The following is a 123,459-nucleotide window of genomic DNA, read 5'->3' as shown; positions in this document are numbered from 1 at the left end:
TGTAATTCAGTTAGTATACTATTAAAATATTATGTATTCGAAAAGATCGTCCATGTATTTTGATGTTTATGATCAATTTAATCCAAAAATATATAATACACATTTAAAAAAACTAATATTCACTCATGATCGGTTATTTGTGGTGGTACAGGCCTGAAACAGATCGCGTTTAAAAAGAAATTACAATAATAACGTGCTTATTGCCACTATGATTTACTTCCAGAGTAAATTCTTGCTTTCTTTTTCAGTTTGTTTATTAGATATTGGTAATTCTAAGGGCCTCTATGATGGTGTAGCGTTTTGTTCCTCGGGCATCTTCGGTATTCGGTGGTTCCCCGATGGCTACAGCTCGACCTGAACATTCTTGTCTGACACATCGCCAATACGTTTTTACTACTTTATCCTTACGACTTCTGTCCTTATTAAAAATATATCCATCAAACACAAGTTGTAACTTTCCTTTTTGTGAAGTAACAAACTCCATCACTATGGACGGAGATGAAAGTGTTTTCACTCTTTTTGTACATGTATTCAATTATATTCATTTTATTGTGACGATAAAGAAAGGAAAGTCAATACTTGGAGCATTTCATCGTTCGATTATACGTGCTCTTAGACTAATTCTACAAGAACGTAAATATTTATTAATTATAATCGTATGATCGAAATTATGAATTATTAATTATGATCATAAAATTATTTTCTGTCAATTTCTTGTAAAGATGTTCAATACTCGGATCATTTAGGGCATTTAGAGCACGTAAATGCTTATGAATGATAATCGTATGATCAAAATCATGATCGTATGATAATCGTATGATCAAAATTATTTTCGACCATAAATGCGACAAAACGCCGACACGACACTATGCGCCATGTCGATCTTTTGTCGCATCGATCAATTGTCGCGTCGGCGTTTTATCGTGTCGATGTTGTCTGTCAATGTTTTGTCATAGACCCATTATACTTTATATACTGTACGTAGACATAAAACTACATCACAGTTAAAAGTATCATTGAAAAAATACAAGTATCATCACGGCATACTATCTTAAGGTAGTTCTGCACGTTTGATAAACCGGAAGTGATGGCGTAACGTCATTTATCCGGAAAACGTAGAATAAAGCCTGGATTTGGCGTACGGAAACGAAAATCATTTTATGAATTAATCGCAACCTGTGTGTAAATTTATTACATTGACGCTGTTGCTTTATTTCTAATGTCAAAATATGGTACTAAAATATATGACACGTTAAATAATTCAAAATAATGTCTTAAAATTAGCGTGAAATGTCCGGTTCATTTGAATTTCGGTCGAATATCTTAAAAATAAGCACACGGACCTATACATTTTATTTCATCAAATTATAGACCATATCTTTATTTACAATTTTGAGAAGTTTAATCAAAATCTACATTGTAGAAAAATTTCTATTCGCGAAAATGTTCTGAAAGTTATGATTTTCCCATAGATTCCCATTATGAAATATTGCGTGAGGTCCATATTTTTCAGATCAGTCTAGCAAAAAATCAAGCACACGACCCTATCCTTTTTATTTGCTGAATTTTCTAGGTATATTCTGAAGTTTTGAAAAATCAGAGTTTTATCAAATTCTACATTGTAGAAAAAAATTCGATCCAAACTACCTTAAAGTCATACTTGGTACATGTTCAGGTTGTATAGGGCCGACAGTCAGATTCGTATTATAATAATTACAGCATAAACACATTACATAAAAATTGCCGACGGTTAAGTTTATTTCCGGAAATCTTCGTAAATCTCCGTAATCTCCGAGAGCCTCATCACGGACAGCGCTAAAATTAGAAATTAGCGGTCTATTGCGTCAAATAAAAGAAAGTATATTTCAGGACTTCTGGGTATTAGACAGCGTTTTTAAGAAGAATCTGAAAACATTCTATTAGCTATGTTAGCTATATTTTTGTTCTTTTCCTTCTATGTTAATTCGGTTTATAAATAAACTCTTTACGTAATGTGGATATTTTAAAGTGTACGTATTTTACGATTATCAAGATGTGTCGTAATGACATGCTTATATTTTAAAACTTGTTGTACAACGCCATTGTGTAAAATAGGTATTGTTTCAGAGTTTCAGTTTCTGACTTCCACAATTACACTGGTGATATCTTTCGCCTCTTTATCAATCATAAATACTTCTGATACATGCAGGTCAAACTAGCCGAAATCGGCAAAGAACTCATCGCATCTCAAAAGGTCACATATGAAATAACAGATATAGACTAAAGAAAAAATAATAACACATGATATAAAAATGCAAACATTGCAAGACTATTACACGTTTTGATAAGACATGGAGGGAGATAAAAAAATGAATGAGAAAGAAAAAGGAAAACAAATAAGAAAGAAGAAAAAAAAATGTTGTATGAATTATACATAACTAATTAGATAAGATGAGAATAAAACGAAAGCAATGCCACTAAGTAAAGTAAGTAAAAAAAAAAAAACAACAACAACAAGAGAAAATGTGTAGAGAATAATGAGTATATATACATATTATATAAATGTATTATAAGAATGATTTTTCGTGAAACTAACAATGTTTGAGAACTCATGAGTGCGAAGAATGAACAGTATACACCTATGAATGGTATTGTGGATGGTGGTGGTCAGAGAAATGGAATGCACAAATCAGGAAATAAGGAAACGAACTGCCATAATAGCACCCTTCTCCCTGAGGCTATCTTACCCGTATTGCCGGGTACCAATGCTTAAAGCCTTACATAATGTCAGCTTTAAGGATTATCCTAGCAGCACGTTTTTGAAGTTCTGTCTATGTTGTAGGCATAAGTACCAACCCAAACGACACAGCCATAATCAAATAGATGAAGAATATATGAATTATGATATACAGTTAAAGATTTTCTTGGAACATATTTGGAGAGTAATTTGTGAAATGTTATCTTACGTGAAACATTGATGCACAGTTGATCTGTTTATTTCAAGTTAAGTTGTTATCACTATAGTTTCCTAACATTTTTTTTAGTTTCTACATGAGGTAATATTTTATCATCATATAAAATATCAATTTGTGGTGTTACTGTGTTTTTTTTGTACAGTACCTAAACTCATGACTGAGATTTTTTTCTACATTAACCACCATATGGTTTTCACTGCACAATTTATTGAATTCATATGTACTATTTTTAAGTTTGTGGCGAATGGACTCCATGAGCAAGTATATAACAACAACTTGCCTAATGTCATTCATATTGTTTAAATAACACGTTAGCTATCAAGTGCAATCAAATTGTACATATTTTCATCTTAAAGGGAGCTAATCTACAAATAATTAAATACACGAAGCCCTATATATGTATATTTGTTCCTTAAATAATTTTATATAAAGAAAGTGAAAAATGTCATAATATGCTGCTAAATTGCAAACCGAATTCACTCAACGTTGTATTATTAATATCATTTTCGCGGCACAATCATACCAAAATAGTTGTGGGGGAGTTGGAGTTACGTCCACACACAATTATTGACCATTCTTACACGGCTTGACTTTTATGTCCGTTAAAAAAGAAGGAAGTCATTTATTTATTATACATTCTACGAAAACATCAGCTATGATATCTTAATTTACATTTGGCGATATTATGAAGTATTTAACATTTCATTATATCACTAAATACAATTTATGCTACCATAAATAGAAACTAAGGATTAACACAATATCACAAAACAGTAATTTAATAGTGAAACGGCGCCCCATAGATATCCATGGATGTAAGGACGTAAGAAAATAAATAAAGTATATAGAGATATCATATATTCTGTTTTATATTTCGTTTTATGATATATTACGCCTGGAAAACAACAAAGCTACCACTTTCAGAGGTAAACGCTAAATCGCTCTGTCGCAACTTCCGAGCTAGTGCATGTCGCGATAAAAGAACGTAAACAAAGGTGAAAGTCATCATAGTTTTTGCATTTTTACAATCATTGTATCAAAATTCAAAATCGGGGAATGGTAGGCGATGTAGATATGATTTAACTTTACAAAGAACTTAAAGTTTGCTAATTTATTCTTGATTTGTGGTCGTGGCGGTGTTTACCAGCAAAGTGATTTAGCAGTGAATTTACGCCGTTCCGTCACGAAAGCACTTTCATTGTCAAATATTTGCATTTCAACTGATATTAAGAAGCAAACCGAGTATGCGTGTGATAGCTGTAATTATGTATCGAAAATGGTTTGGGAGTAAAGTATTCACTTTTTATTGTAAGAGACAGCTCTGCCACGAAGGAGATAGTCATGCCGCCAAAGAGATAGCTCTGTTGCATTAACAATTTTGAGCAGTTTTGAATGTAACAGGAAAGTAGTGATATCCAGTTACGAAATACAATTCAGTTATCACGTTTTTATATTTGTACAGCATTTGCATAATACATATTCACCCCCTATAAACGACCGTACTCCCCCTCTTCCTGTTGCGACCGTACTCCCCCTCTTCCTGTTCAAAACAAACAACTGTCAGGCCGAAGTATGAAATCGTCTTCAAATTGATTATTTTGCTTTAGACAGTGTGTATATTTAAGTTTTACGATATGTTGAACATAAATCTTTGTATGTGGTGATATAACAGATGAACAGACAAGTAATGTTTACAAAATGTTGACTGATCACACTCATTGCATGGAAATTCACTCGACCAAGTCACGAAACTGGTGAATAACATGTCAAATTGATTTGCAATCCAATAATCCATGTTGTTTTCTGAAATAAGCATGCATACTCCATAAATATATGTAAATAAGATGTTGCATAGCCGTTGCGTTTTTGAAAGAATTTTTTTATCTAGACGGTAAAAAACATTCACTGTATGCCGACTTGCCAGTTTTGATATTTGATCTGAACTCCTATTTGCGACTGACACTGCATTCCATGTTGCGACTTAAGTATGCGATTTATGTCCTTTAAAGTGTCTCTATCGGTCAGTCTTCATGTATATAATGTCATTTAATGTCGAACCCCTCGTGCTATGCATGTGCTAATCTACTGGGGGTGGGGGTCTGTGATTCGCTATTCTACCTAATTATATAATGCAACTGAATGCTTCAGAATCTTTACATGCAAGTATTCCGTGTTGGTTTTACAGACATATACTATCATAAAATACAGAATTAGAAACCGAAAGTATACACAAGATCCCTAGTATATCACACAAGAAATTACCTTCTGTACATTCCCTATTGAAGTCACGCGAAGAAATGTTTCCTGACGACTTCAAGAAGTCGATGAGGTGAGACAAGAGGGGACTATAGGTTTACCCCCGTCCGTCTGTCCGTGTGTGTGTGTGTCTGTACGACTGCCAAAACAGCTGGGACTAGACTTATCAAACATCTTATCGTATTGTACGACCAAAATTTTGTCTGAGCGCTCTTGCTGATACCATTAACAAAACATGTTACCAATTTCATGTGTTCAAGATTTTATGTGTAGGCCTACGGGAAGGTAGCATGTTTTCTGTATAATGTGTCCATATTCAATGAAAACGGATGTCACAGTTTTGACCTATGATCGATTTTAGTCGTACTATGTTTTAAAAGACGGGCCCCAGTGTCTTATGCGCTGCACATCGACCGACTCATGATGGTGAATATTTTAACACGTTATTTCAGTATACCTTCATACATAAAGACGTTATGGCCCGGAAACGAAAAATGAACCGACCCTATTTTTGACATTTGTCCTGTAAGTGTGACGTTGACCTTGGAATTGTGTCTTGTGTGCGACACATTGTCTCATGATGGTGAACATTTGTGCCAAGTTATTTCAGAATCCCTTAATGTATAAAGAGGTTGTGGCACGGACACGAAAAATTGACCCTCTTTACCTTGTGACATTGACTTTAAGGTAGTTTTGCAAATTCAGTCCAAACGCAGTCAGGAAAAACATATCCTTAATATGATAGTGCAACTGATAATTGGTGACCTAGTTTTTGACCCCAGATAACCCATTTTCAAACTTGACCTAGATGTTATCATGCTGACCAAATTTTATGAAGATCAACTGTAAAATACAGCCTCAATTGCATACACAAGCTAAATGTTGACACACAGACAGACGCCGGACATCCAGCCATCACAATCACTCACCTGAGCAAAAGTTAATAAACTGTACAACTATTCAAAATTTACAATTATAGCCTTATGAAAAATCTTTATCAAAACAATACTTGGCAAATTCTTACATATGTATATCCGATTGAACAGTGACTGCATATTATTTCAAAAGAGGACAATCCAACGTCAATATTGTAAACTTTTCAAAATAACATTATGATCACAGAGCTCTCTTATGAAAACAGAGTTATCTCCTTGGCGACATGACTATCTCCTTCACAACAGAGCTGTCCCTCATAATAAAAAGTGAATATTTTTAGTCTTAAACCATTTTCGGTATTGTATACTTTACAGCTATCTTACGCATACTCGGTTTGCTTCTTAATACCAGTTAAAATGCAAAAATTTGACAATGAATGTGCTTTCTAGACAGACGAAACGGTCATATTCACTGCTAAATCAGCTTGCTGGTAAACACTGCCACGACCACAAAACAAGAAAAATTAGCGAACTTTAAGTTCTCTGTAAAGTTAAATCATATCTACATCGCCTACCATTCCCCGATTTTTGCTATTCGATACAATGATTGTAAAAATGCAAACAAGAAATATCTTTAAAAATGATAGTCGGCGAATTGTAATAAGGAAAGAAGTTTATGAATTTTTCATCTAACATTCATCTTTCATCTAACATTTTTCAAATTGCAAAACTAAACACCGCACTTTAACAATTTAAATGGTTCTCTTTTATTTTTTTCGCAAAGGTTTCGTAGGGTTGCAATTTTGTTTCGTTTATCCTTAGACGAATAATTACAACAGTAGTTTGATGAAGATTCATGAAGCGGTTCATGAGAAGAGGTCATTAAACGTATTTATATTTTTAGCTAAATTGGTCCCTATCTTCATTTGTAACAAAATAGCAAGAGACCTTACAATATTGTTACACATCCAGTTTGATAAAAATCCATTACATTTTAGTGGTTAATGCGAAGAAAGGCATATCTACTTTTAGTTTTAGTGGTCCCTAGTAGGGCCCAAGTTCCTATATAAATAAATTTGGAAGAGGACCTTATAATGATGCTCCAGACCAAGTATGACAAAGATCCACCAAGCTGTTTATGAGACGCTGTATAAAGGCATTTCTAGTTTTAGCTCTAGCAGCCCCTAAAAGGGGTCAAATGTCCCAGCTGAACAAAGTTGGCTGCGGGCCTAATAAAGATGCTACAAATCAAGTTTGATTAGAATACATGAGAATTGTGAACGACAAGAAGAAAGAATACATGAGAAAAAATCAATTAAAGGATTTTTTTATTTATTATTTTTATTTATTTCTAAAATAGGCCAACTGACCCCGCTTTAACAAATAGCATATTCGCTATTCATGAATCTTTGGACAATGACGTCACACCTATAAAAGAGTGAAGGTCAAGCAAAACATACAAGTAAAGTTTGACCGTAGTCATATCACATAGATAAACTGTATGCAGCGTACCTTCGTATCAGTGTGATGAGATTCAGTCATTATATAGCATATATATAATAAAACAGATTTCAACTGAGTTCAATATTTGCATACCATACTAAAGAAAAATATTCATGTATAATAAATCAGTTAAATGATATATAACAAATATATCAAAGCAAACAAGTACTCATTTTAATATGCAATCTGAATAAGTCACAAAAGCAAGAAACATTTTCATATACAGACGACAATTGTAACAAGGAAAATCTTTTAATGTGCACTTCTCTACATAAAAGACTCTTATCACACCCTTATTCATGTGATACGCAGACCGTATTCAGCTGTTTCTTTAATTTGATATATGTTGGTATTTAAACAGGTTTTTATCATATTTATTAAACTTACTTATCATTTTGAGATATATCAATATTCTTGCTAAATATACTGAGCCAAAGTTAGCTTTAAGGAGGTAGGTTACCTTAATTTTTGTAAGTGCGCATGTCCAACCGGAAGCTAACGTGACGATTTACGACGACGTTTACGACAAACTAAATGTGTTTGTATATCCATTCTTCTGGAAATAAATCTTGAACCTGCCTCCGATCTTATGTTTAATTGTTTAATAATGCAGAAAGAATGAATGAATTGCCGCAGAAACGCTTCAAAACATTGTTGCCTTAAAATGACGTCATTGACGTCATGACGTTACGTGTCAGTTACCGCGCAAAATTAATAGCTTTTATTTTGAAAGTACGTTATTCTGTGCTTTTTCTTTATTTGAACTATTTTTAAACAGCCATTATTTGCTGAAATACTTTTTATTTGTCTTTTGCTCTGGAAAATGATCAATATTTTGCTTCTTTTATGTAATTATATTGAAATGTTATGCGGAATGTAAGAAAATGGATGATGATAACTGATGTGATTGGGAATATAGTTGGCTGAAAGGTAACTTATTACGGTCATTTACAAATAAAATATTGGCAGTTTGATTTGTTATACCTATTTCCCAGTTTCCGTTGATAATTTGTTACTTAAATACTAAAACTAAGCTCTAAAATTGTTCAAATTTCAGTATAAAATTGTGGCGTCTTGAATTAAATTGATGTTACCATGGAAACGAAGCCCGTGACCTATATGTCTAATTGTAAAATTCAAAAGCGTTGACACTAGTCTATTTAAGGAACACAGCTTCGGCTTTTTATTTTCATTTCAACAATATCCATGAGATTTATAGCAGCATGCAGAACGATTTTTCAATAAAAATGTCAGACGATGGGCACTGCTGTAAGTATTTTAAGCTGTAAAATTTGTTAAATTAACTGCAATTCATACGTAAATATTACTAACGTTAGAAATAAGATGTTTTAAAGCTACATTAACAAGACAGATAATTTTATATATAATATTTTTTATAAAAAATTACGATAAAAAGCAACATATAAGCTATTTTAAACATCTCTGTTGCCTTGGTTACTCTAAAATTTAAGAGAAACATAGTACCATGTAAAGTTCTTGTTCTTTTGCTAATCATATTACCCAAATATTCTATGTTGGTCAATAACAGAATGGCACTGAAGCCGTCGAAAAACCCGTTTTCATACATAATTGTTGAAAAATGAGAGAAATGCGTTACCATGGGAACACGAGCCCCGCGACATATACATTTTAAGCTTTTATTAGAAAGCTAATGCGCATACTAGTAAAACTATTAATTATGCAGACTTCTACGGATAACAATGAAACCAAAATACACTGAAAAGTGTTAAATATCCGTATTTTCCTTCTTCTTTCTATATAAAATACCTTAAGAGGGTCATGTACTTCAAACCTGGATAAAAATTGTACTTGAAGGGACAGAGATAAACGGAACTGAGATTGTAGCAGTTAAAACATTAAATTACACGAAATACAAAAAATCACTGCGGTTCAACTAATTTGAATTTACCCTGGTAACAAGGTAACCTACCTCCTTAAAACTGTGAACAGCGTCGTTTAGGATAAACGCTTTGTCTACATTTCACTCAGCGTAGCACATTCAACCGAGTGAAAGAAATTGACACTCTCGTCCAATCAGGCAGAGTGTTACATAAATCTTCCACTTTGATAAATTATCTGTAATGCGTTATCAAGTAGTTTGATTCGCAAACTGAAGTCACGTGGCATAGGTAACAAAAACGAATTTAGACGGCGTCACCGAAAAAGATGATGACACTCACCTTTGTTAACGTTCTTTTATCGCGACATGCACTAGCTCGGAAGTTGCGACAGAGCGATTTAGCGTATACCTCTGAAATAGACGTGTATATCTAACTCTAATGAAGTAAAATACATGAAATGATATCTTAAATTATCATTTCTCATAATGGCATCTTCCAAACACTGTTCTTTAAAATAGCATGAACATATCTAATGATATCATAAAACGATTAACAATATCACATAATGAGTTTAAAATATCCGACAGTGTCTTGAAGTTTAATCTTGGACTTAAATAGTTATAAACCCAAGAAATAAGAATCTCCAAGAAATCCTGACCATAATGCCGATCATCTTTTGCAACCTAAATATTGATCTAAATCAACATGGCACACTTTTATCAGGCTATATCACCCGCATTTTATCAGACTAGATAATTAAAGGTAAGAAGGAATTTGCAGAGATAGTAAAAGCGAAAACAATTATAAGAAAATAGAAAAATAATTACTTAAAAAAAAATCTAGTCGGTAGCCAAACAATGTAATAACGTGTGATGCCGAGTAAACAAATGGTCATGTAATCTGGCTCTAAAAAGATATTTAGTCTACTTACTTTTACAGTCCTCTATAAGACCAATCATCGTGTTCGACCAGGTGACACACATGGAGAAGTATTGCTAGCTGTGAAGAAAGACACTGGCGTCATAGGTGTCGGGAGCCACAACCAGCTTGAGCTAATATCAGGTACCACCAAGGAAGGCATGAAGAAGATGGTCATAGATGTTTTCTACCGACCCCTCCCTCCACCCTCTCACCTCAGCCGCGCGCCGGATTGGATTGACAATGCGTTACTGAACACGACTCGCGGAGAAAATGTTGAATTATCCAGACTTAAGCTAAGTATAAGAAAGCCATCTTCTTCGTTGGTGGTGGCTTCAAAAACACAAATTAACATTACAGAACAGAGTTAACCAGACCTTCTTGGATATTACCATGACTCAGCGGCTGGATCAGACTTTCGACTACTTCAATACCATTACACTGATCTTCATTCATTCATGCTACAAGATACGCTACCACTTACTGGCCTCAACAGTGACTACGGTATTGTCCTTTTTGACTCCAGCCACAGAGAACAAGACTTGCACTAAGAAAAATTTTCGTATGGAGTAAAGCTGATATAGATGACATCAAACCGTATTTACACAGATTCACCACAACTTCTTGAACGTCACACATCGATCAGTCGGTGGAGATCTGGACATTGATCAAGTTAGCCATCACATCATCAGTAGAGAAATTTGTTCCAATTCCAGGCAAACTCATCCATTGGTTGATACTGGACTAATACGCTCAGAGGACCACCAAGAGAGCCAGAAAGACAAACAAGTACAGACACTGGTTTATATAAATGAAATTAAAAGCATCAGCTCACTAGGCCACGCGTCAAGGTGAGGAAAAGGTCAGTAAAGACATGACGTCCGACCCGAAAGGTTTCTAAACCTACATTAAGAACAAAAGGCTGGAACCTGAACTTACTAACAAGGAAGGCTTCCCCTAATTCTCCTAAAGAGTACTAAACCAAATAAGAGGTTTGAATGAATTGCTATAGAAATAAAACCAAGTATGTGCTATTATGTAAAAAATAATAATCTTCGGTACTTTAGCTCTTCATACTCAATTAATGTACGGTCGATCCAACTTGCGTGTTATCCAGTCAGATCTGTGGTGCTTCATCCGCTTCACAAGATATTTTTTGTTGCACATTTTACATGTCATAAGGTAGATGATTTTTCCTGTTTTGCAGTGTGCCACTCATTTTATTGCAGATTTACCGTCAGGATAAGATTGTGGAGATGCTTGGCTTGGCACGGTAGTAACTTTTATACATTGAGGAAATCACTGGGAGCATTCTTATGAGTCTCTGAGATGACTCACCTGTAGACCCATGTCCGTGTACATATGCGCGGATATTTGGCAGACTTATATTGGATGGTACGTGACCACAAAAAGGTGTGTCAGTGAGTCAGTGGTTTTGTGTTTGTAATTTAGCAGTGCACCAACACCCCCCCCCCCCCCTCCCCCACGCCCCCCCCCCCCACCCCCCACTTCCGTATACAAGTGTTTTGTTCGATAGCTGCGAGAACGGAATATGAAGAAGGTCCCCCTCCCAGCCGTAAATACACGTGTTTTGTTCGGTAGCTGCGAGAACGTAATATAAAGAAGCCCCCCCCCACTCCACCCCACGCCGTAAATACACGTGTTTTGTTCGGTAGCTGCGAGAACGGAATATGAAGAAGGGCCTCTTTTCCAAAGGTGTTCTCATAACTCCTAAGGTATTTTCTCATACGTTTCTATGTCTCAGCAAATTTGATAGATTCGCAGTGCTTGACTATAGTTTTTGCTACACTGTATTAGATGACAGCTTGTGGTAATAAGATGTGTAAATGTGTCGGCGAGATTTGTGTACAGATCAACCACAATCTTGTTATCTTCTATTTTTGATACAGTATCCAGAAACGAATGTTTTTCATTTGAAACCTCACTAGTGAACATTATATATAGACGGATGAATGTTGTTTGCATAGTCTTGGATAAAGCTCAACCATTGATGTGGTTTCAATATTACTGTCGAAAGTAATGTTCTTTGCAGACGACCCAAGAATATGTTGGCGTATTATGGTGGCATTTTCTTGCACATCGCTGTATCCTGAAGGTAACTCAAAATTGTTGCATTTCGGAACAAGAAACAGCAATTCCAAACGAAATAAATGATATCTCCTTTAAGTGTTTTGGACGTGTTTTTTCGCGAAAAAACACGTCCAAAACACTTTAAGGAGATATCACTTATTTCGTCCGGCAAAGAATTTACAGAGCAATCAGGATAAGTTTAACCTGACATAGTTTTTCTAAACACATCCTCAAATAAGTGCATTTTGCTTCCAACAGATTTAAAAATGTACCCGTTTCGTTAAAATTCCATATTATTTTTTTTGGTTTATGGGTCGATCACAGTTGATATTAGCTTCGTGTTTATAGCAAATTTAGAAAAATTTATGACGGTGATCTGAAACCTCAGTCATATTCATAACAGTGGAATACAGTATTAAAACTAGTTCTGATTTGAAAAGTAACAGCAATTAACTATTTATCCTCTTACAGTTCTCCATTATCCCAAAATGGGAAAAATAAAGAAATACTAAAAGCCGTGTATAATTTTATCTAGGACAAATAAAACAACAGAAAAATATACAGATCTCGATTATGAACAAGGTAGGATACAAAATAAGATATGAATAGCAAATGTACGTACAAGCAATAAAATCGGTGGTTTTCTCAAAACATTTTCAAAACTGTATGGCTCGGTAGAATGGAGCGCTGTAAAACACGGAGGCAGCCTCGGTGCGCCTCAACCTAGTTACGGCACTTGTTACTTATTGCATATCCATTTACTTCAAATTGAATAAAGTATGGGCAAATATAAGTTTTTTGTCTTAAAGATAACCCGTTCGCCTTTTTATTTTCGATGACTAGGCAGCTCTGTTATTAATTTTATATATAATTATAAGGGATATTGATCAAACTAATCGGACTAACGCTCTCGAGGCTTGATTTGTATGCATCTGAACTCCGAACCGTTGTAAATAAGACGATAGAAACGAGAAGGCATTATGAAGTTAGCCCGGCAGCTATGACCCACAGTTATACAAAGCATCGGTTTCTATGCTTAACCAGGAGATAAGTATTAAAATATTTAATAGCAGTATTTTCAGTGTTTTTATATTGTCTGGCCTTTTGGGATCCTGGAGTTCATACATATTTAATATGATGAAATTCGGTGCTAGTGGGCGTGAGGAGTGTTGCACATTCCATTGTTTCTCATGAGTCTACCAAACCGAATCTGCTATTATGTTACTTGCTTGCTAATTCATTTCCTTCACGATTACATCTAGAGACGTCATTTTCAGTACTTGATATAAATATGTCTACATGTACTTACCAAATATTCCAAATTAATAAATGCTATGCTTTTTTTAGCAAAGGGCATGCAATTTTTGACCCAGATTTAGGTTTACTCAATGTGAAGGAGATGGCAACTTACAGATTTTCATAGGAGTTAGGAACTCCATTATTGTCCAAGAAATTCCCGAACGTTAATTCAACTGCGAAGATCTTTGGATAGATGTTTATCTGGTAGGAAGGAAACCATTACTTATAGATGCATACTACAAACCTCATGAGCTAGACACAGACAGCCCGGTAGAATTGGCACAATACCTTGCGAAAGTAATTAAACGGTTGTCAAATGTCTGTGTGACTGGAGATCTGAATCTACCCAAAATGGACCGAGATACTATGAGCTCATTCTCTGACTGCAAACAGCCCACTTACTATAGAGAAACCCTTGAGACCCTAAATAATGCAAACCTCCCACATATGGTAAACCTACCTTTACTAGAGAAAACAATCGCCAGATATGTTTTTCACGACAAACCTTTGGTCAAACAAGTTAACATCTTATCTGGCATCAGCGGCCATAACTTTGTACAAAAATGAACAAAGGGAAGGATTTAAACAGTCATTAGATAAGTACTATAAGGAAATGATAAAGGAGGACAACTATTCCAACCTATCAGTTGAAGATCTAATGGAGAATTTCTCATCCACCCTAATTAAAAAACCTATCAGAAGAATTTATTCCGTAAAAATGTCTTCCATTAAAAACGACCTTCCCTTGGGGTAAATCAAAGCCTAAAGAGGATAATCAGATGGTGTGACAGGGTCTACAAGAAAATTAAGAAATCAAATAAATCCTTTGATCGTTACTGTTTCTAGGACACCAAACATAAAGTCCAAAAGAAAATAAAAGAGGCTTATCATTATCTTGAAGATATTTTGAATTTTAAACCAGCCTGCCTGATGCCTCCTCTACACCAAAACCAAACACTAAAATATTCTACTCCCACTTCGAGCACTCCAAACAAGATTTAGCATCCATGCCAACCTTAAATTACCAAACACTACTCCGATTTAAACTTGAAACGCAACAGCACTACATGAGCAATTTCAGTCGGTTTTATCCCAAACTCACCTTTACAGTTAGCATCTTACTGCAAAATGAAACACCAAGATATATCTGATTAAAACAAAACTCACCACATGAAAACAGTGAAATCTACAAAAGTATGCCAAGTATCCACGTAAATGCCAAATGGCATAGAAAAGCTAATATCAAATCTCAACCTTCATGAGGCATGCGGGCCAGACAAGATCAAGGCCATCACTCTCAAAACTACTTTCAGAGGAGCTGTTACCAAATTAAAATCCTTGAAATTAATTTTTAAGGGAGAAAATGCAAATGTAACCACAATCTACAAGAAGGGCGACAGATCAGACCCAACCACCTACAGTTCCATCTCACACATGTGTACTTTGCAAAGCTCTGGAGCATATATTATCCACATCCATTACAAAACACTTAACAAACCTTTGCAATCTGTACCATCTCCAATATGGTTTCACGTCTAAGGATAACAATTGCTTGTTACTTGAAATATTAAAGGTAAAAGAAAAACAAACTAGCAACAATCAACAATAACAATAATAATCTATTTTGAAAAGAAACAATTCAGATCCTTGAAAATGTTAGCTAGCCGTAAATTCGAATAATAATATACAAAAATAGTCAAAGTCCTGTCCTGGTTTTTAATTTTAATCCAAGTATCAATTCCAAATTTTTCACACAGAATTCAAACTGAATTTAGTATATTCAAAGCACATAAATCCTCTCTTTAAATATATTTTTATCCACAATCTTAATGTAAATCAATCAAATGTTAAATGTCCAAACTGGTAATATTTTCATACTAGGAATCTTACTTTGGTTTTGTCCTGTCCCCACACAGCTTCCTATTTAAAGCATCATGGAAGGTTTCAACACGTTCATGTATCTTACAGAATAAAAAGGAAGATTCAGGGAAAACCAAGAATAATACTGATTTTTAAGATAATGTTATCAATATGTTCATAAGTACTTGTGACAGGACCTGTTGGAAAACCATAGAATATAAATAACTTATTGACAAACATGAAGTCTAAAAACCAGGACAGGCTTTACAGTAAACAATGAGTCATCAATATAAAAAGATAAAATAAAGCATAATTGGGAATACCATCTATATAACAGTGTTACAAATAGTTATGCCTGCAAATGGCCTTGTCAAATCCGCGTACAAAAAACAACAACAACAGATTGACATGATCCTATTAGACTGTAAAAAAGCATTTGATAAAGTGAGCAATTAAGAAAGTCCTGTTTAAAATGCAAAGCAACGGTATATATGGCAAACATATTGTATTGACCAAACACACATTTTCATGATTAGATACTGCTAAAAGTGGGTCTGACTGATTCAGAATCATGTCATTTTATTCACAAATTACTGGCAAGTGAAGATTACTATTAGGTTATTTAACATTGTTCTGTACAATACGGAGATATATTTGGACGAGTACCAAGCTGAGAAAACCATATTGGACGAGCCGCTAGGCTTGTACAGTACAATGTTAAATAACCTTTTTATTCTTTATCAATTTTATCTTAGTTTAAATTAAAAATGTTTCACTGAATATTGTATTCCTGCCTTTTCTGTAGTTTCCCAGCTTGGTATGAGTGCAAATATATATGTTTATTAGCGCCTACTTCATCTGATTTACATTCGGAACATTTTCACGCGTTTCAGGCTTTATCGTATGTTTAACATGGGACTGTTGAACCGTCCAAATACAGAAAATACAGGATTTTTTGTACGCGCGTGCGTCCAAATACAGAAAATACAAGATTTTTGTACGGTCACGTGTAGCAAATGAACGTTCGCGACTGGATAGATAGAATAGATATAGAATAATTATAGTTATAAACTTCCACACAAAACAAACCGTCAAAATATTGTTACATTTTTATGAATAAACTTTAACCAATGGAATGTGTACAACAACTGTCAAATGACAAAATATACAGTGCTCTGACATTAATTGCCAGAATGGCAAACTTTCGAAGCCCTGTATAAATCTCAAACAGATATTCATTATGTTCCAAGTTCATAAAATGGGCTCTGCTTTCAATATAAGTCCCGGTACAAATTACGTAACACGAGTAAAGAATAAAATACATAAGGCTGCGGCTAACTGACATTTTCTTTGTTCATTCCAGTGCAAGACTTTAAGTAAATGTCTCAAACTAAAGTAACACGAAATACAGTAAAAAAACTCATCATGAAGTAGAATTTAAACAAAACGTTATACTTATAAAGTAAGTGAATCAAATGTCAAAGAAATGACCTTGTGTCTGTCCCAACCTAACTCCAAGAATGATTCAACATTACCATTAAATTAATCATCATTAAATTTAATGGGAAGTTTTAAAGAAATACAAAAGACCAAATAAAATCTAAAAAGTACATCCCTCGGAAGCACCGAGAACAAGGCAAACAGTGAAAATTGCAGACTCAGATATATTCAAATGCAATACATTATGCTTATCATAACTATAGCTTGATCCAGGATGCTGAACTGGAGTCAGTGCTTGTTTTGTCTTCTAATGTCATTGTGCATTTGATAAACAGAAACTAGTTTGACAGTAAAAAGTCCAGAGGAATTTATCAATTGCTTTGTTTCAACCACCCCTCGACCAGAAGACACACACATTTAGCGTTGTTTTTCATTTTGTGTCTACGTGTTGTGCTTGTATCGACCAGTTCTGCACAGGACTGACTCAAGTATTCATTAAACAGCCGAGAGGTACATTCCTGTAAAAAGACATAAAACACTGCAGTCTTTATTATAACTTCTATTTATGGATACAGATCGTCCACTTTTAGACAACAAGAGAGATTTGGTACCATTGTACATTCGTATAATTCTGATACTGCATTCAAGTCTGCTTGAATATATTCTTTATTTTACAATAGATCGACATAAATTATACATAATTTTGCATTGTCTCTGGGGGTAATAGTAGGATGTTGGTGTCAAAGGTATTTTGAAAAAATAAATTCTTATATCTACTGTTAAAGTAAACCATGGTGTAAAACTTTAGACCATGAAAATTTCGGGGTCTTTTGGTCTCAAAATTCGTATATAATTTTAAGTATATTGCTTTTGGGTATTTTGGATGTGTCACATGGATCCAGCAACAAATGGAGTAAAATGTATTCTTTTTCTCGATTTTTTACGACACAGAAACTTTTAAGGTTCAGATGTAAAACCGTTAAATACAGCTTACAAATAATAGGCTTTCATTTCATGCGTTCATGATACCTATGGGTCTGAAGCCTGTTCGAGCCGTCATGCCACGAAGCCAAGAAGCTGCTTTGCGACAGGTATGTGTTCTACCAAGGAGTCCACCTTGCCCAAAACCATATCATAAAACTAGGAAGTTCCCATATGACCTAAATCTCTTCGGTGTGACTTAAAACTCAACAAAACAATAAAGCAACTTCTACATAAATAGTTCACAATTTATTTTGCTGTTACAAAGCAAGTAACATAATACTTGCTGTGAACTTTAGACACTTGTCAAACGTTTTGAAACTTTTATCATAAAGGTATAGGTAAAAGATAAAGGTAAACTTTATTAAGCGTTTCATTTAATCAACATACAAAACGAGTTACAAAGCTCTTGTGCGACAAATCATGTATCCAGTGACAGATGCTTACTGGTACCTGTCCTTATTTTTACCCTCGGGCGCAATGCTTTAAATATTGAGTGCCAAGCAAGAGAGTTACCAGTACCATTTTTCATGTCTTTGGTATGACGTGGCAAGGGATTGAACCCCAGACCTCGCACACACAAAGCGGACACTTTACCACTGACCAACTGGGTAATCAATTATAAATACAGTTAAAGTATGTTTCAGACAAATACAGTTTACAGACATCCACAGATATGTTCACACGGTGCAATTATACACAGAGTGCAATTTCATGAAAAGCGACGTATGGTCCGCAGTTAAAAACAATGGGCAGAACGAAACAAACTGGAATTAAGAGACTGGATATGAGGTTGTGAAGCCTACATATCACAGAAACTGTCAAAAGACGAAAGTAAAAAACAGACATTATATATACCCTTGGGATGATTAGACATGTCCAAAGCTATGACAGCGGGAGTACTGAAACTGTCCAAGCCTAAATGTTCACGGTTACCACCAACACAACATAATTGTCGTGCTTAAAAAGATCTTAATATTAAATGTGCGAACCCTCATTACACAGAATACCACATAATGTTGAAGAAATATTGTACATATGATTTTGATATGGTGCAGATAGTTAAATTAGACGGTCAAACCGGCCAATTGAAAAGAATTTTACCATCGGTATTAAAATGTGTGATACGGAAGAGTTTAGATTTTTTTATTCGGTATAAAAATTATGTTTACAATTTTGCTAAGTTTTCAAAATAATCTGACAATCAGAATTTAGCTCCTCTATTTATTACTTATATAATAAATATGTTATTGACTTTTAAGTAGCCGTGCAAAATGAAGTGATAAAAGACAACCCTGCAAATTTAACCTCGACCAATAAAGTTATCTCTGGTGACAATCACATCGTATGTCTAATTGAATATCTAATACTGCGTGAAGTCGTTATACTTCATTTTGCTTACTTTTAAACATTACCTCATTTGTTTCGTTTTCCATGCGGAATTTCTTCAGTGATTCCCTCTTCTCGAGTTGTCTTGCAAAGTAAACCTGCAAACACAGATACCAAGTAACTGATAATGACGTGAAACTTATCTTATTGTTTTATTAATAATGAACTGAAATAATCTGATAGATTTTTAAAATTGGAATGTAAACTTTCATAAGTTCCAATCTATGGATGACAATGTTAGAATCATGCTTCGCATGTTGTTTTCGTTGGCGGAGTTTTCCTCCGGTTAAATATACACTATATTGTACGTGTAGTTGTGACTACATATTCTAATATTATAAAGTATGTTTTTTTAAAAGGTTTATTTGAGTAAGATATTTGTATTCAGTTCCTCTTTATTTCAATATTTTCCTAGATAATTCTTTCCGTTTCTACCAGTACCAGTTTAATACCCAATTTCCTCTCCTATATATGTAATATATAAGATATTAATACAACATTGTCAGGTGTTTAATGTTGTATTAAGTCTTTAAACTGTTGCTCAAATTTTGGTTATAAAAAGTAGTAAACTTGATATTACCTCACATGGCTTAAGGTTGTAGTACATAATGTTGAAACGTATCTTAATATCGTCAAGGAAACAAGCTTAAAATGCAATGTTTTACGTACGACAATTCCCAAGAACCAAAAAAAGTTATCCATTTAAATACCAAACTTTCTGATTTCCCGGGGTTTTCCGCAATGCCTGCATTCTGGATAGCAGAGCTTTTTCACCGTAACAACAAATTCACACACGTTAATGTCAATGAAATATTAGCAAGTGCTTTGTATTTTGAATTCTTGCTCTGTGCAGTGATATAGGAAATTCGTTTTTTTTGTAAGACGTTATTTATGTGTTTATAGTTCCGACCAAAACACCCCCATTTCCTCTCTTAGCTGTAAGAATCGAGATATCAAACGTAATGGTACAGCATATCAAAGTTTAAAAGAACAATTTTATACACACAAATAATCAGGATGAATGATGACAGTTGTATTAAAATTATCATGAAAATGAAATTTTCTTAGCCAACATTTGCCAAGGAGTAGATATTTCCAAAATCTTGAATTTTGTTGACTAAACTGTCAGGGCCAGTACAAGAATAGTCTTCTTGGAAATATTTTCTCAATTACATACATTGTATGCGTTTTGTTAACATCTGTTGTTTTTTTCAAAGCAAATACACATTTTCGTATTTTAAGCTGTCATTCGCCATAGTTGTTACTATGTTATAGGAAAAATTCAGACCGAATTCGTGGACAAATATTTTACACATTTTGAAAAAAAGACGAACAATATATAGGAAATTACAAAATAATTTTCTGTTCAACGTACTTTTTTCCATGCGCCCAATAGTACAATCAAACGCAGAGCACTTCGATAACTATAGAGAGGATTTGAAGCCGTTTTGCTAGTAAGTCTTTTCCTTTACGTGGTATATTATGATTTGCGAATAATATAATTTTCAAATTATTATCACTTATCAAACACTGAAGATTATGTTTGAAAATTTCAGTATTTCGGTTCTACAACTGTGCACAGTGAACCGAAAAACTTAGCCCTTCATTAATAGGATATTGATTGCGGTGAATGCATGTATGGATCCGAAATCGTAAATAAACCGTGCTCTAGATATCACAGAATACAAGTGCCTGTCCATTCATAATGTCCAACTATAACGTTCAGTTTAAAGATTGCTGTTGTGAAAATTAATCATATCTTTAAGACATATAATGCAATAAACAGAATGATATCAGATTCGATTTGACTGAGTCTGTACAAAACAAGCTGTTAGAACAAGTGCAAAGGACCCAAAAGAAGATCAACGTTCCAAAAACACAATTCTCAAAACCAGATTTTCTTCAGCAGTATACTATAGTACCAAACTGCGTTAACATAATATGTACACTAAAACACTAAAACACAAAATTATAAAATATTGATAGACAACGAGGACCAAAAAAGCAATTGAAGTAACAGAGTCAAATTGCACCTCGGTAGTAGTCAGTTCATTTACTAACACTAAATAACAGGCCCATCAATTAAAACTGATTAAATAATCTGGAATAATATTACTTAGTTACGACAAAATAAGCGTTTTAGTCATGAGCTCTCACTAACACACCAAACTTAAAGAACAAATACTAGTCTCGACGTTCTCATATGCTATGTTGAAAATTAATTGATAGGGTGTTAGAAAACACATGCACGTGTGACAGTAAAACTAGCAGTCACACTCATCAGACTAACATTAAAGTATTTACTGAAACTATGAAAATGACCTATTTCTTTACCTTGACTTCTAGCTTTAACAAAACTGGATGAAATAAAGCTTAATGAATGGTTATACAGTATTACTGTGTGTCTGTATGTGTGTGTTCGGGTTTAACGTTTTTTTCAACAATTTTTCAGTCATATAAACGACGGTGTCTACTTGTAGCAGTGAGCACAATGCCCAACTTTATAGTGCTGCTTCTCTGGAATATCACGCCGTAGACACGTGGCATGATACCCCACCCAGTCACATTATACTGACAACGGGCTGACCAGTCTTAGCACTATCCTCTTAATGCTGAGCGCCAAGCGCCTTTGTCTTTGGTATGACGCGGCCGGGGATAGAACCCACGACCTCCCGCACTTGAAGCGGACGCTCTATCACTAGGCTACCGAGCGGGTATATATATACAGTATCACATCAGTCATAGCAAATCAGATGTAATTGAGGTGTAAATATTTCATGTTGATGCTTATAGTAAAGGATACATTCGGATATTCATACAATATATTCGATACGTTGAGGAAGAATAACACCCCTGTTTGTGTGATGTTCTGTTTACTTATATTCCAAAGTTTAGTCTGCAACACACTGTATGTCTGACAATAAAATTGCAATGAACTCGTCAGCTTGTATATGCATTCGATGTAATTATTCATGTCTAAACGATATGACTTACGGTAATGTTAACAAACGTTTACAAACATGTACGTGGTAAACGAAACTCTATAAGCTTAAAAATGACTACTTCAAACTTGTAACCGAGATATACATTGTTGAATAAGTGGCAGACACATACAAAACAGGTTTAAATGACAACACGCTTGTTGACATCACCTCGGCACACAAAGGTAAAAACTTTCTAATAGCAAGTAAAAATAATTCAATTTGATTATCAACCTTACTATTCAGATGTCATTCCTGCTTTTTGCCCTGTTTCCGGTATCGAAGTAAAAGCTCTCTGATAATGCTATGTCAATAGTATTGCCCTTGGTGCAAGGATATATTAATGTCTGAATAGTATAACGATGGGATACTGCTTTGCAACTTTTACGTTATTGATAACAATGTCTTGAAAGTCCTTTAAGAGGAAATAATATGACGGGTTGACATCATTATTATTTGATATTTTCAATGTCTTACATTTCAGAAGGCTAGGGACTCAAAAAACTGATTAATGTCTTGTAAAATAATGATTTATCTTCACATTTCACCTATAGGAGAACCTAAATTACATGAACCACATAAAGCACACAGTTCAAAAATACAGTATGAAATATCTTTTTATTACTTTGTAATACTTCCATTAGTACTTTTTCCATTAAGAGGGAAGAAAATATATTTACCTTTAAGAAAACATTAAACCTGCGATTGTCCTTGATGCAGTAGAAGAGCATGCTCATGCATAAGAGCAACAGCCAAGTCGGTAAACCAACAGCAAGACAATATTGCACTGGTTGGAAACTGTCGGCTTTCTCTCTTCCAGTAGTCAGCAGCAAAACTAGGAAGACGATCATTTGCAATATCAATAGATGGAGGAAAATGATGAATATGACAGAGTATGGGTGATTAAAAATGTGTAGGTACTTAACGAAAAAAGAACCATTTACAGTGTCTTCTATTTCCTGTAGGAGTTCAGCTGATACCTGAAAAGTAATTGTTAGAATTGTCAGAAAAGCAAGCCTTAAGGCATTTTTATAGTATTACCCCATTACTACACAGTAGACAAAGAGCATATTTTGACAATGCATTCCGATAAATATAATTTATTTGCCACCATTCGTGACATTTCATTAACAAATACTAGTAATAATTAACCGATATGTAGTAAAATAAATAACTAAAACTTTTAACCGAGGTTTCGAAACCAAAAAAATAGTACGCAACTAATAAAATACAAAAATGCTTTAGCACTTGTTTTCAGTAGTAATAGAAATGAATAATTTTTATTAATGTAAACTTTGAGGATACTTTATATAGAATATTAATCTAATGCATGGTCATAAAGAAAGTGGATAAATGTTTCAATATCAACTGTTTAATAAAAGAACCACCTTCAAATTGAAAACAGTGTTTAACACAAGTAAGACAGCGACAGAAAAATTAAATAGATCAACAGATACCAACAAGTGTTTACTTCCACTGATAGTTGTCATGCTTGTGATTAGTTCGTTACTAAAAAAGCTACTGGATAAAACGTAATTGCATCTACAGACTTAACTTTAGCTGCGTTCACTTATTAATATACCTCTTAATATTTCAAAAATAAATTGCAAAACAGGACTATTTTCTAAGAGCGATAAAATCAAAACGAGACAATGTAAACGATTTCAATGAATTATTTCCAATGACAAAGGTGTTTTTTATCGCTTCGAAAATTATATAACTTTAGTTAATATGACACCGAGGCCAATCAATGGTTTTATTCGTTTTTGATGACCTTAAATAAGAAAGGACTTTTAAGTTTACGCACTTCGTTAGGCGAACCATTTTCTAACTACAATACAAGAATTTTATGTATATATTCTTTAACATCAACATTACTGGAATATCAACGGTGTTTGATTCAAGTTTCTGTGGAGGTATAATAATGACTGATTTTTCAACCTGTGTTCCTAACCAATTTTGCACCTAAAACGGTATGTTGTACTGTCGTTGCATTCTTCATTTGTATGAATTGAATATGTTCTCATGGTACGAAAAAATACCATATTTTGTTCAGGGCTACGTGAAATATATTATTTTCATACCATTCTATGAATATAAAAAAACATATTTATGAATATTATCTATTTATTGTTTGTCATACATTTACAACTGAGCTCACCCTACAAATGGCGTAAAGTTGGAATATTGAATTTATTTAATATAATTAAAACCAGCATTTTTTTCTGGTCTAAGTTCCATAGCAAAATGCAACATTTCATTACACCAAGGTTATACAAACTTTTATATTTGATAGCTTTTGTAGAAATAACCTAATTTTGCATCTGCTTTTCTTTGCTGTTAAGTTCTTGCTCCTTGAAAACAGCAGAGGTTTGCAATTTATTTTGAAATATTATAAGGGTATATTAATAAGTGAGCGCAATTGCTATGGCATCAGAAAGTTCCGTAAGTTACAGTCTAACTTACTTTTCATATTTTCGTAAGTTATGTGTTACAATAATCTAATAAAATTGATTGTGCATGCATGCTAGCGATCATTTTTTTGTGTCTTTGTAATCATAAAATGTAACCTCGAATTGGTTGTTCCAAATGACTGCTCTCTCTGTTTCCGTAAACTTCAGTCTGTATCTAGTGAAAGACGGCATGCATAGTTTGTATTTGTGCACCTCAAACTGTACATACTCCCCATTTTTTTCTGTCGGCGAAACCATAAATGTAATAAGTAGATATCAATATAATCTTTGATTAAAGTTAGTTAGATCTTGACACTAAAGTTGGGTAGACGGTAAAACATTTAGACTGTCGATCCAGATGACACAGGTTGGATTGCCTAGGCACGGGAAAATCTTAATTTTCTTCGCACTGAACCTTTCCGAAACAACACAGATGGCGGCACTAGAAGAATTGGTGAGTTTTTCCTAAATATTATGTTTTTTTAGAAACCTCTGGAGAAGAAAACATGGATTTAAATCTGCTACACACTTTTGGAACAAACCAGCTTTTGTGGCTATGCAAAAGGTTTGTAGTTTTCCAGGAGTGCTGGTCTCGGGATTTTAATCGAGGAAAAATGTAACTTAAATCGTAGGGTAAGGTTCAGTGCATTTTGTTTAAATACTAGTAGTTTTTGTTTTACACATTAATCATAAAATATAGATTTCTGTTTTACATTCACAGCGGTTAGATGTTCAGCTGCACGGGAATCGAGTCCCTAGAGCGTTAGTCCAATTGGTTATATATCCAAGCATCTGACATGATAAAAATTATGCTGAACCTCATTCACCCTAGTAGTAATGCAGTGTACGCCATGCACCTATTTCACGTCATAATTGACATCACAATATTCTCTCGCCAGTCTGCACGTAAAGTGGTCACCTGGCTTAAGTAGCCAGTTTGGCTGCATCCCTTGGCTGGCTGCTTAATGCAGGTTAGACTGTACACTTCCATAACTATCTGTTTTATGCTATGAACTTCTAAATTTCTCAGAACTCAATTCTTATTTTCATGGTAAGGTTCAGTGCCCAAAATCAATGGATAGGGATCGGTGCTATACAAACACATCGTTGTAGGAACGCATAATTTCTCGTTTCAGGAAATAGCTGGTTGAATAATTATCAAAGTATGTCACAGGTATTCAATTCTCTTTTATTCTGATACAAGTTTAAGTGTGGGGTAAAAGTGCGGTTGGGTGCGCACCATAAACCGGTTTAAGCTCCAAAGCGGTGGTTTTGCTACTGACCGTTCCATGACGTGCCCCACTGTGTTCCTTTATTTGTTTGTTTTGTCCTCGTGTGTTTGCTTTCTATGTGAGTGTGTGTGTGTTAAAAGTGTGCACATCTGCGTACTGTGAGTTTCGTTTTGGGAAGGCTGCGCTTTTGGAACGTGGCATTCCCTGCTTGATATTTATCCTCGTTTTTTACCGATGTCATAGCTGTATAATTTACGTTATATGTAAAATCATTACATTTCATGGAAAATAAAATCTGTAAGAAGATCCTTTGGAAGCATGGAATGCAACAAAGCAAAGTAATAGCAGACCGGGCTGTGTCTGTTCATGACAGGTAATGGAAAGTGCAAAACGCCTCACGCCCCCTAGCACCGGCCTAAGCGGAACTCCATTATCCATGAACATTGAGTGGACGTCATGATCCAAAAAGACCAGAAAATATTACAACACTGAAGTACGGGGAGATCTTTTACGGCCGTCACATGGCATTTAAAGATTGCTGTTGTGATAGTTAACAAAATCTGTAAGAAAATCCTTTGAAAGCATAGAAAGCCTTGAAATAATGAAATTACTTTGAAGAAAAAGTAATTAAATAGCTTGACCGTTTTCCTGATATTATACTGAACTAAAGAAATGTATGACCGATACTTAACTTATTGCGTTTCATGCACAATATGTTTCATAACACAGCATACTCTTGTAGGAAGATAGGAGTGTTTATTTTATGACACATCATATGTGAAAATAAAGTCAAACTAGTTGATGATCGCTCCGCCAACAGCAGCAGGATCAAATTACTATAAAAATATTTTATTTCACCCTTCAGTAATAGCTGCATGTGCTGAAATGTATACAGAGCCCTTCATTTTATACTGTGAATCTATTGTTGATTAAAAACTGAATGCAAGTTAGCAAACACTGGAATATTTGTAAAACACAATACTTTTAATTTGAGTTAATACTTTTCCTTAGTGCAGTATGCCAGGATACGGTCAAGCTATTTACCGACGTTTTTTCCGGTGTATTTACATCATTTCAAGAATTTCCATGAAAAGCAATGAAACTATTAGTATGTGATGTGACTTTTACAACTATGACATTGGTAACGCTGTAACTTTATCAGAATAAAACAAAATCGAATACCCGTAGTCTTCCTGCTGTGAAATACCCTAATAATCATTCAGCCAGTTACCGCATGAAACGAGAAATTCTGCATTCCTACAATGATCTATTTTTAAAGCACTGAACCTTACCAACTGAATTTAGGCACTGAACCTTACCATGGACATCAAAAGTGCGTACTGACAAAATTAAGAAGTTCATAAGCATCAGATAGATAGCTGTGGGAGTATACAGAAAACCGAAACCTATAGTTTATGATGTAAAGTGTATATAGTCGTGATATTATGAGAAAATACTATTTACACAAAACGCACTGAACCTTATTCCACGATTTCTTACCTTTTTCCTCGAAACCAGCATTCCTGGAAAATACAAAAGCTCTTGCGTAGCCACAAAGACTGGTATGTTCCAAAAGGTGTATAGCAGGTTTATAGCCAGGTGTTCTTTCCAAGAATTTTCTAAAAAAAAAAACAAAATTTAGAAAAAACTCACCTTTTCTTGTAATGCTGCCATCTTCGTTGTTTAGGTATGGTTCAGTGCGGTTAAGCCTTTCCCTTGAAAAGTACGTGTGGATAGTGTGAGACAATCATAAAAATACATCTATAGCAATGTTCACAGAAGTGTTTTGTAAATATACTTTACGCATCAAAGGACATTTTCAGTCTGCTCACTCTAGTGTGTATTCAGTGAAAAAAATATTAATTTTAGGACATGTGTCTACGAAATAACAACATTGTTATTTCAGTTTCTGCAGTTGTCTGAAATAAGAGTACTCACTACCCCACAATCGCAATGGTATTATAGTCTTCTTTATATCATCTAGTGGTTTTAAAGTCACTGCAAACTCAAAGCTGAGTTGTGTTTGCTTTTTGTCTCAAACCCTAAGTAAATATATATATTGCAACATTTTACTGTGTGCAAATGTCATTTTTTCTGAATGCAATGAAACGAAAATGCTATGATATATGCTAATTGCAATTGGGGTAGAGACATAATCTTTACAAGATCCACTCGTACAAATTAAAATGAATTTCTCACCATAGATTGTTTGATACATATGAACAAAATTATTTTACCTTCTCTTAATTCTATCTGAAGGTCTGAAACGAAATATTAAATCTTCATATTATTAGTATGCAAATATTTAAATACAAATTCGATGCATATGCAGTAAATCCCTACATATTCAAGTAAGATAAACAACAGGCTATAAAATGTTTGATGTAAAAATAAGGGAAATTAAAAATGGTATTATTGATTCAACTGCAATGTCTAACTGCCATATATAGTTCTTGTTTGTTCTTTCATCGTAAAATCAGTATGATATATCAATAATCGTTTTAGTGATGATTTTGTAAAAATCAAAATAATGCCAGTTACAACCGTTTTGCACAACAATGTATTATAAACAAACAAGTTAAAAGGGAGCTAAATTATGTTGATGACATCATCAGTGATATCATTTGTTTTGTTTGTGTGGTGGGTGTTGGATGTGGTCCAATTAATGCAATATGTAATATTTAATAATGGAAATATTACAATGAATTCTAGCTGGGTTCATTGCACCTTGTTAGTTATTTTACTATTTAGTTATTAACATTTTAGCGAAATACTGATGCGGAACGAAAGTAAATATGATAGTTATGACATTTACATTTGAAACACAATTGTACATAGCTTTCTACTGTAAAGATATCTCCTACTCTATATTTATATTCAAGCTGTGCTAGCATCACAGTAAATACAAGGGCGTAAGTGTACATTTTTCGTTTTGATAATAACAAATATGCAAATTAGTATGCAAGAATTCAAAAATGCAAATAATTATAACTCTATTGATACAAATGTATATACAAATGTATGAAACGCACCTTTCTTTGAAATGGCATCTTTGATTTTAACATGTGCTGTATCAATGCTATCTTCCACGTCAATATACACAAGATGCCGAAGACATTCAGGAACTGAACATGGCTCTATCTTAATAGGTATCAGATTATATTCTCCCCGTACTCTGAGATTAAACGCTTTGTCCATTTCATCCACACAGTACGGACTATTTTCAAACTCCTCTGACAAAACAACCAGCATGTTCATACTTTTTCCAATAGCTTCATACATGTTTTCAATGATTGATCGTCCAGGTGTGAAGTCCCTATCATAGTAACAGCACATAATACCATCTTTCTCTAAATTATCAACAATTATCCGAACAACGTCCAATGAGTTCTTTTCATAACACACAAATACATGATATGATTTGTCATGTGGTATCTCAGGTATAAGAGAAGCCATATTTTATGTATACTATTTATTCTATTCATTAACAAAAACGATTTTAAAACATCAATAAACACTTTACATTATTCTTACACATTCCTCATTCATATCACTTGACATTGACCTAAAAAGTTTATCATGTTTATTATTCATCGGCTATTACGCAATACACATACTCACTGTGGAGAAACGGACACCGGATATAGCTCAGTAAGTGGTAAATCAATAAACGTTTGATTTTGACACTCGGTCAGATTTTTTTTTATCATTTTTTGTATTTTATGGTGATACATTTATCACAATCGAGAAGTTTCGAATAGCTTGATCACTATGCAATATACAACTATGATGGAAATGTGTCTCCTCTTTTATATAATGACACAAATCTCGCTGAAAATTGCATGATCGCTCAGAAATGTTCAGTATGGTGGTAGGATTTCAAACATAAAAAAACAATAAAAACTGAATCGAGCGATTTTATTGTAATTAAATCGTTCAGTATTGTGTAAGATATCAATACGATATGTTTTGTTGCTACGGAGGTATTCATACTTTTTGATGACCTGAAAGTTTACTGGGGATAGACGAAGCCAATAGATATCTGCACAGGAGATAGCTATTAAGTGAACAGAGGATTGTAACGATGTATTTTGAATAATGAGACTGTGATAATGATTTACGAGGGATGAGAGCGGAAGTGCTTTTTTATCTGTATGTACTTAAAACAGTTTCACTCTGACCTCTCGGTATGCTTGTCCGTCTTTTCATCCGCTCGTCTGACTGTTCGGCCTTCTAGAGCAATACCTGCAATGGTTGGTCAAATTTAGTAGATATAGCATTCACAGATGGGGTTCTGATATTCTGAGTTACTTCCCTTAGTTTCTAATACATTGAATGCAATTTGCAAGTCAATGTAAATAGATTTTGTCCACAAATATAAGTATCCTTTTTAAATTCAGTTCGTATAAATTAGTTAACCATGATGTGTTTTCACAAGCATCAACGTTCCACTCGCAAATATTTGAATATTGGAAATACGGTATCAAGTTTAAATCTGATTTATGGAGGAACACAAAAAATGTGGCCTTAGAATTTATGTAGTGTTTGCTATAATATATGGTATTGCTTTGTAAATCACGTAGGTACGCTTTTGCACACAGAAAGTCATCAGTTAGGAATGAGATATTGTGATCAAATTTGGTACACGTGACGCTTTTTATAAGACCATGCTGTGTGTTTTTGGTCTCTTGGGTCGATGTTGCTGTTACTTAGAACAGAAAAATGTCTCTGCTCGTTAACTACAGAGAGAAATTATGTATTGCGACCAACCTTGATATTTAAGCAGCTTGCCTATAGACGTTGCTTTTGGAGAGCACGGATCAAAGTCATTGTTAATTAAGTAGAAACTAGAGTTTTGATCAATAATTTCTTTTAAAATTGAGGTGCTTTTAGCCAGAATATGTAAACAGTTTCAGCTAAAAACAATAGTGAAATCATTTTGCACAATTAAAATGCAGCGTAAATCCGTTCTGTGGGAGATTCCCTGTATTTGTTTCTTTCTAAAGTTACTACCCTTCAGTGATACTTTGAAAGTACCAGCAATATGAAATGTTTGCTTAATCACCTATCCACCTTCTCCGTAAAAAAGGTCTGCCTTGATTTCTTTATACCATTGATATTATATATCATTTTAAAGAACAGCGAGGACTTTATTGGTGAATAGATTGTTTTGAAACTTTAAGGTTATCTATGCATAAAAGCAACGTTTCCGTATAAAATGTAGATTTCGACTTTCTTCAGATTATATCCTTAAACATCTATGTTGACAGGTACTGCATTGTTATTCTGAAAGTAAAGCAATTTTATAGGTAACTGAACAATAGTCGAATAGTTGGTAACGAAGATGACATTAAAGGTTGTTGCCCCGGCCCTATCAGCCTCTGCGTCTTACTACAACTTGCACACCATTTGGATACTAGTGATAGACGTACGTATAATAAATATTTCTAAAGACTGGAGTAAACGAAAAAGTTCGCAATAGACATATAGTGTACATGAACAGTGTTATTACCTATCAGAATACAGGGATTTTGTCCCATTTTTACATGCCATCCTCAGTACACATTTGTCAACATGGAAACTATCCTCAGTACATAATACGGCTATCCCCAATACAGTATTGTGAACATTTCTAAGGGCATATCTTTAACAGTTTAAAAGTTACATTGCCCCAGTTCTTACAATAAAAAATAGTTTAGCTTATCCTTGTAAAATCGTACGATACAGATTTTTTATTTATTCGAAACATTTCTTAAAAATATTAGTCGAAATTCTGTGAATTTTGAGGTGATCATCTCAGATTTGAAGTAACCTTTTTCATGGCCTGCTAAATCTTTAGCATTTTAAAATACACCATAGTCCAAATTTAGCATTCAGCTATTAGTTCAAACACTGGTTTCATTTTCGGATACGGTAGATAAGCGTTAATACAGCTAGATCTTACCTCTGGTAAAGAAAAACAACTGCGCATTTGTCTGTTTACTTATCACTTTCAGAGCTATATCCGATATCCGTTTCCCCACAGTGATACTACGATCAATAAAGTATGAGTGTACAGTGTAGTTCACTTCAACCATGATATTCGTAGTTGTTTTGATAATTTTGTGTAACCAGGTACGTAAATATTACATGTTTATACTTTTTTCAAATATTTTCTGACACAATGAATCTAATATCTTTTATCTAATTCGAACTAAATAAACATATTAAATCATTATGGCGATAAAATTCATATTATTGATAAAACATATAGCCCGTACGAAGTAATGAGGCGTAATACGCCTGGATTTAAGGCGTAAACCAGGCGTAATGGGTTGTTACGTGACAAGAACCAGGCGTAAAGGAGCAGGGCACGTACTTCTATTTTACTTACGGGCATAAATCGCAGGAAAACCAGGCGTAATCATTAAAATACCAGGCGTAACCTATTCATGTTAGACAAACAGAGGCGTAAAGCTGGATTTAGAATTTTTGTTTCTTAGTGAGAGGCGTAAAGTTTGACTTTGAAATTTTCTACTTTCTAGAAAGAGGCGTAAAGTTTGAAAGGCCTAAACAATAATGGTAAAGTTGGACTTCGATTTTTTTTCATGAGCAATGCAAATAATCAGTGATATCACTGACAAGAGCCAATCTTTGTTGATAACACAGTAAACTTTATGGAGAGCCATTAATGACTGTATTAATGAAATGTGTGTTTCATGATAAGTATTGTCCCTATTTCTTTACAGCTATAAGCAGCAAAATACAACAAGAGGGCCAAGATGACCCTAGGTCGCTCACCTGAGAAACACACCATAACAGTGTAAACATGTTTGACCTAGTGATTTAATGGAAACAAATATTCTGACCAATTTTCATTGAGATCGGACCAAAAATGAGGTCTCTTAAGTGTAAACAAGTATTTTCTTCAATTTGACCTAGTGACCTAGTTTTAGACCCAAGATGACCCATTTTCAAAACTGGCCTAGATTTCATCACGGTAATCATTCTGATCAAAATTCATGAAGATCAATTGAAAAATACAGCCTCTATCGCATACACAAGGTTTTTCTTTGATCTGACCTAGTGACCTAGTTTTTGACCCCAGATGACCCATTTTCGAACTTGGCCTAGATTTTATCAAGTTAATTATTCTGACAAAATTTCATGAAGATCAATTGAAAAATACAGCCTGTATCGCATACACAAGCTAAATGTTGACAGACGACAGACGCCGGACGCCGGACATCGAGCGATCACAAAAACTCACCTGAGCATTATATTATACCCTTTGCTCATGCAGTTTTCCGCATTGCATTTCAAGAAGTGGAGAAAATGTGGAAAAGCCAAGGGCTTAACTACTATTACGCACAATACGCACAAGCTAATATAGTCAATTTTTCAAAAATCTTGAGCGGGGAGGTCCCCTAACCCCCGTGGGCAGGACGGGGACACCCCCTCCGATACTCACCGGCCCTTTCCTGAGCATATATTTCATATCACTCTGGGTACGCCTTTGAAAGCTGCAGAAAAATTGAGGCATATTCTCCACGAAAAAATTTTACTTTGCGAAGAATTTACAGATATGCGGAGAACATGTAGAATGACACTTAGACATTTTCATGATGGGTTGAAGTTATAGTTTGATATTTTCTGTTGCAGAAATTCTGACTCTGACTATTTTTATAATAAATATCTCATACTTTAAAGAATCTTAAAACGGACAATTTGACATTTCTTCAGACAATTTCTTTTGTAAATCAATTAGATATAACAAGATATATTTGGAGTAAATGTTGGCGCACGTCTTATTATCCAAAAGATGTTGTTTTTTTCAAAATGCAGACTGGAATGAAAAACTTAACTAAGGTGTGATGCCAATGCCATGGTGAGTACGACTAAGCTTTAATTTTTCTTCAAATTCATAGTTTAGCTGAAAATAAATTAGGAAATAAAAGAATATTAAATTACACATATTGATCATGTATTGACCCTCAGAAAAGCTAGGATTGTCAATAGAAATTGCCAATCTATTTGTTTTAACTAATTTGTACACTTTGTATCAAAAACAATAGTTTACGAGGCGGTATGAGTAAATTTCTACATGGAGAGTCAGACCAACTGTCAAAATGGGAACGAGTTGAGTGGGGACGAATGAATCGTAAGGACATCATTTACGCGCTTTCTTCGGAGTTGCGTCAAATTCACATTAAAATAAATTAAGAACATTTAAACTTTACCATTTAAATGAAATTGTATATATGTAACTGCCTGTTTTTATTGGAACCCCCCCCCCCCCCCCCCCCCCCCCCCCAAACAAATATTGAGAAAATACAAACTCTCGATTGCTATTAAAAGACTGGCGCCGCCATGATTGTTTACCGGTAGATACCTCAGCCGATCTGCTTTACAGGAAGTCGCTGGCTACCTGTCGCACTATTCTAAAGTTGGTGATCGCAGGGGACCAGTACATTGTATTTTTGTATTGACATATTTGATTGGTTATTATGAGACCCAGGGCCAACTGATTCGAAAATTTCTATTGGTTGCCAAAGCTGTTGCATTTTTGCGCCATCTTTAAAAAAATGTGAGATATTTGTTGTGAAAGAAATAAGTTTGCAGCAACTTTGTGCCAAATTGTGGTAGTAGCATGTACCACGCTGACCAAATCCTGTGACTTAATTCCTGAAGCAAAACACCTTTCCAAGTCCAAAGAAAAAATTTAGTGTCTGATGGGGCTAGAAGTCAACATTTCGCAGGAACATTCGTTACTAGTACGTCAATACTTTTTTTTTAGGCCACACTGTAGCAGTGCCAATATTTTGATATATATTCAATATGTTGTTTTTAATCTGTATAGTGTCTTTAAACATTCACAAGCTGCTGACAAATTAGACATGGGTCTTTAATGTAATTGAAATGTGTTCAGCATTTCAATGCTTTTTTCATGCATAGTTATTTTTAGACTTGTTTACTTGGTTATTCAGCCAATCATATTGTCGCATTGGTTGAAATGTGTGGTCACATGACTAGTAGTTCTGTGCAGAACATATTGATGACAGCTGGTGATGTGTTGTCTTTTTGAGAGATGTCAAATGTTTTACATGGGTTTTAAGGATTGATAGGATTGTTTGGATTCAGGTATTTATTTCTTTGGTTTGCAGTTTATTATTGCTTTGCCTAGATTGATTTGTTTAAATGCTGTTTCTTGAATAGCGGTTTTATTTATCCTGTGCGCGTTCTTCTGTCATTCTTGAATTGGTGCTTGTTTTTGTAATGGCTGATCTACGAACTGCCGCTCCATTCTTTTAACACCTTGCATGAATATTTGGATCTTAACTTTACAGCTCAGTTAATACAGTTGCTGCACAGAGAACAGTGTGTGTTTGTGTGAGATCAGATGTCAGTAGAATGTAGGAATCAGAGGGGTACTTGTGTTACACGTAAGGTATGTCATGTATGTTTTGTGTTGCTTATCTACATGTTATACATGTAAGTAAATATAGATTATGATTAAGCTGTAATAAGTTATGGTTCTATCAATATGTGATATGTTTAAGTTCTGCCAGATATATTGAACACTAGGCTGTTTAATGTTTTACCATTGAGAACTATGTATTTCATATGTTTTAAAGAATATCTTGTAATGTACGTATTTGTAATATACATGATGTTATATGTGATTAAGTAATTAATTAATGGGTCTATCACAAATATGTTTTAATAGTGTTAGATGTTATAAATATTGATATCTTTTGTCATTATGATATCAACATGATATCCTTTGATATCATTCATTTATTTATGATGCTTACATGTGTTTTTGACCCAACACTCTATTCAAGTATATTCCATATCCCAGAGAGTGATGTAATGTTTGTATTATTGTATGATGGACAGAAAAGTAAATAAACATCTAGTAAACTACCACTGAGTTCAGTCGTGTGGCCCTACTAGAATTAAAAAGTTGTTCACCGTCTTTGCCGCTCGTATATTTTCAGAATATTTTTTCTTGTTTTTGACATGCGCTCGCCCCATTGAAATATTAATCAAGGCAAAATTGTTTGGTGCGCTACTTTTTACGGACGTAACAGTGTACAAATGCTTATAATTCTAGTCCCAAAATTATTCTAAAATGTAATTTAATCACAACTAAATACATTTCGTCTAAACTTACATTTAGTTGCGTTAAAGTTATTTCCCCTTATGCAGTTACGCCATTTTCTTCCAGTGTTTACCAAATTAATTTGCTACTAAAATCAGACTTATTTCATTTAAAATTGGATGAAAACACGCTCTAATTTATTTGATAACATCAATCTACATTATTATGGTAAGGGTAAATACATGTTGGTGCATTTCTGTCAAAATGATCAGTATTTTTATACGAAAGTGGGTGGGGTAAGGAATTTACGTTTATATGAGTTGTATTCAGACCAATTTAGAGCTTAAGTTTTTTATGCATCGAGTAGTTTTCTCAGTGCTTGACTCTGAATTAGAGCTTTGCCAGTAAAAGGGGCATAATAGTCAATAGCTTTGAAAGTAATAGAGATAGTTGACATTATATGAAACTTTAACCAAAAATATGTAAGTTAAAAAGTGGCATAACTCTGTCAAAATAGGAGAGATCGTGTTTGTATACAAATCCGTTGTATTTTCTTTTTTTAGAACTGATAAGACAAATGTCGGGTAGGCAGACGCCGATCGTCCATGTTTTTTTTTTTGGTAAACAGTGATGTTTTTCTAACTGCTTAAACTTTCTTAAAACATAAACGATATCAATAATTTTTTGATCAATGGAAAAGATATAAAACAAGCAATTTATTGATTATTTTTAATTATTATTTCGAAATAAAATGGATTAATTATGAACACCTAACTTACAGTATTTTTTCTAAAACTTTGGAGCATCGTTACGCCGCTATTAAAATCATATGTAATTTAAAATGGTTTTTCATTTTAAAAAGATATAAGAAAATATGAAAATCGTAAGCATTTCAAAACTTTTTGAATTTTTAAAATGCATAAATTAGCGAAAAAGTTATTAAAAATTAAAAAATCCGATCCCATGTGTTACGACGATCTCTCCTATTCAAATCAGAGATATGGCGATTGTTTTTTTCTGGTGTTGACTTATGCATTGTTGTATAATGCATATTTTCTAACAGTATTTACAAACGCATACATAATTTGATTACACTGTACTCTATGCCAATATAATTACCTTTCCATGACTTCGCTTTGTTGTGCGTCTGCAGGTCAAGATGTACCCAAACCAAAATATACCCATGTTTTCTCAATTATAAATTATTTCTAATGTAAAAGGGCTATACATTCTATTTTACGGTTTTTATTAGTTATTCGAGAGCCGAAACAAGACAAATATATTTCTTCGCTCTTCGCTCGCTCCTGATTTTCTCGAAAACAGAAACAAATATTTAAATTATTTTTTCGCTTGCCGCCTCAATTTTTTTCAGAAAAAAATCCGATGAACAACTTTTCAATTTGGTGTGGCCTTAATAAAAGTTCTGGAATAAATGTTACTTCCGGGACACTTCCAGTTTAGCGGTCCCTGGTCGGAAATACGTCATGACTCCAATTACTTTAGTTACTTAATTATTGTTTTGCGGGGAGTGATGGCTGTCAAAACTTTCAGCTCGGAGATGTCTATATGCTCTAATTGACGCGGCCATCAGAAACTAAAAACTGGGCCATTTACTAAGCTACAGTAGACAGAACTATCTGTGACTAAGTTAAAATAGATTTCTAATTCAAATATGGTGAAGGTGTGGAGATGTGACAGACTCAGGCTAGCTCTCAGTAGGTAGAGCGTCCTCACAAGAGTTCGGGTGGTTGTGGGTTCAAGTCGCAATAGATCTAGGGCAATATTTTCCATGGCAGGAATTATTATATGGCAGTGGCTAGGGGTCCAGTAACTGGACCTCTAGACAATTCGTACAGGGCAGGCTAGAGGTCCGGTAATCGATATGAATACTGAGAAATTTATTAAAATTAGCAATTTGTATGCTTTATTTGGAAGCTATTATTGTTTTTTCTTGTCTTTTTCTCAGGTCTGATGAATAAAAATAATAAACAAATTGTTTTCTTCAGTTATTTAAGACATGTATTTCGCTTATCAATTGTTGCATTTGTTTTAGTCTGCTTGAGTACCGGTATATAAATAACGGTGACTACCGGAAATTGCTTTTAAATTTCATATTCAATAAAAAGACAATATGCATCGAACCCGAGTGAGAGCTAGTTCAATAATACATAAAATATTTACAAAAATTAATGTAATAAAGGCAACTTTATCTGACAACAAATCAAAGCTTTTCTACAAGCAATTACATTTTGCACTGCATGGCATTACAGTTACGGCTACCGTTATCTATTTACTCAAGCAGTAAAACTAATTCAACAATTCATGAGCACAATCCATCTCTTCTAAAATACTAAAGAAAACAATAAGTTTATTATTTTAATTCATCCATCCCGAAAAAAGAAAAAGACTGTACGTAATTCAAGCAATTCCAATTACGGCGTACAAATTGCTATAAATTATTTGTCGAATTTTCTGTTTCCTGTGACTTGCCACATACTTCAAACAATAAAAAAAACGAAAACAATTTTTTTGAAATTATCTCCCGTCTCACAGCTTTTTGTAAATACCATTCTCTGAGTAGTCAAATTGATTACTTGACTTCTAGCCTGCCCTGTACGGGTTGTCTAAAGGTCCGGTTACCGGACACCTAGCCACTTCCTTATTAAATTGGCCAGCAATTTCAGTGAGAGAAGTGATCTCGTTTGGCAAAGTTTAGATTTTATTTTTTCACAAGAGATTATATAGTGTAAATCAAATTTCAAATTTTGAATAAATCATTTAACCTGGCGCAACTTCTAGTACCAAATTATTTCTGTGGTTGTTCTGATAATCCCTGCCCGCACAGAGCATTAGGGAATAGCAGATAGCTAACAAACTTTTCCTGCATTCCAGTTTAAAGTTTCAGTTTGCAGTGTCTGGTCATGTGACATATTTTTTACATAAAATGTTTGATTTCGATGGGTATGTGAAACAATTTTAATATTATTAATTTCAGGAACAAATCAGAAGCAGGTGCTGATTTGTGAAGAAAGGCGAGGCAGGAGTAGGCCATGCTGAAAAAACTGGTGTAGGGCCTTGTTTAGTGAAGAAGAAAGTCTTGACCTGTAACAGTAAAAAGGCTTAACCAAACTATGCTGAACAAAGTTACGGTATGAATTATAAACATTATCCTTAAAGAGACATCTGTTAATTTCCTTTTTTAAGTGCACATCGATTTTGTTTACTTGAATTTGCCTCTGAATACAGGCTGTAGCCCTTACAAAATTTTGAGTATTTTTCCCCAGTCTTCTCAAAATTTATCCACAATCTGAAAATTTCAAATTTAGTTTATTTACCTTGAACATGATCTTACATGTAACCTAAATTTCAGGCTCATCTTATTTGTTAAAATGTTTTCTGAGGAATATTTAACACTTTGATTTTTTAATTATTTTAAGCATTTTGATATCGTTTATAGTGTTAAATTATGCTTCCGCTTGTGGAAGTGCCTGTGCCAAATGAGAAAAACAAGCACGATAATCGTCATAGATCTGAATAAAATTTATTTCTTTATATTTTCACTGGGCCTCCATGGCCGTGTGGTAAATGTAGCTGACTTCAAATCACTTGTCCCTTATCGATGTGATTTAGAGCCTCGTTAGAGCGTTGAATTATTCATGTGAGTAAGCCATCCAGGTTGCTTACGGAAGGTTGATGGTTCTACTCAGGTGCCGGCTCATGATGAAATAATGTACTGTAGGGCTCCTGGAGTCTTCTTTCACCATCAGTGCTGGAAACCTCACCAATGACCTATAATTGTCTCAGTGCGACGTTAAAATAAAGTAAATGAATTAATTATTTTCACTATAAAACGTGGTTGTTGCCCAGTTGGTCTGAGGAAAAAATTAAATGAAGCTTTTAACAGATTGAAAAGAATTTCACTGCAATATTTTGATAATCCAGATGGCACTTATAATCACAATGTAAACTTTATTTGTTTTTCAGATATACTCACAGTGCTGGAGATATTCCCAAATGTCGACATAAATCTGGCAAAGATCAATAGAAAACTTGTCGACATTTTAAAATAGAAAAGTGGAAACTCCACAGGTCGTACAACAAAACAAAAACCAGGGGTGTGGAAATCCTAATATTTTTCACTTGTCCATGGACAAATGAGACTTAAAAATCTACTTGTCCACAGTCAAAACTTACTTACCCAGATTTGCAACACTTGCTTTAGTCGAGCATTTAATAGAAATGCCTAGAAGACTACCCACTATGCCATGCAAAGCCGTATTGAATTAGGACATATGAAACTTTCTGACTCGTACTGGCGAGCTCTTTGTGCTTTGTTGATTTTTGTCGGCAGACGAAGTTGTAATGACAAATTTGTTCAAAACTTTGTGATAACTGTTCTATGTTTCCGGTTTCTATTCGCCAGTTGCTGTGTGCAAAATCCCGCAAGACTGAGACACTGAACCAATCAGAAAGCAGAAAAAGAGATGCTAAATTTAGATGCAGTATGGTTTTCCCAAAACTGCTGAAATCGAGAGGCCCTCAGTAGGTGAAACATTTGTTTCGTACGTCAAATTCATTTTTAAACTCCATAAACTTGAAGCAATGTTCGGTACTTCAAAATTATTCCTTCCTTTTCTCATTTCAAACCAGAAAATTTATGCTTGTCCGCGGGACAAACGGAATGCAGGAACTCACTTGTCCGCCGTCAAAAAGTCCCGAGTCAGACAAGTTGGACATAGGAATTCCACACCCCTGAAAACGAAAATGTTGCAGGCTTGGTTTGATTGAGCCTGTTCATGGACAGTAGTGGAAATGCAAAGTGTCACCATGATGCAAGAAGATAAATAAATCTGACAATTAAGTCACTGTGAATCAGCCAAACTAAATCAGCAGTACCGGTATCATCTACATCATAATTAAAAAAATTGTAACTAGTGAAAATAACTTGACCCTTTTAGTATTTTTATGAGCATGAAATTGCTCTTTCAGTTCTGTTTATCATCTGATTGTTAATTGTGTTATTCAACCAGAATTACGTATTGAACTATTTTTACAAATTTTCACGACAACTTTCATCGGAAGCATTCGCATTGTTTTGACATTAAACGGATGAAAATTTTGTTCTACAAAGCAGCATGAATGTATTTTTTGAGTTAGATTATTAAGTGTATATAACTGGAATTTTTGCTTAGAATAATCTTGTGTTTAAGATTTATTTTGGCGTTAAAATTTAATTTAGGCTAGGGTATTAACTAGATGCCCAAGGGCAAAATGTCGAGCCCGCCAGCTGTCAAATGGACTGGGAGTTGCACACGAAACTCTGTCTCACTGAGACAAACATTTTGTGCCAAATAAAACGTTACAATTGTGCCAGGGTAATTTATAATCCCACTTTCAATGACAAAGTTATTGTCCACACAAGGTCAATTATAGCCATATTTGACCTTTAAACTCCAAGTGTGACCTTAACCTTTAAGATATTGACACAGGTTTTGCGCGCGACACGCCGTCTCATGGTGGTGAACATTTGTGCCAAGTTATTTTAAAATCCCACAATCAATGACAAAGTTATTGTCCGGACAAGGTCAATTATAGCCATATTTGACCTTTAAACTCCAAGTTTGACCTTGACCTTTAAGATATTGACACCGGTGTTGCACGCGACACACCGTCTCATGGTGGTAAACAATTGTGCCAGGTTATTTTATAATCCCACATTCAATGACAAAGTTATTGTCCACACAAGGTCAATTATAGCCATATTTGACCTTAAAACTCCAAGTGTGACCTTGACCTTTAAGATATTGACACGGGTGTTGCGCGCGACACGCCGTCTCATGGTGGTGAACAATTGTGCCAAGTTATTTTAAAATCCCACAATCAATGACAAACTTATGGTCCGGACAAAGAAATCCGGACGGACGCACTGACGCATGCACGCACATACACCGAACAGCCATTTGGACAACTATGTCTTCGCTCCCTTACGGGCTCGACAATAAGATGAATGTCCTGTTGCATAATTATACCCCCACAAAACGAAGTTTAGGGGGTATATAGGAGTGAGCTTGTCGGTCGGTCGGTCGGTCGGTCCGTCGATCTGTTGGTTTTGCATGGTTTCCGGATGATAACTCAAGACAGGCTTGACCAGTTTAAATAATTTTTGGTACACAGGTGTAGCATCAGAAAATACAGGTCAAGTTCGAATTTGGGGTCAGTAGGTCAAAGGTCAAGGTCATAGTAATCCTGAACAGTTAAACGGTTTCCGGATGATAACTTGAGAACGCTTGGGCGTAGGATCATAAATTTTGGTACACAGGTGTAACATTATGAACTGCAGGTCAAGTTTGACTTTGAGGCCTGTAGGTCAACGGTCAAGGCCACAATGACTCGGAACAGTTAAATGGTTTCCGGATGATAACTTGAGAACGCTTGAGCCTAGGATCATACATTTTGGTACACAGGTGTAACATCATGAAGTGCAGGTCAAGTTCGACTTTGAGGTCTGTACGTCAAAGGTCAAGGTCACAGTGACTCGGAACAGTTAAACGGTTTCTGGATGATAACTTGAGAATGCTTAGGCCTAGGATCATGAAAATTGGTAGAGTGGTTGGTTATGACTAGCAGATGACCCATAATGATTTTGAGGTCAGTAGATCACAGGTCAAGGTCACAGTGACCTGGAACATTTAAACAGTTTTCGGACAATAACTTGAGAATGCTTGGGACTAGGATCAGGAAAATTAATCTGGAGGTTGGTCATGTCAAGCAGATGACCTATATTGATTTTGAGTTCCAAAGGTCAAAGGTTATTTAAACATTTTACGGACAATAACTTGAGAACGCTTGGGCGGAGGATCATGAAACTTCATAGGGAGGTTGATCATGACTAGCAGATGACCTCTATTGATTTTGTGGTTAGTAGGTCAAAGGTCAACCAAGTTCGGCTTTGACATTGGCTTAGTTCTGTGACAAGGCCGTATTGTGGGGGTATAATTCGTCACTCCTGTGACAACTCTAGTTGTGCCTAAATTCATTAAATGCTTTCATTAATTAAATTTCAGGCATTAATATGCTTGACTGTTTGAGCTTGTGTGTGAAAATATTTTTAGTAAAATTGAATAAAGAATACAATTAAAAAGATTTTGACTATAATATAAGCTCACATTAGCGCGAAATGTTTTTGGCAAGCTATTGTGACCACCCAATGTCTGTCATCAAACATTCATTCTTAGATTAAAGCTTGTCATATTTTGAAATGAAAATATTAATTCTCTTATTTCCGCAGCTTCTCCGCATTCTGGTTAATTGCTGTGGGTTTCCATGGCTCTATACTCCGCATTGCGTCCCTGTTGGATGGTTTGCCCACTATTTTACCATGTAGCCTAGATTATACTATTGTACGCACAATGCATGCATACATCCAACGCGGAAGTATTAAGTGAGATTATTATGCCCCCCTTCGAAGAAGGAGGGGTATATTGTTTTGCAGATGTCGGTCGGTAGGTCGGTCGGTCTGTCGGTCGGTCGGTCGGAATGTAGACCAATCCGTTTCCGGATGATAACTCAAGAACGCTTGGGCCTAGGAACATGAAAGTTGATAGGGAGGTTGGTCATCACCAGCAGATGACCCCTATTGATTTTACGGTCTGTATGTCAAAGGTCAAGGTCACAGTGACAGTGAATAGTAAAACGGTTTCCGGATGATAACTCAAGAACACTTGGGCCTAGGATCATGAAAGTTGATAGGGAGGTTGAAAATGACCAGCAGATGACCCCTATTGATTTTGAGGTCAGTATGTTAAAAGTCAAGGTCACAGCGACCAGGAACAGTAAAATGGTTTCCAGGCAATAACTCTAGAACGCTTTGGCCTAGTGTCAGGAAAATGGATAGTTAGGTTGGCCATGACCAGCAGATGAACCCTATTGATTTTGAGGTCATTAGATCAAAGGTCAATGTCACATTGGCCAGGGACAGTTAAAACGGTTTCTGATCTTCTTGTCCAAAACCATAGGACCTAGGGCTTTAATATTTGGTATGTAGCAAAATCTAGTTGTCCTCTACCAAGATTGTTCAGATTATTTCCCTGGGGTCAAATATGGCCCCATCCCGGGGGTCACATGGATTATATAGACTTATATAGGAAAAAACTTTGAAAAACCTCTTGTCCAAAACCACAGGGCCTAGGGCTTTGATATTTTGTATAAGACATCATCTTGTGGTCCTCTTCTAAGATTATTCAAATTATTTCCCTAGGGTCAAATATGGCTCCGCCCTGGGGGTCACATGGTTTACATAGACTTATATAGGGAAAAACTTTGAAAATCTTCTTGTCCAAACCACAAAGACTATGGCTTTGATATTTTATAATGTAGCATCATTTAGTGGTTCTCTACCAGGTTTGTTCAAATTATCCCTCTAGGGTCGAGTATGGCCCTGCCCCAGGGGTCATATGGTTCATATAGACTTATATAGGGAAAAACTTAGAACATTCATGTCCATAACCTACATCATTCAAATTTGGACCACATGTATAGTTTTGAGTGGCAAGATGAACCTTGACATGAGTTGACCTTGATCTTGACCTAGTGATCTACTTTCACATTTCTGTAGCTACAGCCTTCAAATTTGGACCACATGCATAGGTTTGTGTACCGAAAAAAACTTTGACCTTGTTATTGACCTAGTGACCTACTTTCACATTTTTGAAGGTACAGGCTTCAAATTTGGACCACTTGCATAGTGTTGTGTTCCGAAATAAAATTTGACCTTGATTTTGACCTAGTGACCTACTTTCACATTTCTCAAGCTACAAATTTCAAATTTGAACCACAAGCATAGTTTTGTGTACTGAAATGAAATTTGATCTTGAGATTGACCTAGTGACCTACTTTCACCTTTCCGAAGGTACAGGCTTCAAATTTGGACCACTTGCATAGTTTTGTGTTCCGAAATAAAATTTGACCTTGATTTTGACCTAGTGACCTACTTTCACATTTCTCAAGCTACAGCCTTCAAATTTGAACCACATGCATAGTTTTGTTTACCGAAATGAACTTTGATCTTGAGATTAACTCGTACGAAGTGATGAGACTGGAACTTTCTTTATGGATTTATTAAATTGGAACTTTCTTTATGGAAGCCTTCGCAATGTTACCGGTGCAACAGGTGTTTTTAACAATACAATAATGTATATACCTTTTTACTTTTATGGTTTTATATATTTTAAGATATATGCTTACAGTTAACTTTGATCAGTAAAATTTTTTTTCAGTAATATATGACCTTTTTGTGTTGGTTGCTGTGGAACCCAACTTATTCATTTTTTTTTAGAAACATCGAATATTACTACTACTGGCAATTAGAACAGCTATATTTTATCGTAGATTGATGTTTTGGTGATTTAGCTATATGTTTATATAGTAACTGCTACGGATCGTGTTATAATTGGTAGAAAATGTTGTCCTTATTTCTTTACAGCCATAAGCAGCAAACAAATTCCGACCAGAAATATCCAGCAAACACGAGTAACTTCCCTTTGCCAGGATTCAGGATTACGCCCGGTCTGTTTTACACTTGGTCTGTTTAACGCCCGTACTTTTTACGTCTGGTCTGGTTTACGCCTGTAATTTTTTACGCCTGGTCTGGTTTACGCCCGTAATTTTTTACGCCTGTTTTTTCTTGGCGTACTCATTTGCATATTACGCCTCAATTTACGCCTGGTTTACGCTTGGTATACGCCTGGTTTACGCTTGGTCCATATGATTCCTTTGATACTGCAGTTACGCCTGGTTCTTGTAAAGTTCACGCCTGGTTTCCGTGTGGTGACCAGGCGTCACACTTCGTACGGGCGTAAATGGGCTATTGTGTGGCTAACTTTGCCTAAAGCCTTGTCACTAAAGCGTTGAAATAATGAAAATATAGACGTAAACAAGTACAAAAGGAACAACAATTTTGAGCCGTAGAATTTCATCTCTTATTGTGATTAATGATATAACAGATTATGCCAAAATATTGATAAGTCGCAAAAGGGACATAACTTCGTGAAAAGGCAAAACAAAGATAGGGGACATGTGCATTGTATGTCAGATCATCAAAGCGAATGAGTATATGAGCCACAATCCTTTCCCACAATAGGTTATAAGCTTATATGCAAATTTATCCGAAAATTGCGAAGTCGAAGAAGGAGAGCAACATTTTGAAAATGCAAAATTAAGGCATGGAACCTATTCACCGCATGTCAAATAATTACTGTAACAGCAGTTTCAATCCATTCCCACAAATGGTTACAGAGATCTGTTATATGGTACTGTGTCAAAAATTTGTTGTAGATTTTCATATTCTTGTTGTATAGTCAAGGGTGTATGACTCTCTGTCTCTGAAAATATAAATGCATAAAAGTAATTGTCAAAGAAAAGTTACAAGTAAATGACACAGTTCCCTCAGATAAAAAATGCACACTTTTGTTGATTTTTTTTCACATTTCTTTAAGCGCTATATACCAGCTGATGTCTATTCATTTCTAACTATGATACATTTTTGCAGAGTGTCGCATCATCAAAATGCAACAGATCTTGTCCGCCAGATAAACCTTACTGCAATGATGTTGTTGGGTGTATCTTTGAATGTCCAGAACCATTTTACATCAGTGGCAATAATTGCGTCTCGGACTGTGGTGAAATGTTTGTTGATGAACATAGAAATTGTATCGGTTCTTGTCCGGAAAATACATTTTATAAAGAAACTCTCAAACAAAGTATGTCCATGGCGTATTTAGAAAGAAAATGTGTCAGATGCGACAAGTTCGATGACATCGTTTCCAATGCATCATGTGTTAAAGCGTGTCCTTCTGACTCAAGGTACATCGATAAACAAAACTGCGTTTCGGAATGTCCAAACGACCGACCTTATAGGATGAATACCACTATCTTTGGTTTGCTTCATCATAAATGCGTCGGAAAATGTCCACGTATGGAAGATGACGGATTCTGTCGAACCAGCTGTCCCCAAAATAAAATGGCATTTAATTCTACTTGTTATGAACAATGTCCATCGTTAAGTCCTTTCATTTTTTCAAAAACTTGTCTATCAAAATGTCCAGATGATGCTCCTGCTGCTGGGTTAGACAATAAAACATGTGTACATCAAAAATGTCCAGATGAAAGGCAATTTGTTGTTAACAGCACATGCATTGATAAATGCCCGAGCGAACTTCAATTTATTTTTTCCACCTACGATGGTAATAGCGGTTTCAAATACTGTGTAGAAGATTGTGGGGATAAATACAAGTTCGGTGATCAGTGTGTTGACAGCTGTCCCCAAAATAAAATGGCATTTAATTCTACTTGTTATGAACAATGTCCATCGTTACGTCCTTTCATTTTTTCAATAACCTGTCTATCAAAATGCCCAGATGATGCTCCTGCTGCTGGGTTAGACAATAAAACATGTGTACATCAAAAATGTCCAGATGAAAGACCTGTTGTTGTTAACAGCACATGCGTTGATAAATGCCCGAGCGAACTTCATTTTATTTTTTCCACCTACGATGGTAATAGCGGTTTCAAATACTGTGTAGAAAATTGTGGGGATAAATACAAGTTCGGTGATCAGTGTGTTGACACTTGTCCTTTAAGTACTAAAGCAGTTAATAATACGTGTCTTGAAAAGTGCCCTAAGAATAAGTCTTACTCGTGTATGATTAAAAAGGGATTTCAATGTGGAGAAAAGCCGGAGCAAAATGTTGACCATACGATATGTGTTGATGTCTGTCCTTTGTCAATGTTAAGTTGGAATAAAACTTGCGTAAGTTCCTGCCCAAGTGGAGTTCCATTATTTGGAAGAGAATGCACTGAAAAATGTCCAGAAGGTTATCCGTATAAACAAAATATTACAAAAACTACAGATTGCATCTTCGGATGGTGTGACAAAGTTGAAAGTGTTTTAACATGTATCAAAATATGTCCATCGGAAAGTTACATATCAAACTATTCTTGTCTGTCTTACTGCCCTTCGTCTTTAATTCTGAAAGGAAGAGACTGTGTATTAAAGTGTCCTGTATCAAAACCAATAATACAAAATGTAACAATTACCTTACATGACTGGTCGTATCATGACCGAACCCAGTATCTTTACAGACATTACAGTAAAAAGGAATCAAAGAAAATAATACAGAAATGTGTCGCTGTCTGTGACAAAGGAATGGTGCATTTTAATTCGACATGTGTCGCATTATGTCCAGACGATTATCCAGTAATTCATAATGGAACATGTTCACAGCATAAGTGCGCCACGAAATACTCCGAGAATATTTCAACCGGAATTATTTGTATCGATGAATGCAAACCTCGCCAGTTTGTTTGGAACAAAACATGTGTTGACACTTGTCCGGACATTAACTTACATTTTAATGGAACTTGCGTAGAACAATGTCCACGAGGCCATAGCTATATTGGCATTTCTGTGAGAGTAGAAACATGCCAAGACGATTATTATTGCTCAGGCAATATCATAATGAACAATTGTATTGCAAAATGTCCTGATGGATCTTTTGAATACAATGGAACGTGTGTAAGTTTTTGTAACCCACCTCTTTTCACTTTTGAAAGTAAATGTGTTGCTTCATGTCCAGAAGGTGCACCGTATCCTGAAACATCGTCAATATCAATAACCTCTTGGACATGGAGCTATGATGGTATACATATTAGGAAAAATAATGCTGTTAAAAAAATTATAAAATGTAGAGAAAATTGCCCAAATGATAAAGTGCTATTAGGTACTAAATGCATAGACATGTGTCCCTTGCGTGCACGGTATGTGATAAATGGATCATGTACGAGTGATAACTGCAAAACAAGGTACAAATTATACACATTACCCGGCATTAAGTGCTTTGACGAGTGCCCTCACGGGTTATTCATTCATAATAACTCTTGTGTTTTACAGTGTCCAGAAGATCTGTATGTATTAGCTCGGAATTGCATATCTGTTTGCCCTTCAACTCACCTTATAGTCAACAATAAAATCATTGGAAAGGAACAATATAATTGTACTAATACACTCTGTGCGAAAGGACTAATTAACGTGAAGGAATGTCGTGAAAAATGTCCCGAAAACAAATTTCTTTTTAACAAAAGATGTCAAGACATTTGTTTAAATAACACATTGATATATAAAAATACCTGCGTTCAAACTTGCCCAACGTCTCATACGTATACCGAACCGGTGAACATATCGATTCTGAAGTGGAAATCGGATTATTCAAAAAACTGGTATCTCACATCTGAGAAACGTGATGGAAACATGTGTGTTTCAAAGTGTTCAAATAAATACCCGTTACAGATTAATAACTTTTGTGTAAATAAATGTACAGACGAAGGTCCATATTCCTTGGATAATAAATGTGTTGAGAATTGTCCAGAAAATAAATTAACTGATATCAAAACGAAACAGTGTGTGGATAACTGTGCAAACGATAGGGGATATTTGAATAAATCCTGCCATTACAACTGTCCAGAAAAGTTTAGATACATTTTTGATTCAAGATGTGTTTCAAAATGTCCATCCTCAGATCCAGTAGCTTTGAAAGAGGAAAGATTTATATGTCGAAAATCATGTGACGGTTCCAAAGTATTTAAAGACGGGGAATGTATATATAATTTTGAATGTAAGGATCCAATGTTTGCATTCGATGGACTATGCATTCATAGATGCCCCGAAGGTTTTGTATGGTTTGACAACTGCAAGAATACAATGCCGGCAAAGACTGCTATTCCGGTACTAGTCGTACTACTGGCACTACTATTTGCTGCCAGTCGTCAGAGTCTCATTGACTTCGTGTACGTTCTGAGGCTATTATTCGTCTCAAAGGTATGCGATAACAATTTATTTTTCACTTATTTTTCTTTTCCAGTTAGTAGTGCAAGTTTGGATCAGATTACCGTACATATTACGCATTTGGTTTCGTTTTCATTTCAACGTTATATAGTCATGCTTTAAGTTTTAACTGTATAAACGAATATTTCTTGATATTTAAGGTCGATTGTCCAACAGAAATAGCTACAGATTTTGGTTTATGAAGAAGTTTAAATACTTCTCCCATGTTTAATGAAATGATTACTCCTGATAATTTTCGAAAACATAAATAAAAGTACATGTATGAAATATAATGTAATGATTTTTTATTTTAGGAAATGATAAAGAAAAAGGAGGAACAACTGAAACAACCTCGTTCGAGAAATAAAAATGAAACAACTGAAAGAGACGATGAAATTCCACTTCAAGATTTTTTTCTCCACACTGAAAATTATATCAATTAAGAAATAAATGCAACGTGGAAATACCGAAAAATTGAAATCAAGAGAATATCTTGTACTTTTGATGCTGAATGAACAAACATATCTTTACTGTGTTAACAAAAAAGATTAGAAGGAAATGTGCTGAAAATGAAGATAGGTTTCGTTCATTATCAAACTTAATGATCAAAGAAATAACGATATTTTACAGTACAATTCAGCAAAGTGCTACTATAATTCGTTTTGCAAGCATTTACCATATTCAATACGACCCAGTGCATTATTCGTCATTCTTCAGCTAATCTCTTATATTTACTATTATCATAAATCAGTCATTGTTTGTATTACTCAAGAAGTTTATTTTGCAAGTACAATGCATTCTGAATTATAATGTTTATTTCTGCTGCGCGGCAATATTTAACTTTTAGTGCATACTTACATGTATAGTCATTATCGGCCCTGTTTTTGAATTGACCCCCTGTAAGACAAGTACACTTAGTCTAATTAAAAATGTGGTATAAAATTAATTGAAAAACTGAGACAAGTATAACAAAAAAGGAATTCCTGTTTCATTTCAGGATAAAAATGAAAACCTTCTGATTTACTACTACTGAAAAGAATCTGTGAACATCATTAAGCCCTTAACAGTTACTCTCGAGCCGGATATTCCCATCTGAAACTTCTTCCAGTGATACCATTTTTTTCGCACTCCGTATTTTACAAATAAGAGAACAGGTTAAATAACATATTTGACTTTCTTTACAGCACAATTTTCTTTAAATGAAGCGCGAGAAAAAATGACGCCATGACGTTTCAGATCTGAACAACAACACTGAGTAACGGTTAAGTTTTATTTTCGGTATCTTAATTTTATTCATTTCATATATAAAAACCTTATTTTGAATCGAAAAATATACTTTTAATAGAGATCAAAGTGCAGCTATCAAGGCACAAAAATGTAGCTGGTTATGGTGTAATTTACAGCATGAGTATCAGCTTGCAACCCTGGATAAAAATCATATTTGTAGAAATGTCCCTTTAAATGAAATCATTCATTTGACAGATAGATGCATGGGAGAAAACATGTTTCCATAAGTACTTAATGTGCAGAAAAACAGTTAAAGAACATGTATATTGCCTGTGCAAGACAAGATATGGATAGAAAACTAGTATAAATATATTAGCTGGGATCACAATTACAATAGCTTTTTTTCCTCCTGACAGCTAATGTAATAAATATGAAAACTTGAAAAATAACAAACACCGTCAATTTCAATTTCGATGTATCCTATTACCTATTATCAAGGAACCGCTGCTACTCCTCATTTATTTCTGAGTAATCTGCTATGTTGTCTCCCTTGTATATCTGTCCATTCTTTGCATATATGTCTATAAGGCGTTTGTTTCCGATATCCAGACTTATCCTAAATTTTTGGCCCGACCCTAAATGTTTTTATGGCCTTGGGGAATATTTTTTTCGAATTTTTAACCAAAAATTGCAAAACTGCATTTTTTAAGCTTTAAACATGGTCAGTGATGTTAGAAATAAACTTACTAATGTTCTAAAGGCATAACCCCCTTATTTGCATTCATTTTTTGACACAAAAATAATTTCCGAATAGTCTCTTAATACAAAAAAATTCCAAAAAAAAAATTCCGACCTACCTACCCTAATGCTTTTTAGCATGTTACCGGAAACAAAGATTTTGTTTTAGGCCTAATCAACAGTTTTGATATAATGACTATTGACGGAATTATACGAGGGGTGGTAGGAAAATATCCGGACTTCTCATGATCCTGCCCTTCCACGTGCAGCTACCTATATTATATATATTTTATTGCCTATAAATCGGTTATTTTAGTGTCAATGAGAAATGTGTATACACGAAGTTTTGAGTATTTAAAAGGCTGCCATTGACTCTAAGCTAGAGGAACAGAGATCGGTAATAAAAATCCTGTTTTTGTAGGGTGAAATACCTTGCCGCATTCTATAAAGGTTGCAGAAACGTTTTTCTAAAGCCTGCGTATACCTATGAACCTTTTACGGCTTCTTTTTGTTGTTGACCTACTTTGCAAATGCGTGGCTCTGAGGCCGTGTTTTGGTGCTCTGTGCTTCCGAGAAATCTACCCTTACCTTTTATCTTTCATTAAACAAAAGCTCAGTCAAAGCAGTGGAAACGAGCGGTTCCCCACCTCCAAAGAAGTTTAAGCTATCTCCATCTGCTGGCTAGTTTATACTAATTGCTTTTTGGGATTTAAGTGGAATAGTACTGGATCATTTCATGCCAAAAGGTCAAACTGTGTTTGCTAGATACTATTAAGAAGTATTTTTCAAAAACTGAAAATGTTGCGTCCCAGGCTAGTTTAGAAAAATGTCCCTTTCTTGCATGACAATGACCCATTTCATACTGCCTTATCTACAGTAGAATTTATCAACTCTTTCAAGTGGCAATTGTTGTCCTGCCCTCCGTACTGCCCAGACCTTGCCCCTTACTACTTTATTTGTTTCCAGAACTAAAAAATGGCTCGCTGGAAACAAATGTGAGAGCAGGGCGGCTTTGATTTCAGCTGTGTATCGTTACCTCAACACTAGGTCTATCTTCCAACCGCCTATCGTATTCCTTCAAAGAAAAAATAAATAAACAACCAAAAACGGACATTAAATTCCTTATTTTTCCTTTCTCCTTTATTCTGTTGCATGAAATAACAACAAGTACACAAGTACACAAACGTCACCATTATCTGTCACTCGTACCTGGAGTGATGTCCCTAATGTGAATTAAAGATGTGGGAAACCACTGAAAAATTAAAATTAACCTACTTTCCGGGAAAGCCTAAAGAGCGACATAAATATGCAAATGATATACCCGGTTTGTTTTAAAATGTTGTCTATCATAAAAATTCTGATCGATCAGTATTAGTTTTATCCTTGTTCAAGCAATTTTCACGAAGTTTGATTTTCACATTATAGGTTAGAAAATGCTAAATATTTCCGCTACCATATAGACTTTCACTTCTTGTAAGTCTACCTTTGTCTTGACAGTTTATTTATATACTATTGAAAAATACCAACAGATATGGGGTTGACTAGAATGCAAGAAAGCATGGTCACGTGACTGAGTCATGTGAAAAAATGCTAATATTGCGTTGGTAGACACCAGGAAGTACATATTATCACTATCATTTTATCCAGCCATTTAGAGACAAACATTAAGTTGCTTAAAGCATCCATAGACATTCCCCCTTTAGGTTATTAGACCCATAATAGTGCAATTCCTTTTGAAGAGTATTCAATTCCTACCATAAACCTATTTTGACTCGAATGTTTCAGGTGGGCATAGGTTCAAGCCCCACTGGGACCAAATGTTTTCCCTATATTCCATTTTTACTAGCAAGATTTTACTTTTGTCAAGAATTTATTGATCTATAATTGTACAAAAGTGGAAGTTTTTCATTTGATGAGCGGTTTCTTCATGTTCAAAGTAAATTTACCTCTGAAACAAAATTTAAACATCTTTAAAAATGCTGAGTTACATGCGGTAAAAGTTCTCTATTTCGTCTTTACTCTTTAGATTACATATTGTGGAAGAAATGTAGGTAGGTTTTACTTTTGCCCCAAAGTTAAATGAAATGAGCAAAAACAGTCCCACAGGACTCGGCCTTGTTTACCAATAGTTTGACTTTTCTCTAATCAAAATTAATGGTATAAAGAATTCTCTGCAAACGTTTTGGACAGGTCATCACTTTGAAATTTGTGTCTTCTTAAGCTTGAGGAAATATCATACAAAATGTATAAAAACGTCACGGTAAAAGGTGTTACAAAATTGCAACTCGGTGAGAAAAAAGATCAACCTTAAGAATACACCAAGCGAATGCCAATTTTTAACATTACTATTAGGGGTCAAATACCTTGAAGACAAACATGAGTACAATAACACTTTTTAAATGGCATGAAAACGGCCTTAATAAGGTGGGAAATGGCACTGTACATTAATATCGACTACATTAGACCACGGAGGCACATCCGGCGAATTATTGTCATCATATGCATATCACCTATTATCATCATAATGATTTATATATCTGCCATTTCGCCGTCTAAGATTTATTTAGAGGTTAATACACAACATAGCCGGGCTGGGAGGTGATAATCGGCCCGGAAAATAAATAATGGCCCAAGCACTTTAGCTCGAGGTCCATTATGAATTCTAGGCCGATAATCACCTCCCGGCCCGGCTCTGTCGTGTATTATTGTCTTTAATACATATGTTTGGTTGCACTACTCACGGGAATTAAATACAACTCCTGACGCTAGTTTTCTATGGCTAAATAGTATGGGGTAATTTTCTCAAAATCTGTGTTTAGTCGTACCAGGAAGCAATATGGGGTTAATATGGGGAAATATAAGTGAGTGCACTAAACTTTTTCTTGCACATTTAGACACATTACAGACTTTCTTGACGGTAAGGAGCGGAGTAAATTTGTATTTATGTATCTATCAAACTCATCAAATGGTTCGCCTTTGAGCCATTCCATTAAAACGGTGCAGTTTTCTTAGCAGTAGACCTGTGTCAAAAATATGAAAAGCACTGAGAAGAAACCTGCAACTGCGTCGAAATTTTGAAATTGTGTGGTGCAAATCAGTCTGTTTTACAACGTATTGAAACTCGGAATTCCAACTCCAAGGTAAATTTGTGCATGTCCTCTTTTATTATTAAAACCCAAGCATTGTAATTCTGCGATAAACAACAGTTTAACGTGTATACAAGTGACAGACCAATCATATGTGTCCTTTTTCGACACGCTTATAGCAGCATCCAAGTCTAACAAACGGTTTGCTAACGACTCCAACGTCCGCTCGCCCGCCATGTTGAACGCGCACTGACCATGATGACGTTTAATGTGGCCATTGATTTCACGGGGTGGATTATGATTATAAGTTTTCGGTACCGGGCCGAGTGATAATCAGTGCGTGAAAGCAATAACCTGCTGAAAACACATTCGAATTGGTTACTATATATAGTAACACATGTACATGTATTAATATTTTTTTTACTGTTTTTATATTTTCTAGGTAAAGTATTTTAACGCGAATAAAAGTTAGACAGAAATGACACCGATCAAATAGGAATAGCAATGTTCTTATGACACAACCTATAGTAAACGAAATTCTACAGTACTGTATGTATTGGTGTATAAATAATTGACATTAATAAAATATTACATAGAGATAGCAAGGAAGCAATAAACAAGTAGAGGAAGTCCGTGAGACTAAATACGAGGATTATTCAAATATGAATGCATCTAGAACGTTATCTCGCTCAATAATATGAAAATCACGCGGAAATTAAGATTATTGCGTAGATAAACATGTTAGCTTTACATTGATACCACACCCATTAAAATCCGTTCACTTTAGCTGTGTATATCGCTCGCTAAACATTGCCTACACGTGTATACAAATACAAACATGGTTGGAAGAAGGTCAGCGTACGCCGTTGAAATACGGTACTATATTAAGAATCCTTTTATTCTTGGCGTAGGGTGTAAAGACATTTTTGATGAAATATGTTCTGTTTATGGGCATAATGAAAAGTCTTTTTCGACAGTTGTTCGTTGGTTTAAGATATTCAAATGTGGGTTAGTTTCAACAGAAGATGCACCACATGGCCTTCGGCCGAAAACAGCAACGTCTGCCAAAATGGTTGCTAGAGTGAAAGAAATAGTTGCTAATGATGCAAGATACACCGCTAGGCAAATAGCTAGTATGGTTGGCATCTCATTAGGAGCAGCTCATACAATTCTGAAACGTAATTTGAAAATGAGAAAGATCTGTGCTAGATGGATTCCCCATCTGTTCACAGATGAGCAGAAAAAGGCACGCGTGCAATGCGCAAAATTGTTGCTTAAACAGTTTCCAAATTACAATGCACGGTCTTTCGCAAATGTCATCACTGGTGACGAGACATGGGTTCACTTTTTTGAGCCAAAACGAAGGATTCAGAACAAAATATGGGCAACAAAGTCTAGCAAAAGACCATATATTGCAAAGCGGACCATGGGTGTCAAGAAGGTAATGTATGCCTTATTCTTCACAACTCAGGGTCCTGCCATTCAGGTTGCTGTGCCTAAAGGCAAATCCGTAAATGCGAAGTTTTACAAGACTAAAGTTCTTCGAAAACTGAAGAAATATTTCAAACATCGAAGACCCGCAACTGGTTTGGCCAATGTTAGATTGCTACATGACAATGCGACATCGCACAAGGCGTCTATTGTACAAGTCTTTCTGAAGCAGGAAAAGGTTGTTGTGCTCCCTCACCCTCCTTATTCGCCTGAACCTGCCCCGTGTGACTTCTTTTTGTTCCCAAGGCTCAAGAAGTACCTTTCTGGTCGAAAATGTGTGCAGCGCAAACACCTCGGTTCTGCAATATTCCAGTGTCTGCATAGTATACCTACAAAATACTATGAAAATGCCTTCAAGGATTGGATGAGAAGACTGAAACTTCGCATATCTGTTGGAGGTGAATACTTCGAGGGGACCAAATTTTCATTGAAATCTATCAAGGATACATTTTTATGTGCTTAGATGTATTCATATTTGAACACTCCTCATAGATCATTTCTGGTCTAACAGATATAACACAGTCCATGTAAAGAAGCTCGATATTTAACTAGCTTCTTCTGTTCAACACTTATTTCAACGGTACTGTTATTATGATGCTATTTGAGGTGAAGTGCTGTCACGCTCAAATAATTCTCAGCTAAGATGTCAACCGTTAAATTTGGTTGCCATCAATACAGACCCATGGGCATTAAAACGCAAGGCAACAATGTTATTACATTTGTTGTAACTGACACATAATTTTCAAAATTTTCTATAGTTTAAAATCCTAACACGTTAAACCAAGTCAATAATTATGATGGCCGATATAGGAATTTTCGATATGTCGCGTTGGCCTGCACGTAGGTTATTAAAGCACATTTGGTTGTGTGGTCCTGGCGCGCGCATCAACGCGCCAAGACGAAAATTTGAAAGTTTGTTTGTCGTTTTGGTATGCTAAAACGTGACAAAACGAAACTAACAAGCGGCATAAAGAAACCGAGTAACATCGCGAGGCAATGAAACATTTAATTTCGTCTTGGCGCGTGCGCTAACACACCAAAACGAAATCTGTTTATTGCGCAAACGCCTTCGCGAAACAACGAAATACTGCATTTCGTCTTGGCGTGCATGAACATGCGCTCACACAAAACTTTTATTGATTGCCCGCGCAAGCACAACATAAACTGTATCTTTTTGTCGCGTTCTATGTTTAATTATGCCACGATTGTATTTTCGTTTTGTCACATTGGTGCACGAGCCTAAACGACATACAAAACTTTCGTTGATATATACTTAAATCAAAATACATATATTTTTCATTACTGCCACACGTAACTGGTAGCATTGTGCTCGTAATTGTCTGTACATAAATCAGAATGGGTCTTAATTATTCATCAGTGAAAACTGTAATTGTGCTTTCTATTAAACAGCGTGATACTTGATCACTATTTAGGTGTCTTTCTGTCGGTCCGAACGACTGTTAGTTCGTCTGTAAGTCATGCAACACTCCTGTTAAACTTTTTCTGTGTGGAGAATCATTTATCAATAATTATTATAGACTAAAACTGTTCAAAGTATTTTTGAATATGTTCAGGTAAACTTTATCGTATACAGAAGGAGTTACTCTTGAATATGTTATGTAGGATGACAAAATTGAAGTCATAACGAAAGGAAGAATATCGAGCTAGGAAAATACAACAGCTTGGTGATGAGTAGCTTAAAAGAGAAAATCAGAGAGTTAAAGGTTATTTTAAGTTTAAACATATTTATTCCCAAAATAGAGTACATATATTTATACATATGACATACTGTAGTGAAGACAAAACAGGAAAGGATAAGAATGAAAGACGAGTCTTATAGAATTCTTCTCCTTTGCGGACAAAATATAACTGTATGGGCGTAATGGGGCTAGGAATATAGTCTTAAGATATGAAAAAAAAAGAAATAATAAATCGCTGTGAATGTAAAAAATGGAAAGGGGGCAATGTATATGGTAGAAGGAAAGTATTCACATAAATGTAGAGATTAGAACAAGTCAAAGGTAGAATAGAAGAAAGAAAGTGGGAAGAAATGGGAATATCTCAGGGTTGCTAACCAAATCTCTTACTTTCGGAAATATATGCCTGTAAATGAGTAAATATAGTCATGTTATCCTGATCAGATAGGTCTGGGTTTCCAAACAGAATAGTATCCAAGTCAATTTCGAAATTCCTCAGATTATTAAGAAGATCGTTGCGACAAAGATAAAAATTTATGCATTCAAAAAAGAAATGGAAATTAGTTTCCATCTGTCATGGCATAATGGTGTAGGAGAAATACTTTTTAGGTAAAGATGTTGATTCAATGCACTGCACTTAGTTTGTCGTCGTGTATGGAGCACCTGGAGTTTTCTGATTCCGGTGTAGTAATAGGCTGGAGTACGCTGCCTGTTTTTATTTAGATTACTTGTAAATGATGGAAGTGTTTCAGAATTACGGATATCTGGTCTCAATAAATTCCAATCACGTACAACGGAAGGCAAAAAAGAATTGAGATATAAAGATGTTCTTGCAGGTACACCGTGGATATTTTCAGAGTTTCTTAGGTTGTAGCGAGTATCACCTGAGTCAGGAACTAGAGAGGATAGATATGCTGGAGTCAGATTAGATTTCATTTTAAAGAACATAAGAAGTCGATGTTTGTAACGTCTATCGGAAAGTTTTTTTTTGTTTTGGGTTTAACGCCGTTTTTCAACAGTATTTCAGTCATGTAACGGCGGGCAGTTAACCTAACCAGTGTTCCTGGATTCTGTACCAGTACAAACCTGTTCTCCGCAAGTAACTGCCAACTTCCCCACATGAATTATCAGAGGTGGAGGACTAATGATTTCAGACACAATGTGAGAACATACGCCCCGCCCGAGGATCGAACTCGCGACCCCGCGGTCCGTAGACCAACGCTCTTACCTACTGAGCTAAGCGGGCGGGCTGTATCGGAAAGTGGCAATAAGTTATTCTATACCCGTATCAGAACTAAGCGGCGAGAAGCAACTGCATAAGGGTCTATTGAATGGGAAACATTGTGCTACATGCAGGAGGAAGCGTAAAATGAGTGCAGGCATAGACGAGCAAAACATACAAGATACAGTGCCAGAATCTAGTGCATCTACATGCGATGATAATGGAGTTAATTGCATAACAAATAATGTAAACACTCGACTTACACCACGTCATCAAAGTCGGCAATCACGTGGTGGCCGAAAACGAGTATCTAGGGCGCTTGCAAAACTGTACAAAAAGAATGAAAAATTATCCTTGAAAAGAAAGTTGAATTCAGAGAGGTAAAAACTTTATAGACATTTTCATACGGTTTCAGATATAATTGAATGAAATTTCCCTTCATAAATGTTTTTATTTCTGGTAACATATATAGCGCAAATTGTGAGTTTAAGTAAACAATTGTATCAATGATAAAAAGGTTTCAGTAGTTTTCCATGAAAGTTAGTTAAAATAGCTTAAAATATTTTCCTCTGACCTGTTTCGTCGGGCACTTCTGCGTTTGCAAAGGTATTGGTACATTTATATTTGATGCTATAGGTTTTATATGTACATAAAATAAAGATAAATATGTCTGTCTTTTACGTATCATTACCATTGCAATTTTTAATGCCTCGCCACGAGTGGTGGGGGTTATAGGAATGATACCCTGCAGTCCGGCCGTAACATTTTGTGTCCGCTCTGTATCTCCTTAACCCCTTGAAGGATTTTCATGAAACTTGGAACAAATGATCACCTCGTCAAGACGATGTGCAGAACTTATGAGTCAGCCATTTCGGCTCAAGGTCAAGGTCACAACGCATGGTCAAATGTTTGAGCCTTCCATTTTGTTTTGTGTCCGTTCTGTATCTCCTAAACCCCTTGAAGGATTTTCATGAATTTTGGGTCAATTGATCACACCATGAAGCCAATGCGCAGAACTTATGAGTGAGCCAAGTTAGGTCAAGGTCATAAGTCGAGGTCAAAGGTTTGAGCCTTCCATTTTGTGTCCGCTCTGTGTCTCCTAAACGCCTTGAAGGATTTTCATGAAACTTGGGTCAAATGATCACTTTATTGAGACAAAGTGCATAATTTATGAGTCAGCCATGTTGACCCAAGGTCAATGTCACAACTCAGTGTCAAAGGTTTGAGCCTTCAATTTTGTATCCGCATTGTATCTCCTAAATCTTTTGAAGGATTTTCATGAAGCCTGGATCAAATGATCACCTCATCAAGACATTGTGCAGAACTCGTGAGTCAGCTATATCGACTAAAGGTCTAGGTCACAACTCTAGGTCAAAGGTTTGAGCCTTCCACTTTGTTTCCGTTCTGTACCTCCTAAACTCCTTGAAGGATTTTCAAATTCATTGTTGTCGTCATACTAACATATACTTAACAACGTCAATATTTCCACCCAATACCATCAACCCTTTCACTATCGACGATAAGCTGTATATGCTTAAGTCAAAATAAATATTCTGTTCTGTTCAAAAAAAAAAAAAAACAAAAAAAAAACACTATCCATAACAGTGCCGGGGATACAGCTGTCTTCTATTAGTTTTATTTACGATATCTCGTAACTTTCTGATATATTGGAGTTTAAGACTAAGGTGTGTTGCATCTTTATAATACAAAAACAAACACAAAGATGCAGTTGTAACAATGTCTTTCCGTGAGTAATTAGAAGACGGTATTGTCTACTGCCGGTGCGCTCTACAATTGTATAAATTGATGTTTGCCTTATATCAGGCAGTGTCATGCTATGAGACGGTGTTACGCTAAATCAATCAATTCAGCGACATAATGAATCCATGCACAGATATTCTCGGGGAGGCAGGTGCATAATTTATTTTTTGTTCCATATAAAAATTGCTTCATGATGCTGGTAGATTGATTGCCAATCCCATCATTTCTAGACATCCCAACATTTCATGATGTGGAACTGTGTCCGAGGAGCTAATACGTAACACCAAACTTAATCCATTTAAATGCGCGCTGCTCCAAACGAGTGAAACAATAACAATTCAAATAAAATCACGAAGGAAGAAAGAGAGTAAAATGTACGATTCTTATACGATAATTGAAAATACATTCAAACAGTGTTGGTTTTTTAGTATATAGTTATATATCTTTTGTCATGCATTTTACTTAGCTCATTTTAGTGTGTAAAGTTGAATATTCGTTTTATATGTTGTAATCAAATCCAAACCTTCTCCGCTTGCCTTAATGCCATATAAAAATTCAATGCATTATGATAAATGCCTTCATACATATTATAATTTTTATTACATTTGTAGAAATCATCACTTTTTATGATTCGTCTTTTTTTCGTCGTGAAGTAATGTGGTGTGTTATTTATTTAAGAATAATTTATAGCAAAAGAGTGCTTTAACACTATTTATGCACGATGGGCGGTTATACGTCGGGCTCAATAATTTCACGAGGGCGCAGCCCGAGTGAAATTATTTGTACGACGTATTACCGCCCGAGTGTATAATAGTGTTAAAACAAGGCTTTGCTATAAATTATTTCGATTCTAATATGTCTTTATCTAAAACAGTAGATAAAATATAGTAGCGCTCTTTCTTCGTCGCAACAAAAACATTGACGTCACCGCACATTAATGTGACGTCATTCAAGCGTAAGAGTGTTTTAACAGAGAAAAGCATATTAGAGTTCGTAATATGACATAGGTATATTTTCCAGTTAACGCAACTGTACCTTACTGGAGACATGTGATATCTGCAAATTGTGTCAAAATTACATTCAGAAAAATATTTGCAACACAATCGTAATTGTATTCATGGAATATGTCCCTTTTATTTCACTGTAAATAAACCCTATTTGCAAACATGCAAAGAGTAACATTGTCTGGTAAACCAGGATAGGAAGTTACATTTTAGGCAATAGATGATTATGGAGCATTCATTACATTTATCCCAGTTACATGTAATGATAAAGAGTATTGCATACTTATTCTATATTGTATGGTGAGAAGGATGAAGATAATGTATGGGTAAATTTTCAATCCTGACAGTTTACACATATTTCGTTCATTTATTGTAGTTGACGCGTCTAAAAATACCAAAATATGTTAAGCATTGTCCATGACTGACGCATCGCAAATGTCAAAATGTGCTTGAAGTTTTTTTGAACAAATCGTAAGTGTTGTACACATTTTAATGAAACTTGCGTAGAACAATGTCTACGAAGCCATAATATCCGCGAAGCCATTTTTGACATACCGGCATAACTAAATCATTATTGTTCAAGGACTGCACTGGACTCAGTCTGTTACATTTTCTAGGATTTCCTAGGAGTTTTTGGGGACCATGGAATAAATTCGTTTTGTGAGTTCCGCTTAAGCCGATGCTTTGGGGCTTGAGGGGTGTTGCACATTTATGACCTCACAGGAACAGACTCAATCAAACAGAGTCTGCTACTGTGTTGTTTAGCTGCTTTCTATGCTTTCAGAATTTGCTTAGTTAAGAAACAAGCTGATGAACAATGCCAAATGTGTTTAAGTACTTAACTAAATGTTCTGAATAAAAAATTACAGTTCAAAAACTTTGATATAGTTTTATGGACTTTATAGTAACTGTTCAATCCTTTTTCCGATTTGTTTTTATGAGACAGTGTGACATGGTGCTGTACATCACATTACTTTTCAAGGAAACCGACACTGCAGATATTTTGTTTGTTTGCTTTCTATGCCTCGAGAGTATCAAAGACTGAATTTTAACTCAATGATTGAATTAACTCACATGTCTGCCTCTTTTAACTTTTATCAGATGATATTTTGATTATTGCGTATATTTTAGATACTTTGTCAAATCGTTGCAAGCATTCATGATCGGAAAACGACACACTATTTAGATTACAAACTGTCTAAGACAACTAAAATGTGTTTGCAGATGTTTTACAAGAAAGAGGCTTGAAGACGCCGCCAGACAGAAATAGACAGGTCACAGAAAGACGAACAAATCTGCTTAATCATCTCTGTTTACAAACCAACTATTTACAAGTGATTCATCGTTATTAAATCTAGTGTCGACAGTTATGTAATGAAGAATTAAAGGCACATGGTATATTGCCATTATTATGCTGGCAAAGACTTACTGTATCCGATATAAAATATTGTCAAATGATTTAGTATAACTATCTGGGAGAATTTAAGGTATCACGTGTTATGCTATTATTCAAACGTATGAATGCCAGAACATTTTCTTTGCTGTCAAAATATTAACTGAATGTAGATTGTCTTAAGTCAGCCGTGAAATATATGTTAATGGTCACCCTACGTTTTTTGATCCGCGGTCTCACAATCATCATTATACTATGGTTAATTTTTATGTTTACCATTTCCTGAGGTTTTTTGTATGGTCTTGTCGGCAATATCAGAAAGAATAACAGAAAATCGACCAACAGGATAATAACAAATGTGAAATTCTCCCAAAGTCAAAACATGTTTACATAAAGACAGATAATGTTTCCTATCAGTGTGTGTTTGTGTGTGTTCAGGTTTAGCTTCTTTTTCAACAATTTTTCAGTCATATAAACGACGGTGTTTACTTGTAGCAGTGAGCGCAATGCCCAGCTTTATAGTGCTGCCTCACCGGAATATCACGCCATAGACACATGGCATGATACCAACCCAGTCACATTATACTGAAACTGGTCGATACATAGTTACATATAATGCAACGGACTGAATAGTACTATCCAAAACAATTTCTCTATGCGGACATGCATTATTTGTTTAAAAATGCTCCACCAGAAGCTCTTTCTGTATTTTTATTAACATGTTATACATTGCGTAATTTGAAAAGGATTTGTTGTCAATTTCGTTTGAAAAAGGTGTCACTTACACACATCAAAAGGGATTATATTTTGACAGAAGGAGGAGAATTTCATTATAAATAGCCCTTAGTCCACTGGATTTCTATACTTGCCATTATGATATTTTATTTGGTAAATACACTAGTCTGCTAAAGAGAAGGAAGGGGTTTTAATAACCCTTTTCTCCGTCTAAGCTGGTCTAGGATGAATGGTAGGAGGTTTAAACGAACGTTTATCCTCCTTCTCCCCCATACCTAAACGTTTTGGTAAATGCTTGAAACGGTTGTTGCAGTTAAAGGGATCATAAGACTCCTTCAACACACCACAGATATATCAATCTATTTTTGTTTAGATGTTTTATTCACATTTGTCGCGGATGAATGTATATTTGAATCGCCAGTAACTGTTGACTTGCTAGTTGAATTGCAAGCAGAATTGCCAATACGTTGACATTGAGGACTGTAACTTTGAAAGTTTTGTACAGAAGAGGGAGCTGTTGTTGGAATATTTTTCGAAGCATAATGTTATTTGTTTATTAGCTACCGAAGCTGGAGTTTGCAAATATTTTGTATAGTCATTGCTTTAGTTTGAATGGACGCATCAACACATTGTGTTTATTTGCTTATGTTAGATTTAGTAATTGTGAGTGTTGGAAGAGTTAATTAGGCTTTTGCAAGTCGTCTGGCTTCTGGAAATCCAATGTTCTGTGTGGACTTGACATGGCAGACCTCCTTTTCGAACTTCCATGTCTTGCAGACTCAACACCTGGCCGAGTGTTCCTAGCAACAGTTCACACAGCACAATGGACGATTGCATGTGTCAGTTTCATGCGAGTGACCATTTTGTTTGCATTTAGGACAAGTGCACTCTCCTTTGCAATTCTATTTTTCGTGTCCGAACTTAAAACAATTGTAGCATTGAAGATTTCGTATGTATGTGGTGAGCGTCACTGGAGATATCCAACATTCACAAAACAAGGACGAAACGGAATTCCAAAAGTAGGTATGATAGTGTTTGTAATTATGTCCTTGCCTTCTTGTTTTCTTTTGACGCGTCCAGCAGCAGTAACACGTTGTTCGGCAAGGCCTTGTGCAAATTCCGCCTCTGATACTCCAGCAAAATTAGGACAAATATAAATTCAGAGTACGGTGCACAATGCTTGAAGAAAGATGTTATTAAAGAAAATTATGTGCGTGTGCTGCCTTTTTTTTAACTTAAACGGGTATATCACCTAGCAAGGTGCCTGCGGCAAGGGTTCTGTTATAATGTAGTAATTTAACTTGAAAAACTTGCTGATAACGAGAATGTAGGGATTATACACGTTTTATTGTGTATTAACATCTGCAGAAGCCCGCGGCATTGTTTGTGACCGAGACCGAAGGGCTTCTTCAGATGTTAATACAAAAAAACAAACGTGTATTTTCGCTATTCTTGCATAAAAAACATTACACGACGACTTCAATGTATTGTTTTCATATGTGATGACTTTACGATTCCGGTATATTTTTAATTACCATTCTGTTGTTCTTGGAAACGGTAAACAAATATCCATAACCAGGGCCCAGAAATCAACAAGATTACCAAAAGCACATACTGAAGATTTTTAAACGATTTTTTTTTATCTCTCGTTATTACAAACATGAAATTACCAATAATTGTTCATATAACTTCAAAATTTGGTAAACAGGAGCACAATTTCAAGAATAAGAACTTTACATTCGAGTTATATTGAGTACGGATGAGTACGAACGTAGTGTCAAGCTTTCAAGCTGTTTATATGAATTCTTACAGAAATTTGATAAAAACATACCGACTGATACTTAACAAAATCATAAATATGATTCCTAAAAACAAACAATCGCACAAGTTACACCCGATTCTTAAACATTCACGGTTATCTACAAAAACTGAAACGACACTGAGTTCTTAAAGGGGAGTAAACAAGGGAAGAAGCGAGTACGAGCATTGTTGGGGGCAGTGCATTTGGCGTTGGTAACTGATAAAACAAAACATTCTATGGTTTAGATTGCATCTTTTATGCTACAAAAAGAGGTTATTATGGAAGAAACAAGACGCAAATACCAGATGTCTATCTGGGGAAGACAGCACGTGAATTGCCTTGTTTGCACACGATTTTTTTCCCGTTAATACATGGGCAGATCCAGTGAAAAAAGTAGTTTTTATGCAAGAATATTGTTTGGTCCACCTTTTCTATGAGAAGGATTCTATTTGATTTCTCTTTAAATATACGACAAATATCATAATTTTGAAGAACTACGTATGTGGTAATAGGGACTTTTAACATGCTGAAACTATGCTCATCTGTTCCGAAATTTACGTAAAATAATTCATACCATTTTAATTAGAATTAAAGCAACATTTAAAAATTTGAAATGTTGCTTTTACTCTTAGATATCCTGAAAGGTTATTACAATCCATTCACAAATAAAGTCACAATTGAATCTTTGAACAGTCTTTTGCATTTGTAAATGAATCAAAATACTAGGGCTATATATTGATTGTAATGCAACGCCTTTTATCACTATAAATCCCATTTTCAGGACAACAAACTTAGATATACGTGACTGCATTGTCAACATCTGTACAAAAGCCTGATTAAGGGAATAAACTAAATGTGTCTAGAAAAGGAAATAACATGTTTTACTCTGCTATTCGTCTGTCACGATTTTTGTCATAACACCGTATCAAACGATAATATGATTCTGCTTATTTATCTCTACGCGTTCCAAAGGAAAATACACGTGTATATGTTTGTTTGTTTTGGGTTTAACGCCATTTTTTTACAGTATTTCAGTCATGTAACGGCGGGCAGTTAACCTAACCACTGTTCCTGGATTCTGTACCAGTACAAACCTGTTCTCCGCAAGTAACTGCCAACTTCCCCACATAAATCATAGGTGGAGGACGAATGATTGATCGAACATATAGACAAGCAAGCAATACATTCAAATCAATATAAGATATTAGGTTTTCAGCAAGATTTTACTTAAAGATATCTAAGTACCCATCTTTCACTTATACACTCATCTTCAGATATTTACTTAAATATAGAAAATCCTCATTAAATGTATAGAGTTACATATTTAAATTTTGTGCAGTAACAGTCGTTTGTTAAAAGCACTTCCAGTTTTTCATGTATGTTCACATAAACTATCTGTAGTAATTTTTCATTTGCCCAAATATGAAATTGTGGCTAGTTCAATGAATTGGGAAAATGTTTACTGGTTCGACACCAAACTGACAAATGTAATCAGAAGAGTTTGGCTTCTTTGTTCATACTCCAAGTCTTTGAATTTTAATTTGTTTTGATTTTAGATGTTGCATTTATAAAATAACTTTGTTGCTTTGAAATCATGTGTAAAATTATATGTAAAATCAGAGTCACACAGACGAGTTTTAATACAATATACAATATTTTTCTATATATTGGTTGATGCATTTTCCCACTCGTATTATTATTATTACTATTAGCTTGGTGTAATAGTCTACCTTCCTCCAACTGGACTTCCCCTGTGTGGGCACGATTAAAGATTACAGTGCGGTGCTTTCAAAATGCGGTGCTTTCAAAATAACCCGTCGTAAGACTTCAAGCTATTTCGGAATACTTCAATTAGAGCGCAAATGATGTCGAATTATTCTGCACAGCGAATAACCAACTCAGTGTGTGTGTGTGTGTGTGTGTGTGTGTGTGTGTGTGCGTGCGTGCGTGCGTGTGTGTGTGTGTGTGTGTGTGTGTGTGTGTAAATTGTGCTATGTGACATTTCGTTTTAAACATGTTTTAAGTAAAATATTTGACCAAATTTGAAAGCGCTATTTCTCGATGCATACATGGCGCTAAATATCACGTCGACGTGACGTCAATATAATATCGTTGTAATAATTTAAGCATTGCTTAGTTATATTGGAATTTGTATTCATGTATGTACGCGAACAGGACGTCTACTAAATGATATTTTACAAACATTAAAGATACTTGTGTCACTAACACTGTATTATCTGTGTCTGTTATTAGTTATAAAAGTCATGTATTGATTTCAATTGAAAAATGATCAGCTTAACATATCTTATATCATACCCAAACTTATAAGGATATCGGTCATATGAAGAAATTGTGCTGGACAAGCCTTGGTAACGGATTTGTGAGCACAGTGTCACGGGCTTCAGGACGATTTTTGTGTTATTTTCCGTCACTAAAAATGAAAGTAGGTTAGATTAGTACCCTTTGCATTTTTATATTTCGAATTGATACATGGATATTTCCACATTTTTGTATTTACTGTTTGATTAATCAAATTTACTTAGTAACATTTGGTTTCCATGAACTGAGATTTATCTTGCAACTTCTAGAAAAAAAGCAACACATCATTTTAATTTCTCTATGGGGGTCTCTCTGACTGAGTGGTTATGGTCACCAACTTTGAATCACTTACCGTGCACCGTTGATAAATCAACATTAGTATAGTTTAGTATACTAAAGCACCATTTTCTTGTCCGGCGTATTTTCAGTAACCACTGGTGGAATTTAGCGAAACTTCATAGGAAGCTTCACTATCAAGAGGAGATGCGCATATCATATTCGTGCGTTTTCTAACAACTACTTACTGTTGTGTTCTAAGAAACATCTTTGGAAGCTTTACTACTAAGATGAAGTATATGCCCAGTCAATGAATACCACTTAAAATTGTGCTTTTAAATATTATAAAATTATACCCAGTCAATGAATACCACTTAAAATTGTGCTTTTAAATATTCTAAAATTATACCCAGTCAATGAATACCACTTAAAATTGTGCTTTTAAATATTCTAAAATTATACCCAGTCAATGAATACCACTTAAAATTGTGCTTTTAAATATTCTAATATTATACCCAGTCAATGAATACCACTTAAAATTGTGCTTTTAAATATTCTAAAATTATACCCAGTCAATGAATACCACTTAAAATTGTGCTTTTAAATATTCTAAAATTATACTTCGGAGAGCATCCATGAGTTTTACCGATATTTTCTTGTTTATTGTTATCTCTGCCAAATATTGATATATTTCAATGAAAACTAAATACAATAATAAATGATTGTTTTATTTTGATAAATCATAACAATAATAACAGTCGATTATTCAGACGCACAGTTAGTGAGCCGTAAGACTCCTAAAATCAATAGTCACTGAATCAGTAAAATCTTACGGACCGAAGAACTCTTAAAAGTGATGTAATTCATAATATCATATATTTATTTTTCAACTCCGTTAAGTTGCAATGGAATTTCTACATTACATTATAATTATACGATGTCCTGGCATGCGTTAAAAAGCATAAACGTCAATAATTTTCTAATTTACTCTGACAAATAAAACATGTGTATCATTTGGATTTTTCTCGATACAAATCTGATCACTTGCGAACACATATCCGATGTCTTCTAACTCTTGACGTGTGTACCATTGGTCACAGAATTGTTTCATCCTTCAAACGGCACTACTTGCCACATAACGGCACCAAGTTGCACTTAATTTGTGACACTGCCTGATTATAAGCGTCAAGGCTCAATGAATCTGCATACATTGATTTCGTTGTTAAGTTGTATTTAATTCGAATGGTTACTTAATACTGTGGTCTATTCTTATTGAAACAAATGAATTTACGACAGAGGTATCAACAAAAAACAAAGTGTGGAGTGTGTAATGTTGTTGAGTATATATTATAGGGAATCGATGCTACTGATTTTCATCGCGAAGCGACGAAAATGGGGATCGATCCCTCTACGGTAACATGCGATATACCGAATGAGATATATACTATCGAATTAAAAAATGTGTACTTCCGGCCCGCGCACAGAGCGCCTGACTTCGGATTTTTTGGAAGAATACGCTTTTTCCTTGTGTCTAATAAGCGTTCACATAACTTGTCCGAACCGCAACGTATTGCACATCAGTACAAATATGGATATATGGTATATATTCACGTAGTGTGAACGTGTAAATAAAAGCACATAGTGAACATATTTCATATAAATAAGTATACCTCTTCGGAGGGTGCGCCTATCCAAGAGTGGGCAGTGTTGTTTTTATTCCAAAATCTACCTTTAAATTGAAAGGGAATCGATCCTATGCGTAGCGACGAAAATCGGGATCGATCCGTCTACGGTAACATGCGGTATACCGAATGAGATATTTACTATCGAATTAAAAAATGTGTCCTTCCGTGCTGTCATTAGACAATTCTTTTCAAATGTTATGGGATGATTTGAAGTCGGATCTATTCCCGATTGAGGCAGTGCTTTATTTCATATTATGACGTAGATATAGATGCACAGTCAATTCATCATTTTATTTGACCATCTTCAATATGTAATTTCCGCTGAATAATTCTGATTCATAATACGACGTTTGTAATTTTATTTTAAAAATTGTCACCAATCGAAGTTACATTGCTGTAGGAATATCTAAACACAAGTCATAAAGCATAAGAAAACTACATATTCATAATCTGGTATGATCACTATTCCGATTGTTGTCCGTATTTTCATATTGCATTTCCATCGGGCATGTTTCTTCGTTATCAGTGTAAGAAAACATCCCTTGAAGCGGAATTTCGTCTTCCATTTCGTTTTTCCTTTTCGAAGATAATCGTAAGTGCGGTTTCTGTATCTCTTTCAGTTCTTCCTGAAAGGACAGAACAATACGAACAGAATAATGCGAAAGCAGATTCCTGATATGTGAACGGAGTACTTATATTTTGTATATAGATATTCTTTCTCGAATGTATTTTGACAGCAGTTAATATAACTTATAATTTATGTTTTCCCCTGGATATTTTTGCTGCTATTTAAATTGTGTGATCCCTCTTGTTAGGATAAAAGCAAGCAATCAGTTCATTTTGTTTTTGTAATGAGTGCCTATCAGTTGTGTATAGCAACATAACTGAGCCGTTGTACGACTTGTTGAAATTGAAAAATAAATTAAAAATATTATTGAATAACAAAATGTGTTACTTTCAGAATTAAATTCCATACCTCAGTAGCAGACATCAGTCTTAGAACATGTAGGTTGTCCATGATGCCATGTCTGCTGCAGCCAAACAACGCCTAATACCGCAATAGCAATTTTTGCTCCCAATGTATCCATGCAGCTGCCAACCCATACAAACGCATCAGGGCATTTACGAAGGCAAAGTCCTTCATATACAAACATTGGATCGTCACAGTCGTATTTTGATATACACTCACCGTCTTTAAATATTTGTTCATTTTCACATGATTTTTGGCAGATAAATCTATTTTCTTTTATAGCAACCGGGTGCGAACGGGGACATTCGGAAACACAATGTGCATCAAAAATGTACTTTTTCTTATCTGGACAATTATAGTGACAAGAATGATTAAACAATCCCCTGTCATTCGCACATTTATCCACACACACTTTTGTTTTAATATCGATCATTTTATCTCCAGGACAATTTTTAACACAAGAGTTTTGGTCGATATATGGAGCAGGCTTAGGGCAATCATTGAAACAAGTGTTTTCGAAATGCAGAGGATAATCACCATGACACTGAGCAGTACATATGTTTACTGGATGATTTTCGGTATACAAAAACCAGCTATCGTCAGTCAATTCTTCCCACTTTGATATAGTTGCCAGCGTTGGTTGCATAAAAGGATGTGATTCAGGGCATTTTGTAACACAAGCATTATCAAACATGAACGTGGATTTTAAACAAAAATCTAAGCATTTGCCGTTGTGAAGAACTTTTTTTTCAGGACATTCTTTGCGACATCGCATAACAGAAAGAAGGCTGTCAGTACAAAGCAATCCTGATCGCCAAGAACAATTGTAATATTGCTTTACGATTGTTTCCTCATTCATGACTTCATGAGTTGGCGGGCAGTCATTTATGCATTTTTGACCCATTGCGTAGAGATTATCCGGACACTGTAAATAACACGTGTCATTGTGGAGAAATAAATCATTCGGACACTTATCGAAACACAAAACTCCTGCTGACGTATAGAACTTATATTTTGTTTTGCAACTGTCACTTCTACATTTGCCATTCGTTATAAACCTAGAGTTCAGTGGACAACTATTTGCACATGCTGTACCAGATAATACTTTATCAGCAGGACACTTGGCTTCACATTTCAAAATATCTTCACTGATACTTTTTTTCTTGTACCGGTTCCCATCTTTGCTCCATTTTGCCACCGTTATTGAAGATGTTACGGTATATGGCCGATCAGATGGACATGATTCGACACATTTGTCATCTGTGGTATACAGTGGTTTATGACAAAATTCTACACAAGTTTTTTCAAGTTCAAAAAGTCCAGCAGGGCATTTTTCAACGCATTCCTTAATTACGTTCTGAGCTGAGCAGGACGTTAAACAGATTTCTCCTACAATATACGTACTAGTAAGTAAATGGCTTTCTGGACAGTAGTCAACGCAAGTTCTATTAAAAAGCACATTAGTAACAGGACACGTTTCTACACACTTTTTGTTGTGAACAAACTGCTGAGGTTTGCAATTGTCGGTACAAATGATCCCAAATGAACTCTCTGTGGAATACTGAGTTTCACACAATTGCCCCAAACATATTCTATTATGGATGTATGGGTGGTCCTCTGGACATTTATTAACGCATGTCAAATTTAAGATCAACTGTCCATCAGCACAATAATTGATACATTTCTGAATAACCTTTTCTTGCTTATTTCGTCGATAAGGCCTGTTCCTAGAATAGTAAGATGACACATAAGTCCAGCTTTCTAAAACGAGTGTCGAGTTGCGAGTGAAAGGAGCTGAACTTGGACAAGTTAGTACACATGCATTGTTTGTATGAAGTAGAGGATATGGACAATGAGATAGGCATGTATTGTTGACGACATAACTATCAGCTGGACATTTTCTTACACATTTTAGTAGAGTTTCAGCCTCTCTACATCTACCTGCCCAGTCGCAATCCTTTGTTTTTGTGCTGTTACTCTTGTATGGATAATATAAAGGGCATGTGTCGGCACATTCATTTCCAAAAAGTGCAAGTCCGTCAGGGCATGTATTCACACACGACTGCTTCCAAATCAACATATTTTGGGGACAGGTATTCACGCAAACTGCGTGATCAAAATAGCCCCGAAATGGATTTTTACCGCACTGATATCCTTTTTTTACCATGCAAGTATATGATGTATTGCTAGGACAATGATTAAGGCAGCTGTTATTGACAGCTACAGTCAATGGTGGACATACGTTGACACAAGAATTGTTAAATCTGTATTTACCTTCACAGTTTTTGACACAGTAGTTGAATCCATAATATCTATCAGTAAATGTTAATTGATCTGTGTTTGGACATTTTTCCACGCAAGTATTATTAACAACAAATGGTCTATTTTCTGAACATTCCCTGTATACACAAGTTTTATTGCCAAAACTAGCTGATGGAGCATTATTAGGACATTTCGTCATACACTCTCTAAAATACAAGTACGGACTAGACGACGGACACTTGTCAATGCACGAAAATTTATATATTACTTTGTTGTCGGGACAGCTGTCGCGACAAAAATTGTCATCTTCCATTCGCGGGCATTTTGCAATACATTTAGAATGCATTAATCCATGTATTGTGACGTTGGTTTTAAAAGGTCGATCTACAGGACATTGTGAAACACAGTTATTTCTGTCAATGTTTCTTGCATACTCAGGACACACTTTAACACATGCCCTATTGAAAACATACTCATCTGATTGGTTGCAGTTTATACATTTTCTTTCTAAATACTGCAGAGACATAACCTGCCTGAGAGTTTCCTTGTAGAACGTGGTATTCGAACATGAAGCAACACAATGTCTGTTCTCGTCCACGAACAATTCACCACAGCCAGAGACACAGTTACTGCCATTAATATAAAACGGCTCTGGACATTCATAGATACAGCCCACTTCACTACAGTACGGCTTATCAGATGGACAATTCCATTCGCATTCAATCGCCTCTTTACCCTGTAAAACGTATGATTATCTTATGTTAGATCTACATGAAAGGCATTGAGATCATAGCTTTTTAGAATACATACGCGTTGTTTGAAATCATTGAAACGAAACGATGATTAATGTATATAACCAATAATATGTAAACCGAAAGAAGCTTGCCAATTGTCTCGCAATATAAATCCGCTTAACACTTACATTATTGGCGGAAACATAAATTAAAGCACAAGGAACAGGATCATACCTTCAATTATTAACAATTTTACCTTGATTATACATTTCCTGTATATGCTAGTACTACATTTTCAAGGACACGCGAGTGCATACACGCACACAAACACAAGACGTACTGTCGCACACACACGCGCACGCGTTATACAGCGAATCAGTACACTATTTACACGTTGCTACAACATAATGTATATGATCATAAAAAGGATGAATAAGATTAGTTTGAATTTCATGAGATATCTTTTAACACTGATAATGTTAAATATTTGTAGTTTTTGTAATATCGCCGTTATACACTCAAACAAAATAATGTGATATTGAAATAACGTACAAAGGAGATAATGCCGTAGTCTTTATGACCATGTTTTGTTCAAACATTCATATTATCGGTAATGAATAAAGTTAGTCTGAAATAGAACTGTTTCAATAAAAAATCCTATTTGGTAAACCAAATTCTCTGTATTTTTAAAGCGACTAACCCACACATTTTAGGCGAAAAACAATCTTTCAAAAAGCCATAAAAAGTGAGTAGTCTGAAAGTGACTAGTGAAACAAACTTATTGACATAATATTTTTGCAAGATTTCTTGTAAATAACCAAAACTATTGTGTAGAAGGTAGTAAACCGTTGCAATACTTTTGGAATAATGCAGAAAATTAACGCTCTTCTTGCAATTTACGAATATCAAACTTTTTTTTTTTATTTTAACCCACTGTATCATTATACATTCTATGACAAACTTGATAGAAATGAACATGATGAAAAATTTCAACCAAACTGGGCTACTAGCTTTAATTAACAATTTTAATTTTTAATATACTTTATGCTATATTATGTTACAATATTATCAGTCTTAAAATAAAACAAAACTTACTTACTTCTATGTATAAAATTATCAAAACAACCAAATATACCATGACTGCATTTGATCGAGATCAACTATATTCATGTAATAAGCACCTACAAAACGGAAAATCGATCGTATTTCTGTCACGAACAAACTTGATTTTATTATAAGTGGTTTCGTTTCAGTAGAATATTGATCACATAATTTTGAATGGATTGAAAACAGTATTGGATACGGTTTCCTTGCGAAACCGCATTTTTATCGTTAAAACGAAAATAAATCAAATAGAAATATGACTGCTCGTATACCGGGATTACCTCGTGACAAAAAATATCATTTCTTTGTTTGTTATGAATCGAATTCATTAGACATTGTTAGAATAATTGTTGATAACTTAGAGAAGAAGGAACTCATCTGCTGTTATTATGAAAGAAACTTTACAGCTGGAGTGCCGATTTTAGACCACATACATAAAGCTATTCGTGAAAGTTTATATATGCTTGTTGTTCTGTCTAAGGATTTCGAAAACAGTAATTTTTGCAAACAGGAACTTTTGGAAGCGAAACACCTTATGGTAGAAGGAAAATATAATCTGATACCGATCAGAATAGAACCATGTTCTGTTCCAGAAAATATCCGACATCTTGTTTATATTGACGTAGAAGATTGCTTTGATACAGCACATGTTAAAATCATTGATGCCATCAGCAAGCAAGGTATGTTTCAGGGAATTAGAATGTTTTGTTTATTTTATACGCCAACGTGTGGGCAGTTTCGTTCTTACAATTGTGTATACTAACATTCGCAGTGCATGTGTTATTATTCGAATCGTACTGATTTTGGTAGAATTATTTTAGAGGTACTGACCATGAACTTAGTTCTTTTTTTCCTTTTGTTATCCCCCGCCAAAGGCGAAGGGGATATTAGAAATGCTCTCCGTCCGTGCGTGCGTCCGCCCGTCCGTCCGTGTGTCCGCAACGATCTTTGTCCAGAGCATTACTCCAAAGGTACTAGAGAGATTTTCTTCAAACTTCATACACTGATAGAACACATTGGGAGGAAGTGCAGTATGCAAGAACAATAACTCTACCTTGCCTATTTTTTTAGTTATTCCCCTTTATCATATTTTCTTAAAAAAATTGTCCGGAGCATAACTCCAAAGGTACTAGAGGGATTTTCTTCAAACTTCATACACTGATAGAACACATTGGGAGGAAGTGCAGTGTGCAAGAACAATAACTCTACCTTGCCTCTGTTTTGACTTATTCCCCTTTATCATATTTTCTTAAAACATTTTGCCCGGAGCATAACCCCAAAAGTACTGGAGGGATTTTCTTCAAACTTCATACACTGATAGAACACATTGGGAGGAAGTGCAGAGTGCAAGAACAATAACTCTACCTTGCCTATTTTTTGAGTTACTCACCTTTATCATATTTTCTTAAAACATTTTGTCCGGAGCATAACCCCAAAAGTACTGGAGGGATTTTCTTCAAACTTAATACACTGATAGAACACATTGGGAGGAAGTGCAATGTGCAAGAACAATAACTCTACCTTTCCTATTTTTTGAGTTATTCCCCTTTATCATATTTTCTTAAAGCAATTTGTCCGGAGCATATCTTCTTCATGCATGGAGGGATTTTGATATATCTTGGCACAAATGTTTACCACTACGAGGCAGAGTGTCATGCGCAAGAACCAGGTCCCTAGGTCTAAGGTCAAGGTCACACATAGAGGTCAAAGGATACAAGAATGAAAACCTTGTCCTGAGCATTTCTTCTTCATGCATAGAGGGATTTTGATATAACTTGGCACAAATGTTCACCACCACAAGACAGAGTGTCATGCGCAAGATCCAGGTCACTAGGTCTAAGGTCAAGGTCACACTTAGAGGCCAAAGGTCAGATACAAGAATGACTTTGTCCGAAGCATTTCTTTATCATGCATGGAGGGATTTTGATGTAACTTGGCACAATTATACACCATCATGAGACGAAGTGTCATGCGCAGTTCCCTTCTTTAGAATTTCTTCCCTTTGTTGTTTCTTTAAATAGCTTTTATTGTAACTTTTTCATTACTAGTCGTAGGGAAAAATCGAGACCACTTTTCTGTAGTACAACATGCATGCTATATCCAATTTTGAGGTGTATTTTGACCAATCTCTACCTGATAAAGATTTTTGTGTGGACTTGCAATTTTTTATTTTATTTTTTTAAGATTAGCTTCTCTTAGTTGTTACTATAGATAACTTATATTGTAACATTTTTATAATTGACTGTAGGGAAAAAAACAAGACCACTTTTCTGTGGTACAACATATATGTTACTCTCCAATTTTAGGTGTATTTTATTATATATAAGGTATCTCTACCTGGTAAGGAGTTTTTTTGTGGACTTAAAAAAAAACAAAAGACTTACAATGATTACTAAACAACCACAAAATTAACATTCCATTTGCAAATACAGCTGCTAGAGTAAAGAAAGTTGCTGCGACGGGCATATATTGTGACATTCTGGCACTCTTGTTCCCTGTTAGCTTTCCATTCCTTCTTAGTATAGAAAAACATCATAGCTATACTGTTCATGAAAATTAATAAAATTTAGCAGTAAACCACCTCACTACTGACTTATTCTTTCTTCCACATCTTTAAAACCCCTGATGCGGACCACAGCTAAACGGTTCTTCAAAGCTTTCCCCAAAATTAACACTTTCAGACACTAACTTGAAAAGGAACTTTAGCCTTCAATTATAATATGCCCGGCGGGGGGATGAGCCATGTGTAACATGGCTCTTGTTTAAGATGCAGACATTTGGCTGATTGGCTTTCAGAAAGAAGCAGATGTAGCTCTACTTTAGTTTCGGTCGAATGCTATTTTAGCAGATTAATGGCTTTTACCATTTGTCAATATTTCGTTGTCCGCACTGTTTTGTCGCCATGTGCTCCTTAGATCATGTTTTGGCCATGAAAATAGCATTATTAAAGATCTTTTTTAATTCAAAAGTTCATACTAACACAGCTAGAGACCTTTAGAATGTGAATCCGGATCATGGAAAATAAAGGCAAAAATTAATGCAAAACCCTGATATGGATTTTGTTGCTCAAACAACATTTACTACGAGTAAGCTTATAGTCAGCGTATCTTGCAGCTTTGTTGTCATTTATAGTTCTTTGGTTTTTAATGTCACATAATGAAATGTTTGATATCGGTGTATAATGCCTTAGTTTCCAATAAGCGGAAATTCCTCAAAAGAAAAGTGAGAACATAAAACCAGACTCATTACAGAGCCATACAATATGAAACATAACTACTTAAGTGTACACACCAATCTTTTTCCGATTTTTACATTACTTGAACTAAGGGTTCAGGGTGAGTACAGGTGGATGGGCCGGCATCCGACGTCCGTTGTTATCAATAAACTTAAATGCTTCTCCTTTGAAACTACTGGTAAGAATTATCCAAACTTGGTCTGTAGCATCCTGGCAAGGTCCCCGCTCAAATGTGTTCAAATGGGGGCACTGACCGCTAGAGTTATAAATAGAAAGACTTTTAAACAACTTCTTACAAACAGCTTGATGGATCTTCATTAAACTTGGTCTGTAGCATTACTGAAAGGCCCTCTCTCAATTTCATACAACTAGAGACATTTGACCCATTTTAGGGGTCGCTATAGCTAAAAATAGGAATACATTGAAACGACTTCTTCTAATGAACTGATGATTGATGGATTTCCATCATACTTGGTATGCTATGTTAAATCATTGTAAGATGCTTAAATTAGTCCAAATTGAGGCACTTGTTTTATGTTTTAATTTTTGCTAAACACAGATGTTACTATTCATGTTAATATGTCATATATATATTCAAGGTTAAATAAACAGGTTCCGGTGAGCGACTTAGGGCCAACATCGCCCTCTTTTATTCTAAATGCTATGAAAATGTTTATATTCGTCATTTGAACAGAAATTACGATATTTTCCTTGTTAACAAAATTATAAATGTGTTGTCTCCAGAAGAATCTCAAGTCAATTTTATACACTTCTTGGAATAAAAAAAAAACAATTTTCATTTCATTTATATTTTTCTTTTCATTCCAGATATGCGGATTGATTTAAAACAAGGTAATCTCATTAAATAAATTTATTAATATATGATTAGCAATGGTGTATATTTGTATAAATAATACTAAGAAAACGACGGCAGAGAGAAGAGAACACAAACTTCTGAAAGGCATCTTATATATTCTTTCAAGAGAAATAAGACATTATTTTTTCTAAACGTCTTTCCACCATCAAACAGGTATTTATTTCTATATTATGAACTAAAACATAAAAAATTTCATTTAACAAGGAATTAAAATATACAATTTTTGGGACATGTCGAAGTATTAGAAGTGAGCATTATTATTATAACTGGTAACAAAAAAGCGTTATGTATGCATACATTGGGCATCATAATTGTACATGAGCAAAACAGTAAATTAACTGAATAAGCTGAAGAATTTTGAGTCCAAATCAAGCGAAGACGTGATCAGAAAAAATGCAAAATGATATCGACAAACAAATAATTTTCAAGGCCAGGAAAGAAAACAAGCAGGCAGTTCTAAATTATGATTAACAGTATATTGTTAATAGTTTGTTCCGCGAAAAGCACTGGGGGCAAAAAAAAAAAGGTCAGAGACGGTTTGATTTCCTTCTTTGGAACATGAAAGGGTTTGTAAATAAATAATAAGATAATTTAACTGCTTGAGTTGTACAAACAGTTGTGACATTTTACTGTTCAGTCAGACACGGAACTTAAAATCAAGCAATATTGATATTGATGTATTTTGTTCTTTTTCCTTTTCGATATCTAATATGATCGTATAGCAATGTTCACATGCCTTTGAAGTGTTACATTAGATACCATCATGAGTTTTGCAAGACATTTATGTTAACTAATTCGGATAGAGATTGATGTCTTTGTGTAAGGAATACGATACTATTATGGATTTATATATTACAATACATCTCGTAGCTTGAAGTCCGCAAGTGTTGTTTAATAATGTGAATACAAGTTATAGAAATTTTATTGGTATTTCAAAATTTAATATGAATTATCTGGAAACAAAATGAACGCTTTTATATTGAATGATGTTCTTAATGAAAATAATTTTTTGATGAAATTTTAAAAAAACTGGCATCTGAGGAATCAGACAAAGACACTTAAATACATAATCTGTGGAAATATTAGAACGTTCAAAAATAAAACCATTCAAGGTTCTGCTAATATTAAGTGAATATTTCAAACGTTTTCGAAGCCTAATTAGTACGACTGTTTAAGATGATATTGGTCCTATGGTTAGCTTACACACACACATGAGCTATCGATATACAGTTATTGAAATATTCAAAGTAGTCCGTATTTTTAAAAGGGCATACGTGACTATGATAACAATGTTGCTTTTTGACTCGGGGAGAGGTTAAAATGTGTAACTAAACAGTATGAATCAAACCCGTTTATAGAAATTTTACTCAGCATTGCAATGGCCAAAATGTTTAATCACGGACTCATAAAATGATATGTATGTTAAACAGTTTAGGTTTGTGATGTCCTGTTGAATACCGATTCAAACTGTAACTATTATCATTATGGTATGTTTGGACAGCGATCAGGTGTCTTACTAATCAGTAAAGCGTCGATTCAAAAAGCACCAAAATAAGAATATTATAGAAAATTCAAATTGGAATTCTGCTATGAGGAATATTTAGATAATTTAGAAACTATTTTACAGAGAAAACAACAATACACGAGTTTTATAACTACATGTACATCACATAGCCTGGAGAGCAAAGCTGGTTGTTGTACTGGAATTGATAGACACCATGTAAAATATGCTTAAGTCAGTTAGTTGAAGCCGAATATCATTTCTATTGTCAAAAATAATTATAATAAGTATTCGAAATTTGATATAAGTGTCTTGTAAAAACAGCCTGACCGGTCAAGAAATTCATTAATATTATGTCTTCTACTAGCAAGTAAAGAGTGAATAAATGTGAAATCTTTTCAACTAGGGCAGCAAAGCCTTGAAAATATAACTGCTGTTAGTTAACGTTTATAGTTTAGTTTATAAATAGTTTGAAATTGATATGTTTGGTTTTGTTTTTATGTATAAACGATTCTTTAAATCATATTGTATTTGTAGTAGATGCTGTACATTGTCAAAGACATTTGTAATACCGATTTGCCAATAAATGTATGCAGTATTGGACTGAATTGTTACGCAGAGACTATAAATGAAATGATGTTACATATATTCGAAGTAAATTATTTTTTAGTTGTCAAGACTTAAACCTAGCTATATATTTATTTTTCTTGAATTAATGTTAAAACTAAAGTGATCTTCTTAAGCAAGTCTCAGACGGGCGTATTGCCCCACTCCTCTATTGAGATTTGATTGGTCTCTATTTTATATTGTTGATAATCCTTGTTAAACGGATAGTTTATATGTGTTTTACGTCTGTAAATTTAAATTACAAAATAAACATTGTGTTAACAACCGCTTTCATCTCTTTCATATGTATACTGTCTTATTGTATTTACAGAGAGAAATGGGGAATCTAAACAGTTTAAATTGCAGCCATACAAACCGAGTCGTTTCTCGTTCACGAGATATAGACTGAAGTTTGAAGAATCAGACAGAGCTGAACTTTGGAACAACGAGTTTGAGGTACCTGCATTTATTTCATATATTTATAATTGCTTACAGGGATTCTACTTTTCCATTTTAATACTAGTATATTTATAATTTCTCCTAGGGATTCTACTTTAATTCCATTTTTACATATTTATAAAATTGCTTCCAGAGATTCTACTTTTTCATTTCTATATATTAATTACTGCTTACAGGGAAGCTACTTTTCCTTTTTATTCTACTTTATTAAGTCCTACTGGTTTAAAACAAGTTTCGGGGACAATAGGAATGCGCTCTTCCGTCCGTCTGTCATTCCGTATTCCGTCCGTCCGCAATTTCGTGCCCGGTCCATAACTCTGTCATTTATCAAGGGATTTTAATATTCCTTAGCAAAATGTTTCCCATGATGAGACGACATGTCATGCGCAAAACCCGGACCCCTAGCTCAAAGGTCAAGGTCACAACTGGAGGTCAGCAGGGTCTGTTTTGTGTCCGATCCATAACTCTGTCATTCATCCAGGGATTTTAATATTACTTGGCACAAATATTTCCAATGATGAGACGACGTGTCATGCGCAAAACCCGGACCACTAGCTAAGTTTAAGGTCAATGTCACAATTGGAGGTTAAAGGTCAACAAGGGTCTTTTCCTGTCCGGTCCATAACTCTGTCATCCTTGAAGTGATTTTAATAATGTACTCCGTAATAATAAGATATGACATGTACAACTTTTAGACCCCTAGCTCAAAGGTCAAGGTTACACGTGGCAGGCAAATGTTAACATGGCTAGAACAGGGTCTAATTAGCGTCCGGTCTAGAAATCTGTCATCCATCAAAGGATAACAATATTATTTGGCATAAATATTCCCCATGATAAAACGACGTGTCAGGCGCAACACTCAGAACCCTTGCTTAAAGGTCAAGGTCACCCTTGTTAGTTCAAATGTCAATAGGGCTTTTGTACTGTCCAGTCTATAACTTTGTCATGCAAAACAGGATTTAAATATCAGTTGGCACAAATAATACCCTGGTTGAGACAACATATGCGCAAAAACCCGGACCCTTAGCTGAAAGGTCAAGGTCACACTTGGACGTCAAAGGCCAAAGAGGTTTTATATCTGTCCTTATTGTAACTCAAGAATTCTTGAAGGGATTTTAATATTACTTGGCACAAATGTACCTCATGATAGGATGATGTGTCATGCACAACACGCAGCACATAACTCAAAGGTCAAGGTCATGATTGGAGGTAAAAGGTCGATCAGATGTTTTCTTGTATAACTCTGTCATCCATAAAGGGATTTTGATATTGCTTAAAACAAATATTTTCTATAATGCGCAACATGTCTTACGCAACCCCTTAACCCTAACTCAAAGGTCAAGGTCACTGTCAGAAGTCAAAGGTCAATAGGATTTCTTTTCCTTTCTGGTCCATAACTCTGTTATCAATTAAGGGCTTTTAATATAACTTGACACAAGTGTTCCCCATAATTAGACAATGTGTCATGTGCAACACCTAAACCCGTAGTGCAAAGGTCAAGGTCACAAGTCAGTAGTTATAGAAATACCGAAATTGGCGCTATTTGACCCCATTTTGACCTTAACCTTTGACCTAAAGTGATCAATGCTGACCAATTAAAAAAAACCCCGGTTTGATGGACGTACGTCCCTGGGACCAAGGCTCACTCACACAATTAAAAAGGTTTTGAACCCAGTGAAAAAATAGAACGTTTTAAATACATATAATATAAATGAGTTTACAGAATAAAATATATTGTTTAAAGAAAGAAAATTTACTGGTAACATAAATCCTCATTTTCTTACAGCAAAAAACGAACAAAAAAGGTAATGGCTACCTGTTCATCTTGTGGAAGAATGAAATCAAAGTTTGTTAAAAGTACAGGGGGTAATTTAGATATTCATAAAGCAATGATACCTTTATTACCTAAGAAAGGTTTAACACTTCCAGGATATAACTATTGTGAACCAGGAAATCCTTTAGATAATGGGCCTCCTGTTAATGAACTAGACGCAGTATGTATGGACCATGACTTTTGCTATGACAGTGGTGTAAAAAAGGTATATGTGACAAGCAAATGCTTTCCAACTTAAATAACACTCAATCAAAAACATTTGGAGAAAAGATTGCAAAACATTTAGTTGTAAAACCAGCAATTAAAACGAAATACAAACTTGGATTTGGACAAAATCAAAAGTAAAAAACGGAAAAAGGGGGTAGAGTATTTACTCAAAACGGCCACCGAAATAACATGGAGTGATGAATTAGCAGAAGAATTACATAAACCAATTAAACGAAAATTTATGAAATGAAGAGTGATAGTTAGTGATATTGATGATACTTGGTCTGCTGATTTAGTTGATATGCAAGCTTTTTCAAAATATAATAAAGGTGTGAAGTACTTGTTAACCGTTATTGACGTGTTTAGCAAATATGCTTGGGTTATTCCATTAAAGAATAAAACTGGAGAATCTGTTACTGAAGCATTTGAAAAAATAGTTTCTAAAGGTAGAACACCTACAAATTTCTGGATAGATGAAGGAAAAGAATTTTATAATAAAAAGTTTGAATCATTTTTGAATAAAAATAAGATTAACATGTATCAAACATTTAATGAAGGAAAAGCTGTAGTAATCGAAAGATTTAATAGAACACTTAAACGGATGTGGAAATATTTTACAGCAAATAAATAATACTTACACTTATTTAGACAATTTACAGGAAATGGTTGATAAATATAACAACACAAAACATTCTAGTATAAAAATGACACCGACTGAAGCCATAAAAACTTGAATAAAGGTACTGTTTACTTTAATTTATATGGTAATTTAAAGATACCAAAGAGTAAACCAAAATGTAAAATTGGTGAGTGATCGGGTTCGCTTACGCAAACTTAAACGACATTTTGAAAAAGGATATACACCAAACTGGACAGAGGAAATATTTATAATTTATGGAATAAATAACACTAATCCCAGAACATACACTATAAAATATTTGAATAATGAAATAATTCAGGGTTCATTTTACAAGAACTTTTAACTACTAAACTACTAAACAAGAGGTTTTTAGAATAGAAAAAGTTATTAGACGAGACTATAAGAAAAAACAAGCTTTAGTAAAGTGGAAAGGCTATAGTGAAAAATTTAATAGTTGGATTCCATTTAGTGAATTGGAAGAAATTTAAATTTAAAAAATATGTTATATAAATGAGTAATAAAAATTTAATTTCTAATGGAATAGAAACAATAGATCAATTAATTGTCCACTTGACTAAACTTGCTACTGCGTACAGAAAAAATTATAAGTTTTGTGGAAGAGTAAATACAGGATTACAAATTACAGCAGGTATCTTTGGTTGCTCGGCTGCATTAGCACTTGTTTCTGCTATTCCTATATTTGTAGCAGTTGCTGTCGCTGTTCCATCAGTAATTGCTATATTTATTAAAAGACTAAAAGTTGAAGACAAAAAAGCTATTTTAAAATTACATCACCACAAAATAAAACAACTAATAACAAAAGAACGGATTGCAGCTATAGCTGTTCATGACACAAATGATCCTGGAAAAGTAAATAAAGAAGATTCAAATAAAGTTATTCAGGATATTTTTACAATACTGTTAGAAATGCAGAAAAAAAAGAACTATTCAATGCCTTTGAAATGTATATGAAGGAATTTAAACTTAACGGATACAGAAATAAAAAAGAAGAAGAGTTGTATTAAATTTAGATTGCTGAATTTATTTCTTACGTGCGTTTTTTAAAGATTTTTTTCTATAAGTATATTATATAGATGGTTAATAGAAAGGTTGATAAAATGATTATGTCAACATTATCTAGCACTTTAGGAGAAATAATGACTGAAGATAGAAATTCATATAAAAATGTACTAAAAAAAAGAAACGTTATTAAATCAAAACTTGATCAAATAGTAAGCGATGAATATAAAAGACATGTGATTGATGAATTACAAAATGTTATAGATCCTTATCTTTTAGAAAAGAATTTATTTGAATGGGATTGTGGTTGTTTAATGTTAGAAGAGGAAAATAATGTAAGATTATGTGATTGTCCCAGACCAAATGATCATCGAACCAATCCTAAACAAGTTATTGCAACCGATTGTGATACTAATGAGGAAAAAATATATAGAAGCACTTACGCAGCATTTAAAGACCTTGATATTAATTCTGGGTTAATAAAAATGTGCTGTAAAGGGAAAAATAGAGTAAAAAGTGGAATGTCAAAAACCAATGGTAAAGATATAACTTTAAATATTTTATTCCTTCTTAAACTTTATTTTTTTGTTTTTTTTTTGCTTAACGATTTTTTTTCTAAATATAATATATAGATGGCTGTTAGAGAAATTGAGTGGTCTTCAGATCAATATATTAAGAAATTTGAAATTAAAATTACATATAGACAAGATCCAAAAAAATCAATTATATTTAAATATAGAAGAACCTTTTGATATTCTTAAATCTGAACTTAAAACTTTAAAAGGTATAAAAATAAATGTTGTTTTAAAAATAACTGTTGCAAAAATTAGTAAAACAGATACAATATATAAATCAGCTTAATATCAATCAAAGGCTTTAATTATTATTAACACAAACGAAATAAAAAACACTTTACGTCAAGCTTTTGATGAAATAAAAAATATGATTGGTAATTGGATTTCAGAAGGAAGTAGCTTGAGAATAGTCAGTTGATGCTCATTATATAAATAGATATAAATATAATCCATTTACTGCTTCTAGTTATTTAGAATTACCAAAACCATTACAACATCCAATGAAATGATTATTAAATATAAAGAATGAGCATGATAATGAATGTTTTAGATGGTGTCATTTAGCTTACAAATTTCCTATTAAAAAAGAACCTCAAAGAGTTTCAAAATATAAAACGCATATAGAAGAACTAAATTATAAAGGAATAAAATTTCCTGTTACCTTAAATCAAATACCTAAAATAGAAACTCAGAATGATATTTCATTTAATATATTTGGTTATGAAGATAATAATGTTTATCCCATGTAAGTATCAAAATATCAATATGAAGAACACTTTGACATGTTATTAATCAGTAATAACAAAAAAACTTATTATGTTTGGATTAAAGATTTTAATAGATTAATGTGTAACAAAACCAAATATCAACATAAAAAACATTTTTGCAAATCATGTTTACAACATTTTTCCCAAGAAAGAATATTAAATGAACATATTCCAAATTGTTCAGCTATTAATGGCGTTCAAGCTGTAAAAATGCCAAAAGAGGGAAGTAAAATACATTTTAAAAATTACCATAAAGGCTTAGCAGTACCTTTTGTAATTTATGCTGATTTTGAATCAATAACTGAAAAAATATCAACTGCTTTACCATCACCTGAATCTTCATTTACTGAACCATATCAAAAACATATAGATTATGGTTACGGTTATAAAGTTGTTTGTTATGATGATAAATATACTAAACCAACACAAGTTTACAGAGGTCCTAATGCAGTTTATAAGTTTATTGAAAAAATGCTTGAGGAAGAAGAGTATTGTAAGAAAATATTTAATGAAAACTTTAACAAAGATTTGAGAATGTCTAAAAAAGATGAAGCTTTATTAAAAAAAAAAAAAACAAAAGTTTTGTCATATCTGTGAAAAAGAATATAAGGAAAATGAAAATCCGGCCCGAGATCACTGTCATATAACAGAAAAATTTAGAGGAAGTGCTCATCAAGACTGTAATATTAATTTTAGACTAACACACAAAATTCCTGTTATTTTTTGTAATTTAAGAGGTTATGATAGTCATTTTATTATGCAAGAACTTGGTAAGTTCAAAAAAGAAATTAATGTTATTCCTGATAATATGGAAAGATATATGGCATTTATGGTAAGTGATTTGGTTTTTATAGATAGTTTTCATGCATGCTAAAAATGTTTGGAATAAATTTTAAATAAAAACAATGGGAGAATATCATGATCTATATTTAAAAACTGATGTATTACTTTTAGCTGATGTATTTGAAAATTTAAAAAAAACTGTGTTTGGAATATTATAAACTTGACCCTTGCCATTACCTTAGTAGTCCTGGTTTAGCTTGGGATGCAATGTTAAAAGTGACTGGAATAAATCTGGATTTAATAACTGATATTGATATGTATCTTTTTAATTGAAAAGGGACTTAGAGGAGGAATAACTTATATAGGTAATCGTTACAGTAAAGCAAACAATAAATATATGAAAGATTATGATCCTGAATTAGAATCTAAATACATTATGTACCTCGACGCCAATAATCTTTACGGTTGGGCCATGTGCCGACCTTTGCCTTCTGGAAATTTTAAATGGGTCACTGAAAAACAATATAAGAAATTAATTGCAAAAGGTAAAACTAACTTTATAATTGAATGTGATCATGAATATCCAAAAGAATTACATGATCGTCACAATGATTATCTCTTAGCACCTGAAAAAATTAAAATACCAGACGAACGGCTTTCAAATTACAATAAAAATATTAAAAAAGAATTTGAAATAGGAATAAGTAATGTAAACAAATTAGTTCCAACTTTAAACCCCCAACTGGGATATAAAAGCAGGAAGATGGCACTGGGGCAGGTTTCTACATAAAATATGCATGGTAAACATCAGAGAACCCTTTTTTGAAATCCTGAAAGAACTCCTGAATGACAAAAAATTAAAACATGCACATTTATACTTTGATATGTATCATTTCTATTGGTGCATTTAATTTTTTCAAAAAAATGTCAAGAAAGTATACTTATAGATTTTTTTTTAAAATCTCAACTGTCAAAAATTTGAATTTCCCGGGAGGGGCTTAGAGGTCATAACCTCAGAGAGCAGAGAAATGTAAACAGAATAAGCACGTGGCTTTGTTTATCAACAAAAATACTGCAGCAGAAGATTATTTACAACATTCACAGTCACCTCTTTTTACTTGCTTTTTATCACCTTTGTATTTATTTCAGAAAATGATTTACACTTATTATGTGCATGAAGTGAATCAATACTTCTTATATAACTTGTACATGTAGTACATAAGTGTTTATTTACTGTAGCTTGTGTTAGATAAATAAGTTGTAATTTCTGACTGTTCTGTTTCCACAGTAACTATTTTCCATTTTCCCCACTCAATGCATTATTTTTAATTGAATTTGGGAATAATCTGGTATGAAAGTCCAGTTGCAAAGTGCCACAAATTTATCAGTAAATTTGATGCCATGAATGTGTATTGTTTTGACAGTCCTCCCTAATTACCTATTATCTTGACTTTCTTGATAATACATTGTCAGACTGAAAGGACATCCAAAAATTCCGCCAAATTTTCATTTCATGTCTTGACACTGTGTTTCACAGTCCTAGTGTTACATTCATATTTATTAATTTGGATTTAATAAAATAATTTCTCAAACGAAACAACATATCAAATCGTCCCCTTAATGCAAAAAGGTACCAAGTGCCTTCTTTATTCATAAGCTCATGGTACCTTTTGCATTAAGGGGACGAAATGAGAATAAATTTTGCTTTGTTGACTGGAATGATAACATTGATAGGAAATCTACTTCCTATAGAACAATGTCTTATAAAAGAAATCCCACAAAACTTATCAAGTACCTGTGAAGAAAAGAAAAACTAGTGATTTTAAAGAAAATATTTACAAAAATTGGATTAATAACTTTTACAACTGAAAACAGCAAGTAAGTTGCATACTCTTCTGTATTTTAAAAGATTGTCTGCTACAAGCTACCTGTGTTTACAATGGTTATTTTTAGCTACTGCTTCTGAGTAACAAAATGTAGCTCCTCCCACTATTTTTTGTCTGCCCCGGTAGGAAATGTTGGGGGTTTAATGAAAAACAAAACTATGTTGTTCATTTTAAAAGTCTTGAACTATATGCACAATTAGGATTAAAAGTCACAAAAAAATACAGAATATTAACTTTTGATGAAAGTCCTTGGTTAAAAGGATATATTGATTTTAATACTCAAAAAAGATCTAAAGCAGAGAATTCGTTTGAAAAAGACTTTTTAAAACTCATGAACAATTCTGTATTCGGTAAGACGATGGAGAATTTACGCAAAAGAATCAATATTAAATTAACACATGACGAAAATCTTTTATTGAAGTATATAGCAAAACCTTCATTTGTTAGTTCAACAATGTTTAAAAAGAAGTTGTTTGGTATTCATAAAGTAAAAGAAAGTTTATTATTAAACAGACCTTGTTATGTTGGAATGTGTATTCTAGATTTATCAAAATATTTAATGTATAATTTTCATTATATTTACATTAAGGAAAGGTATAAAGGTTCAGCAAAGCTTTTATTCACTGACACTGATTCATTATGTTATGAAATAAATACTGAAGATGCATATAACGATTTTTATGAAGATTCAGACCTGTTTGATAATAGTGATTATGATAGTAATTCAGAGTTTTATTTTGGTTACAACAAAAAAGTAATTGGAAAATTCAAAGATGAGGCTGCCGGCATTCCCATGGTTGATTTTGTTGGATTAAGAAGTAAATGTATTCATATCTATTAGAAAATGAAATAAATGTTATAAAATGCAAAGGGATAAAAAGCATGTTGTAAAGAAAACAATAGTTCATGAAAATTACAAAGATACTTTGTTTAATTCAACCCAAAGTAACCATACCTTTAAAGTTATTCGTTCTGATAAGCACAATCTTTCTAGTTATGTTATTAATAAAACATCTTTCTCATGTTATGACGATAAAAGATATATTCTTGATAATGGTATTAATACATTAGCCTACGGAGCTTCAGCTCCTTATGAGCTTTAGCTCAGCCCGTTACAGAACTATAAATTGTTAATTGAATATTCTTAACGTTTAAACCATCTATATAAATAACATCATTCATTTAAAATTGATCAGCATAATTAATAGGAATAGATTCATTTTTTTTCTGTTATTTTTTACATTGTAACTTTGAAGAATTTTATTTCTTTGTTTTTTAATTCCAATTTAGCTTCTCCTTTATCTAATTTAATTGCATCTATAAGGATAATTAAAATACAATCTTGTTTGAGTGTTACATTATTACCATTTTGAACTAAACCAGGACTAGCATTTACAACTTTCCATTTAAATAATCAGCAGCATCTTCTGTTGCAGATGTTAAAAACAAAGGAGGTTTTCTTACTATTTGCCTTTCTATTTTACTTACTTTTTCATTTATATTATTGAATATTCCTATTATATAAAAAACAATGAAATAAATCAATTAACTAGATAGAATCTTACATAAGTTCCTGGTTCTATCGTAAAATCTAATTGTCGATATTGGTATACTAAGATTTGGCAAAATTGTAAATGTTGTTCCTTCGCTTAAATTAATTTCATTTTTTTTCTTAAAAACCAGTATTGTATTTTTTATCCTCAGGTGATATATTTTCAAGTCCGTTTGTATGATCACTCCTCCAGTCCAAAAAAAAAAAAAAAAAAAAACAAACAAATTTAATTTTTTACCAGAGTATTCAACGATAATGTTAACTTCAATTATATAATCCCCATCTTGTTGGACTTGAAATACATAATCTTCTATTTCATATACATTTGTTTTTATTTATTTTATTAAAACTTTTATAACCTGTAATCGTATTAACTCGTATTCCATATAATGCAAACAAATTTAGGGTATTTGTCACTTTTTGATGTAACTGTTTATCTTCAACATCAAATATTGTTCCGCTATAATATTTTACATGTAGTTGCCTGCTATTATAGTTTTCAAAAAGAAACACTTCACGTCTTACTTTTTCTAGTTCTTCTTCTATTGCTTTATATTTATTTTCATGTTCAAGAATTACTTCAGCTAAATCATCAAGTCGTTTTGTTGTAGCAACTTCAGAAGCAGACAAATTGTCAACAGTATGTTTTGTTCTAGCTAATCGTGTTTCTTGTTTTAGAAAAGCATTTTTTTACTTTTGTAATTTCTTTGGCATTAGTGGAAATTGCTTCAGTATTAGTGGTAATTGCTTCAGTATTAGTGGTAATTGATTCTCCTTGTTTAACTGATTTTTCAATTATGAAGTCCAGTTCATTTTTATTTTTTAAATTTTAGCATTGAATTCGTTAATATCTTTTTGTAATAGACCTGTAAGTGTACAGAAGTCCGCGTACTTTAAATTGTGACGTGTGTCAACATTACTAATCAAGATTCGAAGTTGTTTCTTAAAGTTTTCTATGTTAGAATTAAGCTCTTGTTATGGTTATCTAATACTGTATCATGATCATCATCTCTTTGTGAAGCTTTTTCAAGTTCAGATTTATTTTGTAAATTTGTTTGAAAATGTGTCTAACGAATCTTGATTCTTTTTTATCATTTCAGTATTTAGTTTATTTATTTATATGTATGTTCTGATTTTTAACTGATACATATTTTGTAACTTTTTCTCGGCTTCAATAATCTTGTCTTTTAGTTCTTTATGTTTAATCATACTATCTTTTAATTCCTGAACTTGATTGTATAACATTTCAAAATTGGTTCTGAATACTTCTTTTATCTGACTATATGTCAAATCAGATTTCTCTTCAAATTCTTTAATAGAATCAACCATAGCTTTCATGTCTTTTTCAATTTTACCTTGTAATTCAACTATTAATAATGAATTGTTTTTAAAATCTTTTTCTAATTCTTCAGTATTCTTTACTTCTTCTTCTAATGTCTGTTTAATACTTTTGGCGTCTTCAAGATTATAGTCTTCTATTACACTTTGAATTGTTTAAATATAAACCGTCTTGAAACTGCATCACTGGGTGTATCTGTATTTCCTAGTTTGATTATTTCATTACCTCCCATATCTAATGGTATGTTCATTGTGTTATTAAGTTCCTTATTTTTATGAAGATACGATTCCATGTCCTTTTTAAGCTTTTTGAATTGTTTTCTAGTGGCATAACCTCTTAAATCAATATCAAATTTAACTTTACTTATACTGTCGGGTTCCCTTATTTGTTTGACATCATTAAAAACTCCCATTATATAATAATTATATAATTCCTGTAAAGGTTTTCCTTAAAAACTTCCTTGGTTTGTCAACATATAAGAAATCATATTTTTGTTTTGTTGCATTATCAAAAGAATCGTAATCTATATTTTGTTCATTACAAATCATATTATTTTCCTTTTTACCTGGACTTTCAAACAAAATATAATGTGAACAGTTCATTCGGATATCTTTTGGTGTTTTATAGTAAGACTTAAATAAATTACAGAACAGTTTTTGTGACGTCCTTGAATAAAGTATTTTGTTATTTCATTTTCAAATATTTTTTCTTCACATATAAAATCATCAAATATTACTACTTTTGTTTATCTGATTCAAGGCTATCGCAATCAGTTATTTCATTATTAGAATATTCAAGTATTTCATTTGGATCTACTTTAATTTTTTCTGCAATTTCATTTAAGTGGTCTATTAAATCCTGATATTTGGATTGTTCTAGGTTTTTAGCATATAGGTATAATTTATCATAATATATAAGAGGTTTTCGTAGCATATGCACTATTGTATTTGTTTTTCGTGATCCGGAAGATCCACATATTACCATTCTAAATCATGAATCTGGCATAAAAGAATATTGCTTAATTTGCTTAGATTTATTAGATTTATCGTTTTTTGTATCATAATTAGGAATTTCCATTATATAATAATATTACATTATCTTACAATATCTTACATTATCTTACATTATTATATAAATGCTAGCAAAACTTAAAGAAATGAGAGAAATAAACAACCTAGTTGGACAAAAAGTAAAAGCTAACAGAGAAGAAATAATGAGAGAAAAAATAAGAAAAGGTACTGGCTGAGAAATGTATAGTGAAATTTATAAACCAATTACAGAAGTGACAGAAAGTCAAAAAGAAAAATTATCAAGACAATTAAAAGCATTGCCTGGAATTGAAGAACGATTAGCGTTACTCCCAAAACGTATATCAGAAGATCTGGCACAAGGTATTACTGCATTAACTAAAGGAATGTAGGAAGACTCTAAAAAACAACAAGCTGTAAAACCGGCTCCATATAAACCAATAAATTGGGGAGATGAACCTGTTCAATGGGTTCCTCAAGATGAATTTAAGAAATTAGAAGATTATGGAAGAGAAAAACCGTTACCGCCAGAGAAAAAAATGACGAAAGAAGAGATTAGTAAATTATCAAAAGAAGAGATTAATAAATTAGAAAAAAACCTATATACCAACACTAACGGAAGACGGATTTATTAAATTGTCACCTAAAGAACATAAGGATTAGGATACGGATGATGATGAGTATGAAGAAGCTGAAGAATTTCCTGAAGAATTGGGGGCAAGACCAAAACAAACAAAAGTTAATTTAAACGAAGGTATTGACCTAGACGCTTTGGGTTACTATCCAACACCGCAACAAGTGCATGTAAATATCGTTGGCACCGATCCATTTTCTGACCCGATCGGACTAACAGACCCGGAAATTATTATGAATCGTGTGACAAAAGACATAAAATCCCTAAACGCTAAAGCAACGGCTAAAGAAAACATAAACAATCCTACAGAAGCTAACAAAAAAGAAGTAAAAGATTTAAGATATCAAGCAAAACATTTAAAAGCTTACAAAGATCGAATTATAGATATCAAGAATCTTAAATCTACATATATGGGAAAAGGAACAAGATACCACAATCCATATAAAGTTTCTCCAAATGGACAATATAGTAATTTAATTATTGACTTGGATAAACTTTATGGTAAAGAACTGGAAAAGAAGTTATTAACGTTAAAGTTGATGATGATTTGATTGATCTAATTAATAAAAGATAAAACAATAATAAAAAACACTCAATACTTTCTAGGAAAATATTCAAAGAATTAACAGAAAAATCAGGATTACCTATCAATAAAAGATCTATGAAATTTAAAAAAGTAATAAGAGGTCAATGTAATGACGTTTGTCCATGTAATCCGGAAGAATTGGTTAATGACTTAGATCTTATTTGTGGTTCAACTGAAGCTGGAAATAATAATGAAGAACTAAAAATTGAAGGTATTAGCAGAATTGATGAACTATCTAAAATGAATAAATTGTCACCAAAACAACATGAAATGTTATATAAAAAATATTTTTCTTGAATATAAATGAAACAAAAAATAGTGTTAAGTTCTGAAGCAGTTAAAAACGATGATAAAAATACTCCAAGCGATTTAACAGTCAGATTCAGCCGTTCCTTAATTTAAGATAAGTTTAGAATTTGATTTAAGTAGTTTTAAAATCCTAATTTCAATTCATGATAATTTTATGTTGGATTTAAGAATGTCAAATTTTCATACATTGCTTGGATTTGAGAAAAAAAACTTTGAGAAATACCGAATGTGACTACAACACCAAATATAACTAACTCTGTGGATACAATTATTTACATTCATTGTGATCTTATTGATAATTCACTTGTTGATGGTAATTTTAGTAATATTATCTATGCTTTAAGTACTGCAGATTTAACAAGAGGTTATCCATTTACAAAAGAGCCAATCAGAGTCGGATTTTCTGAAATTAATAAAAATGTAATAAATTCAATTAGAATATATATTACAGATGTATTTGGTAGAATGATTGATTTTAATGGAGTTGAAGCAAGTTTTGCACTAATTTTAAAAGAAATATAAATATATAATGTACAAAAATGTTTATGATAAAAATAAAGGACTATTTATTTATGTTGATCCTTGGTCAGAAACGTCAGTTCCTTATGAGCCTTATGCTCAAAATGGTTCAGGTATCTTTGGCACTTTAACAAAATTATTTTCATCTTCTGTTACATCTACATTTGGTAGTGCTGGAAGAAAGCTCTGGAAACTGCAGGAAAAACTGCGCTTGAAAGTGGAACAAAAAAGATTGGAACGGAAGTCGGAAATTTAGCTGCTAATAAAATTACAGAAAAAACTCAAAAGTTTTAAAAAACCTGTAACGCCTGCTGTTGGTAATTTAATTGCTTTGGAATTACAAAAAACAAATTCAAATAATGAGGAGAAGGATATTAATATAAGATTAAATAAATTATTGTCAGGATCTGGGGTGGACCTTGGTCCCCTTACGTCTGGGGCAGCTTCAGCTCAGCGTAAACGTATTAACAGATTAATTTATAAAAAATAAATTAATATATAATATACATGTTTAGAACAAAACAGTATTGTGAAAGATACGAACTAACTCCTATTCAGTTAGATACACCTTTAATTTCTGCCTTGGGAAAAGATGTGAAACAAAAAAAAGTGCATATCATTTTACAACTAATCATAGAAGTTCATATTTTGATTGGTTTAATTGTTATTTTGAAGTAAGTTTTAAAGTTAATAAACTTGCTAATGGTAATAATTATGGCGGTGATGATCAGATTGCTTTAATTAATAATGCAGTTTCAATAATTGATCAGCTAATAATTAAACAAAATGGAAAAATTGTCTATGATTGTAATAATTTATAAAAGGTAATAAATGTAAAAAATTTAGTTGAACTATCTATGGATTATGCAGAATCAAACGGAACAAACGAATTTATTTATTTAGATAATACCGGTAGTGCTGAAAGTAGGGGTGACTAAGCCGGATATAATAAAGGTTTTGCTTCTAGAAAGGTATTAATCCAGGGTGATAATGGGGTAAATGCTAAAATTCCGTTAAACAATTATTCATTTTTTCAGGGTTTGGAACAAAACATGTTACCCCCAAGTCAAATTCAAATAACATTACAATTAACAAATGATGATGAATTAATTTACAGAGCTAATGCTGCCGATGCAGGTAGGGTAATTGTAGCTAAATTAATTTTGTGGGTTCCACGTTTAAATTTTAATCTATATGGAATAAATTTAATTTCTGAAAGATATATGAAAGCAACAAGTTGGAAATACCTTCGTGAAATGATAACACAATCTGTAGATATACAACAAAATAATATAACTTTTAGAATAACAGCCGGTGTAAAAAAAACCCCGAACATGTGTTTGTTTATTTACAACGACCTGATAAGTGTAATTCACAAGAACATAATCCACATTTATTAGATACATTTAAAGCTAATGCAGCAGATAATGATTGTAGACTGGAATCTTGCCGTCATAAAGTTGGTAATGGTGTTTTTATCCAGAAACGGAATATACAAGTATATCAAGAATTTATGATGATGTTTTTAATTATTTTCATAAAGAAATTAATAAAACCACCGGAAGTCTCTTAAATATATTCAATTTTCAAAGTTTGTTTGGATTTGTTCATTTTAACTTAGAATTTAAAAAGGAAGGAATAACAGAAGATCCTAAGCACATTACATTAACAGCTAAATTAAATGTTCAGCCGGCAGCTAATATCCTGTTTACGCAATTGTATTGTATGAAGAAACAGTTGAAATAAATACTATTGGAAATGAATTTGTTATTGTTTAAATAAGATATATATAAAATATATAATGACATCAAATTATATTGAATATAAAGTAAATTTAACAGATGGACAAAAGAAAAATTTAGCACAAGCCTATAACAACAAGATTCCACATACTTTAGATTAAAACATGAACAATTACGTGGAAACTTTCCTTTACTTTTAACAAAAACACAGGCTAATCAAATTGAAAAGTCTATTAGAAATAAGAAAGGATTAGAAATTACAATTTCCAAAAACAAAAACAAATGTCCAGTCAAGGTCAAATTGGCGGATTTGTTTTGGGAGATTTGGCTGGTTTGTTAAGTCGAACAGTACTTCCGGTAGCTGCAAAAATAGTTCAAAAATATTAGGGCCGTTAGGCATTGGAGCCCTGTTCGGTCTTGCCAGTACTGGTGTCAGTTAGTTACCTGGAAACGATATGATTTCGGTAGCTAATGATAAGAGAAATAAGACATCACCATATTTTACACCTAATCAAAGAAAAGAATTAATGGGGACTGGTGTAATAAAACTAACTCAAAAACAGAAACAAAACAGTGGCTTCTTAGGTATGTTACCTGCTAGTCTCGGTATACATTTGATTACATCCCTTCGTAGTGGAAAAGATATACAAATTGACTCTCAAAGAAGACCTAACAGACGAATTCCTATTGTAAAAAAATAACATTTATAAACAAACCAATCTCTAACTTTAAAATTGAACAATGGGTAAAACAACTGAAAATTAAAAACTTTAGGGGTGTATTTATTAGAAATAATCTACCAAAACCAAAAGGATTAAAGACAACGTCTCCGGTTGAATGTGGAATGATCAATTTAGATAACTCTGTTGGGTCTGGAACACACTGGGTTTGTTATGTAAATAAAATATACTTTGATCAAACCAAGGGTTTTCTTCATAGTACTTTGTACTTTGACCCATTTGGACTTCCTCCGCCAAAAGAAGTAATCAATTACATTCCGGATGCAAAATACAATAATATACAGTATACAATATCAAAACAAAACAAGTGTATTGTGTGGTTATTATTGTTTATTTTTCATAAAATGTTACAAGATGGTGTAAACATTTATGATTTATTGTATAAAATATTGAACATTAATAATATAAAACATAATGAACAAACAATTATAAGTTATTTTAATAAAAAAGGTTAAAAACGTTATATTCTATACTACTGTCAAAATGTGTCATAAAATGTTATATTCTATACTACTCCCAAACAATTATAATTATTTTAAAAACTACTAACAAAACAAGGAGCTGTGTTCAATAAACGCTTGATGCCTCCGTTGGCATCCTTGTCGATACAAAGAAACCTTAGTCCAAAACGAGGTCAAGGTCAAGGTCAAACTGAGGTCAGGTGATGTTTGAAGATGAGAAATGGTCACAGGTTACATCTGTATTAGTATCAATTCATTCTTGTAAGCGGTATTGATGCTAGACGAAACGGTCCCATTTGGTTAACCTCGTACGGACGAACGAACGGACAGGACAATCTCTATATGCCGCCCGCATCAGTAGATGCCGGGGGTATAATAAAAACACTATCGCTTCATATTTCACATATTACTAAAGCTGTTCTGACTTATCGTTTTCATTTGGTCAAAGGGACAAAACTCTACACGGCTTGACTTATATAGTAACTAAAATCAAGAGCATTAATTATCTCCGGTGAGAAACCAATAACCACCTTACTGGTAAATCGTCTGCTAAGCAATTAACTTATGTACATGTTCACGATAAAATAGAGTTATAAAATGGAGTTATAGGTTATAGAGTTAGTATATTGAACGGGCAAATATCATTTTTCATGTTATTTTCCTCTTTTATAACATAATAAGGATCCTTCCAATTTCGGTATTTCTATAACTTCTCAAGTCAAAAATTGATATTTTCCTGTCCTGTCCGTAAAATATTTTTATATAAGCTCGTGTGTCATATGGACTCAATTAAAAAATGTTGGTGTATTTTCTTCAGAATTACTTCCCTTTAATATGTCACTGATGATTTCTTACATTTTTTTCTCATATTTTCCCACCAATTTCAAAATTGAAATTAAATACTTTTTTATATTTATAGATGTTATGAAACAATCAACAATCAACAACTGTAGATTTTTGTTTGCGCAAATTTTAATCCAAATGTTGTGTTATAACATATTGCTTATATAGTACAATATTGTTTATACATCATCGACAGATATCAAATCATTATGTTATACTGCAGTAGAGAAAATTAGGTGCCTTCGAGTAGCGGACTTTGTATTGCATGACAATACTTCATTCACTTGTTTAAAATACTAATGCTACGGAACAATGATGTATTTAAATGTTGTTATAACATCAGTTCTCTTGTCCTTCCAGCCAAAATACGCACATGTAATATTTCAGGTATCAGCTGATATACTAAAGGCACTTGAACACACAGTTAACAGTTCTTTACTTGCAAAGTATCTCCATGTTTGGAACTATCCATTTTTGACGTTGTGCATGGCGTACTTGCATCTCCTGATACTACTGGCAGTTTTCTGTCTCATTCTGTTTATTGCAACATCCGGAAATGCGAAAACGCAAAGCTTTCAGCCGGTGGAATATGCACTTACTATTGGCCTGCCAACGTTGTTAGTGTTATTTATAATCAACATGCTTGTCTATATGTTCACTGTTTATGATAGGAAAGGTATACACAGCGTATATACAAAGGTAAGTATATAAATAAATACTTTGAAAACGGTGCAAACTGGAAAATTGTCAGATATGGAAATGTAATCAGCAGGTGAGCGATATATGGTCATAATGGCCCTCTTTTTGTACATTAAAAAGGCGAAAAAGACCAACTAGTTAGTATTTCTGCAACTTTGTGAACCAGAACTAAATTGGATAAACTAAAAAGAGAAGGAAAAATTTACTAGCGGTGTGGGGGAGGTACTAGAAAAAAAAACAAGTGGTTAATTCTGTTTTTGAATTAAACAAGAAATATTTCTGCCAAAACACTTTATAATCTGGCATGTCCGTGTATTTCAGTTTCTAGATATTATATCGCGGAGTCATATCCCTCATCCCCACCCCTTCCCCACATACCCTCTCTCTGGCTCTATATTATTTCTACCTATAGTCAAGTTTTTTTTAATATTGTATCTTTTTATTCCCTATCTACATCCCTTACACCCCCCTCCCCTCCTGTTACTTTTTGATTCAGTTTAATGTTTCTAAGGAACCTCTTTCCCAGCCTCCACCTAGTTTTCTTCTTTTGTTTCTTTTTGTTTTGCTGGCCGTCCCTCTTCATTCTAACACGCACAAAGTAATCGCTGCTTTTATATTAAAATGTCCAATTTAACTGCCCTGTCCCATTCCGCGAATGACGGGAATATTATCCCCGTTAGACGGAGCTCGTGTTAACACATTAACATGGAATAAACAGATTGCATCCATTTCTACTCCAATCTTTGATGTCAGTGTCTAGAGGGATTAAAATGATCTAAGAGTGTGGGCCAAAACATTGTTATCCTAATTTTGTTTGGGTGAGCGATACGTCACATCTGCCCATCGTCAAAATAGGTATCAAAAAGATCAAAAGAGTAATATGTATTAATAGATATATTATATTGTCTTGTTCTATGCCATCCATACCCCTTTTACTTATATTACAACCCAAGGTGTATGTACTCAATCTACAAGGTCAATGTCATTATAGAACAGGGATCAAATCATTATTGAGATCATTTAAAGATGAAGTTCATAACATACAAAATGACATACACACATTCCTCTGACATGCTACCATGGGGGCATAAGTGTTTTGGAAACATCTCTTGATAGTTTCCGTCCTGCTTTCAAAGCAAAGGGGTCAAACGGATATTAGTCTGAGTAAATTCTTTATAACAAACTGTTTTTAGACAAAAACTCTTCTATAGCGAAAAGTCGAGATTTAAAAGTGTAACGATGGCGACGCTGAAAAATAAGAACGAATATCATCGGGGAAGAAAAGTCCTGAGTGACTTGAAATTTATCTCTAGGCATCAAGGTCTCAGTCTCCGACCCCGATTTTAGAAATCTCAAAGCTCGATTTTGGCTCCTTTCTCCTGTTCATTTTGTGCCATCTGCTATTTAAACTTCATTATTCTCGTGTGTCTGATAGGTAAGAACGTGAGGTGAAAAGACGAAAAAGTACAACTCGGCCGCCAAAGTTTCCTGCAATAACTTTATTCTGCTTATCTATCTGACGGTACATACGTTAATATGTCCTTGCCATTTCTTTTTGAAACTATTCCAGGTTTTAAAACCATTTTATTATGGCCTCAACAAAAATTACATTTGATATTGCAGTTAGTTGTAAAACAAAGTTACATGGTTCGAACTACAGCAGTTTAAATTACAAAATAGTTCTGCATCCAGTGAATAGAAATGACCGGGTACACGTTTTACAGAGGTCACTATGTCAATCGATTTCAGCAAATAGTCCATGTATTTATTTCGGTCCTATTCTGAACAGGATATAAGTACTGAGTACGTGTGGAAATGATATATCCTAAAGATAAGCTTATATAGCTGATACTTCAAATGGTGATAATTTTGCAATGGCTTTTAAGAGCCTAAGTATGACTGTTAATAAAAACTTATTCACAAAGACAATCATGTTTATCTATAAAACACTTAAACGGCAGTAACTGTGTGTTGTTCAAAACGCATGCAGTTTCTTTAAACAATAATGTCATGCTACCTCTTGACTGTATTCAAAAAGGAAATTCATAGATATGAAAAAAGGCCAATCGGTTAAAACTGAATCTGTAAAAAATAATTACGTAGTTAAATACTAGAAACTTCGCAGCTTCAGCCAATTTGTATACATACAATGTGCATTTACGTATATGTTTATGATGTGGTGTACGCACGTTACCAGTGTGTGGGTTGTGAAGATATTGGGTATAAGTAATTTCCAATGATGGCTGTTGTTACATAGTATATGAATTATACATGTGACATTATCTAAAAATATGACAGAATGAAAGAATTTCCTGCAGGGGGTTTACCCATTTAAGATAACCTGGTATTACAAAAATGCTTTGATATATGCTACTACAGACGGCAGTTGAACATGTATACGAGTATATATTAAGAAAAATGTATTATTTGAATTGTAATAGTCTTATTCCATGTACCTTGAAGGTTGTTAATATTTTTTTAGTTAAGAATAGAAATAACTTGTCACGAAGTTTCGTTTAACAGTTTTGTGAAAACATTCAAATGTGGCCGCTGTTTAAAACTAACATTACATAACATGTTCCGTATATTTTATTTTGGAACAGGCATGCAGAATTTTGGACGCTGACATTTGGAAACTCAGTAATCAAAATAACTTGCAAACCGGAGTGATATTCTTTTTTAAGAATAGTGACCTCCTTATACCTGTATCCTTTTCTGTAACAACAGCAGCAACAATGAAATGTGAGGGATTGTCTGACATAGTTTATTGTAGAATAAATGACTTCAATGCCATATTACAAAATAAATCTTCACAAACACACGAGTTGTTTTAATACAAAGGCAACTAAAACTATTCTTCCAAAACAAGCTAGTTCTATTTTACACCGAAGCAATGTTAAGAATCATTTTTGTACTAAATGCCTTCAAGAGTAAAGCGAATATGGACATTGTTCATTTATCATGTCGTTTTGAAGGTATATAAGAACAATAAGTACAGTACATACTCGTAAACTAAGTGCTTAATAAATTTTCAATCTCAAAAGTTGCTGGATTTATAAAACGGCCTTTAATTGATAATGATTTTTTCTTAACAGAGTTAAGGTCAGATGTTCACATAGTAAGCCACACGAGTATGGTTTCCATTTACTTTAAACAAACGTTACACAAACAACCGTTAGGTTTCGTTTTTGGTAGAAGTGCATTATACATTTCATACATTGTCATTTATAACATGACCCTTTATATAAATCGCCGGTCAATATTTTATGCTATTGACCAGGCTATATTTCAACAAAAATTTGCTAGGCTAATGTCAGTACCTGACGAACAGTATTTTGAAATTCATTTCTGATGTTATGTAATAAAAAATTGCTAAATGGTAAGCCCGATGTCTCAAGCCATTCAGTATATGTATAATGTTCGTTTTCATGTGTTACAGTATGTATAAATACATTATTTCCACAATCAATACCTTTACAATATTCAGGAATGTCGAAAGATTTGCATCATGCGTTACAACTTTAAATTATGCAAGGTAATTGCCATAAATACACAGTATATTTGTTCCCTATTTCAATTACCTCTTTTGTGTTTCATTTTTCACTTTAATAAGCTAAAATCATATTAACTCTATAATTAATTCAGTCTTCAAGCTGCTATAACATACATCGCATTAAACATTAAGTCTAAATTATGCCACATTTCGCTAATTGTATTGCTTTAAATTTATTATTTAAGTACTAGCTGACGTTGATATAAATTAAATGATTTATATATATATATATATATTACAGACTCAGTTTGCACGATACCTTGACAAAAGACAACATTTAAAGAAATTAGGAGAAAGCAATGAGGTACAATTAATACACCTTTAAGGCTTTCTGGTAATATAGATGTACTTCTACGCAAATAACATAGTATATATATATATTTATTACATACATTTGTGGGTTTTGATCCGTTGTCAAATTTCTGAAATTAGAAATCAGAATCATCAGAAATGCAGCAAATAGTATCTCTACAATTTTTATTTTGCATATTGTTATGCACAAATTACAAAACTAAATCATGACGTGAAGAAAGTTAACTATGTAATTACTTGAATTTCCAACCGGCTTAATCTAATACATTCAGTAAAGTATGAAAGTATTGTAGCCGCACTAACCTGATTTAGCAATTCTTTTTCTGCGATAAAGGAAGATACGAGGAGTGTTCGATATGAATTGCTTATTGTCCTCTAGCTCGATATCCACGTGGGGCACGATAAAAACCAATACCTACCTGTATAGGGTTATTCAATACCTACACAACGGTGTATAAATGTACATGTTAGACTAAGTGTAAGACATAAAATTTGCCATTTGAATACACGCAATCATTGACCACTGTAGTAAAAATGGTTGGTAGAAGCGTCGACAAGAAAGATGAAATACGGGCTTACATCAAAGCTCGCTTAAAACTTGGTTGTTCTTTGAAGCAGCTGATGACTGAACTTTCTACTGCTTATGGACCTTCTTGTGTGTCTTATGACACAGTTCGGCGGTGGAAAAAGAAATTTGAGTCTGGTGTAGAGTCCATCAAAAATGCACCGAAATCAGGTAGGCCAAAATCTGCATCTCGTAAAGAAATCGTTTCCAAAATAAAGGAAATCATTGAAGGAGATGCCAGATTTACAGTTCGTGATATTGCACGAAAGGTAGGCATATCACTATCAACGGTTCACCTTATTTTGAAGAAGCATTTTAAAGTCAGAAAGATTTCTGCTAGATGGGTGCCACATCTGTTGACTGATGAGCAAAAGAGGCAACGGGCTAAAGTGGCCAAAAAGCTGCTTCAATTGTTTCCAAAATATGACAAAAAGCAGTTTGCCAATGTTGTCACAGGTGATGAAACCTGGGTCCATTATTTTGAGCCCGTCAGAAAGGTTAGCAATAAGATCTGGGCCACTAAACACAGCAAACGCCCAATAATTGCCAAACGTTCTTTGAGTGCAAAGAAGGTTTTGTATGCAATCTTTTTCTCTTGTGAAGGAGTCGCAATAAAAGTGCCGGTGAAAAAGGGCAAAAGCATCACTACAAAGACGTAGTACTGAAGAAACTGAAAAAGTATAATCAGAAACGACGTCCTGCCACTGGTTTTAAACATGTCCGTCTTCTACATGACAATGCCCCCGCTCATACCTCCGCAATAGTTACGTCGTTTTTGAAGAAAGAAAAAGTAACTGTTTTGCCTCACCCCCGTATTCCCCAGACCTTGCCCCATGTGATTTCTTTTTGTTTCAGGAATTGAAATCATTCCTTGCTGGGCGGAAATACCAGTCCCGACAGGCACTTGGATCTGCCATTCATCAGTACCTTATTACTGTGCCCTAATCAGCGTACCGTGACGCCTTCAAGAAGTGGATACGTCGGCTGAAACTTTGCATTTCTAGCCACGGGGAGTACTTCGAGGGCATGAAATGAGCCCTTTTGGGCTAACTTGAAATTTGAAGTCTCCAGATAGAAATAAGCAATTCATTTCGAACATCCCTCGTAAAACTCCGTATGAATTGTTAATGTTTCGTTTTAATGCGTTTGTTATTTTCATGTTTCAGGAATGTACATCTAGATTATTTGATGAATTCCTGAGCCAATCTTCTAAACAATTAGGGATTTCAAGTACAGTACGTTACCACCACATGTATAACGGTGCTAAATGCGTATGTCTTCTGGTTGAGGACTGGTTGGACACACGAAAACAATGAATTGAATGTCTAGTAGACAGCATATGGAATTATTTTTATCTCATTTAGTTTACATACTTGCGGCGGAAACCATTTTGGAGATATATAATGATTGGGTATTATGACACATTGATAGTGCATTAAAACAATTATTTGTGAATACAGTTAGTATTGTTACAAAACGTTTTTCCTGAATATTTAAATTAACAATAATTACACTTTTCGCATAACAACCTTAACAAATGCTCATCCTGGCCATTCATTAAGAATGTTTCTATGCTACATGTGTGCAGTTATGATCCACTATTGCAGTATTGCCGGGACCATAATATTAACTAGAAACAGTTGCTTTGACAAACAAAAAATGAAGACACGTGCGTTTATAACACTGACAGACCTCTGCGATGCTACAAAGTGTCTGATACATATACCGCTTTTTACTTACATTCTTTTTTCTTGTATCATGGAACCGTATTCTATATTTGTTTATGTAAAAGAAAATTAAATTAACATTTGCTTTCCCAAAAAATGATATATAAACAACGAATGTATATAGGTATATAAAACGTAATTTATTAACGTTATTTATCATACCTCAAGTAAACACACGATGTACAAGCACATAAATGATTTATTTTGAATACTACGGTCGAACTATATCAAGGTAAAATATGTTAATTATTTTGAATACCGTTCGGTGGGGTGTTATGTGCTTTCAAAACGAAGATCATGCTTTGAATAATACCGCGTATGTTATTCGTTTTCAAAACCCTATTCCGACAGGCGTTCCGACGAGGATTTATGCTACGGGCAGACAGATTGTAGTTGCCATTCTCTACGGTTATGAAACCAATTCAGAGTACCATTTATCATATAGTCATTGTTTTAAAACTACAGATTACCTGTATATGTACGATGTAAATTATCTTGTGAAGTAATTAAATGAAATAAATATAACATACTATGGTAGCATATTTCTGCTGAAAGATAACTGAATATATAGTTCATATAACAAAGTGTTTAATGCGCAAAATTGGTGTTTCCAGTAATTGGACAATCGGAATACTCTTGAGCTATTCGCATCTTAGATCACCAGCAACATGAATCTAATCTAGTGAATCAGTGTTTGGACAGCAGTTGGAATACTCTGGACTATTTTTGTCCAACAACTGGTACGACGAATCCTTTCGTGTTCACCACTTTATTATATTGAAATACGATTCTTAACTAAACTAGTTAAGATTCATGTTGCTAGTTATATATCTAAAAAGTGAACATGTCCAGAGTATTCTTAATTATTGCCCAATATTTGGTACCACATTTCTTTGCGCGTTTACTTATATGAAATTAGATATCTCGTTAATTCAAGAAAAACTAACTTTAAAATGGTGGCAATTCTAGGCACCATAAGTGCAGTTCATTATGTTAAGATATTTATCTTACTGGAAAAGTGCAAACATTGTTTCTCTCGATAACTATCTATCTCAAGATAAACGCGAATCGTAATATATTATCTTGCGACAGAAAATGTATCATCATAATAAGTTATCTTGCGACAGAAATATATACCACCATAACTGAGTATTTTGCTGTAAAAAAATATATGACATCATAACAGGTTATCTTGTAGCAGAAATATACCACTATAACACACACAGTCACTGTCATTTTAATTCAGTATAAGTCATCAATGTATAGGTAAATGAAACTTGTATGCTGAAGGAAATTGTTATGAAATACATGTCATCAAAAATGCGATATATGATTTTGCAACATTTCTCAGAAAAGCAAAACACAAAGCAAGAAAGATGAAACAAGGCAGCTACTATAACAACTGAACAAATGAAAAATATATAAATTATGAAAACATCATTAATTTTCTTTCAATGTCTAGTGTGAAACGATATATGGAGGTCACACTAAGTGATCGACAATGCACACAATCCTGTATGTTAATGTACATGTGGAAGTAAATAAACATACAAACGCAATATCTATATCCATTGCATTTGTAATTAGTTTGCATTCATATCACACATCAGTTTCAAATAATGCAATGCAGTTTCAGCATGTATTTATGCTCAATACCATATCATCTGTGAATACTAGACAATTAATGGATTTAAGCGAAAAACGGTTTTTTAATGTAGATAATATAACCACATAGTTTTGCCTCAATATGTACATGACCTGTTGACCAGTATATATGTAGCTTTTGTTTCGTTTCAAGCAGAATCGAAATATTGTTTTGATGTTTTACTTAAGTAAATAAAGTTAAGCTCATCAATAAAATATGTCTTATGTTTATCTTATTTGTAATCCCCCGCCGATGAAATCGGGAGGGGGGTATTGAAATGGCGTTGTCCGTCCGTCACGTCCGTGCGTCAGGTCTGTGCGTGCGTGCGTCCGTCCGGAGCCATATCGCAGTAACTAGCATGTAGAATTTCATAAAAATTGAAATAAACATGCACCAACATACTGCGATGATGCCCGTCAAGTTTTTTTTTTTTTTTTGATTGGTCAATTTCCCTTAGAGTTATTGCCCTTGATTTAATGAAAAATTCAAGTCTGCAGCAATTTCTCAGTAACAACTGGTAGAATTTCATGAAACTTGAAATGAATATGAACCAACAAACTTCGAAGATGCCTGTCATTTTGTTTTAATTGGTCAATTTTCGCAAGAGTTATTGCCCTTTATTTGTTTTAAAATCTACATAACAAACCAACCAATTGGTAGAATTTCATTAAACGTCTTTCATTCTTTTCCATGAGCATTTATTATAAACATGTGAAGTTGTGTACCCACACCTGGTCACCTCCTTGCCTTGGTCACCCCCCCCACCCTCCACCCCCCAAAAAGATAATTTTTCATTCCTTATTTTATTTATCAAACCTTCCATGAATATTTATCAACATGCAAAGTTGTACAATTCCCCCACCTCACTCCTCCACCCAGTCATGCCCACCACCCCAAGCATGCACCACCCCGCCCCTCCCCCTCCCAATTTTTTTTCATTTTTCATTTTCCATCAATATTTATAATCAACATATGATATTTTGTACCCTCACCCAGTCAGCCCCGCCCCCCCCCCCCCCCCCCCCCCCCTCCCCACACACACCAAAAAATAGCATTCATTTTCTTTTAAATTTGATTTTGACTAATGATATTATTTGCCTCTCAGTAACATCCTTAACTTTTTGCCGGATATACTGTTTTGCCATTCCTCACCACAAACCCTTTCGGCGGGGGACACCAATTCATCGAATTTGCTTGCTTTGAAATACGATGGCGATTTGTCTAAGCGGAATTCCGTTATAGTAAAAATAACTGAACTCGATGATCATAAAGGACCAGAATATATAACAACACTGAGTCTAAGAACAGGGCGCCACACAGACCTTAATGTTTGCTGTTGTAAATAAAATTGATGAAAAGATCGTCGGAAAGCATAGAACGTAACCGAGCTTTAGAACTGATTGATTTGGTTACTTTTTGGTTCTGTTTTCTTTATTATCATTTTTGCATGTTATGCAATTTAAGTTGCTTCATCGGTATTGACTTCATCGTTGAGGGGGAATCCTTCACAAACACTAAGTAACACTAAGATTCTTAGGGAATTTGAAGGACTCATCCGAATAAATGAAATTTGATTGGGTAGTACCTGAAACACCGCCATGGATTGCCAAACAGATATCTTTACATGAAAGGTATGTTAATAAAAGTGCTGCATATGCTGTAATCATGCATCGCAAGTCTATAGATATAACGAGTATGAAATAGTTATAATTCTTCACTAATGTGATAGAAAAAGGATATGGGCCTTTCATAATGTTATTAAAACTGTTGAATACGGATATGCCTCCTTATTTACTGTCCATAACAGGATTTTTGTGGACCGCGCCATTATTTTAAAGCATCCAGATATAAACAGTATATCATTCTTAAGGTTTCTGAGGATGAATGTATGACCTTTTTGAATTTCAAAATATCTTAAATAATGTCAAATATACAGCAGAAAAAAGTATTTTCCTATCTTAAATATTTTTCGCAATTGATAATGGCAATGTTGTTTTTATGCTAATGAGGTATCCTAAATCTTTATATAGATATGTATGTATTAATACGTTCATAAACAAATTCAAAAATATTTTTGGACAATAAATTCAAAACTAATTAAAATAGTTTGATAATATAAAAAAAATATATTTCTACTTTTGGAGTTCTTTGGAGTGATGTATAATATCAATGCTATTTAGGAAAACCTTGCTACGGACATTGTGTATCATACTGAGGGTAGATTTACTTTAATTTACATTTTGACATAAACCAAGGTATTTTCAATTTTAAATTATGATGTTTAAGAGTTGTTTTCTTTTAATCTGATAGTGTGGTGTTCGTCTGCAGACATCCCTTTTAACCAGTGCAGTCATTTGACAAATACCCGCGTGGGAGTAGGTTTAGGTATGTTTCTGCAAGTACTTTCAATACACTTAAATGATGTTTTATGATACAAATGCCAAAATAACGTATGAAGAAAGAGAATGTTAAAAGTAACCCATTTGTAAAAGGAAGATATTCGATTCTGGTCACATGAAGATGAAAGAGAAAACATTGTGAATATATTAACTAAAAACAACAGTTTTCCCACTAATGTAAAGAACTTACTATGTACATTATAAATTCAAAGATCTATTCAGCTTTAGCTAAATTTTCGAGTACATATAGTTTAAACAATTGTCCAGGATCCTCAAATGGTCTACCTTAAAGACGCACTATTATACTACCAAGGAAACTAAACTATTACTCATTCATTTGTGGAGTCATCTGCCTCATTGCCTCCCTTATCCCTTTTTAATGTATCGTCTGTTGTGTACTATTTACTGTCTTATTATCTTTTATCTTACTATCATTTGACCTGTAAATCTGTAAGTTCGCCGGCTGTCCTGTTTTTATTGTCGTTATTCTTTATTTACATGAACATTTTTGTGTGTTCCAGTTACGTACGTCACCAGTTAAAACATCAAAGTAGGGGTTTAATTCCGGCCGTTTCGTAGTAATTTACATCGTGTTCCTTTGTTTCTCTTCCGTCGTCTATATGTTTTTCTTTGTCTAAGTAATATAATGGTTAATATATTCAGTATATAAATTGAGAATATACATCATATAACGATAAATATACATCACGTAATACAAAAAGCGCTCTACACAGTACAACAAAAAGGCACAAAATATAATGAAAAATATAATGCATTTATAATAAATCTACATAGTATCAAGACGAAAATTTATCATATAATGACAATATTATGACTAATCTACATATTATAACAGTAAAACTAAATAGTATGATAAAGAATACACAGAATGCACAGATAAGTCTATGTTACTTGTAATACGAAAGAAAATATACGTCATATGTATGTATACCGAAACTGAAGATACCGAGATAAAAATGTGCAGCATACATTACGCTGTATTGCTGTATATTGCAACCATCTTTCAACAGCCTTCCATTTAGGTTTACTCTAAACAACGCTATTTTCAAAACATGATAACGTGCAAAGCTTTACAACAAACTGACGGTGAGATAGAAAATTAAATGATAAATAAAATGTTATGGAAACAAAAGAGATTACATTTTAGAGAAGAATTGAATCATATAATATTGCTGACGCACCTAAACTTATCAACATCGGGATTACCCAAATATTTCGTTGGCAGTAGATAATTGTGAAAATGGATTTATCAGATATTTGTATGTCTATAGGCTCCTGTCTGTTCTGCAAAACATCAAAATTACCAAACGTGTTATACGAACTATTATATCGAAGATTTATAAACGCTTTAATGCAGCATTTGCGTTATTATATATTTTGATTCCTATCCTCTACAAACATCGGAGCAATGAGTATACAATCGCCAGTAGTCTCCTTCTTATTCGCCAATACGTAATTCCGATGCTTCAAAGTTTCTCTCGCCGCGTATAAATTTCTAGCAAGATACCCTGTAAACAAATTATCTTTATAATATTATATTAAGATATTATCAAATTCGTCTGCAGTTTATTCATTTTAAGTAGATGTTGCCGTGACTATCACAAATAATCACCTCTCGGAACAAGCATCAGGGATCGAACAATTAATCCCTTGAAAGTGCAATATAATACGTTACTGAAACGAAGGTTAGACTCCTACCATTTTCTATTTATTTTGGAGTACATATGAGCCGTGCCATGGGAAAACCAACATAGTGGCTTTGCGACCAGCATGGATCCAGACCAGCCTGCGCATCCGCGCAGTCTGGTCAGGATCCATGCTGTTCGCTAACAGTTTCTCTAATTGCAGTAGGCTTTAAAAGCCAACAGCATGGATCCTGACCAGACTGCGCGGATGCGCAGGCTGGTCTGAATCCATGCTGGTCGCAAACCCTCTATGTTGGTTTTCTCATGGCACGGCTCATATAAGGGAAAAATTAAAGGAAGGACATATCTAATTATCTTAAATTAGTGGGGCTGTTGAAACAAAAAATAATTTTAAAAAACTGTAACATAAATTTGGGAACATGTATATTTTTAAAAACATAATGTAGCTGGATTTTTGTTTATTTAAAACACATACGGCTACCAAAGTCGAGGACTCCGATCAACAGGTGTTGATAATACAATCACTTGTAAATGTTTTACTTTCAAATAATTCGAATTTAGAAAGAACAATGTATACTTTTGTTTTGCTAAAACAAATTACTTTATATGTGTCTGCTACACGTAATTATTTGGTAGCGCAACAGCCTAGCCAAGAGCCCCGAGTGTAAAGCACATACCATAGTGTTTGACGGTCAGTTTTATTTCTTACAATATATTTAATCGGTGCTTAACTCCCCCCCCCCCCCCCCCCCCCCCCCCGCCACCCAAAAAAAAGGGGTAACATATGCATTAAATTCTATTCTAGAGAAGTGTGTATGTATCCGATACAAAACTGTTCTTCAATGACCTAGAATCATTCTCCAGAAAAATTTAAGGTTATTTCGTATCATGTTATTATTTACGCCAGCTAAGACACTGTCTGTAACATAAAAACTGGACCGCTTCGAGAGAAAACATACCTTGTCTTTTTATCTTATTCATTCTTCTTTTGAACAAATGAAAAGCAAAAAAAAAAAATCCTGGCTTTGTTGACCATAAAATATTCATTTCATAGATATTATAATTCCCTCAATCGCCATAGATGTGACTCCTCTAATAAAAGAGAACTATACTGCTTTTACAACCGGACAAATAAATATACCATTATCATCATTAGTAGTATGTCTTTTATCTGAATTGATTGATATAGATGCTTATTTTCATTTAATTTAAGTAAAAATCACAAAAATCCTTATAGTCTTTTTCTGTTGTGTTGTAAAACACTCGGAAACAGGTTAGGTCAGAGGGTGACTTTTCAGCTATTAATGGCAAAGGCACAGAAATGCCCCGGGCATTATTTTAGGCACAGTAAGACACCTAGATAGAACCACTGACCGTCCTTAAGCCAGCTTGATGGTTTCCGCACATGTAAGTACCGGTATTATAAATCTCAAGCAAGCCTTCAAACCCGCAATGGTGAGATGCAAGTAATCTGAAGTCACCGATCTTAACCACTAGGCCTCGGGTACCCAATCTGAAAGGGCAGTAAATGCTATAGGCAAACTATTGATGGTAATGATTCTGTGGGTAAATGTTATAAGACGGCAACGAGAGTTGTGAGATTGATCTTTATCTGTGAATATTACAAACTTCGTATAGAATAAAAGTCATTTTTTATTTAAATGTTTCTATTATTTTTCCAACGGACACAGGTCAAATAACCATTAGGACGAAGCTACATCGATTTATACATGTTTGCATATTTAGTAACAATATCGAAATACTTCTGATAATAATATAGCACCTATATATTACAAAAGCCAGACAAATTAACATCGATAATTGGTTTCTATATGTCGTTTGAATGGTAATCATATTTCCTCTTTCTGAAATTAACGATGACAATAAAAGCTTAAGCAAATTTGTTCCGGCAACAAACTTGCTATTTTCTCAGACAACTAAGATGGGGAAGAAGAGTTTGTAGAACAGTTAGCGTAAGCAGTATCTCCTTAAGTACCTGTCTGTGTAATCTGAGAAGTATTTGACTTGTAATTCTAAATGTCGTTGAATTCGTTAATCGAGATATGAATATTTCCACCTATTCTGTATTACCTTTTCGTAATAACATAGGTCTTCGCCAATGGCGATTTGTTTTGTAAGTTCCGGATAATTGTTAATAAAACATCAATGATTTCTCTATGGGGGCATCCGTTTCTGAGTGGTTAAGATCGCTTACTTTGAATTACTTGCCTCTCATTGATGCGAGTTCAAAGCCTCGCTTGGTGTGTAAAATTCTTCAAGTGAACGCAGTAATAACACAGAAGTGACAAACAAACGCAAACATACACGAAGAACGCATAAGGGTACCGCCCTAGAACTGTAAGTTGTGAAACCACCACTTGGGAGTTTAAACTGATTTCTGGCATCATATCTCACTCTTTAACCCCCATCATATTCCTGTGTTTCAAGACCGTGAATATAAAATAACTCCTTGCCAGATGAATCCCAAACACGCATGTTAGTAACCACAGAAGCAAATTGCCAAACACAAAACATGCTCATGAAAGACATATAAATATTATCGCCTCTAAAGAGACAAACATTCTTAAGAAGTTAGAAAATGTTGTTATCGCGTTTTCAAAAGTTTTGTTATAATTTGTCCTAGCGACATTGTTTTTGACCCTAGATAACTCAGTTTCAAACTTATTATAGATTTCACAGAGACAGACATTCTGACACTCTTGCATGAAGATCAAGTCGGAAATGAACCTATTGAACTAGTATAAGACCTGAATTAGGCAAGTTTTAAGATAACCTAAATTTCATAGACACACATTTTCTGACAAATTTGATAACAAATATGTAGGAAATATGGCTTCTACGTGTTAAATTCTTTTATTTTTATTATTTGACTAGTGGGTTAGTGTTAACGCAAGAAGATCCAGTTTCAAACCCACGCGATATTTTATAAACGGACTATTTTGACCAATGTTCATAAATATTAAGCAAGCAGTGTAACCAAAAGAATGATAACAGTAACATTGCTGACAACGCACGTCGAACGACACGTAATACAAGAGGTTACACAATAGATCATCTTGATGAAGTACAAATCCGGATACAAAAGCCGAAACGCAATATAAGAGAAATGTTTTATTTTCCTTTTATAGATACACGTGATTATGACAAATACATAACATCTTACATTGAAGGCGTACGCTAGAATTCCTTGTATATGAGATGGGCGAAAATTTTCCCAATAACAGAATTTCTTTAAACTTTGGATATTGCAGGACAATCATCTAAGAAACAAAAATATGCAATAAAAACCATAGGTCACCGGTATCGAAAAAGAGTTATCTGCCCCTGAAAACGTCATTTTTGGGGGAAATGCAGTTTTCAAGGGCAGATAACTCTTTTTCGATACCGGTGACCTATGTTTTTTATTGCATTGTTTTGTTTCTTAGATGATTGTCCTTCAATATGCAAAGTTCGAAGAAATTCTGTTATTGGGAAAAATTTTCGCACCAAATTCTAGCATACGTCCTTAAGTGAGTTAACTGTTAAAATAGTTTGCGGTATCATTTTACATGAAGCACAGATCCCTCTCTTGCCTTGAATGAATTTTGACAAGCTCTTAAAGAGAATTCCTACAGATTTTTCCTTTCATAGATTTTTCAAATTAACATATTTAATAGGAAATTTGTGCTGAAAACAATGAACAAATAAAAACAATGGGTCACCAGGCTTGTTTTTGTGAAAAATTGTTTTGAACACACCCACTGTTGCTGAAAATGCCAGCGATTTTTCAACATTTTCATAATTTTCTGCTTTTTTATAAATACCAACCAAAATATGCATCAAGACAGCACAATAAGGTTAATTCTTTTTACAGATTTTATTATATACTTATTTGATATCATGGTCATATTTGTAATACTATATCCTTACAATGATGGGTACAAATGAAAAAAAATCTTGTTTTATATTCACTTTTGTGAATGAAAAATACCCATAGTGAAGAATTCTTTTTTTTTTTTTGAATTTTGAAAACACTGTTTCATAGATTTTTTCCTTGTTTTTCTTGTGTATAAATAATTGTATTGTGAATATAAAAATGGCTAAAAAAATGTATGGGACACCAGGCTAAAATTTATGTTAAGACCGCTTGAATACAACGGCTGTTCGGACGAAAAATGGCGCGAACCAGACCAAATTGATTAAATAAAGTTTTTAAAATCTTAACTCTTTCTATAACTGAATACTAAAATATTCTGAAAAGAGATATTGTCTTATCAATACAAAGTCAATTGCCTGACATTATATGAACAACAATGTCTTTGTACTAAAATGCGCTGTCAAAACACAGTCATAAAAATGGCAAGATACATGTCAGGCATGATACATGTAAATACAACATAAACCAGTATCAACATTTGATTACTGATAAAAACTTATTTTAAATGTTATTTTATTCAAGATTCCTCATATTTAAGATTGTCCGTCACATGTTTCAACAAATGTTGACTTCACCTTAATTTTCCATAGATAGTGTCGGCTGCGGAGAAAGATGTGCATAAAAAACTATAGGAATTCCCTTTAAGGTGACGCAAAGAAATCTCTGTATTTTAAAAATACATAATACTTGTATCATATAGTGACCATATCATTTTTCTCAAAACGTAAGTATACAGTAAAAGAGCTTTGAAATATATTCATATATTTCTTTAAAATAAATGTGTAATGATATTTTAAATTACTGCATATTTATGAACATTTAAAATTTTCATATAAAAGAAAGCTTATGATCAAAGAAAAGTAATTCTTCCTGTACATGTAGAGCAAAAACATCAAAGGGACATACTATGTTGCTATTTTCTGTTTCGGTGTATTTTAGTTTACATTAAACAGTGACCTGGAGTGCTAAACAATAGTCCAGTGTACTGTTCGCCAAAATGTAAAACAATGGAATATTCCATGCAAAAGGTTGCAAATATTTAAGCCCTAATAGGGACTCTAACCCAGATCATCTCACACATAAAGCGGACACTCTATCACAGCGTTAAAACAAAACGTTAAATAACAAGTCAGTATATGTATACACTTATTTTGCACAAATAATTTTATGAATTTTGATAGGATTTCAGACGTTAAGAAATTACAGTAACAAACAAAATACCTACCTGCATCACACAAATGCAGTAGCATTCGCTGTCAGTTATGACTAATTAAGGCCGCATGTCAATCATTCCTAAAGTCCATTGTAAAAGTGATTGTAACGTATAAATAGCAGTGTATTTTTAGTAAATATCTTGCTTTCCCCACTTCGGAAACTGTCATTAAGATTTTGAAAATGTCTTAAAGCTGATGATCTCAGAATGGTTGAGACATGCAATACTTTTGGATGATAGATTTGACTCAGCGCTGTAAATTGATAGAGGAAAAAGAGAAACAGTACCTTCATGGTCTAATAGCTTGATGTTAAATTCAACATTTCGTAAAACGTTAAGTGAGATTTGAATAAAGATTGATCACCCAAGCTTTAGCATCTGACCATTCATATTTGTGCTAATTTATTATTTCCGGCTTCTGCAAGTGTTAATTTATTCATGTGGTGTAGTGTTCCCGTCTTTCTTTCATTCGAAGGATGGCATATCTAAACTAGATTTACACCAATACTGAAACAGCGGGACATACCTATAAGCTAGAGATATTACTTCTTTACACATTTAATTATTGTGAAATTATTATCTAATTTAATATTTGTGGGATACAAACGTTCGTAAATTTCATGGCTCAGTCAATACCAGAAATTAATCCCAACGAACAAATAAATCCCTATTTCTTTTATGTTCCAAAGTTGAACTGCACGAAATAGTCGTTTTTGCTCAAACTTTCGAAATTAGACGATTTCAAAGTACATCATAGAGTGATATTTCTTTCTCAAAGGGTAAACACGTTTCCTCAATCGACATATATAAGTTTAGTGAAAGACGTATTTGATTGAAAAAAATCGTCTCATGAGCATTTGTCAAACAACACATGAACGAACTTATATGAATATGACTAGCCTTTTTATTCAGTTAGATGATGGGTTATTTATTGCATAGATATAACAGTGCTGTGTAGTATATGGTACTTTTGACACAACATATAGGTCGTGATTAACGAACTAGTTTGTGCATGTACATAATTAAATATTTGTGATGTGTATGAATGTGTATTACTTTTATTAACGGTGCCGCTATGCTGCAGATAGATATCTCAATACAACTTAAGCCTAGCTGCATGACATATAACGATTCATTGCTCGTATGGCTGTAGGCAGTTACATTACTATCCCATGGTGATATACCTGGAACTGTTTGGCAATATCTTTGCTATATGTACTGTAATATTCTTGAGTTTAAGAGACTCTGGTTTCAGACTAGGAATTCGAGCTGACCTGGAGTCGGCTGCATTTCGCTTATGTTGAGAAACCTTGAAAAAACATTTTAAGTATACTCGAGTGACTATGTCACAGTTATTGCAAATGACATAAGACATACAATCAGACTGATCACCGATTTGGCACAGGAATGTAATAAAATACTGTTTTTTTAGTTGTTATTATTCCTAGTTCCGTTATTTATCACGACGGTAAAATATTGTGACTTTTTTGCGAATTCGTTGCGGCGTCACAGTCGCAGTAATGTCAGACAAATGGGACACGAGAGAAGATTTTATTAACAAAATCTTAATAAATCAACGTAATTTGTGCCTCGCCAAGTGCCTGTTTATGTTTTTGAGACGATATTACCATATTGCTTTACAAGCCATTAAATATGTTGCCTCTTGAGCGGGAAATTATTGCCGTGACCTACATTGATAGCCGGTATAAATGTCCCTTGTACTTGAGTATATGAAATTCATCTACAAATACGAAACCAAGTGTTCTATCAAATAAGGTCAGATAGGATTTCCATTTTTTCGGCGACGCCGTCTACATTCGTTTTCGTTACCTATGCCACGTGACTTCAGTTAGCAAATCAAACTACTTGATAACGCATTATAGATAATTTATCAAAATGGAAGATTTATGCAACACTCTGCCTGATTGGACGAGAGTGTCAATTTCTTTCACTCTGTTGATTGTGCTACGCTGAGTGAAATAGACAAAGCGTTTATCCTAAACGACGCTGTTCACAGTTTTAAAGCTAAATTTGGCTCAGTATATTTAGCAAGAATATTGATATATCTCAAAATGATAAGTAAGTTTAATAAATATGATAAAAACCTGTTCAAATACCAACATATATCAAATTAAAGAAAGAGCTGAATACGGTCTGCGTATCACATGAATAAGGGTGTGATAAGAGTCTTTTATGTAGAGAAGTGCTTTTTAAAAGATTTTCCTTGTTACAATTGTCGTCTGTATATGAAAAAGTTTCTTGCTTTTGTGACTTATTCAGATTGCATATTAAAATGAATACTTGTTTGCGTTGATATATTTGTTATAAATTATTTAATTGATTTATTATATATGAATATCTTTCTTTAGTATGGTATGCAAATATTGAACTCAGTTGAAATCTGTTTTATTATATATATGCTATATAATGACTGAATCTCATTACACTGAAATGAAGGTACGCTGCATACAGTTTATCTATGTGATATGACTACGATAAAGCTTTGCTTATGAAACAGAAATATTGAAATAATTACAATTGTATGTTTTGCTTGACCTTCACTTTTTTATAGATGTGACGTCATTGTCCAAAGATTCATGAATAGCGAATATGCAATCTTTAAAGCGGGATCAGTTGGCCTATTTTAGAAATAAATAAAAATAATAAATAAAAAAATCCTTTAATTGATTTTTCTCATGCATTCTAATCAAACTTGATTTGTAGCATCTTTATTAGGCCCGCAGCCAACTTTGTTCAGCTGGGACATTTAACCCCTTTTAGGGGCTGCTAGAGCTAAAACTAAAAATGCCTCTATACAGCGTCTCATGAACAGCTTGGTGGATTTTTGTCATACTTGGTCTGGAGCATCATTATAAGGTCCTCTTCCAAATTTATTTATATAGGAACTTGGGCCCTTTTAGGGACCACTATAGCTAAAAGTAGATATGCCTTTCTTCGCATTAACCACTAAAATGTAATGGATTTTTATCAAACTCGATGTGTAACAATATCGTAAGGTCTCTTGCTATTTTGTTACAAATGGGGATAGGGACCAATTTAGCTAAAAAATAAACACGTTTAATGACCTATTCTCATGAACCGCTTCATGAATCTTCATCAAACTACTACTGTTATTATTCGTCTAAGGATAAACGAAACAAAATTGCAACCCTACGAAACCTTTGCGAAAAATTAAAAGAGAACCATTTAAATTGTTAAAGTGCGGTGTTTAGTTCTGCAAAATGTTAGATGAAAGATGAATGTTAGATGAAAAATTCATAAACTTCTTTCCTTATTACAATTCGCCGACCATCATTTTTAAAGATATTTCTTGTTTCGTTAATATATTGCAACATGATTCTATTAATACATGATTTCTATACTAGAAACAGATATCATCGAAACTTTTGGATAGCATGCAAGTTCGTAGATTTTGTACTATTGTATTATCGTCCTGCATAACCACATTGTAAAGACATATTCATAGTATTATTTAGGCTATTTCTATTATATTTGCCTTGTAATTTGACCAGGATATTGGTGTACAGCAAAATAGTATTCAGCGTGCTTATTTTGTTTTCTTATATGTATTTGTCATACTGTATCAGTGTTAAAAGATCGAAAGCCTAGTAAGACAACGTTCTGAAGATCATATTGAAATTAACCTTAACATTTATAAGATTAACTCCGTAAGGTTATCAAATGCATAATGAATCTACCATTTACCAAATATTTCACATAGTCTGTGGAACAAAAATAGAATATCCATATTTGCCTATTGACTGGGATAGCAAAATAAGAAAAGTGGAAAAGAAATTATGCATAATGAATTCAGAGAAAAAAGTTGAAGAGATGTAAATTTATTCTGCAATTGAATGAAGATAATTTCCGCCGCGTCTATAAGTCACAAACTAGAGAATTTCAAACCGACATACTTTTATCTGGTTTATAACGTATACTTGTTATGTTGACGTGTTTATAATAAATGGTGCAGGATGCAGTACTTCTTGTGATTCAATTGTTTGTTAAAGGTAGCTATAAAGCTTTACACATTGACATAAAATATATAATGATTTGTAAAATGTTATGTTTTTCTTTGACTTTTCTATAAAGGAATGTACCCAGCAAGAAAGTATCGAGATAATAATTATTTACAAGGTAAGGTAATTTCTTGGATGAATTGGAGAAAACACTAATAATATATTTCCTGTTGTAAGAAATTCTTACACCGAACTTAACTAGCATTGCCAGCTAATTTAATATGATCAATGCATATTGACAAAAGGATAGTCACACGACAAGTATACAGGTCACACACTGGGGATTGTTTTATTCGTATGTCAATAGCTGTTACTTAACAATTTAAAGGCAATTTGATAAAGTAACTAGTGGCAATACACCCCAGGAAAACAACTAAGCCGGAATGGATTCAAATTAATTAGTACAATCAAAATTTATTTTAGTCTGACACATTTAACTAATGAGCTGACGGACCATGCGTATTTTGCTGTCAAAGTGAAATAAGCACAGCATATTTTGATGCATTAATTATGAAAGTAACACTTGGGACCTTTTAGTTGAATCATATGATATAGGATGTTTTTTTATTGAATTTTGTTACATTTTATCGTTATGAAACCATGTATAACACTACCACTAGAAAAGAAAGAAAAGTGAGTTTAAATCAATTAAATATGATAAATATGAAACATTCGTATACATTACAAGCCTCAGTGATGGAAACGAAGTAGTAACAATCTCACAATAGAAAGACAGACAAAGTTGTTTGGCTTCTTTTTACATAAAACACACTTGCAAACAAACTAACAAGTAATGATTGTGTCGAGACGAGACGCAGAATTTGTAGCCTATATATAAAAATGCATCATTTTGCCAAGTTACAACTTTGTCTATATTGGTAAGAGTTCGGTCCCACTTATAACATTAGTAAAAGTCTGCCTACAAAAACATTCCCCCAATAGACGTGATAAAAGAATACAGTCCAATGGTAAAGAATAATCCGCCGCTAGAGTGCAAGATAACTCGTATACGCCAGTCATGATTTCTACTGCGTGGTCTGGTGCCAAATATTTAAAATATGTGTCTGTGGCAATACCGTGGCCGCAGAGAGAAAACTAATACTTTGTCTTGCGATTTTATTCTCTGAAGCGTCTGTTCATATACACGCTCGATTCATCGAAGAAAGAAGGGAAAATCCTGTCATAAGTAGTTTGTTTATTTCGTTAGTTAATGTAACATAACTTCCATAACCATGCAGACTTATTACACCATATTGAGCTTAAATAGATGATATTACATGAGTGTTCTTTCATATTGAACTTTAAAACACAAGTGGAAAAAGAGTTTAATGTGATGCTCCGTCGACTATTTTATTAAATTTATTCGCCAAGTCTGCGAAATTTAATGTTTAAAACATAAATGAATTATTTTTCATCGCAAATAAGCATAAATATTTATTCTTTCTAACCTTTCACAGAAAAATCAATTCGAGCAACGTCTTCTACGCTTGAAATGACGTCAGCGTCTTAATGTCATTACACAGGTGTAATATCAAATTATGTTAATCACTGTTAACCTAAATACGCAAATAGTAGCACTACCTAATATTTACAGCAGTAAACATATTATTATGATTATCAAAAATATAATAATGAGCCGTGCCATGAGAAAACCAACATAGTGGCTTTGCGCAGTCTGGTCAGGATCTATGCTGTTCGCTTTCAAAGTCTATTGGAATTAGAGAAACTGTTAGCGAACAGCATGGATCCTGACCAGACTGCGCGGATGCGCAGGCTGGTCTAGATCCATGCTGGTCGCAAAGCCACTATGTTGGTTTTCTCATGGCACGGCTAAATTATGAGCTTTCGTATTCTGCAATTTTTATTTGCACAGTCAACATATAATGCAACTAGATGATAACCAACCTCGAGACTATTGTCATAGATCACGAAACAATAATGCATACTTGCAGAAAGAAGAAACTGAATTATAAATGATTATTTGTAAATGTAGGACATTT

At 33.9% G+C, this 123,459-nt stretch overlaps 4 protein-coding genes across 10 annotated transcripts; 2 read left to right on the top strand and 2 right to left on the bottom strand.

Moving 5' to 3' along the window:
* Positions 1-15,357: 15,357 nt before the first annotated feature.
* Positions 15,358-29,667, bottom strand: LOC123564654 (uncharacterized). Of its 4 annotated transcripts, XM_053537311.1 has the most exons (8): positions 29,127-29,667; positions 28,332-28,355; positions 24,980-25,104; positions 23,090-23,389; positions 22,232-22,342; positions 20,009-20,050; positions 19,455-19,526; positions 15,358-17,576 (listed from the first exon to the last, which is right to left on the bottom strand). In XM_053537311.1, the coding sequence occupies exons 1-8, from the start codon at positions 29,548-29,550 to the stop codon at positions 17,430-17,432; spliced, it is 1,245 nt and encodes a 414-aa protein (XP_053393286.1). In that variant the 5' UTR covers positions 29,551-29,667; the 3' UTR covers positions 15,358-17,429. The 4 variants fall into 4 exon arrangements, with proteins under 4 accessions (XP_053393286.1, XP_053393289.1, XP_053393287.1 ...); XM_053537314.1 differs by lacking the exon at positions 24,980-25,104 and having other exon boundaries at positions 23,090-23,244; XM_053537312.1 differs by lacking the exon at positions 28,332-28,355.
* A 2,423-nt stretch (positions 29,668-32,090) lies between these two features.
* Positions 32,091-50,879, top strand: LOC128555290 (proprotein convertase subtilisin/kexin type 5-like). Of its 4 annotated transcripts, none has more exons than XR_008369952.1 (5): positions 32,147-32,208; positions 33,919-33,961; positions 35,421-35,521; positions 39,174-39,327; positions 40,163-41,548. XR_008369952.1 is itself a non-coding variant. In XM_053537309.1 (3 exons), the coding sequence occupies exons 1-3, from the start codon at positions 32,170-32,172 to the stop codon at positions 50,495-50,497; spliced, it is 3,492 nt and encodes a 1,163-aa protein (XP_053393284.1). In that variant the 5' UTR covers positions 32,091-32,169; the 3' UTR covers positions 50,498-50,879. The 4 variants fall into 4 exon arrangements, 2 of the variants coding, with proteins under 2 accessions (XP_053393284.1, XP_053393285.1); XR_008369953.1 differs by having other exon boundaries at positions 33,919-35,214; XM_053537309.1 differs by lacking the exons at positions 33,919-33,961; positions 35,421-35,521; positions 39,174-39,327; positions 40,163-41,548 and adding exons at positions 46,725-50,048; positions 50,369-50,879 and having other exon boundaries at positions 32,091-32,208.
* A 19,880-nt stretch (positions 50,880-70,759) lies between these two features.
* On the bottom strand, positions 70,760-73,942 carry LOC123562915 (proprotein convertase subtilisin/kexin type 5-like). The gene is made up of 2 exons (XM_045355499.2): positions 71,466-73,942; positions 70,760-71,115 (listed from the first exon to the last, which is right to left on the bottom strand). Exon 1 carries the CDS (start codon positions 73,918-73,920, stop codon positions 71,467-71,469), a length of 2,454 nt encoding a protein of 817 aa, XP_045211434.2. The 5' UTR covers positions 73,921-73,942; the 3' UTR covers positions 70,760-71,115; position 71,466.
* Positions 73,943-75,571: 1,629 nt separating this feature from the next.
* LOC123564648 (uncharacterized) lies at positions 75,572-108,368 on the top strand. The gene is made up of 8 exons (XM_045358375.2): positions 75,572-76,239; positions 79,623-79,646; positions 82,110-82,234; positions 100,090-100,401; positions 103,005-103,106; positions 103,889-103,936; positions 104,196-104,258; positions 105,998-108,368. Exons 1-8 carry the CDS (start codon positions 75,816-75,818, stop codon positions 106,145-106,147), a joined length of 1,248 nt encoding a protein of 415 aa, XP_045214310.2. The 5' UTR covers positions 75,572-75,815; the 3' UTR covers positions 106,148-108,368.
* Positions 108,369-123,459: the final 15,091 nt, after the last annotated feature.

The sequence above is a fragment of the Mercenaria mercenaria genome, chromosome 2, assembly GCF_021730395.1.
Source record: "Mercenaria mercenaria strain notata chromosome 2, MADL_Memer_1, whole genome shotgun sequence".
Classification (NCBI taxonomy): Eukaryota; Metazoa; Mollusca; class Bivalvia; order Venerida; family Veneridae; genus Mercenaria; species Mercenaria mercenaria.
Note: the sequence above shows the minus strand (reverse complement) of the source record. Positions and strands in the feature narration are given on the sequence as shown.

What these genes read in the sequence shown, in the direction of transcription:
- LOC123564654 (XM_053537311.1), bottom strand. Translation starts at nt 29,550, where the DNA reads ATGGCTTCTCTTATACCTGAGATACCACATGACAAATCATATCATGTA. An exon ending in AGATGCCATTTCAAAGAAAG is followed by an intron (nt 28,356 to 29,126) that starts GTGCGTTTCATA and finishes ATTTCGTTTCAG; the next exon opens with ACCTTCAGATAGAATTAAGA. An exon ending in TCAGATAGAATTAAGAGAAG is followed by an intron (nt 25,105 to 28,331) that starts GTAAAATAATTT and finishes TTTCGCCGACAG; the next exon opens with AAAAAAATGGGGAGTATGTA.
- LOC128555290 (XM_053537309.1), top strand. Translation starts at nt 32,170, where the DNA reads ATGATATTCGTAGTTGTTTTGATAATTTTGTGTAACCAG. An exon ending in TGATAATTTTGTGTAACCAG is followed by an intron (nt 32,209 to 46,724) that starts GTACGTAAATAT and finishes ACATTTTTGCAG; the next exon opens with AGTGTCGCATCATCAAAATG. An exon ending in GGCTATTATTCGTCTCAAAG is followed by an intron (nt 50,049 to 50,368) that starts GTATGCGATAAC and finishes TTTTTATTTTAG; the next exon opens with GAAATGATAAAGAAAAAGGA.
- LOC123562915 (XM_045355499.2), bottom strand. Translation starts at nt 73,920, where the DNA reads ATGACGAAATGTCCTAATAATGCTCCATCAGCTAGTTTTGGCAATAAA.
- LOC123564648 (XM_045358375.2), top strand. Translation starts at nt 75,816, where the DNA reads ATGACTGCTCGTATACCGGGATTACCTCGTGACAAAAAATATCATTTC. An exon ending in TACACAGCGTATATACAAAG is followed by an intron (nt 100,402 to 103,004) that starts GTAAGTATATAA and finishes ATTTTGGAACAG; the next exon opens with GCATGCAGAATTTTGGACGC. An exon ending in ATAGTGACCTCCTTATACCT is followed by an intron (nt 103,107 to 103,888) that starts GTATCCTTTTCT and finishes TACAATATTCAG; the next exon opens with GAATGTCGAAAGATTTGCAT.